We start from the raw sequence: 144,179 nt of genomic DNA on the forward strand, positions 1-144,179 counted from the left end.
CTGGTGAGATTTATTTACATGGCGAAGCATTGACGTCGTGATGGAAACAGAAAGAAAATTGTCAAATTTACTGCTCTGTATACGGTTGCAAATCGTATAAAACGGATGCGAAATCTCTTCACTACTTTCCTGTACAAAAAGTTCAGAGAGAAAGATGGGCTTCCGCGCTGTTAATTGGAAAACGCGTTACGCGATACATGACAGTGTGCAGTCTGCATTCTCGTGAAGACGACTTCTTTCCACAGCGTAGGTACCGGTACTGTTCATTGTACTCATTGATAGTTATTGTCTCTAATTTGTATTCACAAAGATTTAGCTACATCAAAAATCCTAATAAACTTGTAGCCTAATACTCCTGTGCCGCACATAGAATGTAATCCGCTCTTTGTAAACGTCTTCATATATATAACAGCAGACAGTAAATTAACTATCTACATGTGAGTAATATCTTTAACTGGTAGTAATTAAGCGCTGCATTAAAAATGCCTATAAAATACTTCTAACAATGAAAGAAAATATGTAGTATTTTTCCATCATAAATTAACTTTTCTTGCTATTTGTTTTACGTCACACCGACACAGATAGGTCTTATGGCGACGATGGGAAAGGAAAGGTCTAGGAATGGGAAGGAAGCGGCCGTGGCCTTAATTAAGGTACAGCCCCAGCATTTGCCTGGTGTGAAAATGGGAAACCACGGAAAACCACCTTCAGGGCTGCCGACAATGGGGTTCGAACCCACTATCTCTCGGATGCGAGCTCACAGCTTCACGATCCTAACCGCACGGCCAACTCGTCCGGTCATCTTAAATTAGAAGCCATAACCTAATTATTTGGTAGAATTGGACAAACCAAGTATTCTTCAACCCCAAACAGCTGTGACTGTAGAGGTTATAGTACTCTTAAATTATAATTTTCCAACTTTGGTCTGCATATTCTGTAGGTAGTTCTAATTTTTAACTTATTATTGTCGGTTCTAAGTTCTAAATTTTGTGCTGATGGTAAAAATGGACGAACATTAAGTTTATGTGGGCTGTTCCAACACAAGCCTGTATAAAGCCTAGGATTTATGTGCTTTACAACATTTACTTAGTAGAATTATTATTTTCTTTCTTCCCCAAGATTACAGTTTACAAAACAGGTAACTCCCCCGTCACCTGGCTAAGGCTTTGGCATGGACCAAATCAACAAGAAATTACTCCATAACCTCTAATAGTGGAACATTACAGTAGCTTAACTGTTAAGGTGAATCAGCGTGTCAACGGTAACATTTCTCTGACAAACCCGCTTTACATATACAGTTGCACTTCACATTTTCACCCCCTTGTTCAAGACAACATTAACTTTGTGCGGTTTTGAATCGATGTGGGATGATTGTAAACACAACGCTACAACACCAGTTTCATCTTCGGTTTCAAACTTTTTACCTACACATATCAAGTAATTACGCTTGAATATTTCTTCCCCTTCCACCAACGGACGCGTGAAATCTCCGACAACTCTCAACAGTTGCGTATACGACACCAAAGACATTTTGAATACTTAATAAATCCTACAGACGCACACCCGATCACTGTCATGTTTACTTCCCGTCACTATCTCGCCGCCATATTGGAAACAGCTGACCGTAAGCTCCTCCCCCGTTTCGGACGTCAATAAAAGGCTAAGGCTTCGTACGCCAATTTATGGAGCCCTACCGGGCTGATTTTAAACATCTGGAATAGTGGATTTTAAAACGAAGAAGTAAAGTGGAGGGTTTTACATAAAAGTCCGCCTAAAAAGTGGAAAAAGCATATTAACTCGCCGTTGAAAATATTGATTAGACTAAATGAGTTGGCCGTGCGGTTAGGGGCGCGCAGTTGTGAGCTTGTACCCGACTGTCGGCAGCCCTGAAGATGATTTTCCGTGGTTTCTCATTTTCGCATCATCCAAATGCTGGTGCTGTGCCTTCCACGGCCGCTTCCTTCCCACGCCTGTCGATTAGGGGCCTTGAAAACAAGAGACGATTTGTATCAAAAGGTATCAAAAGTAACATGAATCGATGGGACCTAATGGCTGATTTGAGAATGCTACTAAAAGCGCTTCCTGGTAGCGGCAGAGCGCGTCACATCCGCGATACTTCGCCTATCATCGCGGTAACTTCTATCTGACGGTGTAATACTGCTGTTATTCAAACAACAAGCCAAAGTAATAAGGACAAAAATTGAACTTGCAGAACAAATTACAATGAATGAAGAAATTCCAGGAACATGTCAGAGCACAAACTCAGTGAATGTCGTAGTTCATTGTTTCCTTAGACTTGGAATAAACAGGTAATGCTACATTTTCCTTTGACTGGGTGAAGCAGACGCCATTTGCAGACACTGACATGCGCCCAAACAAACAACTACCACACTGCATAACATGCAAATCAATCAATCAATCAATCAATCAATCAATCAATCAATCAATCAATCAATCAATCAATCAATCAATCAATCAATCAATCAATCAATCAATCAATCAATCAATCAATCAATCAATCAATCAATCAATCATCTGCTGTTGCTCAAGTGGGAGATTCCCTTACCCAGTATTTGTTAAACGATTTGATTTCAAAGAACTCGGAAATCTGTTGAATATTTTCCTTGATAAATTTCTCCTCGACTTATAAATGATCATTTGCCCCAATGTGTCCACTTGAATTGCAATTTTATCTTCATATTATGATCTTAAGCACATTTAAAATCCCTCTCTTAAGCTTATTCGTCGACTAATGTCATTCCACGCCATCTCCCCATTGACAGTTCGGAACATACCTCCTGGACGAGTAGCTCGTCTCCTTACTCCCAAGTCTTCCCAGCCCAAAGTTTGCAAGATTTTCGTAACAATACTCCTTTATATGAAATCACCCAGAACAAATCGTGGCGCTCTCTTTTGGATATCCTCCAGTAGTCCTGGTGTGGATGTCATACACTGGAAACACTCTAATTGGGGCCTTACGCTCTCTCTTTAACATCCTTATTAAAGCCCTAAATACTCCCATAACCTTGTGAAGAGATCTGTAAACTTTATTTACGACCTCATTAAGGTGATTAACCCAATGAAGATCTTTCCGTATATTGGCAATATCTACTGACAGTGATCCTTCACCCCATCAACACAGTAATTACAACTCAGAGGACTTCTGCTCACAACGTGACTTTTCACCTCCATCAGACCATTGTCTCTTGTCCATCTCACAACACTGAAGAGGTATTTTTGTAGTCGATCACAGCATAAGGTGGGCGGGGGGGGGGGGCTTTTGTGGAGAACACGTTACATTTTTATTCCAATTTAGCCGGCTGAAACAAGGATGCAATTTGTATCAGCCCTGATACCTATCAGGATTATTAGCGATAATACGCACAAACTGTCGTTCGTCGCGACACAGCAAGTAGCCCCAGGGGCTCTGAACTTTGGAGCGTGGGTTGGCGACCACGGGGCCCTCAGCCGAGTCCTGGCATTGCTTCCACTTACTTGTGCCAGGCTCCTCACTTTCATCTATCCTATCCGACCTCTCTTGGTCAACTCTTGTTCTTTTCCGACCCCGATGCTATTAGGTTTGCGAGGGCTAGGGAGTCTCTTATTTTCACCCCCTTCGTGGCCCTTCTCTTTCTTTGGCCGATATCTTCATTTTTCGAAGTGTCGGACCCCTTCCATATTTTCCCTCTGATTAGTTTATATAGAGGAAGCTGTACTTCCTCTTAAAACAATAATCACCACCACTAAGGGTTATTCTGCCCGAAGGCAGGTCCGAACCTCCGCAGAGGTGTTCCTGAGCCGGAGTTTACGTGCGGTAGGGTGGCCAGTTCCTTTCCACTCCTCCATTCCCTTACCCCCCACCAACAGCGCGTGGCAACCCATCCAACTCCTCACCACGCCCAATGTTGCGTAACTTCGGAGATCTTACGGGATCCGGTGTTTCAACACGGCTACGGCCGTTGGCAGCAAGTAGTGGAGAAGTACTTTTCTGCCAAGGTCACGGACACAGTCTCTCTACTGTCTGTTAGTGTACAGTCGAATAATACATGATGTTTAATTTTACAATCTCGTCGTACTTCTATTACATTTGTAATATACAGTATGTGTACTATTGTACATTTGGTAGAAGTTTTATTCTATGGTATTGAATCAAAATCTCAAAGAAACTAATATTACTGTACTTAACTTGATGAACAGTCGATCTGTACCTCTCTGTCGCTTAGAAAGCATAAAAAATGTACCATTTTGTAGCTTTTTTCGGTTTTCATATACATACTACCCCAACCCCGCTATATCCCCACAAACCCGGCTACTGGTCGCTCACAGACCATAACTTCATCCGCAAAAGCCTTATATGTGATTCGGTTTTTCTTTACTCCTATTATTTATATATAATTATACTTATGAAAAGTACCCTCCGTGGCTCAGGCGGCAGTGCGTCGGCCTCTCAGCGCTGGGTTCCGTGCTTCAAATCCCGGTCACTCCATGTGAGAGTTGTGCTGGACAAAGCGGAGGCGGGACAGGTTTTTCTACGGCAACTCCGGTGTTCCCTGTCATCTTTCATTCCAGTAACACTCTCCAACATCATTTCACTTCATCTGTCAGTCATTAATCATTGCCTCAGAGGAGTGTGACAGGCACAATTCCTATCCTCGCCGCAAGATGGGGGCTTCATTCATTTCTTCCCTGACCCGGTCGATTACTGGAAAACACGTTGTAGGTTTTAATTTATATATATGAAAAAATGAACGTTCAAAAATACTTCCCTGTGGAACCTCCTTGTCAGATAACGTTAATTCTGTGAGTTCAGTTTTCAATAACACTAGTCACCCATTCAGCCACTGTTTTGTCTAGTCCAGTAGCCCTCGTTTTCATCGCTAGTCTCCTATGATCAGTAGCGATACAGTTCACTTGACTTACTCAATGTACAGTATTTGTTGTATCTTGCGGGAATCCTCAAATTTGAGCCTTACCTAGAGAAGGCTTTTCCGAATAATGTTATACTGTGTAGAGTAATAAATAAATTTGAGTAACCTTTCCTAAACTCAAACTATCTTCTATAAAACCAGTTACTTGTTTCGCAAACGTATCTAATTTAATAATAATTGAAAAGACCTTCCCAGAGCTTACAGGCAGCACATGTCAAGATGACCGGCCTATTTAACTGTATTACGTTTCCTTTATACGTACACTGGATGCAACTCTCCATTCATTTGACACAGCTCCTCCGTGCAAACAATAATCCAGTGAGAATTTCAGATATGGCCTTTTGTGTATCCCCAGAAATCTTATCAATCCCAGCTGCTTTTCTAGCTTTCAACATTTGTATCTTTTTTGTAAATATCTTCATTATCATAGGTGAATTTCAGTTCTTCGCCAGTATTAGTCACTTCTGCAACCTGGACGTTATTCTTGTACACAACTATCTTAACTTACTGCTGACTGAATACTTCTGCCTTCTTTAAATCCTCTCATATACACTCTCGTTGTCCATTGATGAACTCCGGAATGTCCTATACGTATCATTCCATTTTCCCCTAAAATCCATATCATTGTCAATTATGTTCGCCATCATGTTATTCTTAGCAGACTGTTTTGCTAAATTCAATTTCCTAATAAGTTCCTTCAATTTCTCCTTACTTCCACAACCATTCCTAACTATCTTTCTTTCTAACCTACACCACTTTGTTAATCTCTTTATTTGTCTGCTATAATATAGTTTGTCTTTCGTACCCTTACCACATGTAAAGGTACATACGTGTCTGACACTCCTCAAAAATTGCTTTAAATCCATCCCGTAGGCTGTTTATATTTACCATTTTGCACTGATTATAATACATTCTTTTTTTAACATGCCTCCATTATCAACAATATGGTATCTTAATAGTGCTACTTTTACAACCTTCCGTTCTATAGCATTAAGTTTAACTGCGACAACCGCAACTTCGTTATCACTTCAGTTTCTCTGTAGAGCTCAGTTGGCTTTATCAGCACCACTTCTAAAACATTTTCCCTTCTACTTGGTTTCATTACTTTCTGATTCAGCTGTCCTTCTAAGATTAACTTATTCACCATTTGCTGTTCGCATTACTCTCCCAGTTAACATTTGGTAAATGTAATCACCTGCTACAATCACGTTCCCCAGCTAGCGGATTATATTATCAAATGAGTCTGCGTCGACGTCACCCTTTCCAGGTCTGTACACCCTAAAATATCAAGTTGGCTATTATCATTAAGAGATGAGACTTACACCTAGAATTTTATGATAGCGTGCTGGCCTTTGGTCACAGGGGTCCCTGGTTCGATTCCCGGCAGGATCGGAAATTTTAACGATAATTGGTTAATTTCGCTCGCATGGGGGCTGAGTGTATGTGTTGTCTTCATCATCATTTCATCCTCATCACGACGCGCAGGTCGCCTACGGGAAAATCAAAAGACCTGCGAGCCGAACTCGTCCTCGGACACTCCCGGCACTAAAAGCCATACGCCATGACCGGGCGAGTTGGCCGTGCGGTTAAGGACGCGCAGCTGTGAGCTTGCATCCGGGAGATAGTGGGTTCAAATCCCACTGTCGGCAGCCCTGAAAATAGTTTTGCGTGGTTCCCCATTTTCAGAGCAGGCGAATGCTGGGACTGTAGCTAAGGCCACGGCCGCTTCCTTCCCACTCCTAGTCCTCTCCTATCCCATCGTCTCCATAAGACCTATCTGTGTCGGTGCGACGTTAGACAAATTGTAAAAAGGTATGTTTCTCCTCCGTTACTTCGTCGTACGTAAAAATTCGTCTTTCGTCAGTATGTTTACTCCCCTCCTGCCGTTCCTATCCTGTCTCCACTATAAACACTCCAGTTACCGGTACTTGATAAAATTTCCGTATCTATGTATTCACATTTTAGCAATGATTCAACACCTGTTACGATATATTAAATTACTTAAATATATTCATTTTTTTACAATACGTCTACGGTTTAACACGAACATTTTTTATTTTTATTTATTTATTTAATTTATTTCGATGACGGTGGAAATAGTTTATTGATTGATTGTTTGATTGATTGATTGATTAATTGATTGATTGATTGATTGATTGATTGATTGATTGATTGATTGTAGTACGCGCTCTAGAATGGTCGGCTTTGAAAGTGCTGAGTGTTATTGTAGTAATACCTATTGAAATTAAGTTAATTGTGTATGTTTCATCTAGTGCTAATATATTGGTGTTTAGTGTTTGTTGGTAGTAATTAACATTAGTGTAAAGTACTTAAATTTTATATTGAGTTGTTCCGTTGGTGTTCGGTATTTTACGTGTTCTAGGTCATCGTACGTAAGTTAGGTGTACTTCTTTTCGTACATGGATTGAGGGAAACATTTCATGTTTTATTTGTTTCAGTATCAACAGTTTTGTTGTTATTAGATAAAGACAGTTTGTTATAACGAGTTGTACCTTACGCGCTTTGAACACTTACATTCGTATAGATACCGTACTAGACACGACACTACGTAATATAGCTCTTCCATTGCACCTATCACGAAGTAAATAATTTCTTTAAATAATCATTGCAAAACCGGTAGCTTTCGAAACTCAGTTTCAAAAATTAAAAAAAAGACTTCAAGATAATAATGTGTTCCATTGAGAAGATAGTTAACGGCCTTTCCTTGTGGCTGCTCTTCCAATATTAATACAGTATTCTGCTGTTCGCATAAGGTCGAGTAAATCAGCTGATTGAATATTTGTATTTCTTCAAGTTTCCTCCATAGTTTCGAGAAAACTTATTAAGTCACGGTTTTAGACGTCTTCCCTTGAACTTTTGACATTTCAACAATTATGGGCAGTTTTGATTTCTTTTAGTGCGTAGGTATAATAATAATAATAATAATAATAATAATGATAATAATAATAATAATATAATAATAATAATAATAATAATAATAATAATAATAATAATAATAATAATAATAATAATAATAATAATAATAATAATAATAATGCGCACCTTCTCTACGGCCATCCACGTCGACGGACCTGAACTTTTAAATTTAAAAAAAAACCGAGCTCGATAGCTGCAGGCACTTAAGTGCGGACAGTATCCAGTAATCGGGAGATAGTGGGTTCAATCCCCACTGTCGGCAGCCTTGAAGATGGTTTTCCGTGGTTTCCCATTTTGACACCAGGCAAATGCCGGGACTGTACCTTAATTAAGGCCACGGCCGCTTCCTTCCAATTCCTAGGCCTTTCCTATCCCATCGTCGCCATAAGACATATCTGTGTCGGTGCGACGTAAAGCAAATAGAAAAAAAAAGTCCAAAAACTTTCTTCTTCGGTGATGAGATAGCTCTGGCATCTATTTACTAATGAAATCTGGTGGACTAAAACGAACTAATTGCCAGAGAAATTTTGGTTTTGGGAGCTGGTAAACCTTCTTTTTGAGGATTTTTAGGGTACCTAAGCTGTCAACACTTCAATTGGTTCCTCTTTTGTATTGTAATCCACCTATCACATGCTTGTAATTATGTTGTATAGCCAATAAAACCCGGGGGTGTGTATGGAAATTCAGCCTATCACTATATCATGGTTTAATATAACCTGGAACTTTCCCCAACGGAAGTATATATGGAGGGCACTTGTCTGAATTGCTCCAGTGTTTGAGAGTCCGCGGCCTGCTTGAAGAAGAACCAGCACTACATGCGGGTAGTTCGAGGGGAAGGTTTAAATGTAGGATCTTCTGCGCAGTGTATTCCATACTGGGAACACAAATGGTGACCCTCAGTCCTCTCCCCTTCAACTTTTGAATTAGGTAACTATAAAGTTTTCAACCTCAAAATCTTGTCACGGCTTTTAATGTTCCTCCGTTAGTATGGGATTAGCCCTGTGTCGCTGGGCCTTAAGCCCACTTAGGTTCTCGTCCTTCCAGATGTTTCGCCTCCTTGTCTTTTGTTAATGGCCTGTCATGTGTAACCTTTTCTTTTTATCCTTAAGGCCTTGTAATATGGGTAGTTATGCTCCTGTGTATTCTTAGGCTAACTGTGTCCTCGTTTTGGTTGGTAATTAACCTTATTATGGAGCTGATAAGCTCACCATGGGGCACTTTGGAGTGGGGTCACCCTGTGTCTTGTCGAGTGTGTCAAAAGCACCTGATTGCCTCTTGTTAGAGCTGATGAGCTCGTTGTTAACATTTTTAATTGTTCTTTGTTATTCTATTAAATTTTCTATCTCTCGATTTGAAGAAAGGAAAGAAATACAATTTCAAAATTTGTTATTCTAATAGTTGCTGTAAGCAATTTCCAGGCGCTTCCTATTCCTCTGTGAGCCACGGAAACCCCGGAACAATTGTCTAGCGTCACGTATTTATTGTTAACTTCAGTGTTTCAGTTAACCTGACAAGAATACGCCTAAGCGCAGTTTGGAGTTGTTGCTTCCTTTATTGGTATTCCAGCTTAACGGCACTTTTAATTTCTATTAGAACATTGTTGTTTGAGTCATCAGTCCATATACTGGTTTGATGCAGCCATACATGCTACCCTATCCTGTGCTAGACTTCATTTCTACATAAGTACTACATCCTCTATCTCTCTAATCTGCTTGTCATATTTATACCTTGGTGTACCCCTACCGTTCTTATCTCCTGCACTTCCCTCAAAAACCAACTGTACAAGACCTCGCTGTCTTAAGTTGTGGCTTATAATTCTAACTCTACTTCTGGTCAAATTTAACCAAATCGATCAGCCCTCACCAATATGATTCAGATCTCTTCATTCGTGATTCTATCTGTCCATCTCACCTTCATAATGTCCGACTCGTTGGCTGAATGATCAGCGTACTGGCCTCCAGTTCAGAGGGTCCCGGGTTCTGTTCCCGGCCGGGTCGGGAATTGTAACTTTAACTGGTTAATTCCAGTGGCACGGGGGCTGGGTGTATGTGTTGTCTTCATCATCACTTCATCCTCATCACGACGTGCAAGTCACCTACGGGCGTCAAATCAAAAGACCAGCACCTGGCGAACCGAACCCGTCCTGGGATATCCCGGCACTAAAAGCCATACGACATTTCATTCATATGGTACTAAATAAAAAGTTGTATAAATACGAGTTAAAAGGATATATCTGAAGTTTAATTTCAAAACGGTAGAGTAATTCTGGTTATATATAGTACATACACAAACTTGCAAGGACAGGTTTTTATCAAAAGTTCGTCATCTTTATCTTCCTGTTGAATAAGAATTTCTGACGCGTTTAAGAAAGGAATTAAATTCGTTCAACTGAAGCGTCTGATGGTTGTAAATTAATATAGAGTTTGTGAAGTACTGGCTTACACGAAATTTCCAAGTTATGAGCTCACATATATTGCTTTATAAATACCTGCATTAGAATATGTCGACTTGTGTAAAAGAACCGCAGTAGTCTTCATTGAATGGATAAAAGAATATCGAATTAAGTACGTCCAATTAACCTCAACAAACTACTTAGCCACCGTAGCCACTCAGGTTGTGACAGGGAGGGTGAAGTATAAAGGAGCGGAGATTGTTATAAAAATATCAGTCTCATGTCTATTGATAAGGCGACATGCAGCCCATCTCAGTGGGATACGATACTGACTGGAGATTTAAATGAGACTGTGGAGTGGGTATGTGGGGAAATGAGAGTGATATCTGCAGATCTTCATTTGAACCACAATAGTGCGTGTAAGTTAGGGGCTTTGTTTAGAAGATTTATAGGGAGGTCCTTTCAGGGAAATGGGCTGGAGTAAAGAGCGGTGGTGATGAATGTATAGGGAGGTGAAAGCCTAGTAGGATGTTAGTGCTAAACTGTACAAGTATTGGAAAGAAAGAATAGAGTTTAGTAATTTACTGGATATATTACATTTACCAGACATTGTAAGTGTTGTTAAATTATGGCTAAGAAGCCATAATTATGGATGCCGAAATGTTCTCATAGAACTGGAGTATTTATCGTAGAGACAGAATGGGAGCGGTAAGAGGGTGGGGGAGTATTCATACTGCTGAAATAGGAATTTGTAAGCTACGAAAGAGGTGAGGATGAGAAATATGAAAATGTAGGTGTAAGGCTCATCTGAAAAGATAATAGGTAACTTGGTGTTTCTGGAGTGAACAGACCTTGGCGCGCGGACGCTTTGTGGGGAACGACATAGAAAGGAACGTATCTCACTGTGCCAAATATTGACTGGGAATAGCAGAAACCATGACCAACAAATGGAAATAATTTAATCTAAGAAAAGCTGAATCAGAAAGTGACGAAAATATTGCAGACGTGGTGCCAGGTGAGCCAAACGTGCAGTACACATTGCTCACAGGCTGAAACCTTCATTTCGAAGATAGAACTCTAGATCCACACGATCTGTAGCCCAGGTGGCAGATTTTCCGGCCTTTTCTAAAATATTTACGTCGCTCCGACACTGAAATGTCTTATGGCGACGATGGAATAGGAAAGGGCTAGGAGTAGGAAGCAATCGGCCGTGGCCTTAATTAAGGTACATCCCCAGCATTTTCCTGGTGTGATAATGGGAAACCACGGAAAAAGATCTTCAAGGCTGCCCACAGTGGGGTTCGAACCCATTATCTGCAAGCTCACAGCTGCACGCCCCTAACCGCACGGCCAACTCGCCCGGTAACTTGGAAATGTATCGAACATTTCCTTTGAAAAATTACTCCATCCCTCGCTACTCGTCTTATAAATGAATAATTGCCGCAATTTGTCCTCTTGAATTCCAACATTATTTACATATTATGATTTTCCCAAGCTCTAAAACCTCCGCACTGGTATCATTCCACGCCATCTCTCCACTACTCGTTGGCCGAATGGTCAGCGTACTCGCCTTCGGTTCAGAAGGTCCTGGGTTCGATTCCCGGCCGGGCTGGGGATTTTAACCTTCATTGGTTAATTCCAATGGCTCGGGGGCTGGGTGTTTGTGCTGTCCCCAACATCCCTGCAACTCACACACCACACTTAACACTATCCTCCACCACAACAACACGCAGTTACCTACACATGGCAGATGCCGCCCACCCTCATCGGAGGGTCTGCCGTACAAGGGCTGCACTCGGCTAGAAATAGCCACACGAAATTATCATTATTTATCTTTCCACTGACAGCTAGGAACACACCATTTAGTCGAGCAGCTCGTCTCCTTACTCCCAAGTCTTCCCAGCCCAAAGTTTGAAAAACTACTCATTTGTTGGGAATCAGCCAGAACAAATCGAGCTGATGTTCTTTGTATTTTTTCCACCTTTCGAATCAAGTAATCCTGCGGTCTAAGTGGGGTCTTACCAGAGACATGCTCTCTTCTTTACATGCTTACTACAACCCTAAATAACCGCATAACCATGTGAAGCGATCCGTAACCTTTCTTTAGAGTGTCGTTAATGTTATTGTCCTAACGGAGATATTTCCTCATATTCCTATGGCGTACTATCGCCCAATAATTAAAACTTGAGAGGACTTGGTGAAACTCACAACCTCTTGTCGTTTACCATCATACCACAGTCCATCTCACATTATCTAAGTCTTTTTGTATTCACTACTCTACCCACGAGTCAGATAATAAATGAACCTTGAGCCCTTTCAATAGTACTGATAATATCGCTTTGTGTCTCTTTACATAATAAAAAATCGTGGCTTTGTTAACAAATTTGAGGAAACGGACTAAGCTGTTTTCTTGATCTTGAATTCTATTTCGAAGAAATGCAGGTCATATACGTTTTATTTCTATTTTGATATTGTAGTTCAGTACGTCATAACGCTACCGTACTTTGTTTTTAGGCTCCCGCAAGTGGCAATTCTTTACTCCCCTCCCATTATAGACGATGCCGGAATTGAATTCAGCGACCTCGAAAACATAAGAATAATCTCCGTAACGCACCTACATGTTCGATTTAGTACTTTGTATGACGCTAATAAATATAGCAATGAAATGCACCGATTATAGTGTAAATAGCGCATACAAAAACAGTACAGAGCCACCATTTCGATATCGCAATTCTTATTGTGAATGGTACGGGTTTCGCTCTGCTGGACGTGGAGAAAGGGTTTATGTGTGAAGTGCATTAATTATCATCGAGTGGCCGGTGCTTGTTAATGAACTGCGAAATGTATTCTTTATAGATCTATAAATACACTACACGGCACGAGGCTGCCAATGATTTCACGGCCATGCGGAGAACGTGCGTCATTACATTCCCTGAATTTCGATATGAAGAAAATAGGATCTTCATCGGCTTGGATGATTAAACATTCTGTAGTTCTGCGAGTGGGGGCGGTAGACTTCCTTCAGGCCCCTAATTGAGTCGGGCATTGCTTCAACTTACATGTGACCGGTTCCTCGTATCCGACCTCAACTCTTGTTGTCTTTCGACTCCGACGGTATTCACTTTCTTTTGCCGATATATTCATTTTAAAAGTATCGAATCTCTTCCGGTTTTCTTCTGATTCATGTTAAAGGCGGAATGGTTGCAGTGTTTCCCCAGAAATTTTTGTCAGCTGGGTGGCAGCAATGAATAACCGGGCGGTGAATACTATGTAAAAAATGAAGATTACGAAATGTCAATATAAAGTATTCCCCTGAGAGCATTAAGGGTAATATCAGACATAACTGCAGTCTTATTATAACGAGCAAGACACAAGAGAGTATTTTGAACTTCTAGTGTTCTGCTCCTCGTTCATAATCATGTAATACCGAGGCTTACCACTCGGTCGCTGTGGACGTTTTGCGACGCTATGGCATGCAGAGTCGAATGCTCCACGCTAATTCAGACACCACTCGTGCACGACACGACGTGATATAAACATTTAAACTCCGATGTAACTGATGCAAATTATGCTTACAATAATGGAGATTTTTCATTTAATTATACAGTTTAACAGTAGTTTACGTTTTAATTTCGAACTCCCGATGACTCAAATATGTATTAATATTATGTAACTAGCAGATATCTAGATTATGTTAGCCGGCGGGTCTATAAAAACGGCACAGTGCTCATAAAGAAGGTCCTACGGAGAACACTGGATTGTCCGGTTGTATTTCCTCTTCGTCACCCCCAACATCATCTTCGTAAAATATATACGAAGATTGAAAAGTAGGACACTTCACATAAATAACATAATGTTAAACGCCTGTAATTGTACTTGTGTATAATTCCTATTATCCGCAGGACAAAACAGCGTTCATGGTATTCTTGTATATTTGAATGTCACATTATTTTTACATTCTAAGACGCCATACAGTTTACACTGGAAGTGTTCCGGTGTTTTAATTTCATAAAATTTGATCCCTAAGCTTGTAAGAATTATAATTGATTAAACTCCTTGCATTTTGATATGAAGAAGCTAGGGAAACCTTCGGTAACTTCATTTGTACTACTTTGGAAAAATATATACCGGTAGAATTAAAACTTCTGCGGATACCGAACCTTCTGAGCTTTCTGTCTTCTTCATTTATACCAAAAATAATGTTTTTTGTCCACTTGAAATTTTGGCCTCTTTCTTCGCTTTTATCTCGCATTAGACACTGATAAGATAGTATAAGCGAAAAATTTAGTGATATTTTTTGTTACGGGGCGTTTTAGGGAGCCGAATGGAAACGGAAACTGAATTGAGGTGACAGTAATATGTTATCCTATTTCCACTGTCATCTTTATGCCATGCTTAGCGGTCAGCCTCACCCAGTCATCATAGGTCAGCTACTGTAGTGTGACCTATTTACTCCAAGTAAAAGGAAACGACACTGGACTAGGAAACTGTCGCACTTGTGTTCTAAAGTGTTTCTGAGACTTAGGCTGGAAAGCCATTACGTTAAGAGTTTTTATTTTTACCTGTATTTCTTTATCTTGCTGTACAAATAACAATAGTGTTCGAAATCTTACGATTATGCCGCTAGATGTCATGGTGATACACATTCGATTAATTTTTGGTGATTAGAGATTGCCAATAACTTTCCACGAGGTTAATCCAGTCCTGCCGATTCAGCGCTAGGGAGCCGAAATATTGCGGCTAGTATACAAAAGTGGAAAATAGGTTTGATTCAAGGTTGGCGTTGCGGAGTAGGCTTAGGCGTACAAGTGGTCGGACAGCTCTTCACTCCCACCGACCTACCGAGCCTATGAGGGGTCTACCGTGGCTCTACGCCTCTGTATTCCGGAGACGGAGAGGGGCTAGTCCACACCATCGGCTGTCCTCAGAATGGTTTTCGGTAGTTTTCCATTCCCCTGCACTAAGGCGAATGCTGGAACAGTTCCGATACAAATCTCCTGGCCTGAGAGACGGCGAGGCCCGCCTCCCCCTTCAGGGAAGGATTGACAACATTGAGCAGTAGTAGCAGAACAAAACAGTGCATCATCACCCCCTTTATCACGCACGATAGCTCTTGCCTGTCGTAAGAAACGACTGAAAGAGGCCCCGAGGCTCTCAACTTGGGAACGTGGGTTGGCAACCACGGGGTCCTTTAGCTGAGTTCTAGCATTGCTTCCACTTACTTTTCTCTACCCTATCCGACCTCCCTTGATCATATTTTGTTCTTTTCGGACCCCGACACTATTAGGTTTCGAAGACTAGGGAGTCTCATTTTTACGCCCTTCGTGGCCCTTGCCTGTTCTTTAGCCGATAAGTTCATTTACCGACGTATCGGATCCCTTCAATTTTTTCTCTCTGACTAGTGTTACTAGAGGATGGTTGCCTAGTTGTAGTTCTTCTTAAAACAATCACCACCACCACCACCACGTGTATCACCTCTTCAGTAGAAAGATCGCCTACAAAGTTCTGTAGTCGATTCTCGTGTTCTAAGTGTGTTCCGTTTCGCTGCGAATTATTAATATGTGGAAATTTTATACATTTCAGTGCGAGAAATGGTGACGATGGCAATCTTGCTGATAGTAATGATAGTGCTGAAAACTTTGCGGATGCAGAAACTGTAGTGCGGAGGAAAATAGGGGAAGGACGTTGTGGAAGCAGCAAATACGAAAATACTCACGAAGGATCATATATATACTGGCCATGCATGTTTTAAAAGTGGCTACCATAGGACAAAAGCCAGTTCATGGTACAGTTGACGACGAAGACCAATAGTATGTTACCCTGCGTAGAGGAATATTGATATATATGGCTGTAGATTCTTATTGAGATAAAACGTGTGCCGCGCCGCGCCGCGCCGCAAGGTAATCTTACAGGTTCATGAGAAAATTTCACGTGGTCGTAACCTTCGTGGCGTGCAGTTGCGTGTGTGTTCGCTCCGTGTCGGAGCTCACGCTCATTTATCGTACGGCAGTATGGACTTATTAATTGTGTGGACATTTATTCGTGCCTTTCAGTAACTACGTCTACTAGTGTGTAGCCTCATGACATACCTAGCAGTTTAATTATGGAAGGAGGGCGGTCCTCCCCCTATATCACAGTCTAATATGCTCATACCAAACAGTATACAGCAGGTGTCTCATAGTGTCGGGAGTGCTTTGGCGGTTCTAAATCCACCACCTACCTACGACTGTAACATGGAGGCGGGTTTTCCATCTGTTGTGGCTGCAAACAAGCGAGCATTGGAAGAACCTTCATGTAACATCGATAAGAAACAAACAGTTACACAAGAAAATGCTACAGGTAATGTTTCACAACAGATATATTCTCCCAGTGATTCAGAGTCTAGCTCATCTTCTAGTCAAGGTGATAGTGTTTCTGACATGGATGCGGTATCAGCTGTGCTTCCTCCTCAAAATAGCGGAGCATCGCCTCGGCTCAGTACATATGATTATAACAAAGCTAACCGGTATCACATTGATTCTTCAGGGCCTTACTACATCTATGTGGAAGGGAAAGAAGGAAACATAGGTAAACTACATCCGATGGCGTTTGGTAAAATAATTTATCGGGAGTGTCCATCTCAACGTCGAAATATCAAAGATATTTCTTCCATCGGGAAAAATCGTCTTAAAATGTAATTTCATTCAGCACAAGCAGAAAACTGGTTCGTTAGTTCTACTTTATTTTCCTCACATCAATTATAAGGTTACATTCCATCTCACGTCATAACTCGACAGGGTGTCATTCGAGATGTACACACAGAAATAGAGGAAGACGAACTGTTACAAATGATAGATTCTTCTGTTAAAATCAGGCGAGTCCGTCCTATGTATAAGCGCACAATGAAGGACACTGTTTCAACTGCTGTTCCAATACGGACTTGTGTGGTTACTTTAGACCGGGGCCTCTCAGGGTGCATGCACTGTGCACGGTGCAAAAGACGACTTGGCTTGGTTGACCAGAGTGCAGACCTCCCACTTCTCGATTTGGAGCAATAGCGCTTACTCTCTCTTTCCTCACGCCTCTCTCGCTCTCTCCGCCTGTCTCCCTCTGCCCCACTTGCGCCGTAGCGCTCCAAGTCCGGGCTGAGTTGAGCCGAGTATAGCCGAGTAGAGCCGAGCTTAGCCGAGTAGCCCAGAGACGAAGCGTTGATCCGAGCCATACCGAGCGGCACCGATACACAGTGCACGGAGCTCTTGCGCCTCGCTCTGCACGCGTGAGATTTTGGGCGTTTGAGAGGCCCTGCTTTAGCCTCTCAGACGCTGCGAGACAGTGTGTCAATATATGGGGCACGTTGTGAGGTTTCTCCATATGTGGCTCCAGTACGTATTTGTTACAATTGCTTGCGCTTCGGCCACATAAGTAAACGCTGTCGTTCACAGGGTAGATGCAATAACTGTGGTGTGTCACACACTCCAAACCCCTGCTCACTGCCTCAACCTCAGTGCATACATTGTCAAGGTCAACACAGTGCCCTCAGTAAAGAGTGCCCGGAGTATAACAAACGATTAGAGATAAACGAGATAACATGCCATTCAGGAAGCTGTTATGAAAAACTTATATGCTGAAGTGGTTCAGCCATTACCTTTCACACATGAGCAAGCTTTTCCTCCCTTACCAAGACAAAAAAATCACAAAATTACCGTGTTCCAACCTCGGCGACCTCCTTCGGAGTTACCCAGACCATCTATTCCCCACCCACCGGTATTTTACCATCCCCATGAAGTCAGTGGTGGTCCAGTGGGCCCAAACCCTTATCCCCCTCAGCCGCACTTAATAGCACCTCGTAGTGCAAGTCCCTTGCCTGGCAGCTCTTCTCAACCACCACTAACCTCATCAGAATCCTTTATTACTGGTATCCTTAACCTAGTTTCACAGCTTCTGCACGTGGTATCCCTTCGGCATCGGAACTTCGCGAAATGATAACACAAAACATTCATGGAAGGTTTCAAAATATTGCAGCGGAATAGCCAATCAGCGCTGGCTTATAAACACAGTCTTCAAAAATAATTACATGATCGGCACATCAACTTGGCAGCATTATCCGAGACTTGGTTTCGCGCTGGTATACCAGTTGTGTTTCCTGGATATCGTATTCTGCGTTCAGGCAGAGATGATGGGTATGGAGGAAGTGGTCTGTTAATAGGCAACAATATTCGTCACAGTGCAATATCCCTTACTTTACCCGGAGTTCTTTCATTCCAAGTGGCAGCGGCTCGTATCTTCCTCCCTACAGTGGCATTTACATTAATATCTATCTATTGTCCATCACGCATTGTAATTCAACCAGGCGAATGGGACACAGAATGTTCCCGAACGATTGCGAGAAGAAAACTTGCTTTTAACCAATATCGACGTCTTTCTTCTTGGGAACATTATTCTAATTATCAACGCATCAACGTACAGGTCAAAAGATTCTTAACACAGGAAAAGCGATCCAGTTGGCGAAGATACTGTGAAGAAATTAACACAGAAACCCCGCTTACTACAATCTATATATATAAAAGAACATGTCATAACTGACTGACTGACTGACTGACTGACTGACTGACTGACTGACTGACTGACTGACTGACTGACTGACTGACTGACTGACTGACTGATTCATCATCGCCGAACCAAAACTACTGGACATAAAGAAATGAAATTTTGAGGATACATTTACATTGCAATATACGTGCTCGCTAAGGGAGGATTTTTGAATATTCCGTCGCTAAGGAGGTAAAAAGGGAGGTTTTTGGAAAATTCCACTAGGAGGGGTGAAAAAGGGTGAAAAAGGTGTCGAATGCCTTTAATGAGACTACTTATATCTCAGAAACTGAAGATTTTACAGACCTTAAAATTGGTATTTGGAATCTCCTTTAAAAATAAAGAAAAAAGTATTTTTTGTTTTTGGAAAATCCAATTAATGGGGGGTGAAACAGGTGTGACAAAGTGGTGAAATTTTAGGAAGACTATATGTACAGTATATCTCAGAAACGTAAAATGTTACAGACGTAAAAATTGGTTTTTGATATCTCCTATAAAAGTAAAGAAACACATGTGATTAGTTTTCGGAAACTCCACTTAAGGGGAACTAAAAAGGGGGTGAAACATTAAAATGAGCATACCTACAGTATATCTAAAAAACTTATGTTACAGAAGTGAAAAATGGTATTTTTCATCTCTATTAAAAGTAAAGAAACATGGATTTTTTGTTTTCGGAAAAACCACTTGGTTGGGGGTAAAAATGACTGAAAAATGAGTTGAATTATTTGTATGAAGATACTATTATTTCAAGAACGAAAGATGTTGCAGACGTGAAAATTGGTATTTGGAATCTGCTTTAAAAACAAAGAAAAGCGCATTTTGGGGGGAAAGTCATCTTGGGGTACGGGAGGTGAAAAGGAGTTGACTTCCTTTTATGAAAACACATATATCAAAAACTGAAGATGTTACAGTCGTGATAATTGGTATTTAGAAGATTCTTTACTAATAAAGAAACAAGTATTTTTTCCCCGGAAAATTCACCTAAGTGGGGGAGTGTGAAAGGAAGTGAAAAAGTGAAATGTTTTTATGGCGATACTTATATCTCAGAACTGAAGGTAACAGACGTGAACATTGGTATTTGGTATCTCCTTTAAACATAAAGAAACACGCGTTCTTTTTGGGGCGGAGGGAGGACTTCAACTTAACGGCGGTGGGGTGAAAAAGGAGTTGAGACCAGTTGATTTTACTGTTCAAAATGTACTTGATTATGATCATAAACCAATCTTTTTAACCCTCTCCGGGCCTATAATTCCAAATGGAAACATTAACTTTCATGTTTTCTGTGAATTTCCTAAGTAACTCCTTCAAATTCCATTTGGAACCACTGTTCTATTTTCTTTATTTTTTTCCTAAAATCGTATGGATTTTTCCAGATAAACTTTATTCATAACTATTTGAAGGGTATTTTCAAGAATTTTCTTTTTCATGTGTCAGATACATTTGGGCTGGAGAGGGTTAAATCTTTCCCGGGTTCATTTTCAAAAGCCATCTTTTACTTTGGAGAACTTAAAGTTAGATTACAGTAGATTCTCCTGAAATATAAATAGAAATTTAAACACATTTGAAATAAACTATAGGAATTATATTGATCGTGCAATTGTTCACCTCTATAAAAAGGTCAATAATGCACAGAAGTACATCGCCAGAAATCCCGCGCACTTGCCTACGCGCGACAATGGTGCTGGTCACATTGTCAGCATTGACAATGGCAGAAGATGTAATTCACCACCAAGTATCGGTCTTACATCTTGTTGCGGGGTCCAGAACAACAACAACAACAACAACAACAACAACAACAGCAATAATAATAATAATAATAATAATAATAATAATAATAACCTTAATTCAACTAATATCACCCGCCCTAATAATAATAATAATAATAATAATAATAATAATAATAATAATAATATTCTGGACCGTCGACAAAATGTGCGGACTGCGCTGGAAACGGGTCCTGCCAGGTAATGACTATGAATGCAGTCCGGCCGCGGGTTCAGTACCGCCAAGGCACCCAAGACGACACCACGTCTGATCTCCTCAAGGATTTGATCCGTCAAAAAATGCTTATAGGAAAAGATGGCAAAGATTTAGGGACCCAACTGACCGGGCGGAATACCTGGAGCTAGCCCGGAAAGTACGAAATCGATTGCTGGAAAGAATGATTGAAAAATGGGAGGAACATTGCCGTCAGATCGCGAATTTTGGCGAATTATATATAAAATGTTAAGCATTCAATTATAAATTTCAGTATAATACCGTAGCGAAACACGTATATCTTGCTAGTCTGGAATAAAGTAAGGTCCTTAAAAAGGGTGGGGAGTAGCTCCCCACGTTCTTCGTTTCCGTCTGATTGTGTCGAGGCTTTTTATAGTTATATTGCTCCACCGACTGTGCCGCAGTTGCCCGGTTGGCGTTTTTTACCCAACTGGGATCGCACTCATTTTCTGTTACGGCCATTTACTTATACGGAACTCCAGCTGGCGTTAAAACATAATAATACTGCCCCTGGTAAGGACTACATCCAGTACTCGATGTTATCCCATCTCCCTCACACAGCGCATGTTCTATTACTAGATATTTTTAACGTCTGGACACGGGAAGAATTACCTTTGGACTGGATTGCTCAAATTGTCATCCCTATTCTGAATCCTGGAAAGGACCCTACTGACCCTTCTTCTTATAGAGCAATTGCTCTTTCCTCGTGTGTGGTAAAGACTCTGGAAAAGATTGTGAAAACACGACTTCAGTGGTTGTTAGAACACCGACAACTGCTTCCTCAGTTACAGTATGGATTCCGCCGTGGGAGAGGAACATTGGACCATCTCAGTATATTCACTTCTGCAATAGAACATGCTTTTGCGATTAATGCATATCTCACGGCTCTCTCACTGGATATCAGCTCAGCTTATGATAACGTCAGTATACCAGTTCTCTTCAGTAAGCTTCAAACATTCCATATCCCTCCAGCTTTTATCTATGGTCTTCAGGCATTGTTACAAGAACGATATATATGTATGTACGAGATGGACACAGTCGTTTACATGGGTCTCGTCGCGTGTGTAAAGGTCTCCCACAGGGTGCTGTGTTCAGCACGGTTTTGTATACAATTTATACTCGTGAAGTTGAGCATCTGTTCAAGCCCCTGGATTCACGTTTTACAATACGCGGATGATGTGTGTATTTACAATACTTCCTCTACCTTCGAGGTTATTTCTCTTCGTTTACATAATGTGGCCTGCGATCTGGCAAAATGTTTGCATAATATTGGTCTTGAATTGTCTCCATCGAAATCTACTGTGGTGACTTTTACCCGGAAGAGGACTTTACCTCAGCTTGGTGATATCCATATAGGACCATTCACGTTTCCAGTGAAATCATCATTACGCCTCTTGGGTATGCACTTTGATAGTCGACTAAACTGGAGTTGCCATATTGCTCACATTCTTCCAAAAATTGAACGAGCGATTAATATTCTCCGCTTTGTGACGCGTACCTGGTGGGGATCTGATCCTGTTATACTTTTGACTCTGTATCGTTCTATGATACGCTCCATGATTGATTATGGGTGTTTCTTGTATGGGAATGCTCCTGCATACGTCACGAAAAAACTCGACACCAGACAATTTCGGGCGATCTGCATCTTGTTATGAGATCCACACCAACAAATGCTCTCTTAATAGAAGCTGGACAATTATCTTTGCAAATGCGCCGAGAAATGATAGACAAGAAATTTCTGTTACAACGTTCTGCTATATCACGGCATCCCATTCTCATTGCACTTCAACGATTGATCGTTATCGAGGAGAGACATGGACGACGCTCACGATACAAGCCACAGCTTCTGTTACGCTGCTACAACGAACTGAAAATGATTTTCGCACTAACACTCAAAACACGAACCATGCCCGGATTTGAAGCCAGCTTTCAGTGTTCTTCATATCGACTGCCGATATACTATCTACCTCGATGTCTCACCACAGAAGCTCATACACAGAACTACATTCCGGCTCGAATTCGCTTCATGTGGCCCAATAGTACTTATATCTTGACGGATGGTTCCAAATTCACCAACTGGGTGGGATATGCCTATTACTGCCAACAAACGGGAGAATGTGGTAGCTTCAAACTGTCGTCCGAAACCTCTATTTATACAGCGGAAATTTTAGCAATATGTGCTGCACTTCGTTTTTGTCAAAAATTCAATTCCACTCTCATCATTACGGATTCGCAAAGTGTTAAGAAGAAATTACAAAATCTCAAGTGGTATCTCCAAACGCATGGTTACTTGTATGACATAGCGGAGCGAGCTTTTAACATCTGCTCTTCAGGTTGCTCCATAGCATTTCTTTGGGACAAAGGACATAGTGGAATTTTCGGCAATGAAAAAGCTGACGTCCTAGCCAAGCGTGGTGCATCGGAAGGGCTATTTACAGCGCTGCAACTCCCATGGATGGATTTTATTCCCACTATTCGACAACAAATTCGTCACAAAAGTCTACGGAATGGGAAACATCTCAACTGCATAAAGGTAGAACTTAAGCTCTCGTACAACCCAACATCCCTCCTAGGCCATGGTATTATAAGTTTCATCGGTCACGAGGTCTAACGGTATCCGTCATCTGAATGCGGCTCATTCCCTTCACATCTACATCGCATAGGAGTTTTGGCTTCAGCGCGCTGTGGATGTCAGTATGCGGAGGATGGAGATCTCAACCACATTTTGTTTAAATGTGGCCTTTATGAAGCTTCTCGAAGTCGCTTTTTATCTGAACTATTTGATCTACAAGTGCCGTTCCCGACCAGCGCTGCATTGGTGTTGCACGGTGGAAAAAATTCAGTTCTCAATACTGTGATGGACTTTTTGAGAACCGCGGAAATAAGAATTTGACTTTGTGCTCTTCGCATTGTTGTCAGTGTTTTGTGTTGTGTTTTGTTCGTTCTCCCCCTCTTCTTCCGGAAGAGAGATTCAGTGTATTGTTCTCTACTTGAAGACTGTGGTACATTTTCATTCTTACATGTCTTTTGCACTGACAATTTGTTATTTTGTATGTGTGCTGTGAGTGTTCATTGTACCTGGAGGATGACCAAATATTGTACCAACAACGGTCAATGAAATAAAAATTTTAAAAAGAGAAAATGTAATTGTATCTGCACTTGTATTTTATTTTTATTTTCAAAATATTGCTCGTTTGCAGGCTGCCTAAGACAAAGAATACACTAAAACAATTTCATTCAAAAATAAAAGTAAATTATAAGTCTCAGTCTGGCGATTGGAAAATGCTATAAATTTCAGTCGGAGAAATGGTGACGATCACAATGTTTCGAAGGGAATCCAGAGTGCTTATACGGTCACTATCCTCTAAGTCTGATTCTTTCAAAACTTCTGCAGTCACTGTTTCAAAATACCTATTGGACATCATGATTGAACGTGTTTAACTTACAAGAATACCCCGTTAATTTCGGAAAAAAAGACTTCAGGACGTAGTAAAGAAGACCCAAAAGTTATAGAATATCTCTCTGTATATGATTCTGAATGGGGAGCCTCTGAGACCGAAGAACAGTATGTTTAACAACTGACAACAGAAGTGTGTATTGAGGAGTCGGGGGGTCACGGCCGTTACCTTTGATATCTAGTTAGTTATGCATTTGGGGCAGCAGCTGAACTTGGAACTTCCATGTCGACCACTTTGAGGCGTTCTCGATACGCTTTTTAACAGTCGGCATTTGTAACTTTGGACATCGTGGAGTTCTAAAAACCCATTATAACTTATCGAGTGCATTTTCTACGATTTTCAAGGCATGTATTGTCCATATGTCGCAATATTTTGCGAGAGAGCGAATTTTTCGCACTTCTTCGCGCCACAATTTTCAAATGTTTTCTATTTGATTTTTGTCTCTGTATCGTGTAACTTACTGAGATGAATTAAACGAAGTCTTAGACATCGCGCTACCGCTGCACTAATTGTTAGTCACGTGGCAACATGATTTTAGTATCTCAAGACGACGGCACTTTTACATGACTCGCTAACGTCTTATCAAGGTCGTACTCTTGTTATTTGGTCTTTTCTCCTTACAGTGAGACATCGAACACTGTCGTCGCAGTTTTTAGAAAGTATTTCAATTTAACTTGTATGTTTCTGCAACACTTACCGACCCAAGTACGGTTGCGAAACCAAACATATTCTAGGTCGAAAGACCAATGAACTTCTACTCCCCCCCCCCACCAATCCCTACCCATGGGGTTAATATATTGTATATTCAATATCTAATAATATCTAATAATTCCTCTTCTTTCATAGCGATTAGTCCTGCACTGTTGCAGAGTCTGCTTTTAAACATACCATCCTCCACTTCCTGCGGTTAAGGGCGCCAGCTTCACAGTAAACAGTATACAGGGTGCTTCAAGTGTGCAGTCTTTGAAAGCTAGCTCGAGGGGAATGTTTCAGATCTTTAGTTATGTAACTTTATCTTGTAAAATGTAAGCTTCAAACCTTAAATAATGTAAATTTCAAACAAGCCGAAATAACTTAACCGAAATCAGGGAATAGAGAGTGAGACACTCACTCGTATTCCCTCACAGCTTGGTTTTGAGGTGACGATGATATTGTAACATTTTCTATCTTGTAATTTCTGTAACTTAAATATTTTTCTCCATCTAGTCACCTCAGTGGTATAGGCTTGGCCTCTGTAACGTCGGCCCATAAGCGCAAATAGTGTTTTATGCATATATGTTAATTTCTAGGAGTGCAAGAGTGCGCTTCCTTTCAATTTTGGTTTTTGGGCCAATAATTTAACTTTTTGTTTTTTCCAAAAGTCCTGTAGAATGGGTACGCGATACCTCTGTCACAATCTATGTTATCCTTTTCATGTTAAAGATATCAGATTGTTGCGCGCGTAAAAAAGTGAACACTTTGTTAATTGTGCCTTGGGTAGGTGTAAAAAGTGTGAATTTTCGATAATAGATTCCTAAGTGTAAATTTATAGACCAAAGACGCTCTTCCTATTAATGCTAAGGGTTGAATGGTGCCTTTGGAAGGCTGGAGAGTGCTCTCCTAGATAATTTCCTGGAGCAAACGTGCTCTTATAATTTATGATATTACTTCTATAGCTCATGGTTGTACCTGAAATTCGCTTAGCGAATTGTTTTTTTAAAATTTAACACCTGAAAAGAAACCAAAAATAAAAGGGAGAAAGAAATATAGGTCTCGCACTGTATCCCCGTAACAATAATAATGCGGCAAGTGTTATAGGCGATCTGCACGTTCGTGAGCCCTACCAATGATACATTTCAGTGTTCAGGACGCCACACACACACCCATTGTACGAGTCAGAGGAATTAATTAAAGTTAAAATCCCCGACCCGCCGAAAATCGAACGCGGAACCCCTTCAATCGAAGGCAAGCTCACTAACCATTTACTGGTGGAGCTGAACGTACTCCAGAACAGGGTGCTTCAAATGTACAGTTCTTTTTGTATAGTTATTTTTTCTTGTTTGTCAATATGTGCGCATGTCATAAAGATGACCAGACTTTATAAACACTCTGTTAAGTTTATGGCACAGATTTAGAACGTCCATCAAAGACATCTTAAGTGGACATTTTAAGTGCGAGCTTCATAAGGATTTCACAACGGCTGTTGATCTCCTTAATTGGCTATGAAACACACTACATTCAAGGTTAGACGTGGCCTACAATAACACCACTGTTTTAAGACTTGCATATCGTCGCTGCCGGGATAAAACCTCCTATGTGAAATATTTTAGGTTAGAACTTTGGCCGGTAAGGTTCTGTCATCTAAGGTGCAATACTGTGTGAATACTCGCCCTTCATAATGTATGTGCTGCGGGTCAGTATATCTCCAAAAATATTATCACATACGAGGTTTTGTCCCGGCAACGACGATATTCTTCTCTACTTCACTCGCACGGTGTACAGAGCAGGAAAGAAGGGGCATGAGTCATGACAACAATGTTTCCCCTCGCATTTCCATATAATAGTCGGAAAACATGAACACAGCCCGAGATGGCGGTGCCACTCACAGGGCGATGGGACTGGAGTAGTGGATCAGTATGGATATGACGAGGCAAGAGCAGCGTGCGTACATCATACTGGGGCCGCTATGCCAGCTTGTGGAAGCTGTGGGGGAGCAATGGCCTTCCGTCCTGAACAGTTGCGAGATGGGTAGCAGCATTTCAGCACGGACGTGAAACAAGCTGCGACGTGCAACGGAAAACGGACTGTCCACAGAATTTTACGGGAAGATCTTCATCTGCGTCAAATTACTTCTCGGTGGGTGCCACGTGCAGCGCTGGGGTTGGGAAGTACTGGAACACCCGCCGTACTTACCGGACATGTCTCCGAGCGATTTTGACCTCACGGCCAAAGTAAAAGAACTATTGGGCGGGAGAATGTTTGGGAATACGCCTCTGTAGCTCAGGCGGCAGCGCGTCGGTCTCTCACCGCTGGTTTCCGTAGTTCAAATCCCAGTCACTTCATGTGAGATTTGTGCTGGACAAAGCAGAGGTGGGACAGGTTTTAGTCCGGGTACTGCGGTTTTTCCTGCCATCTTTTATTCTGGCAACACTCTCCAATATCATTTTATTTCATCTGACATTCATTTATCATTGCCCCAGAGGAGTGCGACAGGCACAATTCCTATCCCCGTCGCTAGATGGGCGCTTCATTCATTCCATCCCTGACCCGGTCGAATGACTGGAGAACAGGTTGTAGGTTTTCACTGTTTGGGACACGAGAGGACATTGCGAACGTTGTGAAATTTGAGATTGCAAAATTCACACATGGTGAATCGGGCAACGTGTTGTGGTTAGTCGTAAAGGCAGGGGCGTAACGTTAGGGCCTTTAAGGGGACACACAGACTACTCGCGAAAAATAAAAATACTACACGGAAATAATCAGGGCGGTTTTGAAGAATAAATGGAAATAGTTTGTTTTTACCATTTGTACGTAAAGGAATGGTTGCATCTAGCAGCAGCTTGATGTGTACACGCTTCTCACAACAAACCATTGAACAATAATTACAGCAATGAAAATTGATAGTAAAATATCATATTTTAATTACCTTTCTGTTGTATAGTGCAGCTTTTGTGTAGACACTGTAACTGTTGTCACATATTTATTCTAAGATAAAATTCTTTTTTTTTTTTTTTTTGCAAGTTGCTTTACGTCGCACCGATACAGATAGGTCTTTTGGCGACGATGGGACAGGAAAGGGCCAGGAGTGGGAAGGAAGCGGCCGTGGCCTTAATTAAGGTACAGCCTGGTGTGAAAATGGGAAACCACGGAAAACCATCTTCAGGGCTGCCGATAGTGGGGTTTGAACCTACTATCTCCCGAATACTGGATACTGGCCGCACTTAAGCGACTGCAGCTATCGAGCTCGGTAGATAAAATTCTAAAATAATTTAATTGCATAAAGTCCACCAGTGCAATACACACAAGCATATGTACCCGTTCTTCGCACGGAAATTGGTAATCGATTTCACGATTCCTTAACCAATTTATACGAAGTTACATGCCTGTATGCAAACGTTTAATATAGCGTGTTAAACCGACATTCTTCTACGAAAGCAGGTGGTAGTAACACGAAGTACGATAAAGCTAAACAAAGTGGAGACGGAGTGGGTAGATCACAGAGTTTATTGAACGATACAGTTCCTTGTGTTGTTGTTCATCTGAAACCGGGAGTGGCGCTGCGGCTCAAGACTCATGAAACCAAACGGTAACGAAAATTTCCCTTATCATCTGTTCTATGGAAAAGACTAAAATGGCTCTTGAGATAAACCATTTATCCTAACTTGAAATGACATGACAGCCTGTAAAGCAGTTGTTATGCTCCTATCGAAAAGGTGCATTTTAGAAATTGATTTCCATTAAGGCAGGTAGATTTCCATTAAATTTGATTACGTATGTTTTGTGGGAGTGCAAAATCACGGTTTCGGTTTCGTATAAACTCCGAGTCAGTTCAGGGATTTAGAAATAATATTGGCCCTAAAACCTACCCAAGGACAGGTGGATTCTAAATATGAAGTTTGGTAGAAATATATCCAGTAGTTTTCAAGTTATAAGAACTCAAACAAACTGACAAACAGACATCAAAGCTAAAAAATATGCAGATGGTCATAATTACATCTGAAACGGATAACTGAATGAAAATTTCACTAAAATAGTCAATGTACAGACACACGGTCTTCATAACACAGTGGTTTTTTTTGTTATATTTTTTTTGTTGCTAGTTGCTTTATGTCGCACCGACACAGATAGGTCTTATGGCGACGATGGGACAGGGAAGGGCTAGGAGTGGTAAGGAAGCGGCCGTGGCCTTAATTAAGGTACAGCCCCAGCATTTACCTGGTGTGAAAATGGGAAACCACGGAAAACCATTTTCAGGGCTGCCGACAGTGGGGTTCGAACCTACTATCTCCCGAATACTGGATACTGGCCGCACTTAAAACAATCAGTTAACTCAGCTCTTCTTACGTGAAGTTATCACTTGTGAGCTTTTATACTTTTCAAATTTTGTATCAGCTTTGATTTAACTTTGCTCGTAAACTTTTCTGTGTTGTAATCTTACTTGAGTATTATAACCGAAATATCGGTATCGTTTACAGAGTGTAGTTCAGTAGTTACTGAAAAATTAAACAAATTAAAGCTAAGCACCAATTTCTAAGTGGTTCATGGCCCACAGTTTCTTCGCTGTGTACTCCACTCCCATCTGGTAGATCTCACATTCGTGCCATGACTTATGCTCCAACACTTGTAATAATAATAATAATAATAATAATAATAATAATAATAATAATAATAATAATAATAATAATAATAATAATAATAATAATAATAACGCCTCCGTGGCTCAGACGGCAGCGCGTCGGCCTCTCACCGCTGGATACCGTGGTTCAGATCCCGGTGACTCCATCTGAGATTTGTGCTGGACAAAGCGGAGGCGGGACAGGTTTTTCTCCGGGTACTCCGGTTTACCCTGTCATATTTCATTCCAGCAACACTCTCCATTATCATTTCATAGCATTTATCAATCATTGATAAATCACCTTGGGAGTGACGACCCCATTGTAATAACAGCCTATATAAGTTTCATTCATTACATCCCTGACCCGGTCAATGACTAGAAAACAGGTTGTAGGTTTTCATTTTCAATAATAATAATAATAATAATAATAATAATAATAATAATAATAATAATAATAATAATAATAATAATAATAATAATAATAATAATAATAATAATTCACCAGACTGAAGTCCGGCTCCATGGCTAAATGTTTAGCGTGCTGGCCTTTGGTCACAGGGGTGCCGGGTTTGATTCCCGACAGGGTCGGGAATTTTAACCATGATTGGTTAATTTCGCTGGCACGGGGGCTCATCACGGCTCCTCATCACGACGCGCAGGTCACCTACGGACGTCAGATCTAAAAAGACCTGAATCTGGCGAGCCGAACTTGTCCTCGGACGCTCCCGGCACTAAAAGCCGTATGGTTTACAAATATCCTTCACAAAAACTGCATTCATAGCTACAAAACACATTGAACCACAAACGTTCGTAACAAAACACGGCACAATAAACAAGGTTAATCATTTCAAATATTTAGGTGAAATCATTGAACCTACAGGTACAAAAAAATGAAAGAACAAAGCACGTTAACTCAAAATGCGGAAAGCATATGGGAAAACCGCGGACAGCTTGTAACGGTTCAAATCCCGTTACAAGATGATATCTGTATTTTATTAGTGTATGATTTTATCTGTATTATTATTATTATTATTATTATTATTATTATTATTATTATTATTATCATTATTATTATTATGTCAGTATTATTATTATGTTATCTGTGATATTGTTACTATTATTGTAATTATCAGTCTTATTTAATTCGATTTTGCAATTGCCTGTTGCTTGCAAGATTGTACTTAGATGCATGCATATATACGTATGTGTAGAGTAACACTCAATACCTGTACAGTGAGAATTGTTGTATATATCAGAGATTGGGTGTGACGTTGGGACATTGTGCAAGATTAGTGGCGATTCTGCCAAGTCATCGCCACTCCATGGCTATGTCATCGTATTTATTTAGAATATGCGCTCAGCGAGTCAGCCGCCTCCGGGCTATTTCACCACTGTATGTAATATTTGCCGCGTTGTGGGAGTATGTCATTGTTATTTCTGGAGATTACGTAGCGGTGTCAATCAACGTCTATATAAGGTGGGTGCATGTTGTAGCGTCAGTCATTAGTTATACGGATGCAGTACAGTGAAGAAGTCTACTAGATCAAGAGACCTTAGTTGGTCAGTGAACGAGTGTGAACGAGAGATGGAGCAGACTCAGTGAGCCATTAATTATTGGTCATTGAGAGAGTGAGACCAAAAGTTAGTTGGTCCGTCACTTAGTGGAAGACACGGACGCAAGGGCTTACCATGAAGTCAGAGAGGGCAACCCTGGACCTGCCAAGAGGTGATATCATATTGACTTACAAAGAAGTCAGATGATATGGAGAAGAAGCAGTCACAAGGATGTATCACCAAGTTAGGCGTGACACATCTACAGTAAACACCAGATCAATGGAATACGTCGTAATTACACTAAAGTGTTGAAGGTACAGTCAAGTGAATAAGTGAGGGAAATATTTCGTATAAATTGTTAAATGTCCGGTCAAGAAGAATTCAAATTCATGCCTAGTTTCTTTCAGTTGCAATGTCATAATTTCATATTCTCATCTGTTTTATCGCAACAAGACTCACTATTTTTTGATATATTATTTAAAGAATATATATTGTTCTATCAAACGAATTCATAGTTTCATTTCATTGACAGTAAAATATCTTAACCTCAAAATTAATGGGGAAACCGAACGCCAATTTCCTTTTCCCAGAACTTATATGGTATGTTGTCAAAAGTAAGCTTATTACCCCACACCCTAGAGATAGTCAAGAGTCTCATTCTATTATTGCTGCACTGAGTGACAGCTGGCGCCCTTCAAATAACGTATGTGTAAGTAAGCAGGTAACAAGTAAGTGTGAGTACAAGGTTCGACGAGTGTGTATTTTATTTAATGAATATTAATTTTCATAATTTCCATTTTAAATGCAGATATTTCAGATTTTTCAAGTTAAATGCAGTTTTATATAATATTTGTAAAAGTTAGTCAGCAAGTTAGGAAACTTACAAGCTACAAGGAAAAATGCATGAGCACTAACACACAAATTCGTCATTACACGACGGTCGTCAAACCTAAACACTCTATGCCAGTGAGACCTTAAACCTCAAGTATAAAGGGGATCTCGAAAATATCAAGAAAGCCGAAAGGAAAATCATCCGGAAAAAATCCTTGGCCCAAAACTTACAGATGAAGGATATCGTCTACAATGGCAAAAGATCACAGAAAAATATTCAAACATTGAAACAGATTTCCATAAACGACGATTGAAATTTTATGGACACATCGGGAGGCTAGATGACAACCGACAAAGAAAATGTTCATGTAGGCTACTCACAAACATTAGAGACGACAACGGTTTGGATCAAACAAGTCCAAAATGATCCCAATAACGCCAACATCACACCTACAGATGTCGAAGACATAACATCTACACTTGGGACGTTGCTTCAGAAGATAACACCGGCAGATCTAGGGGGAACTGGACTGATGAACGTCGAGCTAAACATAGCGGCATGATGAAAGAACAAGAACGCTTTATGTGACCCTTTATGCGCCGAAACTTAATAAATAATAATAATAATGCTGGGCTGAGTGGCTCAAACGGTGCCCAAGTTGGCAGATTATATCTTGGATCAGTTGGGTGGTGTTTCAAGTGCCCAAATACGTCAGCCTTGTGTTGGCAGATTTATTGGCATCTTAAGGAACTCCTGACGGGCTAAATTCCGGCACCTCAATCTAAAACCGTATAAGTAGTTAGCATGACGTAAAACTAATATGTCAGCTTGTATTCGGGAAATAGTGGGTTCGAACCCCACTGTCGGCAGTCCTGAAGATGGTTTTCTGCGGTTTTCCATTTTCACACCAAACAAATGCTGGGGTGTACCTTAATTAAGTCCATGCTCGCTTCGTTTCTGCTCCTAGCCCTTTCCTATACAATCGTCGCCGTCTGTGTCGGTGCGAGGTAAAAGAAATTAAAAAAGGAAAACCAGTATTATGTAAGACAAGGTTGTCATCTCAACTCTATTACATATATGCAGAGTATATAATCAGAAGAGTACTTGATGGTGAGTTGGTGGAATCTCGTTTGGTGGCAGGAAAATGCTGACAGCACTACCCTCATTGCTAGCAGCTTGCCGACTTGCTCACAAGAGTGACGAATGTTTGCCTAAATTATAGTCTAAGAGATAAATATGAAATCGATCGACGACTTGCAGGATGTTTAAAGGAGTTGAAGATGGGTTGAGTCATGAGTGACACAGGGGACTGCGAAAAGAAGAGCGACCATGGTTAAGAGCTGGCAGAAGCGAGTAGTCTGGTTGAATCTCCTCTTTTTAAACGACTGTGGGATTTGAACCGTTACATGTCCTCGAGATATGGATGCAACGAGTAGCATGGAGTATGACCATCATAGAAGAGCTAAACATCATGAAACGGCGATCTTCCCGCATGAGAGAGAGTGTTATATTCGGTTCCTTCGGCACTTTTTGAGGAGAGAAAAGGCTATTTTACAAGGGAGAGTGGAAAGCAAAAGTTCCGTCAAGTAGAGAAGATCACCGGCATGTATCCGAAGAACTGATAAGTTCGGCCCGCGTACTTGAAGACTGAAAGGTAGAACTTGCGTGAGTGATGCTTTGATGATGATGATGCTTGTTGTTTTAAGGGGCATAACATCGAAGGTCATCGGCCCCGTGAGTGATGCGGCCAGAGCCCTATCCGCGAACTTAGTGTCTTGTATGGCAGTGCGGATAATTTTGCTGATCATTTCTAAATAATGACGTTTATTGATTTTCACTCACGTATACTACTGTTTTTGCTTCTGGTTAGGCGACCCTTGACACTGGTATGGGAGGATAGAGCCTTGAGACCATAAAGTCGTAAATCTGACAAAGGTCCATACGTCGGTAGTTGTGGCAAGATAAAATTCCTCAAACTGTAGGGGTTCTGGTGCCAGGTGTCAGGCCTGTTGTATTGTGTTAACAGATCTATCCGTTTCAATATCTTGGGTGTAATATACTGTAGTTAAATATTTACAATACCTGCGGATAATCATTTTGCGGATGCGGATGAAGAAAGTGCGGATGTGGATACTATTTTGTATATCCGGGCAGAGCTCTACTTATAGTCTGTACTGTTGGACTGCATGTGACAGGCGGAACGAGACCGCCAGTCCAATCGTTCAGTTGCTGCTGCTGCTGTTTCCTGATCTTTCACTTCTGTTCCACGTGGTATTTTTAAACTTGTAACGTGATTTTTTAGTTTGAGCTACAGCGACGTGGTCGAAAAAATGTGTACTGAAAAATTTTGTCATCCTACTACTAGGAATCAACAGCAAAGAATACCAGAGCCGTGAGATGAAAGAGAATGTGCTTATTGAGCACTGAAGGAAAACAAATAAAATAGTTATTTATGCCCAAGCTAACGGGGAAACTGCGTTGAAATGTATCAACGTAACAGGACTGATGGAGAAGAAATCTGGAATGACTGAAGAAGACCTCTGTCTCCCAAAATTCTGGTACTACGAAGATTTGTTGTATCTGGAAGACGAAGTGTGTGCAAGTCTTGTTAGTGACACAGTGGTAACTTTGTGTTCTTCCTGTCACTAGTACCTACTAAAATGTTTGCATTCCTCCCCTGAAGGGGGAGGCGGGCCGTCTCTCAGGCCGGGAGATGTTACGGTAAAGGAGATGTGCGGAGAAGGTGAGGGGTTTGCCGGCCGTGGCCTATACTAGGAACTGTTCCGGCATTCGCCTTAGTGCAGGAGAATGAAAAACCACAGAAAACCATTCTGAGGACAGCCGACGGTAGAGCCGTGGACACCCCTCCTCTGCTCGGTTGGCCGGTCGAAATGCAGAGCTGTTGCACCATTCTGCATCCACCGACGGTTTTTCCTGTGGGCAGCCCGCTGGGTTATCTGTATGTGAATGGGGAAGGGAAAATGCTTTTGCCCGTAAGGTCGGTAAGTGTAAGGGATCCCTTAACGGATTAAGGCAATGAGGTCTCTGCCAGGCTTGTCAGCTGTACAATTTTAGCCGTAACTTCCCGTTCTCTTCTGCGAAAAGTGCAAAGTGTACGCCAAATCTTCAGATTGTACAGAACGACTTGTACTTTTTAATCCAGCGGCCGACTAAGTATTTTGTGTTGTACACGCTAGGGCGTGCGTGTGTGATGCATGGGGACTGGTTAAGAGCGTTCAACATATCGAGAGCTCTCGATGCACTTCGAGCAGCTGATGCAGTCCAAGACCAACTACAATAGTTGGTCCTGTGCAGTCCATGACTCGTAATCGTATCTCGAAGTTTGAAACAGGGCATCATGCGCATGCGGTGTGTTATCCCTTGACTATACTTCGCCTGCTGATTCAACTAATGACGACACGTCCACTTCTTTATAATATATTCGCAGTCAACTTATGTACCGGTACTTCCTTCACTTTGCTTAGGCACTGTCCGCTTCCGTGGCTAAATGGTTAGCGTGGTGGCCGTTGGCCCAAGGGCGCACGGGTTCTGTTCTCGCCTAAGATGGATATTTTAACCTTCATTGATTAGTTCTTATGGTTTGGGGACTGGGTATGTGAAATTAATAGTAATGAAGAGAGTGACGTATTTTAAGGATTTAACTGAAACTATTTCTTTTACGACGCATCGAATAGTGTAATAATTTGAACAGAAAGGAAAATATACCGGTAATGGCATAAAGATACTGGTATATGTGTGCATGTTTCTGAAAAGGGTCTCGTTCTCCGGTTAAGTGTCCTTCTGGACTATCGATATTTTTATATAAGTATGGTAACAAATAGATCGTTTACATGAAAAGGATCATTCAAGATCAGGTACAATATTATCAGACCTGAAGGCACATATACAGGATGAAGCCGAACTCCGTCGAAAAACTTTCGGAAACCTTCTGTGTATATTGGTACAAGGGACCCGTGGTCTCCGGTGGCTCGTTATAGAGTAGAACCGGTAATTAAATTATGGTTTTTATTACCGCAAACAACCTTATTTCTGTGAAGATACCTTCACAACACAGAAAAGGCCTGCAATATTCAATAACCAAAACGTTGAACACAGAGCCCAGAGTAGCAAAGCCTGTAATATGTAACAACCAAAACATACAACACGAAATACAGAGTAATGCGATAACCCTCTGTCAAAACACGTACACTTTTATCACAGTGTGTTCAATATGTTCTGTTAGTGTACTGTTTTAAAGGTAACAATTCCATGTCCTTGGTTTCCAGCACGTTAAAGAACTCCTGCGGGACATAATTCCCACACCTCGGCGTCTGTCAAGAACTAGCATTTAGGACGGACGTAAAACAAATAGTCCGCCTCTGTGGTGTAGTGGTTAGTGTGATTAGCTGCCACCCCTAGAGGCCCGGGTTCGATTCCCGGCGGTGGTGAACTGAGTAGAGGGGGGTTCGATTCCCTCCTCAGTCATCCTGGAAGTGGTTTTGCGTGGTTTCCCATTTCTCCTCCAGGCAACTGGCGGGGTTGTACCTAACTTAAGGCCACGGCCGCTTCCTTCCCCCTTTCTTATCTATCCCTTACAAACTTCCATTCCCCCCACAAGGCCCCTGTTGAGCATAGCAGGTGAGGCCGCCTGGGTGAGGTACTGGTCACCCTCCTCAGTTGTATCTCCCGACCCAGAGTCTAAAGCTCCCGGACACTGCCCTTGAGGCGGTAGAGGTGGGATCCCTCGCTGAGTCCAAGGGAAAAACTGACTCTGGAGGGTAAACAGATTACGAACGAACGTAAAACTATTATTATTATTATTATTATTATTATTATTATTATTATTATTATTATTATTATTATTATTATTATTATTATTATTATTTCCAGTGCAGTAAAGATAAAAAGCTAACTGATCTGATGACATGGCCACGAGGTAATCAGGTTTCTTTATATTATGATTGATTTATATTGCATGTGTTCCAGTGGAAGAGATTTTATTATCTATTGATTATTTTGTATATTCAGTAATGTTACAATTACTTGTACTAGCCATTTGGTTATTTATGCACGAACAGGCGTGTGTTTGGAAGCCGAAACTCCGACTGCAAAACAAAAACAAACAGAAATATTTGAAGAGAAGATTCGAACTAAGTCTAAACATAGCGGAGGATAATACCCACCGATGCTATTTAGTCAACTGAGCCATGCTGACAGCTCGTGTTCAATGTTTACTAATCTTTCCTATTTCTACCATATTCGTCCTGGCTGAGGCCAAATTGAAGCATGCCTCGAGATGCATCGAGATAGTGACGTCAGTCTCGAATATCTCGAACGAGAGTTTTGCCCATCACTACTGATTAGTGCATCAAAGACTGTGCAGTATTTTAAATTTGTTTTAAGAAGATTACTATTTCTTCCCCTGTGACTGAGTGGGAAGGGGCGTATCATTTGCTTGTCGTAAAAAGCGACTAAAAGGGTAATGACTCTCACCTTGGGAGCGTGGATTGGTGACAACGGGGCCGTCACTGAGTCTGGTATTGTTCCCCTTGTGCGAGGTTCCTAGCTTTCCTATCCGACCTTTTTTGGTCTACTGTTTTCTCTTCCAGCTCTGACGGAGTGGGGTTTTCGAGGCCTAGGGAACCTTTCTTTTCCCGATACCTTCATTCTTCAAAGTGTCGGAACTCTCCTCTGATTAGTGTTAATAGAGGATTATTACCCAGTTGTAATATAATAATGCTATTTGCTTTACGTCTCACTAACTACTTTTACGGTTTTCGGAGACGCCGAGGTGCCGGAATTTTGTCCCGCAGGAGTTCTTTTTACGTGTCAGTAAATCTACCGACACGAGGCTGACGTATTTGAGCACCTTCAAATACCACTGGACTGAGCCAGGATCGAACCTGCCGAGTTAGGGTCAGAAGGCCAGCGCCTCAACCGTCTGAGCCACTCAGCCCGGCGTTACCCAGTTGTATTTCCTCCTATAACAGTGATCACGTATCCCAAGTTTGAACTATCAAACTCGGGTGTTATTGCTTTTATAATCTGTATTTCGTAACTCTTTACGATGTGTTTGTATTTCATTATACGAGGGCTGTAAATAAAATGGTAGCAACGTAGTCCAGACACTCGCAGGAGATCGGGCTTGGGAGCGGTCAGGTGGCGCGTGTCGATTTCATCGCTTTAAAGCAGGTCATCACCGTTCGTGGACTAGATATTTTCCTCGTGTGCACGAATGATTCGAGGACAGGAGGAAGACCGTCTTGCGAGTTAGTCTTATTTCCTACAATACCCATATCCTCTTTGGTTCCTATCCCCGCCATCATACGGTCAGGCTAAGAGTGACTCCAATCCTCAGATCGTAATATTTAAAAAAACGTGGCGGCCGAAGTAGCCACATTGCTGAGATTGGCGAACGGGAAAATATCACCTACAATAGCGGTAATTTAACATGATAAATGTAACATCACGTATGAAAACGCTTCGCCAACAAGTAATAATAATAATAATGTTATTTGCTTTATGTCCCACTAACTACTTTTTAAGGTCTTCGGAGACGCCGAGGTGCCGGTATTTAGTCCCGCAGGAGTTCTTTTACGTGCCAGTAAATCTACCGACACGGGGTTGTCGTATTTGAGCACCTTCAAATACCACCGGACTGAGCCAGGATCGAACCTGCCAAGTTGAGGTTAGAAGGCCAGCGCCTTAACCGTCTGAGCCACTCAGCCCGGCTCGCCAACAAGTACGCACCACATATCTTGTACTAGAATAGAGGACAACAAGCTGATTATTTAGAAAAATAACATTTTCTGTTAGATTTCACTTCGCTGCATAGATGAAAATAGATGATAAAACATTTTAAATCATATTTATAACATCATTTTGAATGTTTCAGAATAAACTAAGGTGCGAGATTCCTCAATTTATTCGCTCTCGTGAGAACTATGAAACATAATTTGTTGCCTTAGTTTTGAAGTGGTGGACAGTTTCTTATATTCAGCACCCAATGAAAGGCAAGTACACCCGAAATATTGTTATTGGCTTTACGTACCACTATCTATTTTTTTACGGTTTTTGGAGGCGCCGAAGTTCCGGAATTTAGTCCTGCAGTAGTTCTTTTACGTGCCAATAAATCTACCGACACGAGGTTGATGTATATGAGCACCTTCAAATGCCACCGGACTAAGCCAGGATCGAACCTGCCACCTTGGCGTCAGAGGGCCAGCGCTTTAACCGTCTGAGCCACTCAGCCCAAGTACACCCGAAATGATTATGTTAACCCAATGAACGACGCTGGTAATGCTAACATAATGTTGACATATGACATAACAATACTTCACACAATGATGGTAACCTTAGTAATAAAACGTTCAGACACTTAAGATATAATAGGTTTTTAACCATTGAAGGACATGAGTGCAAAACCTCTGCTGACTCTAAACATTGCTATTTAACCACATGCACGAGCTTCAGTTCGGTGTAGTCTGCTTGATAACAGATAACCACAGCGTAAATGGGAAGGTGTTGGTGGTGTAAAACCCTGCGTTACAAAGCCATCTAATCCCTCCAAGTCAGTATTTCTTCTGTGTAACAGTATACAGATTGCTCCATCTGTCACACTTATAAGTTGTGTTATACTCGAAGATCCACAGGCAAGCACAGATTATTGTAAAATACATTTGCATCTAAATCACCCGACAATTTGAAGCACATAGACTCCGACGGAATATCACAATATCAATTATATTATATTTAAATTAAACATTTTCGAGGGACACGAGTAGATTCACCGTTTGGAATTAAACAAAAGTCTTCCGTAATCTCAGACTTGTTCTCACTGCAGTTTTGTCATCGACTTCATGCACATTCCTTATCCATTTCTCTCTTAATGTTTTATTCTGTAGAAAAGGTAAGAATAGCTGTACGGGAGGCAATGCTATATTTAGACCATGAGGATTACTGGCTCGCAACGCATACTCACATTACTGCGTATAATTGCAGATCCCAAGTGTCAACTGACTCACACTCGCACTACAATGATGAACTTTCATGAAATTACACCGACTACTTACAATAACAACAAACCGAAAGAAACCCACATTTCCAACATGTCCGATTACTCGATTCGCCAACAATGAACGATCGAGAGTAGCATTAGAGTCGGTCTTGCTCTAAAGCAGGTGGTCACCGTTCGTGGATTAAAATCGAGGTTGCCCGTGAAGCCTGTGGCGAGAATGCATTACCGTACTGTGATTTATCAAGATCGGAATGAAACTGCGCATTTTTACCGCTCCATTGCTCAAGATCACATTGACATCGACTCATTTCCGTAACCATCGATGAACTGCCCGGGAATTATCCGTAGAGGTTTGGTGTGGCACATATTGACGAAATGTCTTAACATGAGGAAAATTGCGTCCCGTTGGATTCCACATCAACTCATCGACGTACAGCAATGGTACCGGTGTGCACTGGTTGTCATGGACCTGGACAGTTACACCACCCTATATATTGTCGGTCAGTGGATGCTACGTAGTCAAGTTGCAGCACATTCCAGAACTTTCCAGGACTTTCCAGTGAAAGCCACTTCTACAACTCAAGACGCTTCGAGAACATCCTTTTCTGCTACGAGGAACTCCACGCTTCTAGAAACTTCGACGGCTGAACGTTCTAGGTCTCCTTCGCCTGATATGGACATAGAGCAGGAAAAGCTCTCTCGACAGAAAAATGAGGACTCCGACCGTAAGAAGTATTGTGAAGATGCTTCTGCCTCTGCTTCTTCCCTGGGCTCGACATACACCTCGCCGAGCTCTATTCTGCGCCAGCCGTCCATCTCTAGTGACTTAGGAATTCAACGCCCAGGCCCCTTCCATCCGGTAACGGAGCGTCGTCCATCCTCGACCACTACCGCCTCAGCCGTTCTGCGTCACTAAATTGATGCACGTGGATCCTGACAAGGCCAACAGTCGAGCACTACACACCATCATCACCAGGTTTACCAGGAATTACGCAGACTATAATCTGGAAATTCAAAGAAGTCGGAATGGTTATTTTAACCTCAAAACCTCCCAACTTTTCTATGCTCACCTAAACCTAACTACAACGATCGGCTTGGAGCTCTTTGGGAAACACGCACGAGCGGTGAACATCACACAGCAGACGCCAGCACGACGCCCATTCACTTTGGACGCCCTCCTGCGCGATGGTGCTGTCATCTACGGCACCCGCCACCATGTGGACCCGTCTCGCTCGGCGCCGCCCCAGAAGATCCGGTGTGAGCGGTGCCAGGCTCAGGTATGTGCTATCTGTAGTCAGGAGCACCCCACTGCTAGTTGTCAGAATAAGGCTACTCCCAAATGTGTTAATTGTTCTCAGCCCCGTTCTTCTTTTTCTTTCAAGTGCAAGTCCGGACCCGCCCCCGATCCTGCCCACCCTGAACCTGTCATCCCTGTTATTTCACAGTATCTCCCTACCCCCGCCCCCTCCTCTTCCCTCCCTGCACCGTGCACCGAAAATATTATTCGTTTTCTAACCATGGTCTCCAAAACATCCTCCTTTTTAACCGCCCCAACATCCTTAACCAGGTTCAATTGGCCGCCCGGTTGGTCTTTAACACGCATCTTGACGTCGCATATTCGGGGAATAAAATGCATTTTGCATTTTCCCCCTAAATAATAGGTTAAATTGAAGTTATATTATGTTAATATCTGCTCTATTTCTGCCCACCGGGATCTTCTGGACCTATCCCTTAATCTGTATGACCCGGATATCTTTGTTCTAAATGAAACCTTTTTGATCCCTTTTCAACAGTCCCATTTTTCTCACTACCGTTTTTATAGAGCTGATAGACGTTTTGAGGCCCGTGGTGGCGTAGCCATTGGCCTTAAACGGCATGTTGCTAGGAAACTTCATTTTTATACCTTTCCTAATAATGTTTATGAATATCTCATACTTGAAACTTTTCTTCCCAATAATTCTTCTCTTGTAATCGTCACACTTTATCCCCCACCTCGTACTCCACCCCCTCTCGATTTCATTCGTTATATCGACTCAAAATTCACTAATTATATTTTCATTGTCGATATTAATGTTAACGCTTATAATATCTATCAAACAACTGATTATGTTGATTTACTTTCTTCCATCCGGGCCATGCAGATTCCTTTGCCTTTCCACACCCGCCCAATCTCCAATTCTACCCCCGACGCTTTAATCCTCTCCTCTTCCCTTTCCACTAATTTCACTATTGATAAACTACTTCATGTCTATTCCTATAATCTCCCCGCACTCCTTACTTTTCCGCATCTGTCTTACTCAACCCGCTCTGACTTTTCTCGTCCACCACCTACCAGACGTTTTTCCCAAACTAATTGGACTAATGATCGAAATACGATTACTGACCTCCTCACGAACTCTCCCCCTCCCACCTCCCTTCCCAAACTTCTCTCACTCATTCACCAGGTCGAACATGCTCTCCAAACAGCTGACGCACTTCATATACCCCGTCATTCTTACCACCCTACTAAACCGCCCATTCCTCCCAAAGCCTTAGCCCATGACTTATACCACTCGTACCTCCAAACTTGTGACCCGTCAACTTTACTTGAACACCGACGTACCCTCCGACATGCTCGTTCGTTTATTAAAGCTATTAAAAAGAAACCTTGGACTACTTCTTGTAATACTCTTTCTGACATGAACGATTCACGTAAATTCTGGACAACTTTCCGCCGCCTGACTAGGACTGGTAAACCCTCTCCTACATACCCCATTCTTACTCACCCCACCCCACCTACGACCGCGAAAGAAAAAGCCGACGTCTTTGCCGACCACTTTTCTACTGTCTTCTCTCCGTCTACATCTCCTCACTTTATTCATCCTGATGAACCTATCATTCTTCAACACTGTGACCCTAACCTTCCCCATTTTCAACCCTCCTTTTCCCATTTTCGAAATGTCGATTTTCCCACCCTTTAAATGCCCCCATTACCCCCTCTGAAATCCAGCAATTCATTCGTCATAAACGAAATACCGCTCCTGGCTCAGATCGTATCACTCACCGCCACATTCGTGAAGCCCCTCTCATTCTCATCCACCTCCTCTGCACTACTTATAATACTATGCTATATACCGGCCTGTTCCCCTCTCATTGGGGTCATGCCATCATTCTTCTGTTCCCTAAACCTAATAAGCCACTCCCTGACATTCAATCATATCGCCCGATCTCCCTCTTATCTGTACTTTCTAAGACTTTTGAAGGTATCCTTTGTCACCGAATATCCCGCTATTTACACTCCCTCCATCTCCTCCGTACTTCTCAAGCTGGTTTTCGAACCGATTTTTCCACCCGCGATCATCTGTTTCACATTACGTCCTCTCTAGATACCTATCTCAAAACCCACCGATCCGCTGCTCTTGTCTGTCTCGATGTAAATAAGGCCTTTGATTCCGTTTGGCATGAGGGTCTTATGTACAAACTTTCCCATTTGCCTTTACCTGCCACTATTCTCCGCCTCATATTTAATTATCTTAAATGTCGAACGAACACCATTTCTATTCACGGCACCCATTCTTACCGTTTTCCGATTTCTTCTGGTGTAGCTCAAGGCTCGCCGCTTTCCTCCTTGCTTTATATCTTGTATACTGACGATATTTCCCACCCGATCCCACCCCTCCGCCTATATCAATACGCTGATGAGCTTGCTGTCTGACCGTCTTGCACTTCTCTGTCCAACAAGATCCAACACTACCTCGATACCTTAGAATACCCTGGCATTTGTATGTAAACCCCACTAGAACCCACTATATTGTATTTCGTTCCAAGTCCCGTATTTGTCCCGCCTCACCACGTATAATGTTCCACTTGTCGAAACCCAACTACGTACGTACACTGGAATTCAGTTTCAAAATAACTTTAAATGGACCCGTCATCTCGCCTCGATCCACAGAAAAGCCCTTCATCGTTTGCGTGCTCTACGTTCTCTTACAGGTTCCTCGTGGGGACGTACACCCCCTCATATTCTTACTCTTTATAAATCCGTTATCCGTCCCTTAATCACGTACGCCTCCTTGACATGGATTATGACTCACTCGACTTGATCGCCACGCTATCCCTATTGCCCACCGACTTTCCTTCGATACCCCGTCCGCTCATTTTCAACCATACTACACTTTCCCTTATATCCTCACTCAGCTTCATACATTACGTTTAAAGTATCTTACTAATTAACGGTAACATCTATAATAATCCACTTATGATAGAAGCCCTCACTCTGTCCCCTCTTGCCACTTCTATTTTACACGATACCCGCACTCCTGCTAATTCTCATTTATTTCCGGCCTTAACTTAGCTTCCACTCACTTCCTAACACCGCAGTCTTATTGCTTTCAATATCAACTTTAAGTAGAAGTTCAGTTCGATGCTGTTGCCTTGCTCCTGGCTGCAGTGGCACGTGTCTCTGCCACCTACCGACGATAGCGCCACAAGCGCTCTCAGTGCAGTGCAGTGTTTATTTTTCTTACACTTCCCTTTTCGCCTTATATCTGCCTACGTAGTTCACGTATGGATTATATTTATTTTTCTATTGGTGTGATTTAATATTTCTTCTCATTCTCAGTGTGTTCCATTAGTTTTCTTAGCGTGTGTTTCCCCCATTTGCCTCTTTAACATGTTGACACTCTTTCTCAAACCAGCATATGGTCACTTGTAATGTTTAATGTTTTATTCCCTTGGCAACTTACGGTACTATTTTATGTATCCCCCAACGCTCATGTGAATACTCTGTGAAGGCACAAATCATTCTCCTGTTGCTTTAAATGCTTTATTTCAGTGATCTTATGTTCTTACCCTCTTCAAGATAGACTTTATTTCCATTATATTTTATGTATAAATTCAATGTTTTTACACCAAGATGGACACTACCTTACATAAGTTGACTGTGTTGTTTCTTCTATGTGGTGTTATTTTATTCTTTCACTTCAAGCTGGACTCTTACTTCCCTTATTTTTGTGTATAATTCTCAATTAACATCAAGATGGACAACATTTCACGTCGTTCAATTTTTTGTGTTATTTATGTGATGTACTTTTCTGTTAGAACCTCAAGATGGACTTTAATTTTCCGATATTTCTAATGCTTAAATATTTTTCTATGGATTTATTTTGCCCACGTTTATCACTTTGTTTTACTGTATTTTTCTTGTATACTATGTATTGATTTCATTGGAAATAAACGTGGTTATTTCGTCGGGGGAAGGCTTGGGCGAGGTGGGATGCGGGTCTTGCTCTGGGGTCCCCTTGCTGTTTTCGCAGTTGCCCCTGTGCCAACTTCTATATATCCCTTCCTCTCCTCAGTATGTCTGACACATACTTCTCAGTTTTACATTCAATCACGTGTTTCAAAATCATAATCTACGGCCTAAGAGCTGCTCGTTAAGCTGATGGCCCGCTTGTCTTTGAGACAAGAATCGAAATACTTACTGGACAGTTAACACAACGAAGGAGACGCAGCGTATTGTCGCCACTGACGACACGTGGGCACGAGCCTACGATGCTGAATTAAAGCGTCCTAAAGAAATTTCGACAAGAAGCCAGTCGGGTGAGGCTTATGGTGATTGTGGCATACGACTCCTGCATGCTATGCCTGAGGGACAAACCGTCAACACTGACTACTATTGCCGATTCCTGGAGCGACACCTGCGTCCGGCTATGCGGCGCAAACGGCCACGTTTATTGCGAGAAGATTGCCCTATCGTGTTGCATGTCATGTCGCAAACAGTGTTAAGCTCTTATTGCAACGGTGGCATTGGGATATCTAGGAACACCCTCCGCACTCTCCAGACATGAGTCCTTGTGACTTCGACCTGTTTACGAAGTTGAAGTAGCCCCTCCGAGGCCGCTAATTTGCTGACGTGTCATCTGTACTCCGCGCTCGTGGCTGTCATCAACAGAGAACGCCTTGCCAACGGCCCCCGACATTTGGCGAAAGGAATAGACTGCGGGTGACAACAATAACGTCAGGTAAGGGTGTATTGTGCCGAAAGGCAGGTCGGAACTGAGCCAGAGTTTACGTACGGAAGCGTGGCCAGTTCCTTTCCGCTCCTCCATTCCCCTCCAACCCATCCAAAACTTGACCACGCCCAATGTTGTTTAACTTCAGAGATCTAACGGGATCCGTGTTTCAACACGGCTATGGTCGTTGTCGGTGACTACATTCAAGGAATGTACTTGTTCCGTTCTATCAATATGTATGTATGTTCAGTCCGTCAGCGCTTCCGCTGGTGGGATCCTCATTAGCTCTGCCATCAGCTGTCATAGATGGCCCAGGCATCACTGAAGAGCCGTACTAGGGAAATGAGGAGTGAGGTAGTTTCCCGTTACTTTCCTCACTGAGCCAGAGTTGCTATTACATATCAGTCTGCCAAGCCAACTGAAATGCATACACCAACCGACCCTATGAGCAACATTTTCACATCATCCATAGCAGGGACTGGCTATATAAGGATTGGCATTACTAGCATCGCTCATACGTCAGTCACTTTCATATTCTCAAAGCCAAGGATAAGACAGAGACAGATCTATGAAAGTAACAAAATTGCTCTAGCCTATACCAGAAGACATAGTGCACTGTAAACACTAGGTCCTGCCAGCAATTGCCACTACTTTATTCACAGCCCTCGTATGTTTAGTATTTGTCAAACGGCGTTAAAATTCCGGGTGAGTTGGTCGTGCGGTCAGGGGGGCGCAGCTGTGAGCTTGCATCCGGTAGATAGTGGGTTCGAACCTCACTGTCCGCTGCCCCGAAGATGGTTTTCCATGATTTCCCATTTTTACACCAGGAAAATGCTGGGGCTGTACCTTAATTAAAGCCACGGCCGATTCTTTCCCGCTCCTAGGCCTTTCCTATCCTATCATCGCCATAAGACCTATCTGTGTCAGTGAGACGTAAAACAAATTCTAAAACAAATGTTAAAACATACAAAGCGATAACTGTAATGCATAAATAAACTTGTTTTAACGCTCTGAAGTTACACATAAACAAGGTTTTTTGGTAGCTATGATCACGACACGGCTGTTATAGCTCCTCCGAAAATACTATCGTGTTCTAGATGAACATGTAGAGAACGTGAGCACGGCTCCATCCGCCAAGTCGAGGATTTAAACCTCCATTAATTATTCCTTTTGCTCGGGGCAGTTTCATCTTAGGTAATGGCCCATCCTGAGAGATGCTCAGGTCTCTCCGGAGACCACAAGCCATATTTCAAATACTTCAATTTGTCACAAGGGGTATGGAAATCAGTCAACCACTTCTGATCTGCATTTAGGGCAGTCGCCCAGGTGGCAGATTCCCTATCTGTTGTTTTCCTAGTCTTTTCTTACTTAATTGCAAAGAAATTGGAAATTCATTGAACATCTCCCTTGGTAAGTTATTCCTATCCCTAACTCCCGCTCCTATAAACGAATATTTGCCCCAGTTTGTCCTCTTGAATTTCAACTTTATCTTCATATGTGATCTTTCCTACTTTTAAACACCACTCAAACTTATTCGTCTCCTGATGTCAGTCCACGCCATCTCTCCGCTGACAGCTCATCTTCTTTCTCCCAAGTCTTCCCAGCCCAAAACACCGGGCGAGTTGGCCGTACGGTCAGGGGCGCGCGGCTGTGAGCTTGCATCCGGGAGATAGTGGGTTCGACCCTACTATTGGCAGCTCCGAAGATGGTTTTCCATGATTTCCCAGTTTCACACCAGGCAAGCACGACTCGCGAAAACCATTGCTTTGTTCAACGGATCAAAGTGACCCTCATAGCCGGGAAACATATTACAGAGCCATGTGCTGCCCGGGACTTTTAGGATTGGTATTACCTGGTAATTACGTGTGAGATGAATTTTTGTAAATGACTTTGTTGAGACTTTTATTTTATTTTATATTTTACTAAATTTTTGTACAATTTGGTTTACGTCGCAGCGACATAAATAGGTCTTATGGCGATTCAGAAGGAAGCGACTGTGGCCTAAAGGTACAGCCCCGCATTTTCCTGGTGTGAAAATTAGAATCCACGGAAAACCACCTTCAGAGCTCCCGACAGTGGGGTTCGAACCCACTGTCTCCTGAATGCAGCTGAGAACTACGTGACCCAAACCGCGAAGCCACTTGCTCGGTTATTACCAACTATTTTGTAGCTTTAGATAAGTGATAACTGTATGTCGCGCTACACTGTCACCAGTTAGCCCAGCGAACCCGAGGACTGTGAATACTTATGTCGGTTATTTTGGACATCCTTTTTCACCTCCGCTCCTGCCGATGAAGACTTAAACGGCATACAGAGTGTCACTATTCATCTAAGCCACCCAGAAAGCTATACATTCGACACTAATATAGGTCGTTTTCGATTATGTTTTTCATGTCACTCAGTCTTCACTCCACCCGTAGAGGTGTCGTACCGTGTGGTTGAAATTACCTGTCATTCTTAATCGTTCAGCTTCACCCATATGCATCCCGCCAAGTGCAGTCATTCAGTGGGATTATAATAATTCACCGGCAGGTAATTCCGGAGAGAATGAAACAAATCGGTCCAGTAGAACGGCCAGACGGACTGGACAAAGCTGCTTTTAGCAAAAAGGTTCGGGCAATGTATTTGTCGAGGTAACATATTTCATTGATTAAAGGTACAAGACTACAGGTTAATATTCGCGCGAGAAAAGCCATCGCAAATGTGCCATGCGGGTCCATTAATAATCGGTGTAATCGCCTGACTCTTGAATGCAGGCATGCATTGTGTCGTACAGGTGCCGGAAGTCACCTTGTGGGATGCTGCAATTGGTCGGTCTATACAGGGGAGTCGATGACGCTCCAGTTGTTGTTCAATGATGTCCCATACGTGCTCAATTGGGGAAAGATCGGGGGATCGAGCAGGCCAAGGCAACATGTCGACATTCTGTAGAGCACGTTGGTTTACAACAGCGACATAGGGGCGTGAATTATCCTGCTGGAAAACACCCCCGGGAATGCTGTTCATGAATGGCAGCACAACAGGTCGAATCACCAGGCAGACGTACACATCTGCAGTCAGGGTTCGTGGGATAACCACGAAAGTCTTCCTGCTGTCATGGGAAATTGTTCCCCAGACCATAACTCCCGAAATGTTCAGTGTGTCGACGCCGCAGACAGGTGGAATGCAGGCGCTCACCTGGCCTTCTTCTAACCAACGCACGGCCATCACTGGCACCAACGCAGAGCCGGCTCTCAACGGAAAACACAACAGACCTCCACTCCATCCTCCAGTGAGCTCTCGCTTGACACCACTGAAGTCGTAGAAGGCGGTGGTTTGGGGCAAGTGGAATCAGGCTCGGAGCTGTCCCTCAAACAACCGATTTTGAACAGTTCGTTCCGTCACTGTGGTGCCAACTGCCACTCGAATTGCTGCAGACGCAGTCCGCTGGCCACAGCCATACACCGAATACGATGGTCCTCCCTCTTGGTGGTGCCACGGGGACGTCCGGAGCTCGGTCTTCTTGCGAGCGTACCTTCTCGTGACCACTGCTGCCAACACGCATTCACAGTGGAGACATTCCCGCCAAGTCGTTCTGCAATAGCGCAGAAGGAAAATCCACATTCACATAGCCCTGGTATACGGCCTCGTTCAATCTAGGTACCTAGGTGTTAATATAAGGAAATATTTTTTTTTCTTTTTGCTATTTGATTTACGTCGCACCGACACAGATAGGTCTTATGGTGACGATGGGTCAGGAAAGGCCTAGGAATGGGAAGGAAGCGGCTGTGGCGTTAATTAAGGTACAGCCCCAGCATTTGCCTGGTGTGAAAATGGGGAAACCACGGAAAACCATCTTCAGTGCTGCCGACAGTGGGGTTCGAACCCACCATCTCCCGAATGCGAGCTCACAGCTGCGCGCTCCCAACCACACGGCCAATTCGCCCGGTAGGAACGATCTTCATTGCGGTGATCACATAAATATGATTGTTAATAAAGGGTACAGATCTCTACACATGGTTATGAGAGTGTTTAGGGGTTGTAGTAAGGTTGTAAAGGAGAGGGCCTATAAGTCTCTGGTAAGACCCCAACTAGAGTATGATTCCAGTGTAGGGACCCTCATCAGGATTACTTGATTCAAGAACTGGAAACAATCCAAAGAAAAGCAGTTCGATTTGTTATGGGTGATTTCCGAAAAAAGAGTACCGTTACAAACATGTTGCAAAGTATGACTTGGAAGACTTGGGAGAAAGGAGACGAGCTGCTCGACTTAAGTAGTATGTTCCGAGCTGTCAGTGGAGAGATGGCGTGGAATGATATCAGTAGACGAATATGTTTGAGTGGTGTCTTTAAAAGTAGAAAAGAGCACAATATTAAGATAAAGTTGGAATTCAAGAGGACAAATTGGGGCAAATATTCGTTTCCAGAAAGGGGAGTTAGGGATTGGAATAACTTACCAAGGGAGATGTTCAATACATTTCCAATTTCTTTGCGATCATTTAAGAAAAGGATAGGAAAAGAACAGATGGGGAATCTGTCAGCTGGGCGACTGTCCTAAATGCAGATCAGTAGTGACTGATTGATGATTGATTGAACCGCAGTGAGTTGTTGACCCACTCAGTCACTCCGTCTAAACTCACAGGTAACTAACACTCTCGCACAGTACAGTCCGTATTTAAAGCAAACCTGATGTGCAACGTCTTAGGGCCGCTACTAGCGCCACGCTAATGATAGTGCGGGAAACACGTCTACCAACGTTCGTTAATCAGTACAACCCCTTCTTGGTGCTTGATTTTTTTTTTTTTTTTTTCGCCAGTGTAGTTATTCTGCTAGTTAGGTGCACTCAGATTCAGACTTTTGTTGAAAGGCCCTTGATTTTTTCGGAAATGTCAAGAACACACAGCTTGACGCAATTAGAGTGTTACTTTTCTAATAATAAATAATAATTTCATGTGGCTATTTCTAGCCGAGTGCAGCCCCTGTAAGGCAGACCCTCCGACGAGGGTGGGCGGCGTCTGCCATGTGTAGGTAACTGCGTGTTATTGTGGTGGAGGATAGTGTTATGTATGGTGTGTGAGTTGCAGGGATGTTGGGGACAGCACAAACACCCAGCGCCCAAGCCACTGGAATTTACCAGTAATCACCGACCCGGCCGGGAATCGATCCCTTGACCCTCTGAACCGAAGGCCAGTATGCTGTTCACTCAGCCAACGAGTCGGACAACTTTTCTAATCTGTCTGTTAGGTCATCAGCCCAGAGGCTGGTGGATCCTCAAATAGCACCACCAAAGGCTATGCAGTTATATGAAAACCGCAAAAACCAATGGCAGTACCAAAACGAGGCGTACTAGGCAAGATGAGGAGTGAGGTAGTTTGTCATTGCTTTCCTCACTGGGCCAGGCAGCGCTATTGCAGCACGACTGACTCTATGAGCAACACCTTCCATAACACTCAGACGCACTGGTTGTACTCTGAATGCCATTACTCAGCACCACCCATACCCCCAGCAGCCTCCATATTGTCACAGCCATGGATGAGACCGGGACTTCAGTGGAAGCTACACTTTGCTCTGGCCTGTGGCAAGAGATGGATGCAAAAGTACTGTATCCATCAAGAAATGACAGCAGGCAGACTTTTCTAATAATAAGTGTCAATTAACAAACATTTCTTTCATTAAAATGAAAACTTCTTACATTTAAAAATATTAAAATGGTGGGTTCCATAAATAGGATTACAACACCAAACCCAAAATCAGACCTCTAACTCAAGTATTTTCTGAGGTAAGTGCATCAAAACCTTTATAAACAAATATATTTATTGAGCTAATTTTGAAACTCATTGTATTAAATCGCACTGTGTTACTTTAGATTTATAATTATTATATCACTCAGAATGAATTGCATGTTGTGATTTCAGTAAAGGTCTGAAAAATGGAATTTTGATAATGTCTGTATTCAAAGTTGTAAAACTGTTCCGTGAGCACATCTCTGTATCCTTAACAACCGTTAACAATCAGTGACTTGCGCTGCCATCTGAATGACGTTAAGGTCATCTAAGAAGGTAACATAGTCGACCATAATTCAGAGTTGAGAGTCGTTAAGGTTCATAGCAACGAAAGTTGGGTAAATTTCTGCTAGAGCGCAGCAGTTGAAAGGTACCGGCGCGCGATAATTTCCGTATTGATACGAAAGGGGCAAGAATTTATGAGACACTAAGTTTATGGTCGGCATGCCATATTGGAAAATCGTGTCACTAGCAATGATTCATACATACAAATCTTCTGCTACTACCGATATCATAAGCAAATCTTAAAACATTACGATGATCATTCGACATTGAAAATCACTTGAGTGACAATTGTAACAAATTTGAGAATACTGTTGATAGCTTATGAAGCACACCCCTGACTAGACACCTCATTACGCGGCACTCGATGGATATTGATAGTTTGGGAACCAAACAGAACAGAACAATGGTTGTATCCGGTAGAGTGGCTGTTGTAAAAGAGTTAAGAGTAATAAAGTGGAAAAGGCCACGGCTTTATGTTCCACATTCGGCCACTTATTTCTTCTTACGCATGGATTATCTCGGAAATTTCCTATTCAAAGTGAAGTACCGTTCCAAAATAAACACTGGAAATATCCCATTGTACGTCGTGAGCCGGTTTAATAGCCTAGAATTAACAATGCTCGAAGACAATAATTGGGAAGAGAGTAAAAAAAAGTACAAATTATTGGTTTCGTTTTAAGTCCAATCATATTATTGGTGTTGAGATACCTTATTTAATGAGTTGTACCGTACCATTGTGAAGTGTTGTGTGTGAAGTCCGACAGTCGCCTGTGTTCCTCTGGTCACATCAAGAACGACAACTGTACTGTACTGGAAGATCTGGTAACCGAGTTTTTTATCTTCTGCTCCTCTGATCTTTGGTGTCTTTTTATTTCCCTACGTGCATTCTAAGTAAGGAAAAAATACTGCTTTCATAAAAATTGAACGTTCAGTTGTAATATTGAAATAATATATAACGAATGCTTTGTCTAGACTAGGCTTCATATTTGTTAATGCGCAATCTCATTTGTCCTTAATGTTCTGGAATGTCGTGAGATTTCATGTGTCTGTGTCGTCTAGACTCGCACTCTTAGAAACTAAACTTCCAACAGTTTCATGAAATCATTGTTACAAAAATATCATATATTTAATGATGTCTTATTGTCTTGTTGCCTATTAGTGTACAAATAATAAAGAAGACTTAAGTGAACATATTGTGAGGTTGAAAATTTCCTTGTACACATTAATAATAATAATAAGGTTGTATGGCCTCCGGAGAGGCCTGGTCCAGGTCTTTTTCTAGTAGACGGCCTATTAGGCGACCTGCATGTCTGTGAAGATGAGGGTCCTACCCAGGATTATTTCTAATGTTAAATACGTCACACACACACCCAGCCCCCGAGCTATTGGAATTAACAAATTCAGGTTAAATCCCCAACCCGGCTGGGAATCCAACCCGGGACACTCTGAGCCGAAGGCCAGTACGCTGACCATTCAGCCAACGAGTCGGACTTGTACACACTTGGAACATTAAACATGCAAATGTATAAAACGTACTGCCTTTGATATTGTTTAATCAATACTACATTCACCGTACTGTCAAAATAGTAATGCAATGGCCTTCAGTTCAAAGGGCTCCAGGTTCAATTCCCGGCTGGGTCAAGGATTTTAGTAGTTAATTCCTCAAGCTCGGGGACTTCTCTTCATGTGCATACAGCGCATCACAACACCACAGAAACACGCAGTGCTGAACACATTCCTCCATATAGGGAAGGATAGGTGTCGACCGTAAAACAAGGACTTTCCAGATTAACAATATGTTCAACCTTTGCTTAAGTCTTGTTCATTAAATCATCAAATGTCGCATATCGAGTGTCACCCCCCAAAATGGGGAAAAATGCCAGGAAGAAGAACTGTACAGTCAAAATATTAGCGGTATTGATGGTTGTTCCCACTGAAAATTATTACTTGTTGACCTGGTCGCATATTTTATGGAGATTTGAAGTGAGAAAATGGTCAAAATGGCAAATTTTAAATGTTATCAACAGACCTTTACGAATAAGAATATAGATAAAACATTTTCCTCCTAAGTCCATTTAAATAGCTTTATCATAAAAGCAAAGCAAAGCCATTTCCGTACAGACCTTGAAGGCCCTTGGAGGGGTGGAAGGTAAAGGCTTCCACTATCCGTAACCTCTGCACTTGGTGGTGTAGAGTGGTTAGCTCTACGCCCGGCCGCCTTTGCCGCCAGGAATTAATCTAGTACTCATTTTTGGTGTAGGCTGAGTGAACCTCAGGGCCATGTGCACCTCCAGAAATGAAAATATCGTTTCTTAAATTTTACGACTTCCAGACGGAAATTCGAACCCATGTCCTTCCGGGCCTTTACCGCCTCGGCCAGGCAGCTCCTATAGCTTTATCATACATTAACTGTTCTTTTCCCGTAAAATTGATATTTATTTTCTAAACTATATCTGATGGAGTAACACAACATTCTAGGAACGTGGTTATTAACATTCTATATTTCATGTACTCTTGCGTGCAAAAAATCTGGTCCATACCCGCAGATCCCTCCGTAAGGTTTTCGCTGATTGGCACAGACAAGGAGAGGTGGGCTTGCGCAATGTAATATACTTGTGGAGAGAGGGTGAGAGGGTGAGTCACTTTTGTGAAGAGGTAAGTAACTTGTGTACCATGTTGCTAGAAGCATGCAAGGAGGAACTGTTTCTCTGTGGCCAGACTTTTCTCGCAAGTATACTGAAATACATTTGATCCAGTAGAAAACGTTTTTTATAATCTAAACAAGTGCAAGAAATCCTCAGAAATTTAGTGTATAAAATGAGTTCGGAGATTAGTAGAAAAATAAGACGCTAGGACTAGAATAGAATTTAAATAAGTAGGAAATTGTAATTTTGCGTAAAAACACCGAACGATTAATATAAATGTTGATCATTTATATTTCAATGAGTATCTTTCGGAGTCAGTAAAATAAGTTCTCTTCTTCTCCTTCTTCTTTATCTGTTTGCCCTCCAGGGTCGGTTTTTCCCTCGGACTCAGCGAGGGATACCGCCTCTACCGCCGCAAGGGCAGTGTTCTGGAGCTTTAGACTCTGGGTCGGGGGATACAGCTGGGGAAGATGACCAGTACCTCGCCCAGGCGGCCTCACCTGCTATGCTGAACAGGGGCCTTCCAGGGGGAAGGGAAGATTGGAAGTGATAGACAAGGAAGAGGGAAGGAAGTGGCCGTGCCCTTAAGTTAAGTATCATGTCGGCATTTGCCTGGAGGAGAAGTGGGACACCACGGAAAACCACTTCCAGGATGGCTGAGGAGGGAATCGAACCTACCTCTACTCAGTTGACCTCCCGAGGCTGAGTGAACCCCGTTCCAGCTCTCGTACCACTTTTAAATTTCTTGGCAGTGCCGGGAATCGAACCCGGGCCTCCGGGGGGTGGTAGCTAATCACACTAACCACTACACCACAGAGGCGGACAAAAGCAGTTACTTTATTTAATAAAGATTTCTGAAGTCAGTATCAGAGAGGGGGCATCTCTTCGTAATTTGTATGTTAACGTTTATTTTGCTAATCAGTGTTCTTCTTGAATAATAATAATAATAATAATAATAATAATAATAATAATAATAATAATAATAATAATAATAATAATAATAATAATAATAATATCATTGTTTTTTCGGCCTACTAACTACTTTTTCGGTTTTCGGGGATGCCAAGGTGCCGGAATTTCGTCCCGCAGGATTTCTTGTACTTGCCACTGAATCTACCGACACGAGGCTGACGTAGTTGAGCACCTTCAAATACCACCGGACTGAGCCAGCGCCTCACCCGTCTGAGTCACTCAGCCCGGCTTTTCTTTTTTCAGGACACTGAAATGGCCAGGAATGTCCGAGGACATGTTCGGCTCGCCAAGTGCAGGTGTCTTGATTTGACGCGCGTAGGCGACCTGCGCGTCGTGATGAGGATGAAATGATGATGAAGACTACAAATACAACCAGGCCCCGTGCCAGCGAAATTAACCAATGATGGTTAAAATTCCAGACCCTACCGGGAATCGAAGCCGGGACTCCTGTGACAAAGGGCCAGCACGCTAACCATTTAGCCATGGAGCTGGACAATGTCAGCAATATTGTGCTTAGCTCTTTACTATGTTGGTATAAATCAATGTAATTAATATCCCGAGAGTGTTTGCTACCGTGTCAGTGGTTGAAAAACAAAGCAGAAATTGTGCATACACCCTTCGTCGTTGCTGCTCTATCGACTTAGGGCACGAAAGCTCCTAAGGGCAGTAAACCAGCCAAAACTGCATTCAGATATCAAAATGGAGGCATTTATTATTGTTTTTCTTCTTTGATATGCGATAAACATTGTATTGAGAAACTTCATGAAAATCCGCTAATTTAATGCCAACATTTCAATTATACGGCAGCGCGTCGGCCTCTCATCGCTTGATACCATGGTTCAAATCCCGGTAACTCCATGTGAGATTTGTGCTGGACAAAGCGGAGGTGGGACAGGTTTTTCTCCGGGTACTCCGGTTCTTCCTGTCATCTTTCATTCCAGCAACACTCTCCATTCTCATTTTATAGCATCTATCAGTCATTAATAAATCACTTTGGGAGTGGCGACCTCATCGTACTAACAGCCTATAGGCTATCTGCTTCATTCATTACATCCCTGACCCGGTCAATGATTGGAAAACAGGTCGTAGTTTTTCATTTCATTTCAATTATACCTAAAATGCGGCATTATGCTATTTTTAATTTAAGTAGATTTTTCGGTAAATATATCGTATTATTACGTGTTGGCGGGGTAGATAAATAGTACAACTGGTAGAGCTTAACTTTTTTTAATGTTATTAATTAACTACTTAACCACTTGCACACTGATCCAAAGGCATACAAGGACCACAACTTACATGACACAGTACAGATACACTATTCGCGCTATCTCTCAGTTTTCACCACTTCACACTCAGTCTTCGTTCACTAATACGTACAGTCTCACTCAGTTAACAGTCTCGTAGTTCATTCACTCCAGTAGAACTCTGTTGACTGTCCCATGCCGACACCGCTGGCCCAGCAAACCCAACTCATGGTGACAGACAGGATACTCCTCAACTTCAGGCTGTCAATGTCTACAGACTGACTGCACTCAACTCTCTACTCCCACCACAATGACACTGAACTCGCAGGTCCCACTCTTCCACTGGTAACTCGTGGAAGGCTCATGAGACCAAAGCCTCTCGCTTCGACATTTCTTGAACTTTCTACTGCACCCGAGATCTCCAGCGGCCTAGCGGCCAATGACAATAACAGTAGCAGGGTCTGGCCAATGCGCGCCGGCTCTCTTTCTAGATTGGCTCGCTGTGTGGCGAATGGCGAGGCTTCACGCTGCGCAGTCCAAGCTCGGCTGCTCCTCCTTATGACCTGCGAAGAAATGGTGGACGAGGAGGCCTTCCGCGTTGTATTACAAAATTAATGTTTCTGAAAGTGCCGATTTCTTGAAGGGAAATTATTCATCTTAACCGTTGTTTGATAACTGAGAGCCGATTCATGCTGTTTATATCGGGTGTATTAGATGTATTAATGAGGTAGGGTAACGATTGGAAATCTTGAATCTCATGTTTTTCAGTTTAAGATGTTTCTAGATTTTAGTTCAGAATTCTGCTACATTATTAACGCTAAAAGGCTAACACTTCTACAGCACGTTCATTATTCATGTACTGTATTATACAGATTCAAAAATAAGGAGGGGTTTTATATAAACGGTACAATTTTCAAAATATATCCATTTAATCATTTTCTTGGAAAACAGACTGCCTGGAAAGTCATGTCTTGGCAACCAATTAAAATTTCAATAAACTGCTTCTTATTATTAATAAGAAAGTTTCATATTGAAAATGAAGTATCAATTTGATTTCTTATTCCGGTCTTGAGAAAAGTGTTCCTAAAAATAGAAAATGAACCTGGCAACGTATTCTTAGAACGAATAAGTCCGGAAAAAGACATTCCGTGGATGTTTATGGATTCTTCTCCTGTTACAGTCTGATCCGTATCGATGAGGGCTGAATGGAAGACTTTCTGACCCAGAGGGACTTCTGGAGATGGAGAAAGAATGATGATGATGATGATGATGATGATGATGATGATGATGGGTAAGTGTCATTTTCATTTGATATCTTGTCTAGATTACTGCTATATATGTTGTCTGTATTCTTTTAAAAGGATTGCGCTATCAGATCAGGTGTACAATAGTGTGTGTATATATCATCATGATCATCATCATAGGCCGTTGTGGACATTTGTTGGCTTTCCTTGTAGGTTATTTCCCCGTGGCTGCGACCATGTATGTCGCGTGTACAGTTCGGTCCTGTTTGCTTGCACCAATTCAGCTTAGTCTTCTTGATTTTCAGGAATGTACTGATTCTGTTTGGGTCCATTCATTCTTCGCATGCATATTGTATTTGTGTTTGTATATTTCTCCACTGCGGTTAGGGCAACGTAATCGGTTTTTAGTTCTTGGCCAAGAATGTTTCTTATGATTTTGCGTTCTTCAACTTCTAATTGCTCCGTGGTTGGAGATTGAGTGCATCTGATGTACAATTCCCAGAAGTTTATAAATAACAATATAATTTTGTCTGTACAGTTCACATAAAAGTAGAAAATAGGTTCGGTTCAGCTTTCGTCTTTTGTGACATCACAGGAAAAACGTCTAACAGAATTTCTTGAAACTCGACATTTGAGTTCAGGGACAGCCCGGTGTACACCAGGCTACATTAGTATGCAGTGGCGAAGCAAATATCTCCGTTACTGAGGAGAGGGAGACATTTCCAAAAAAAGATAGAAGTGTTTCCGTGAAGATAAAGACTCAAAATTAGTTCTTCAAGCAATATTTTAATAATATTTTGAATTAATGTTCCTATCGGGAAAACATAATAATAGTTGTGTAAAATAACATTTCCGATTCTTTATGTTTCACGTGTTTTTACCATAAGAGAAATAATAACGGAGATACTCACATTTATCACATTTAGCACAAACTTCCCGATATATCTGGGAATGTTCGTTCTATCTAAAAAAATTCCATATCAATAATGATACACAAACTGCTTAACGAAGTTTCAGTCTAACATTAATTTGTTGGATTTGCACCACTAATGATACTTGCTCCATCGAGATGCTCCTCGCAGACTGCTGAGTTACGAAGGAAATGCCCCTTTAACACGCAATAATAATAATAATAATAATAATAATAATAATAATAATAATAATAATAATAATAATAATAATAATAATAATATCATCATTCCAATAGTGATTGGATGTAACGGTATTATACCAAAGAGACTACACCCTCTCACTTACAGAGAATTTAAAAAAGCAGCAATCCTCGCCACTTGCCACATAGTAAGGTGGTGGTGGTGGTGGTGGTGGTGGTGGTGGTGGTGGTGATTATTGTTTTAAGAGGAAGTACAACTAGGCAACCATCCTCCACATAGTAAGGAAGTTTATTGGCATGAACCATCCATCATATACAGAGGACTAATGAAAATCGTCTACTAATAATTTTGACCATTTATGTATAGTAAATATCTCATAATCTCATAAATATCTGTCAACTTTATTTGTCAACAATGTAAGTATATACCGATATGTATGAAGCATATGTGCGTATGTACTAAATAGTACTTCTTCCATGTACATTGTACCGAAGAAGCTCATAAACCCAATTTTAAAACATTGTGAATTATGTATAATGAAATATAATAATAATAATAATAATAATAATAATAATAATAATAATAATAATAATAATAATAATATGGGTCTTTTACGTATTGCAGAGATTTTGATTTCACGCTGTCGTTAAGGTAGCCTATGTATCAATTTAGAAGTTTCGTCGAAAGTTCTATCGGGTGGATTATAACTCAAATTTATAGTACACTAGTGAGTCATCGTGGTGACACTCAGTAACCTTTTAGCCTGGGGAAATTCCTTCTAGCATGAGAAAAGTAGAGAGCTACGGTGAATAGGAAGTGAGACCTGGAAGACATAGAAAAATCACGAAATACGTTAACACACCTTTTAAGCGGAAGTCAGGTGGGCTTGTTACAACATACTTGACACAGCCCCAACATGGCATAACATCGAGTGTCCTGGGGTCTCCTGTGACTAATACGACACACACACACACACACACACACACACACACATGAACACAATATGAACAAATCTCAGTGTGAAAACTGGGTCATGTCCCTGATTATTCTGAGAAAGCTACAGGTGTCAACTGAAGCATCTAGGATCACTACATTCATTTTTCGAGTTTGCCTTGTCCGCTTCTCTAGCGTAACGGCTAGCACAATTAGATGTCGTCCTCGGCGGCCTAGATTCGATTCCCGGCACTGCCGTTAATTTAAGATTGGCAGGAGGGCATGTTGTTAAAAAACGTACACGCATCTCACCTCCATTGAGGGTGTGCCTGAAAAGAGTTGCACCACATCGGGACGAGGATACCAAATTTAATTTTACTTGTATATTTCAGTCTCAGTGTGCTCCACTAATCGAAACAGATTAATCATTTGGAAAAACCTTATATTTTACAAGAGAGTTATCATATATCGGTATTACGGAACAACATTTTGAATATAGCGACAGCAGTGATATTATCATGATGCTCCCCCATTAAACAAGATTCGCGACTAGATGGCAGACTTTTGGCTAGCTTAAATCCATCACTGTCGACATTGTTGTAGTGTTCTAGTTTTACATTGTAGTGGTGTGATCGTGCTCTAGAGTGGCAGAAGGCACTAGACGACCCACTGATCATCGCCCGGCTGGCAACACCGGATCTGTCCAGACTCGTAGAATCACGGGACAGTGCTCAGAGTATTGCCAACTCTAGGTCCGGACGAGTGGCTCAGTCAGTTATTATTGCCGATTAATAATTTCTTCTTCTCCTTTACCCCTGTGTGTGGGAGGGGTAGAATACATTGAGTGGCCAAAACTCATGGAAAGATACTGAATGCCATGTTAATAATGAGTTGCTCCTCCGCGAGGCTCAAAACGGCAGCAGTACGGCGAGGCATCGACTCTACAAGGTGTTGGATTAGTTCTGGAGGGATCTGGACCCACCCGTCTTGCACTACTACCCAGTGTAGTTGGTACGGGGTTCATGGAGCGTACACCAGCATCCAATAGATGCTCGATTGGATTGAAATATCGTGCGGCCTGGTGCAGGTCGTTTCATTTGACTCCCGTAGGCGACTTGCGCGTCATGATGGGGATGAAATGATGATGAAGACGGCACATACACCCAGTTCCCGTGCCAGGGAAATTAACCAATTATGGTTAAAATTCCCGACCCTGCCGGGAATCGAACCCGGGACCCCTGTGACCAAAGGCCAGCACGCTAACCACTTAGCCATAGATCCGGACCTCGATTGGATTAAGATCGGGGGATCTGGAGGGCCAATCCATGGTCGTAACTTGACCGAAGTGTTCCTCCATCCACCTGCGTGCTACCACAGAGCAGTAACCTGGCGCATTGTACTGTTGAAAACATGGCATCTCCATCAGGGTACTCTAGGGACAGAAAGGGATGCAGATGGTCTGAGAGAACGTCCAGACAACATGCAACTGTCAGCGCTCCCAGCAGCCGGACAATGGGGCCTAATTGCGACCATGAGAACGCCGCGCAGACCAGAACTGAGCCACCTACCGCCTGGACACAACCTTGTTGACATCCATAGCTTCATGGGACATACGCCACACTCTCACGCGCCCACCAGCTCGATACAGCTGGAACCGAGATTCATCGGACCATACCACACTGTTCCATGGTCCATAGCTGATGTTCGCGGGCCCATGCACGTGGTTGAGCTCTGTGTTGAGGTGTCAGCAAAGGGACACGAGTTAGTCGTCGGCTGGTGAAGCCTATGCGGTGCAGTTGCCTCCTTACAGTCCTGGTACAAATGGGTTCCTGACTCCCAATGTTCAACTAGGCGGAGATCTGACTTACAGTAGCCCGTCAAGCGCCCAGTATGGCGACGTGATGTCCGTTCGTTAAACACCTGTGGGCTTCCCGCGCGCCGATGATCGCCCCAGGTTCAAAGTCGGTTACTGGCGACGTGTTGCCATCTCCACGACACTGGTGTCTGTGACAGACTGCTCAGGGGTCATACACGGCACATTTTCTAATGGGACACCCCTTTCCGTGACTTTTGGCCACTCAGTGTAGCCCTACCTGTCGTAACTGGACTTGGGAGGGTGGGTTGAAAAATACGTGGTCCCTAGCAACCTTCCTTGGTCAACTCTTGTTCTCTTCAGAGGCCTAAGGAGTCATGTGGCCGATGCTTTCGTTTCCTTCTGATTAGTGTTCAGTGCCCCGTTGTACAAAAACCACCTCGACTTCTTCTAATGTCGTCTCGTCACTGAAGGATGGAGTATCGTGGATGTTTTGCGAAGGTACCTCCTCATTGGTGACGTTTATTGACGAAATAAAGTCACGCCTCACGACATACCAGTGAAGGCAGACTGCACTCTTCTTGCAGAGCCTTTTCTATCCGGGGTGAGTTTCTGTTCCCTGATTGCTGGACAGGACAAGGGCCGAGTCTGGATCAGCCAAGCATATGCCTCTGGGACAATCCCAAGAATTTTTAAAGTAACTTTGGATCGAGCTGAAGATGCCACGCATCATGTAGGTGTTGCCTGGCCGACGGGGTAAAGGCACGCTCGGTTCACCGGAAACGACATGGGTTCGATTCCCCTTCTTGAAGTCGAGAAACGTTGCACATGGCTGTGAGGTTCATTCAGCCTAGACCATAAAATGAGTAACCAGATGAATTCCTTGGGGCAAAGGCGGCCGCGCGTAAAGGTAACCACTCTACCCCACCAAGAACCGAGGTTACGGATAGTAGAAGCCTTTACCTTCCACCCCTCCCAGGGCCCTCATAGCCTGTACGGATATGACTTTGCTTTTTTATAAGTCTCGTGCAATTGTCCGATTTCCGCTAACCTGTTGCTTCCAGTGTTCTCATCTTAGATATTTTAACGACAGTCGACAACCTCAACTGTTAGGGAACACCGCTGATGATGTTAAAAATAAATTGTAGATCTTTTGTCAACCAGTATTACGGTATCATCTGCATAGCTTCTTGTCAACTTCACCAATAGCTTCAGAATTGAAGTTATTGGCTCGTAAGTTAACGATGATAATACTAGGCTGACTAACTCATACGGTAGAGCGTTGGTTTTCTGAGCAAAAGTTGCCGGGTTCGATCAGTCCGCCAACCTCTTGTCAGTAGATTTACTGCCAGGTAAAATAACTTATATGGTACAAAATTTCGACACTTTGGCGAAAGTAGATATTTTATTGAATAAAATTAATAATCCATTTGAGTTGTGATATATTGTAAAAATAATGAAAGACAGGAGAGGGAAGAAGCCAAATAGCATTATTATTAACAAGCAATGAAACATGCTATGGACTCTAGTAAGATAAATTGTTCTTCGCAAATTCTTTAACTGAATTCAAAATTATTCATGTGGTGTAGGTTTTCCTAATACAGAAAAACGTGTAGATCCCCCTTTCAAACATTATACAATTCGTTTTTAAAATCTGAAAGTAATTTACATAATTTTTGTAACTTTTATGCGTTTTATCATTAGCTCTTTGAAGTGCAAATGACATCCTCCTCCGTCCAAACCATACTGGCTGATTGCTGCTCTTAATACCTTATGTTACATCGGTGTCACGTGATAACACTTCGCATGGCCTTCATGATGCCACCTGACAACAGAGCAAGTGCTCGTAGTAGCTCCCTTCAAATCAGCCATAACCGATTCCAGATACTTTTTAGAAAAATATGCAGTGAAGTTTGCGGAATTTACGTATTCAGACAAAACGTCTTTAGTTTTCTGCATCGGAGGACCGAATAGGAAAAGGGCCTCAACCTAACATCCTAAACGGTTAAAGAATTATAGGTTTATTCATTTTACAGGCGACTTTTCAACTCCAGACGATGAAGATTTTTGAACGTATTCTTGATCGTCGCCTACGAATCATCGTACACATTTCTGGAAACCAATTCGGCTTTATCAAAGAGCTCAGTACAACTGATGCTATTTATACAGCTCGTCTTCTGGTGGAGAAATGTAAGGAGAAAAACAAACCTCTACACCTAGCTTTTTTTGGACTTAGAAAAGGCTTTTGACCGGATACCACATAAGCTTACTTGGAAATCCCTACGATCTCATAATGTTTCAGAAGCCTCTGTCCGATGGACCCAACTTTTCTATGACAAAGTCACCAGTGTGGTTCGCTGTCCGGTGTGGATCTCACCCTCATTTCCTATAAATGTTGGGGTTCATCAAGGTCAGCACTGCCACCTTCCTTATTTATCGTATGTAAGCATACAGTAACGGCTGACATCCCATGGACCATCTTATGTGCTGATGATGTGTTTCTTGTGGATCAGTTCTGAAGGAATCTAGAAAATCTCCTGCAAATTTGGAAAGACCGTTTAGTCACGAAGACCGAGTATGTACAATGTGGCTTGCAGACTGCTGGTAGTGTTCGCATCGACGGTCAAGTCCTACTTAAAGGCAACCAATTTAAATACCTTGGATCACTCATCACCCCAGACGGAAAGACATTACCAGTCACCCGAGCACTAGTAAATGCTACATGCCTGAAGTGGTGTTAGGTTACTGGTGTGCTATGTGACAAGAAAGTTCCCACCCGCCTGAAAGGAAAAGTCTACCGACCAGTTGCACTCTATGGGTCGGAAAGTTGGCCTACAACTAAAAAGCATGAGCAAGTTCTCCATCGTAAGGATATGTTACGTTGATCACTGGGTCTTACAAGACTGAATCATGAAGATGTCCGAAGACGATTGGGAGAGGCGAGAAGCATGTCCTGTTGTCCGAAGCCCTGCAGACTCAATGATACATACAGCCCTCCAATTTGATCTTGGAGGTTCCTGATCCCGAGGTCGTCCCAAGAAGCGATGGTTCGACTGCTTCCATTTACTTTGCTCAGGCTCCTCTTCCATCAACAGCAGCTCAGATATATATTATGAACATCAAATGGGATCACTACTTTCCAAGTTCAGCCAACACATATCAGTGTCCCGGACTCAGTTCCAGCCAATGAACGTATACCGGATATTAAGATCACAGTAAACAGTCTATTAACTCAGGAATTCACCATTTTTGGCTCATATTGTAATAATAATAATAATAATAATAATAATAATAATAATAATAATAATAATGTTATTTGCTTACGTCCCACTAACTACTTTTACGGTTTTCGGAGACGTCGAGGTGCCGGAATTTAGTACAGCAGGAATTCATTTACGTGCCAGTAAATCTACCGACACGAGGCTGATGTATTTGAGCACTTTCAAATACCACTGGAGGGAGCCAGGATCGAACCTGCCAGACTGGGGTCAGAAGGCCAGCGCCTCAACCGTCTGAGCCACTCAGCCTGGCTCATATTGTTATGACCTAATTTTGTTTCCTACATGAGGAATTTTGCCCCGTATTTTTGTTACACCTTGTATAATAATACCTGAAAGAATAAGCTTTTAGTTTCACGTGATTGTTGATTTTTTAATTTTTCAAGTTTTATGGCGACGATATGATAGGAAAGGGCTAGGAGTGGAAAGGAACCGGCCGTGGCCTTAACTGAGGTACAGCCCCGGCATTTGTCTGGTGTGAAAATGGGAAACCGCGGAAAACCATCTTCAGGGTTGCTGACATTGGCGTTATCTCCCGAATGCGCGCCCCTAACCGCACGGCCAGCTCGCTTGGTACGCGGGGGTTGGTATCGTGATCATGGTCATGGGAACGTCACTTTTGACTTCAAAGTGTTCTATGCCTTGGCAGTTATTTGAACTTTGACTATACCACTCAGCTACCACGTCCTTGTGTGAGGGAGTCTGATCCTAGGAAGGGTCAGGGCCGCAGTTGGGGCAGACGGTTTTGTTCAAGCAACACAATGCAATGGTGATTTGTTTTAGCGATTTATGGTCTATTCTTCTCCGTTCAATGCTCCTTCTCCCATTGTACTGCGAGTGGTCTGAATTCTCCGTTCCTAACTGATAGAATTGTTTGGGTGCAGTGTACTATTTTAGTGGCAAACGTGGTATTGTGGCCTCGTATTTAACGCTTTCAAGTTTCCAAGTCTACGTTTAACACATTGGCCCGGTTTCATCAATACATGTTAAATATATACTAACAAGTAGTTAGTTAATACTGAGTTAAAAATTTAACATCTTGTTAGGTTTCTTGCGTTTCATGAAACTTTTCCTGTGAAATGTTAACTAATCGAATGTCAACTCTCCCAACATTGCGAACTGGTGCGAATCAAAGAGGCAGTGGTACGAACATGCTGTTTTACAGCGCGATCCGATGCGCTTTTGTTTGAGTACAGCTGTTATATATGGCGCGTGAAGTGAAACGGAGTTGTAGTTCTAAATTTTCCTCCTTCGAAAAGGAGTTGTTAATTGAATTAGTTAGTAAATATAGAGAAGTCATTGAGTGCAAGCGCACAGATGGATTGACGATAAAAGGAAAGGACGAGGCGTGGGAGAAAGCCCGCGAGGGTTTCAATGAGGTTAACAGATACTTTCTTATCGGGTATCCACTATCACCTAACAAAATCCCTTCGTTAATTGTCCCCACTTCAAACTGTACTCTGATATAGTATTGTCCTGTACAGAACAAGGCCACCTGACAACTATATCCCTGATTTGGAGGTTAGGATCACTAATCACCTGAACATTAACAGAGAAATATCCCTTCCGATTACGATATATATCGGCCCTATTGCCTCCAGGTGATAAAATTCACTAATTTTAAACGTAATTGTTCCGCATTAAAATTGGTCATTGCCGCCGCAGTCTTGTCTGTATTAATATGTGTCCTCATGTATAAGCCATTTGCGATCTGTAGATTCATAAGCTCCGGATGATCACGGAAATTCCACTCTCTTTTCGCTTTAGAAATTCCAGCATTGTTTCTGACCATAATGTGAAAAGAACCAATAGCAAAAAATCGTTATGTTATCAGTACCTGCAACATTGGAGAAAGAGGATATTCCAACCTCACTCGAATTTCGTCAACAACCTTAGCAACGACTATTTTCGATGACCTGTTGGTATCTATGAAGAAATTATGCATCCGTCAAATTGTCAAAGTCAGTACATCGCTGAACTCTTCTTTGATAAGGATGATTGTGTAAAAGATCTAAATAGAGCAATTCGCATCTAAAGGGAGATTCACAGCAGCCATTTTGGAACAGGTTGCTAAATGCTAATGTTAGCCATTTAACATGGGAAATGGCTTATGTTAACTTTAATACGCAGTTTAACAAATGTTAACGTTAACAGTTGTTGATGAAACGCAAATTTTCTTAAATTGTATGCTAAAATGATTTAACACCTTATGTACTAACATTTGTTGATGAAACTGGGCCTCAAGGTTATCGCTCTCGTAGGGGCAGCGAATAAAGCAGAGGGAAGGAATTTCCGGCAGGTAGTTCCGAGGATTTCGCCCACCTGTTAAATGAGTTCTGACGAATAAGGGCACTTTAATCGCCACGTGTTCCTTCATAATTACATCCACCAAATGTTAGTTCTGTCCGCCTCTGTGGTGTAGTGGTTAGCGTGATTAGCTGCCACCCCCGGAGGTCCGGGTTCGATTCCCGGCTCTGCCACAAAATTTGAGAAGTGGTACGAGGGTTGGAACGGGGTCCACTCAGCCTCAGGAGGTCAACTGAGTAGAGGTGGGTTCGATTCCCACCTCAGCCATCCTCGAAGTGGTTTTCCGTGGTTTCCCACTTCTCCTCCAGGCAAATACCGGAATGGTACCTCACTTAAGGCCACGGCCGCTTCCTTCCCTCTTCCTTGTCTATCCCTTCCAATCTTTCCATCCCTCCACAAGGCCCCTGTTCAGCATAGCAGGTGAGGCCGCCTGGGCGAGGTACTGGTCATTCTCCCCAGTTGTATCCTCCGACCCAAAGTCTGAAGCTCCAGGACACTGCCCTTGAGGCGGTAGAGGTGGGATCCTTCTCTGAGTCCGAGGGAAAAGCCAACCCTGCAGGGTAAACGGATTAAGATAGATAGAAGAAATTTTAGTTCTATAGGTTACCTCTAGAGAGTAGTATATTTTCCTCTTGATCAGATGTGTGTAGGGAAAGTCCGTGTAATTTGGACCGATTATATTTTTGGTATTTGCAAGTTTGGTTCCCTTCCCCCCGTGTCCGAGGCAAGGCCAGCAAGACAGTCGAGGGTAACTTTCTTCCTGGAAGTTGTTTTGCTAATGGACTTAAAGTTGAAGGGAGAAGAGAAAAACAATCTTAATATTCAAATTGTAAGCTTTTACGGAGACAAGTGGGTGTACTGTGAAGTAGGTATTTCAGCCAAGGGGGTGTTTAGCTTTTCAAAGTACTGATGATATACCTAGGAATGTTTTAACATAGTTTCATTCATAAAATTTGAATACTTCAGATATTATTTACTTTTTGATTTAATCTTCGCATGTCGTGTAATTTGGACCGTTGAAGCAGTTCTAATAATTATGTTTCTTGGCACTTTTACTGGTGGTTCTTGTTTTATAATTTGAGGCCGGCCACGCGGTGCAGAAGTAAGCTTGCCTGTCTCTTACCCCGAGGCCACGGGTTTAATTCCCGACCAGGTCAGGGAGTATGACGTGGATCTGAGGGCTGGTTTGAGGTTCACTCAGCCTACGTGATTAAACTGAGGAGCTATCAGGCACTCAGATGGTGGTCTTAGTCTAGGAAGCCAAGAAAACCGCCGAGAGGATTCGTCGTGCCGATTACATGATACTTCGTAATCTGCAGGCCTTCAAGCTGACCAGCGGTCGCTTGGGAGGCCATGGCGTTGCCGACGTCAATACTGCCGAAAAAAGAAGAAACTCTTCACTACGACGCAAGAAAAAATCAACAACAGTTTCCATTGTATGCGACAAATATTGTGATGACGATTGGAATCAGTGCAATAATCGCAAAAATTGGGCTCGTGAAAACTGCGGTAAAATTCTGGAAGAACTGTTTTATCACTGTCCTACGTGCCAAAAGTGACGACCACAACTGAAGAGGTGGATTCCAAAAGGCACTAAGTCAATTTTCTGTTATTTTACATTTTGCGTTTATTATTGCTAATTCATTTCATTTGAGAGAAGAATATTTGCCAAGCTGTTCTTAGTCACGGAGATAATCAGGTGTGCTAAGGCAGTTGATGTTATATTCCATAATGTTCTTCAGTAGCGGCGATTGGGGATTAGAAGTGGGGGGGGGGGCAAAAATATACAGACAGCAGAAAGTAGCTGGGTTGAGGATTATAGCAGGCGGGGGGGGGGGGATACACATAAAAACTGAACAAAAAGGGGTACTAAATGGTAAGTTTTTGATGCTCTTCGAGCGAAATTCGACAGAAAGGTAAAGGTTGATAGTTTACTAACTTAAGTGCGGCAATAATAGTTTTTTGAGATTTTGATTCAATACTATACTTTCACTAAATAAACAATTTTACACACGTATTACAATTAAATAGAAGTACGGCGTGATTATAAAATTAAAAAGTCATTTAGTATTTGACTACACTCTAAGAAACTAACAGACAATATTAGAGAGACTGTCAGACTGACGAAAGCACGCGGCAAGCAGGTTAATCATACCTCTGTGTCCACGACCTTGGCAAAAATATACCCCTGTTACCCTTCCTCATAGTATTTGCTAAGTCACCACTACTTGCTGTGGGCTATACAAATCGGTTAGCCGCGACGAACGACATTTTATGCGTATTTTTTATAATAATTTTGTTAATAATCAAAAAATTGCACAAATTGGTTTTTAATAATTCCTAGTTTCAGCCGGCTAAAATAGAATAAAAATATAATGTTCCCCCCCTCGCCCCCCTTCGTCGCCGCTACTGACGTTCTTAGTCACAGTCTGTTATATTGCGCATGAGCAGTAGAGCACGTAGTAGTAATATTTCATCACGTTTCTTGTGGAACTGTGGAACAATGTGTTATTTTTATTTAGAGTGTTTAGTTAATGCACAGGAAAATGAGAAGAGTAGGAAGAGAAAACTGAATCCAGAAAACTGGGACAAAAACAAACGCAAGTATGCTCGGAATAGTAGTAGTGGCCAGCAATCATTATATGACGAAGTAATGCTTGGCAGGGGAGTTTCACAGTAAGTTGTATGTCACATACATCAGGCTCTTTCTGGAGATCCTGCTACGAATTCTGCTCAGAAATCGAAGAGAAGAATAAGATAAGTGAGTTGAAGAAGAAGGATGTAGAGTAACATTTGTGCAGCTCAATCCAAAGGGCAAAGCCTTAGGCCACTGCACATCACTAGCTAAGGACAATGACTGTTATAACCAAGGTTGAAATTTACAGAACACAACTTTTATTGCTTCACTTTATGATATTTACATAAATAACTGAAATTTATTTTGAAGCAAAAAGGAATATTAAATCTTGAGAAAAGTTTGTCTTTATACAATATGTACAGGTTTACAGTCTTTATATACACTTCTATCTTGAAAAGATAGTCTTTGTGAATTGACACGTTGATAGTCGAGAACTATCTGGCACACTAACATGAATGTCTTTGAGAGTCCTTGTTTGTTGAAGTGCCTGAATTCCTAAAAAGCAAGTTCAATTGATTGAAGAAATTCCACCTAGCGAAACTAAGGGAGCTTGCATAAATTAGGGAATGAGAATGGCTTGTAAAAGAATTACGGAACATGGGCAGCGGAAACAGGTAAGGGAACGGTGACCAGAGGTGAAACCTCGTACTGCCAGAAATTCAGTCCACCTGGTCGAAGCACATTTTCAAGAGGAGTAGCCTCCGTGCTCGACGTAGGGTGTATTCTGGAGCTGGACACCGGGGCAAGTGGGCGAGTGAGCAGTCAGGGAGCTCCTATTTATAGTACACTCGATGGTCAGGCACGCGCACTGAGGGCTGCGCGTCGAAGCTAGCAGAATGATACACAGGCGCGCGTACAGCTGGCTGTCGGAGCGAGAAAGGGAGCGCCGGACATACAACAATGACGATGTTCACTGGAATGAAGAAGAACCTTCCCTGATGTCAAGTTGTAAGGCTACTTTAGTTATGTTTGCACTCAGGAATGGTTTTGTTTTTATAATCTAGGTACTTAACCACTCATACTTTTTTTTTCCAAAATGCTCTAAGTCATTCTACCTTTAAGAGGCAATTAAGAAACGCCGTGGTACAAACATTATGAATAATGCCTATGTATAAAAAATGCTTCTCCTGAAAAATACTATTTTTTTGACTTAGTGCGTTTTGGAATCCACCTCTTCAATTCATAGTGTCGTATTTTTTGCTTAGTATTTTATTATAAATACCTCAAATAACTTACAGGTGTTTGTATTAAACAGCCCAGTTTTTTTGCTAGTGGCTTTACGTCGCACCGACACAGATAATGGCGATGATGGGATAGGAGAGGCATATGAGTTGGAAGGAAGCGGCCGTGGCCTTAATTAAGCTACAGCCCCAACATTTGCTTGGTGTGAAAATGGGAAACCACGGAAAACCATCTTCAGGGCTGCCGACAGTGGGATTCGAACCCACTATCTCCCGGATGCCAGCTCACAGTTGCGTGACCCTAACCAAATTACTCGATCAACTGGTGCAAGTTACACACTATCGGTTCAAATTGCAAGATAAATTTTTTTAGAATAAACATTACTTTAAAACAAATTCTAAAGATAATATTTACATTTATTTTCACCAAATCATTTGATACGTTGTACTAATTATCGTGTATAAAATTTGAGAAATTGTAATTACAGTCAGTGGAGCTATGGACGTTTAAAATTAGGTGGTCCAAATTCCATGGACTTCCCCTACTTACTGAGGAACGAGTGTGAAACTGAAGCTACCTCTCATCCGGAAAGGGAATAAGTATTGCAATGTTATTTTCTAAGGGCACTCAAGGAAAGGTGCGTTCTAATGAAGTATTAGTGTCCTGGTGTCAATCTCCGTACTGTAACGTTTGGCACTATTAGTTACGGTATTATTTCAAACAGTTGCATGATTTTGATACTGGTCAACGTTTTTGACGACAACGGAATTTAAAAATCAATGTTGTCAGCCCGAGGGCTGTAGAAAATGGAAAGGAAAGCATGTCAGTATGTTTGTGCTCGGTGCGCATTGTTATACTCTACTCCAGAGGTGCTCAGCTGGCCGCCCGTTGAGGCTAGCCCAGTGCGGCCGGGCAGTGAAGCGAGAGAGCGGACACACTTTGCAGGGAAGCGAGGGGGATTATTGACGTTCGACTATGATTACGAAACTCACCGAAGTGTTGATTGGGGTACATTATTTTTTTAAACTTGATAATCGCAACAAAAACTGGCCTTTTCCAGATATTCCGGTTTGATTTATACTGCGGTCGATATTTTCTTTTCTTTCATTTCTTCATTCAGAGAAAGCTGGCACGTTATAATTTTTGTGTTACAGTCTACAAAGGTCTAGGGTTTAAGCGTATAAACTACGATTTACAATTCCTTGGATGGGAAGGACAGTATTTCCATTTATGTTTGAAATGGAAAATTCCTGTTATTCATTAAGCAAAAAGTAATATAATTTCATAATGCAACAATGATTTTGCTCAGTCTTGTAGTGTTCACTGAATTTCTGAAAACAGCATTTAAAATTAAACAGGCATCTGGTGATAATAGCTAGTCTCTAAAAGGGCAGAGGGAGTTTCATCACGAGTGAGGACGTAGATATTTACTGTCCAATGTTAAAGTACAACAACAACAACAACAACAAAGTATATATATCTACCAGACAGATGTACAGTATGCCTTCAAGGAAATAAATTCGCTAATTTTATTCCCGCTAAGCATGATTAAATTGTTGGTGAGTTTATCAGATAACAACCACAAGCGCCTCTTAAAAATTAGTAGTGAAAACTGTAATTCATTTCGCACATCATAAAAATATTTGAGGTTGTAGGCCTAACTCTTTACTGTATCCGGTCAAAATAACTAAACTGCAATGAACATAAGAAACTTAGACTCATGTTCATGAAAACTAGAACAGACTAGAGATAGGAATTTCATATTCACCGGACATGTGCAGTAGTATGTTCTGAAGAAAAGATTAGCATTTGAGCCATGTCGGCCCTCAGGTTCCAGTTCCAGTGCGCCACCTCCGACTGGTAAAAAATGCTCTCGTTGTCGCTATAAACCGAAGGTAATGGATCAGTGTGACTTGATCAGACGTGCAGGATGCCTCGCAGACGTATGCAAGAATCGTATGAATGAGTTTGAAAGAGGGTGCATTATTGGCATGAGAAAACGTGATGCATCCATCCGGGAAATTGCTTCTCGTGGTCGCACAATCCAGACCACCCCTCGAGAAGATCGACATTTCATTCGAATTGCATTTCAGCACAGATCTGCGTCATCCTCGGCTCTGGCGCAACAGTAGAACAGTGTAACACACCGTACACTATCAGGAGTAACAGTCCATCGCCATTTATTACGGTCTGGGTTACCAGCGCGTCGTCCACCTCTCCGCCTACCTTCGACTGATGTGGATAAACATGCTAGACCGGGGAGTCCGAAGCCTTGAAGCAGCCTGAGATACATTCTCAACAATGACGTAGACATTCCGAGGCGTCTGCATACCAAGCAGACCAATCAATGGATTGAATTACGATTCCTTCAAGGAAGTATCAAGAAATATAAATAAATAAATAAATGAATAAATAAATAAATAAATAAACCTGTTAGACTGCAACCGTGTATGGAACGACGTCACTGGGGGCAGGAATGGCAGCAGATAGTGTTTTCGGACGACTGCAGATTCTGTTTCTTTGAAAATGATGGCCGCATTTTGTTTCGCCGCAGACAGGGGAGAGGCGTCACATTGACTGCATTCGCACCGGACATACAGCGCCAACTCAAGGCTTTGTGGTGTGGGTGCTATTGGGTACAACCACAAATCACAGTTGGTGCATGTCGAGCGAACTGTGACCAGTTTGACCTACGTGAATAACATCCTGCGGCCCGTAGCCATACCCTTTCTGTATGATACCCTAGACGCCATATTTTAGCAGGAGAATGCGCGACCACATGTTGCTGCCTTGTTGTCACAGAATCTCAAGACTATTGCCCTGTCTGCTCAATCACCGGACTTGTTGGCAATCGAAAATGTGTGGGATATGGTGAAACGACGGGCTGTGACCCAATGCCGACCACCAAAGATGAACTGTGGAACCAGGTGAAGGCAGCATGGATGGCTATACCCCAGGACGCCATTCGCGCCTTGTACGCGCCCATGCCATCACGCATGGAACAAGTTATCAGAACCCATGGATGACCCAGTGCCTAGTAGGCAACAGGACACATGCTGAACCTACTAATGAACATGTCCTGTGAATATGTACTTCCTATCTCTGGTCTTTTGAGGTGTTCTATTTCTTATAAACATGAGTGTAGTTCCTTCAACGTAAATTGAAAATGACGTGCATTTCAGTCCTCTTTCTTTCATCATTTTCATCGCCGCAGTGATCGAGAATGACTGGGAGAACTTCGGTCAACCTTCACGGCTTGTGACGTAGCCACAACGTCACTGTGGTTGAATAGCATACGCTACGCTCATCGCCTCCCGTGGTTGGCGCCTGCGTGAGCACCTTGTACTCGCATCCACAGAAATTATGTCCTGACATAAACAATCAGCACTGTCCCACTCCAGTACCGAAAAGGAGGGGAAGGGAGTGAAGAGGTAGTGTATCTCTTACTGTGTCCACTTCTAATTCAACAGGCTTGTCGCGGGCTGTGTAAGCGAGGAGCTGCTTTTTTGTATTGGAACACCATCTCTGTGCACGCGTGTACACAATTCCTTTGCGTCGGCCTGAGTGGAGGCCGGGGACACGTTTCCTGTGTACGACCAGAACTGTGTTGGATTATCACGGATCTGTTGATTTGTACCTCCATCTGTAACAAGTCATCTTGATCGTGTATTAAAATGGGCTCGTAAAGCGCAAATATTTGGAGATGATTAGTGCCTTATTACTGCATAGGAGTCTATTGAGTTCTATTGTTCTAGTGGTCACACGGCAACAAGTAGAATACGTACCGTGTGATATCTACTCAGAGGTTGAGGCAACTACAGTCCATGTATTCATCTGAATACTTATCCCACAATACAAGAAGTTGGATTGTGGGCCATGTAAAGAATGATTGAAAATTACGATTGTGTTTTTACTTCAGTTTTTATTTTAATTTTATATTTTCCCAATCAATTTTATTAATGTGTGTTGTGTTGACACTCCAGTTTTACCTTCCAGAATATCTGTGATCCTCATTCTTTCAGAATATGGTGATGATTTTTTAATATATTCACAAAACTCAAGAGAGCTTCAATGCAGATTGAAACGCACGTGTCGGAACTTGCGGAATGCTCTGTTGTTCCTAGCGGTAATGGTACCAGCTTTTGACGTAAACAAAGTTTGAGGGGAGAAGGTAATTTTTCACTATTGGCTTTCGTTTGCTCGGCACAAGTGGGTCATATAGGTCAGTGTGAAGGGTTAGGAAACTTATCACCATTAGATTACCTTCAGGGGATGAACTTCGTTTAGGTTTAATTTATCACGATTGGTTCAGAAGTTTTATTATGCCGTACTTGGTAATGACAGTTATCTGTGTACTGAATCATGGGAGTAACATTCAGCCAATAGCTGTGCTCCTTCAGCTGCCTATTTTGGAAAATGTCGATCGCTTTGTGATATCTTACTATAAAGTTAAAAGTACATCTTAGAGTGGCTTAGTGGGTCATTAACTATCTCTCCTCTCGTAAGGCTGATACTATTCAACTTCCTAACTCGTGCGTTTTTAGCCAAGGAGTTCTCCTGAAGTTTTACCAGAAAATCAAGTCCTAATTGCTCCGAATGCGTCCTCCCCAACGTTGCCTGAGTTCACGCATATACTTAGCGCCGGACTTGGCCGAATTTATCTTAATGCCCAATTCGTCTTTCGCTTGTTGCCCTGTTGGTGGTGTTTACTTTCGAATATCTTAATTATGCTTCAGCCCAAGCATTTGCCCTGTGTGAAGATGGGAAACCGCGGAAAACCATCTTAAGCGCTACCGACAGTGGGGTTGGAACCCACTAACTCCGGGATGCAAGCTGACCGCCACGTGCCGCTAACCGCACGGCCAACTCGCCCGGTAGAAAGGGCACGTGGACATTTTTAAGGCACATTTTGTAGGTTCGTATCTAACAAGAGGAGTGGTACCCCTTTCGTGCATCCGTGGGAGCCATGTTTTCGATGCAACAGATGTGATGACATTTTACAATTGTTTTAAATATTTAATTGTTAACATTTTTTAAAAGTGAAAGAGTGTCCCAAGACATTTAATTTCAGCCTTCACTCGTTTCTGTATGTTTGCAACTTAAAGCTTTTCAGAATGTCGGAGTAACGATTTTCATCACATTTACAGTATTAATTTGGAAGAAGAGTTTATATTTTATAAAATTACTACACTTGCGCTCTGTAGAATGCCTTGTTCCGTTCGGATCGAATGTAAACGAAGGGAGGGAGCTACAGACGTTTGAATGTGGGGGCTTCAGCCTGTTTACAGTCATTCCACCGGGCATGGAATGGAATGATGATGATAATACTTGCTGTTTAAAGGGGCCTAACATCTAGGTCATCGGCCTCTCATGGGAATGGTTGAATGAAGCCTCCAACTACTGGCGAGGATAGGAATTGTGCCGGCTGCCGAAGCCCGACGCACTCCTCTGGGGCAATGATTAATGACTGACAGACGAAATGAAATGATATTGGAGAGTGTCGCTGGAATGCGAGATGCCAGGGAAAACCGGGTTACACGGAGAAAACGTGTCCCCTCTCCGCTTTGTCCAGCACAAATCTCATATGGAGTGACTGGCATTTGAACCACGAAACCCAGCGGCGAGAGGCCGGCACGTTGCCGCCTGAGTCACGAAGGCTGGGGGCCCATGGGTTCATATTTAAAATGGCATTAACATGTCAGAAATCGTGCACAAAACGATTTAAAAAGCCTGTATTTGTGGGCTGAAGAGCGGTCTAGACCACGTCACACCGACACGGATACGCGTTATGGTGGGTGATGATAGGATGGCAAAGGCCTACAAGTGGGAAGGAAGCGGCCGTGGCCTTAATTAAGGTTCAGCCCCAGCATTTGTCTGGTGTGAAAATGGGAAACCACCGAAGACCATGTTCAGGCCTGCGACAGTGGGGTTCGAACCCACTATCTCCCGGATGCAAGCTCACAGCCGCCGGGTGGAATAACCACTTAAAGGGCACCTGAACATGTTTTAAGGCCCATATCTAACAAGACGAGTGGTAACTTACCTTCAAACTTTGGGGACATGACCATCTGCTTTCCAGAGACCAGCAGCAAGGCCACTGGCGAGGTGTCAGACCAACACGTGAGACTAGTAGGGGAGTGGAAATAGGCAGCTCATTTTTTACGATATTACTTTATGAGTTTTATTTGTTTTCGTGCAATTAATTACAAGAGTATCTGCAATAACGACTTTACGATATTAAATGGGCTCTCTTGAGGTGATTAGTGCCGCATTACTTAAAACAATATACTTTCTGCAACGAACATTGTTAGGTAACAGTGGTGCCGCCATCTTTAAACAGCCATTTATAATGCTCTTTCGTTGCAGCAAATACAGTAGAGACAATACGCGACACTCAGCGAGATATCGAGGGACAGCTATTAGATCTCTCTCTCTAGCGGATTGACCTGAGAACTACTGATTCTGTCATAAGAGCACGTGTATTTGTGTGTGAAGTTTTTGGTGTTATTTTTGCGTTTTCAGTGAGTTGACATAATTAAATAGTAGCGTGTGTCATTCCTTGATAATTATCTCCTCTCGACATGAGGGGAAAGGTGTGTGCTGTGTTTGGCTGCAGTAACTATGAAGTAGAGAAGAACGCGCGGTCTTTCTTCCGTTCCACTCGTGACAAGAAAATGTAAGTAATATTGTGTTTGCATATATATTCTTCCAGTAACAAAGATATTTTTATAGTACTTCATAATCTTCTGACCTGGTCGACCCATATTTTTACTTAAAATATAATACGCATATTTTATTGTATAGTGCAGCAGTTAGCCTTCAATACCGATGTGTTATTGTATGTGTGATCTGTGGGTTTGATCTAATTCAGGAAAATACATATGCATATGAGTGTGGCTGGTTGTGTTCCAAGTTATCCCATTTGGAATGCCGTAATGCGCTGTCAAGCACTGGAGAAAATATGGGTGATTTAAGAAATGTGCATATTTTGTTGAAACAATATGATGATGCAAATTTGCTTTACCCTAATGTAATGGCATTATGGCAAGTGTTGCTTATTGGGAAAGTTTTAATGTTTTTGAGGCTAAATTTATAGATTTTCTTTCTGTTAGTAGGCTTCAAGTTAAAAGGAAAATTGTCCAGCTCTTAAATGTAAATTCATTGAATCATGTATGTAAGGAATGTGCCGATATTTTTGTTGACAAGTGTTTTAATATGGATGATACAATGCTTTTAAATGAGAAAAAAGAAAAATCTAGCCATGAACGTTCAGGCAGGAATTCTAAAGCTAAAAAGGTATTGCATAAATGAAAGATCAAGCCCTTTCACAGCAGTCCATTTCACATCTTGATTATATGTCTAATTTCAGTCTTTAAATGATAACCTGTTAAATAATTCTTCACTCATTTATGCAGAATTGCTTTAGCAACTTTGAAGTTAATATCTTAGTAACACTTTCTTTCTAGACGTAGTTTATTTATCCATTTCAATATATGCATTTCCATTGATATTTGAATTTAGCGCGAATTTTCAGGTCAAGCCACTAGGAGCGTCAATTACGACTTGTCTCCCATTTTAACAAGGCTAAATCCGGAAGTGTGGCGTATTGTCTCTACTCTGTTTGGTTGTGTTGGTTTGTGTTTGGTTTGGTTGCGGGAACGTACACATATATATATATATTTTAGATTCATAAAAGCCTACATTATTCATTCATTTACACATACATACATACATACATACATACATGCATACATATGAAGGATCAGGGGGAGAAAAACAGGTAAGTCAACTTTCTTCAGATCTCAGAAAAAACGCAATTTGAATTTTAGAACGTTACTAATAATAAGAAATAAAAAGTTGCAATATTACTCGAAATGTTGTAAACTGAATCAAGCACAGTATATCACCGCTAACTCGATTACGACAAAAAGTTGACTTACCTGTTTTTCCCCCCGACTCTTCATATCCTCGTTGTACACTATTATTCATTTCAGCGATCAGTCTACAAGCCTCTGTGAATGAACTAAACGCCTCCAGAATGCTCTGCTTTCAATTTACCGAGCTCGATAGCTGCAGTCGCTTAAATGCGGCCAGTATCCAGTAATCGGGAGATAGTGGGTTCGAACCCCACTGTCGCAGCCCTGAAGATGGTTTTCCGTGGTTTCCCATTTTCACACCAGGCAAATGATGGGGCTGTACCTTAATTAAGGCCACGGCCGCTTTCTTCCCATTCCTAGGCCTTTCCTATCCCATCGTCGCCATAAGATATATCTGTGTCGGTGCAACGTAAAGCAAATAGCAAAAAAAGAAAAAGAAAAAAGCTTTCAACTATCTCTGGGCCTCGTTTAGATCCATACATGAAATAATTAAAAATCGAATCTAACCGTCGTCATCGTGGTTTTCTGTCATCTCCTCCTGACATGTCCAGATCAACGAAGGCGTTTTATACGTAATTACATCTTCATCCGCATTCATCCTTTGTCTCCTCATTATGAGCATCCTTCTTCCATTGATTCCACCTGTTTGCATCAATAGTCCTTCTCGCTACTTTTATGTCTGTCACTTCCAACTTATGAATAAGCTGTTCCAACTATACCCAGGTTTCACCCCCGTACAACGAAGTCTTCTTTCTTATAGAATACTGTTGGTCAGAACTGCGAGCTTACTGCGTTGGCTATGCTGCACCTCAATTGAGTTTCACTATATTACCATCCTGGGAGAACACACATCCTAAACACTTGAAATGATTCAACTGTCCCACTTTCGTAATCCCTACCTGCCATTCTTAGGTTTCAAACAAGTGAAAAATCCAAGTCTGAATTGCGCATTATTTTTTCTTTTCCCGGTGCCCCTAAAAACATAGCGGTTCACACGTTGAAGTTCAGCTATCGTTCTGCTTGCTACAATCCCTAACTAACGTCACAAGCATGTCGGGAGGTGTGTTACGTGGCACACTCATTACTCATTGCACTAATGGAATGAATATGAACTTTAGGCGTCAACATGTATACATTAACTATTATGCAATATTGTGAAAGCTTATAATTTCGTAAAAACAGTATTTAACAGTCTGCTGGTTGATTATGCTGCCTCTCTTTCTGGCCGCATAATGTCAGCTGGTGATACGTCGTCTTATCTTGTTGTTCTCGTAGAACACTGTCTTTTCGGTCGCATTGTTTTCTACAATGAATCAATCAATTAATCAGCACTGATTGATCTGCACTTAGGGCAGTCGCCCAGGTGGCAAGTTCCCTATCTGGTTTTTTTCTAGTCTTATCTTAAATAATTGCAAAGAATTTGGAAACTTATTGAACTTGTCCCTCAGTAAATTAATCCCTAACTCTCCTTCCTAAAAACGATTATTTGCCCCAATTTTCCCACTTGAATTCCAACTTTATCTTCATATTGTGATCTTTCGTACTTTTAAACACTATTAAAATTATTTATTTATTTTTTAGAGCCATTTTCAGTGGCGAAGTTAGGGCTGGAGGCCCTCTGTTACACTTACCCACATACTAATTAAAATCTTAAATAAAGAAGTTGGCACAAACTCCCAGTCCCCAAGTAATCATTGGAGGTTAATATCCCTTACTCAACGGGAAATCGAACTCAGGAACTATTGGACCAAAGGTTAGCATGCTAACCAATTTGCCACGGAGCCGAAGGTGTTAGAATCAAATAAATATTTTTTAATTTCTGAGAAATTTCTTATTCTACTTGCTACTGATCGCTAAGATACGCTGCCACCTTCTAAAATATTGAGCCGGGACTTCAAAGCACCTGACGTGAAAAGTTAACATTCTGGTTTTTTACTTCTTTGAATAGAGTAGGAACGAATGGAAACAATTGTGGAAAGTTTCTCGAAATAAGGAGTTAACACTAGCTGGAGGTGGTGTCATATGAGGCGACTGGAGGAGGTTACGTTACCTTGGCGGAAAATTGACTCGGCCATTTCAAGTAGACGGAGACTGTGGAGGCGGTGAGGCTCGCACACTGAACGTTAAAATGCACAATCGTCTATAATGAAGATGTATAAAGTAAGCTTTCCTCAATACAAAAATATGTTGGTACGGTATTTTTCTGCAGCAAAAGTATTTAAACAAACTCTATTATCATCACATTTCTGAAAGACATTTTTTAATCCTTAGGTACACTTTTTACGGCCACTACACTTGTGTAAAGATACAAGGAAGACTTGTGTAAGTAGTCGAGTTGCAGTTTTGAGAGCTCGAGTAAAATGCTTTTTATTGCTGTTGGCCAAAAGAACTACGTCTCAACACTGCAGCAGAAATTTTAATTTTCAAAAGTGGTATCTTGCTATTTGCATCCCCGTTGGTGAACTAAGGGGGTAGGTAGTTGACATTATGTATGTACCGTATTTTGCCCTAATTGACTTAACAGATGAGCTAAGTTTTTAAAACGGGAATAAATAGTTTCGTAGATATGAATCTAAAATATGATCCTTTAACATGCACGTTTCATACCGGCTGCCAGGAAGTTCATGAAATGTAGTAGTGATAAAAGGTAAATATTATCTGGATTCGCTGTATTCACTAAGAGGAATTAAATGACTGAGTATGATAAGATTTTCTTGTATAGATTAAGCATCTCTGAAAGAACCATGTTCACTCTCCAAGAGCCTGCTGCATTCGGTGAATACTTAGCGTTAATTTTATAAGGTCTAAGGATATATTCATTTGTATCACAGGGGAAGGGTACATTGTAGTCACATTACTTTTGTGAGGAGGAAAGATATTCTGTGAGCAGTCATGACATGTCTAGGAATGATTGTGTTACAATAAGTTCTATATTCCATTCCTACTGGAGTTCTATGTGCTCCAGCTGCACTGTATGCTGGAACTAACCAGGAATAGGTTTAAACAAATGAAGAGTGGGCTTGAACTCTGCATTAATCCTCGCATGACGTACAAAATAATCATTTATGTGTGTTTCCTCGCGACTGCACCCAATTCTGGGAAACATGCTGTATCTTCTTTTCCCAGCTGTCTTTCCCATGGTACTAATTTGCTCTAGAACCATTCCATTTTATGAACCCTCTCTTTTATCCGTTGTACCTACGATAGGTTGGTGTGACCGATGATGTCCGAAAAAGAACCCCTCTAAATTTGAAATTCAAGCAGAATCTACGTTAGGTTAGAAAGTTAGACTGACCCGTACAACTCTCGCTCTGCTATGGAGGCCTATGCCTTGTCTTCCACAGAAGTAGATGAGTGGTCACTTATATTGTTATAAATAGTTAGGTTAATAAAAGTATGGAATTGCTCTTGCGCTTTCATAACTGCATGGCAGGTAAAGGACACGTTGTAAAGCTAACTTACCCCATCATAGTCGAGCACCGATGCTGATTTTGGAATTGAAGACATGTGAAGTTCTTGAAACTGTTTGTAAGTGATTGATACAAGGGCAGTGGTGGAGTTGTGTACCAGAATCTCGACGAAACCAGCTGCATAGAATTTTGACGGTCCCAATGCAACCTCTCGTAGCCCTTGAACATGCGCGTCCCACGGCAGCGCCATTCGCTAGGAACAGATAGTCGCTGTGTCGAGTAGTGAGATGCTGTCTTCATATCAACAAACATCGCGTCAAGGGTTTATTTTATTATCGTTAATTGACAAGTCTTCAATGAAGCGAAAGGTATTGGTTTTCTTTCCATTTCGTCTCTTCTGTGTTTGTGTTTTGTTCGAGTGACGTTAGTTGTTTATGAACAGAGTAAAGAGCAAAGAAAGGGTAATCCGCCACATGGGACTACAACAATTTCAGAGTGCAGTCACTTCTGACTTCCCAAACACAAATCAATATTGTGAATAGTCTATTCCCGCGCTTCTCAAGTGTTTTCGATCACGGATCCCTTCGGATTGAAAAGACATTCACGATCATCAAGTGAATCCTAATATAAATGAGCCTCCATATTTATATTATGTTCATATTACGTATTTAACATCAACAAAATATCTTCTACATTAATTACCATGCATAGCCGTGAATTTATAGATGTACAGAAGTATTTTAAACATCTTGGTAATGAAATGTATAATTATAAATATCTTAACTTCAAATAGTTTATCACGAACTCCTGTCATAAGCACGTTCATAATAAACGATTATTAAACCGTGATATTGAATAAAAGTAGCAGAAGTGTAATGTGTGGTCAACAACGGAGGAGTTTAAAAAGAAAATGTTGCAAACTAAAGAGGAGTTATTTATTTCTGTCTAAAAAACAGTTAATCAAATTGAAATCTGCGAATTTACAAAAACTACACTGTTGGCCTCGAGAGAAAACACTGCAACACTGACACATCCCAAGCAGATATTAACTACATTTTTTACACCTACGACCAGTCAATCCATATCGTCGTCCCTCACCAGGGAAGAATGTTAAGTTTAGCCCTACAAATATAGTCGTAAATTGAATTTGTAACCATTTAGGATTTAATGTTAAGCGTGTAAATAAAGGATAACATTGAATAAATCCAGCTATGATTGCAAATACTGCTCCTATAGATAAAACATAACGGAAGTGAGCAATCTCCCTGCATTTCCGTCGAACGTCACTAGATCAACCGTTCATTTACCTCCTTCGCTGTCGGAAACTTTACTACTGTTGTCTGACTCGGAACGTGTAATAACTCGTAATATTTCTTCTTTATTCAGCGAATGACTTGACCAGTCATTATTGTTTACGAAACATTATAATTGAGAGTAGTCATAGGCACAGCCAAAGAGATACAAACAAATTCACTCTACTGTATAAACATGACAGCTATAGAGATACATAACATCAGCTCGGGGCATCATTCAAAAGCTAGAAAACTAATGCCACCAGATGTTGTATTTTAAAAAGGGATCGTACTTGAAATTTATAGTAACTGAAACAAAAATCTGTACTTGCTTCAAAATTTTAAATTAAAGTATCTCTTCTCTGCCATTTGATCACCATATTCACTTATTTTCACATTCTATTAATGTAAAGTTTCTGTCGACCTTGACGACGTACGATCGAACGATGACAACGGCAGCCGTATCTCTTTCGGACTCTAAGCTACTATTTTGACGTGACGGTTAGTCGTGACCGAGAAAGTAGGGTCTGAAAGTGTAAATAATAATAATAATAATAATAATAATAATAATAATAATAATAATAATAATAATAATAATAAATACTTCAAAGTCCAAAAACAAAAGATTGAAACAGTAAAATAATCCAAATATCTCGGAGAATGGATTAGTTGCAATGCTGTGGAATACAAAACAATGGAATCCAGGAAAAATAAACTTGAACTGACCTTCCACTAACAAAAGATATATACAACAAGAAATCCCTTTCACGGGGATCCAGAATTAAACATTATAAAACAGAGATTAAACACAGCAGAAACACTAAACATGAATTGCAAAGGTCAGATGGGAAAACTCGAGCTAAATGAAAGGAAAATACCATAGGACCAAAATTTCAGGATAATAAGATAATGCACATCAAGAATTAAACACTCTACAAGAAAAACTCTCAGATATTATGGGAAAATAAGGATAAATTTTTACGGTCATCATCTCAGAATTAACTCTGATAGATTAAGCTACCAAATCATCTTCCGCAAGCGCAAAACAAAACCGAACTCGTTTAAACAAAATGAAAAAGACCTAGTAGAATTAAAATTACAGAAAATTCACTATTCCATCGAACAGCCAAAGTAATCACTAAAGAAGAAAATATTAGATTCCAAACAAATCTATACAAAAAGCCAAACTATTATCTCGCAAGACGAGAGGAAACGAAGTTCAGAAAGAATGAAGAAATTCTGGACACTAAGAAAAAAATAACACAGAGAAATGATTGATTCAACGTATCTCAAAGAGGTTGAGACGAAAGAAATAATAATAATAATAATAATAATAATAATAATAATAATAATAATAATAATAATAATGTCAAAATAAGCTGGTTTGAGGAAATAAAGCAGGACTTGAAAGAAATGATCATCACAGAAGATATCATCAGGGATCGCAAGGCTTTTGGGAATCTGGTTGCAAAGCACACGTTCACGGAAAAGGCTAAAAGAACCACAGGAAGACAATGGACGAAAGAACGCAAGAAACAGCACAGCGAGTTCATGAAGAGATTTTGGGAGGTGAAGAAGAAAGGAAAACCATCATCAAGCTAACAAGTTCCAACGCACTCTGTAAACGGGCATAACGAAGAAAGAAAGAATAATAATAATAATAATAATAATAATAATAATAATAATAATAATAATAATAATAATAATAATAGCAACTAGATCGAAAAATAGTTGAATCCGAGGGTCACCAGATTTCCGTTGAAACAAAAGAAGACCTGTACCAGGAACAGTCGCTACATTTATTGCGTATTGTAATTAAAAGTATTAAACAAGTTGACATTTACATTTTCATTTGTACAATGTCGGGAGTGAGAGACGTAGCCGTATCATTCGTTCTGAACTTACACCATCCATTATAGAGTGTAATTTTCTCCTGCTTTCGTTTTCTAGAGGCTTTTACCCGCTTCTTAGTAACATATTTGTGCGCTAAAGTACAAATTCACTGAAACATTGCATTTCATTTACCCCAGAATCTCTTTGTAAACCACGTTTGTGGCATTGCCTTATGGGGCTAAGATGACCAGGATACTGGCAGAGCTAAATCTGGAACATGCGACATGGAACTCTACATGTGAGAAACAGTCCTCTTTTAAGTCAGAAAAAACGGGTTTCTTCATTTCTAAAGGAGATTCCAAATACCAATTTTCACGTCCCTCGGTTCACAGGGGTCCGGGGTCGATTCCGAGCTCCATCGGGGATTTCAATCGCGTGTGATTAATTCATCTGGCTTGGGGACAGGTTGTTTGTGTTTGTCCCAACACTCTCCTCTTCATATTCACTCAACACACCACATTACCAACTACAACAGGAACAAGCAATAGTAATTGCATCCCTACACACGGAGTTGGCGTCAGGAGGGGCATCCAGCCGTAAAACAGGATCAAATCCACATGTGCGACACAATTCGCTCCCGCAACCCCACAGGTGTGGGAAAAGCGGTAGAAGAAGATACTCATTTTAAAAATGCATCCGCTTTTTATTATTTCACCCCCTTAAGTGGGTTTTCCAAGAAAAGTGTGTTCATTTATTTTTTAAGCAGATTCCAACTACCAATATTCATGTCTGTAACATGTTAGGTTTTTGTGATATATTGTAGATAATCTCCGAATTTAGAAGAGACGTAGCCATAGATGCGACAAATGATTCCTCAACCGACGGGTCGCTTCGTCTGTCGTTGAGGGCATTTTATAGCTACTGCCAGCATATAATTAGGCCGCCCCTAACCTGGAGAACAGACGCCTTTTGCAGCCGCCCCTCTGGGGTACAGACGGTGCAGCTCAATGGTATTTCAGCAGCATTTCCTCTGCTGAGGGCCCATTACCCTCCCACAAGAGCTCATCCGCCCGAAGCCGTTGGCTCTTGTGGGGAGTCAGGTTATTTTCCGCCGCCCAACACTCGGCGTCGAGTCCCTGGCTGTACGGTCTACTCGGTTACCGTAGCATGGCAAGCATGGCCAAAACAGCGCTTCGCATCAACCCAGAGGGAACAAGACCACGAGGAAGACCGGCAAAGAGATGGACTGACAACATCAGGGTAGACATGCACAGTGTTGGCTTAACACCAGATGATGTCAACGACAGACAGAAATGGAGGAGATGTAGCAAAGCAGCAGACCCTGCAAGTCGGGATTAATGCTAAGAAAGAGAGATTGTAGATAATCTCGCTGCTGTAAGAATACTGGAGCTGACGTTGGCATGGTTACGGCAGTTCATTTCTATATCCGATTCCTAGGGCAGGGGTTGATGCCAATATCTCCGTAACGATTGGTTTTAGGGTCTTAAAACATAGTTTTTCGCCCACTAGGGCTTACCGAGTTTTGTTCCTTGAGTGAAGGGGATTAAATTGAGTTTCGTCTCGTCCTTGTACGACAAATGCGATATTTTGCCTGTATTAGCCTGGTATTTTTATATCTCCCTCCGTGCCGCCCCCCGCCCCCGGCGACCCGCGCGTGGTGATGAGGATGAAATGATGATGAAGACGCACATACACCCAGCCTCCGTGCCAGCGAAATTAACCAATGTTGGTTAAAATTCCCGACCGTGGCGGGAATCGAACCCGGGACCCTTGTGACCAAAGGCCAGCACGCTAACTATTTAGCCATGGAGCCGGATAATACAGCCTATGTCCCTCAGGAATAATGAATATTTACATTAGTAAGATAATATTTAGAATCTGCCCAGTAGTTCCGGAGATTAGCCATTACATAAGACGAACTTTACCTCTTTATATATTATTATATTAGTATAGATTACGTTTTTCTGCTGTTTTCTGGTGGGTCTCATTGATATTAATAAAATTACACTTCATTTATCTACACGCGAAACCATACCTTGCGGTAACTGACTTTCGACCACCAAAAAGTGGATGGCCACCGTGTGATCACGTCATGCACATTACATCAGCTATCGCGGTCATGTCTTGCGCACTCGTTCTTCTGATATAAACCATTCCAGTACAACTTTTGAGTTATAATCATTGTTTTGTGTAGCACAAAAAGCGTCATATCGAGTTTTCGCCGGAGATCCCCTACCCCAAGTTGAATGACGTTTGGCATCCAAACTGAACTAATGGTGTCTGACCGCCATACGACCACCGAACGTATCGATACCAATGTAAACGTTGTATTCATGCCAGTTATCTTGAAGAGGCCATTTTATTTGATGTATCAGAGAAAGAAGCGCTGAAGTACCGGCCAAACGCTTACAGACAGCTCTTCTCAGTCCAGGTCCGCCTCATGCTCGGCCCTCATTCACCGCCGAGAGGTAGAGAGCATCCAAGTAAAAGAGCGGAAAGATTCAAAATTCTGACGGCAAATATCGCCGGGGGTCAAATGCATATCTATACTTTCGAGGATGTGCCGTCTCAATATTTACGGGCATCCCTACCGAGTGTCTAACACCGAATATCACGCAGCATTTTTGATTTTCTGGTGAAATGGAAATTTACCTCTCCATGGGCAACTGAAGTGAAGGAGAATCTTCAAGAAAGAAATAAGTCAGTACCAGGATACACGGGATGAAGAAGAGAACTGCCGCCAAGTGGACTGCATACTCCACCAAGCCTGTCTAGTAGCATCTCGGACAACGAGTCGTGGCATCTGCCAGACCTTCAGATTCATCCCAGCCAATATCCGTTAAATCAAGATGCTTTTGGAACGTTCGACGCGAGGAATTGTGTGGCATCTTCGTCTGCGCAGGGGTACTCAGACCAGCGTCGACTTCGAGAACGTTTTGCACCACACTCACAGACCAAAGCCCGCAAATCGTAGTCTTCATGTAGGTATGAAGAAGGCTTGTTCGCAGAACTCCATCATTAGTATCGCGATCGTGGTAACTTGTTTTAAAGATCCGCCTCAGACATCGTTGATGAAAAACATGCAGCTTGTGTGCTGATTTTACTGACGTCTTCCAGTTTTCACATGAGTGTAGTGCTATCGTCAGGATGATAGATGCATGAATTGTTACCTTTATGGATTACAACTTCAAATAAAACACCAAGATGAAGGAGTACTGGAAATTCAGAAAGGCTGACATTAGAACACTGTATGACCGAGTATGAAGACGATATTGTCATACGCCCGGCTGTACTTCTGATCGAGTCTGATGATGTTTGTGACGACCTTTCGGTTGTCCATAACAATAACAGAAACGTGGCTGCACACGGGATAACCACTTGAAGAAAACACAATGTTCATTTTTTGCCTTTCTTAACTGTTATTATTATACACTAGTTATTAACATGATTATTTTATAATACCAATTTAAATGGTCCGTTATTGGACATTATAAATTTTCCAGCTAACTCATTCCTGGTTGCCAGTTGCTAGGTTAGGCTCATCAGTTGGTACCTAGCACACCTACCAAGACGCATGGCTAGTGCATACCGTGGAGGCTACTGCGTAGGCTACGCTGGCAACCAGGAATGAGTTAGCTGGAAAATTTATAATGTCCAATAACGGACCATTTATATTGGTATGTCCGACTCGGTGGCTGAACGGTCAGCGTACTGGCCTTCGGTCAAGAAAGTCCCGGGTTCGATTCCCGGCCGGGTCGGGGATTTTAACCTTAATTGGTTAATTCCAATGGCACGGGGGCTGGGTGTATGTGTCGCCTACGGGTGTCAAATCGAAAGACCTGCACCTGGCGAGCCGAACTCGTCCTGGGATATCCCGGCAATAAAAGCCATACGACATTTCATATTGGTATTATAAGTTTACTCATTCGGGACAAATATTTCAGATTTCCTATGAGAATCAACATATATATGACATGATTATTTTAGTTAATTTTTTTAAGAAGGAAGCCATAATTTCCAGTGTCGACTTTAACATCAAATCTTTCCAGTCTGTCAAACACATAATTTCAATAATACTGCAATATACACACTATTAAACAGTAAGTTTCTCTCATCGGTTGGCCCAGATTATCTGCATCCCGTTGACTCGTCACAGCATAGCGACAGCCCAGGTCCGTGCTGAGAACTGTTCTCGAACTGAACTCTCATAATGCCTCCACATGTGTACACAGTAGAGAAAAGGTATTTATGTGAAAAGAGAGTCTTGCAGGGAAGTCTTTAGACGATTTGTAGCACAATTTCCACGTGTACGCTCTCCACACAGAGAGACCGTGCGGTAAGTTTTAAAGAAATTGAGAGGAACTGGTTCTTTACTCGATAAGAAACGAAGTGTTAAGAAACGTGCACTTAACCAGAAAAAAGTAAATCAAATCGCAGAAAGATTAAAACATACGTCTACAAAATCTCTAAGACGACTTGGAAAAGAACCCGGGGTTTCGTTAAAATTGAAACCGAAGACGACGCGAAAAAAGTGTGAATGCAGGAGGAGAACATTTCCAACATTTCCTGTCGTAAGTAACGCGCCTATTTTCTTAATTATAATTGTTATCTCGTGTGGTGCACGGATAAAGTGAGCGAAGTGCTGACCTTGTTTCTGAGCGGGGAGTGATGAGTCAACGGGAGGCGCCTGCCAGCCAGCCGATGAGAGAATCTCGCTGTACAAAGAATGACATATTTCGTTTTACAAGAACATCCTCATGTTCCATCACACAACTTAAATCATGTAGAGTATTCTTTACGTTGCGTAAACTTGTCAATGATAGAGAGTTAGGTTATAGTATGAACAAGTATTAATAAAAATGGTTGTGTAGAAGTCAACCGTCACAGTGTTAATTTAATGAAATAGTTCTAGTCTGCTGAAGCGTACTCCGTTGTATCCAAACACTTTTTCAAGACTGTGGTCATGGAGAGGCTAGTGGAAGGTTTTTGGGGAGTTGCAAACTGTTCCGCGGAGAGGGAGGAGAAGCGTTGTGGATCCTTCCTATTGGGTAGGGGAGAGAAGGTTAATTCCTTCGTTATGTTATAAACAGGCATATGTTCCGCAGAGTGGTGGTGGGGGTGGTGGGGAGAGAATATAGAGACAATGTTAAAACTGCAATATTTAAATCGTTCACGACAAGGATAGAACCTACATGGCGATTTGGTTACCCAGCGACGGGAGTCTCATGGATGAGTGATCAGATTGCTGGTTCAACGTCCCAGCAGTCAAGTAGGCAAGCTCTTCTCCCTGAGTGGTGAACTGCTGTTTGCGGTGACAATGTGGCTCACGGAGAGGAAGTAACGGCCGCCGTAATCATTTTAAGTAACCGTAGTAAAGTTGAAAGAAGAGACTCAAAAGATTTTGGCGAAAAATGTGCTTCAAAAATAGGAATAAGTTCAGTCGTGTTGCACTTGTAAGAACGTTAAGATACGAGAACCTAGAAGACTTTATGAATGATCTGAGAATGTTCGATAGCGAATTTCGCCACCTTGTCAGTTTAGTGGAGCTCAAGATACTTGTAAGAGGTAATCAGTAAATGCTGCGTTTTCCTACTCACAATAGAAGGCTATAAGTCTAAAAACTGCACCACACAGTGTACACTATCGTCCACTGAACTACAACACACACGCATGACGATGGCGTTTGTTGCGGTTGAATTGCCCATATGCAGATACTCTGTGGTCGCCCGATATCATCGCTTGGCACCACACACGGCATTTTTCTAGCAATCCGGTGGGTCGACAGAAATTTTCGGCCAATCACTATCGCCGGGCGATCCCGAGATTGCTGGAAATCTGATCGAAACGGCTCCATACACGAGGCGATATTCGTGCAATCTGATCGAAACGGCTCCATGCACGAGGCAATATTCGTGCAATCTGATCGAAACGCTCCATGCACAAGGCGATATTCGTGCAATCTGATCGAAACGGCCCCATGCACAAGGCGATATTCGTGCAATCTGATCGAAACTCCCCATAGACGAGGCGATGTTCATGCAATCTGATCGCCGTCGAGTAGACTGCTGGTCGATGGACGATCAGATCGGCGCGCGTGTGTGGCTGCCTTTACAGCGGGGCCTCTCAGAGTGCAGGCCCCAGCAATAGCGCTGTCTCTCTTTTTTCCCTACGCCTGTCTCGCTCTGCAGCGCTCCAGATATGAGCTGAGTTGCGCCGATGCACGGTGCACAGAACCTCTGCGTTTCGGTCTGCACGTGTGAGATCTTGAGCGTTTGAAAGGCCCTAATTTACAGTTATGAGTTACGAATCGCAAATGCCTATGGATACAATCAATATGGTCGCTTAAGAACCAGAACAACGAGAGGACAACATAATTTTTTACAGCAGACTGAGAAAACTATCAAAATGATCCAGAAGTCTTATAAATTGATCTGTTATAATGCAATAGATCAACTAATTAGTAAGTAAAAGAACAGAATTCTGTTTGTATTTGGTCGGTTTATTCCCTCTACATTTGGCTGTATTTTCTTAGCTACGCAGTGTTGATATGCGCAGGGAAATGACCTGCCCGCATGAACTGTTTGACCGAGTACTCAGCTCACGTTATGTTTGGTCACTGATTGATGCAATTCGAACCTAGTCTAAGCTCTACAGATAAGTGTTAGCCGTGTTTCTACGTGGCCAAGGCGATATGTAAAAAGTAAATGTATGGGCACACTTGTAGGACATTGTTATCGCGATGCTGTGAAATGTATTTATTAATCACGCATCATGCTTCATTTTGTCACGTTGTTTGTTATCACAGCAGATGACGTAACCCTTTAATATGTCCACTTTATTACAAGCGTAAATACTGGAGTGTCTGCAGGGTTGTCAGTGTCACTGCTGCTGCCCCAAACCTACGCTTGACTATTTCAGAACTCACTGAGGAGGAACTGCTCGAGATGGACCATACAGATTTCAGTTAAACTTTGGTAAATGAGCAGTGAAATTATCCCAGACTGAACGAGAAAATCTAGGACGTCTTGAGGGTTGAGGTCCACAGCACGCGGTCTCCCTCGTGGCCAGCATCCTCTTGGGTCAAGTTAAATGTTAGCTTTTATTGTTACTTTGCATCGCGTTACTTCTCTATCATGATTAATGAAAATGCGCACAATGTGCAAGATACAAACACTATAATACATTACTCTAATCCTAGTTTTGTTATTGATATTTGTCTTTTACTGCAGATATTTGCATGACACCTTTCACGGTGTTCATTGTATAATTCACACACACAATTTTCATTCGGGTGATGAAATGTCTTATTTTGGCAGAACTTGTGATGAAAACTATGTGTTGCATATCGCGTTTCTCCGTGTCGAAGCTCGTAATTTGCTTGTATCCAATCATCCACCATTATGGCGTATGTTGAATAAAAGTAGTTCCAGATTTAGCTGCGTTTTTCTATGAGAATTTGGAATGTCTTCTCGTAGGCCTCAGTGTTCGGCAGGTGTATCTGCAATCTGAAGTCTTCTATGAAGAAAGTTTCTTTCAGTAAGCTATAAGCCAGTCTTGGATGTGCTGTCTTCCCGATACTCAGGGTTCATTCATATAACGAGCTTTAACTTACTCTAGCGTTATCAGGTTGTTCATTTATAGTTGCTGTTTCTGTTGAAAGTTTGTCTCTACTATTGAGCTCACCTTAATTTCAGACATCCTCCGAGAGAGTCTGTCCCAATGACCATCTCGATAACATCACCTTCTACTCCATAGAGAGGAACCGGTATTATCACCGTCTTCTAAATTTTAGTCTTCATATAGTCGGGCGTCTTTTTATCGCAGAGGATTGCATTTGGACCCTGCTGTGCTGGCCTTAATTCGCTTGTCAGAGGTTGTCTGATGTGACCAGAGATCTAAGATATCTCAGTTGGGTGACTTTTTGAAAGGTCTAACTGTTGATGGTAATGGTTTCCCACCTGATGATAAAGTGCAAGGTGTGTCCAGGGATGAGGACCACTGACTGTAGGAGCGAGAGGGATGAACTTAGATGAGTGCTTACAGTGTGGCTCCGAGCAGTTAGGCGGTACACATATTCCGTGAGTTCTGTTTTAATGTTTCATTAAATGCTTCCGTAGCCATCCCATTCGTTCTGCAGAAGTACTTTCCGTATCATTCGATCCCCTATTGAGTCTGCTTTCCTTCTTTATACCTTTTCTCTAGGCTTTTTAGTCATGTATTAACATGTTTTTGCATACTAATTTTCAGTCAAAAAACCATTAATATGTTTTATTTGCAGTGACATTTTAATTTTTCCTGGTATTTTCTTATTTTTCAGACGAATCAAATCACACCTCATTCGTCTCTGTGCGACCGCCAAAAACATAACTTAACCCATGTCATGTACGTCGGTCATCTACCGCTCATCTTTCTCCTTCAAAATAATATACAAACCAACATCCATTTTCCGCCGGGGACTCTCGACCCCAATTGATTGACGTTTCACTTCAAAAATAGGCTTTTTAATTTTCAAAATAAGACTTTTTTCTCGGATTATTTAATATGATACGTCCAGTAGGTTTCGGGAATATCTTTTCTATAAATCAGGAGACATTTTTCGAAAAAGTGAGGAAAATTGAAACATTGGGTAGAAATGTCTGTTTATCTGTACTCAGCCCCTGTGCTGCTCCACTCAATCGCCTCTTGGTGCTCCAGACTCTGTTTCTCGGAACGAGAACAAGGCTTATTTGGTAAAACATCTATTTCACGTAAATTGAATAGAAGCATTAGATGTGAATGTTTTATGAAACCGAACGGTTGGTGGGAGAAGGAAGATTCTACTTCTACAAACGTGTACCACAATATTTCGTATAAGACTGTTGGTCATCCTGACAGAGGGAGGTATCTATCTGACATGGACCAAACAAGTTCTTTACTTCTGAGAAATGAGAAAAAGTGGTAGGTTACTTTCTCCACCGACCGATTCAATTGGGGAACGTGCATAACTGCGACCTTGTATGCTGTTAGCACAAACGAAGATTGCTGTCATTACCAACCTTACAGCTCTATGCTCTCAGCTTTTCATTTTCGTACATTTTACTAATTTATGTTCCTCGTTTCTCTTGGTAGAGTTAAGCCTATAAAGACTTCTCTTACATTCAAGCAAGATTAACAACTACATAAAATAATTAAAGTTACAGAAAATACGTAGAAATAACGCATAAATATAGTAAGTGTATTACGACGGTAATAATAATAATAATAATTCGTCGATCTGTGCTGCCCCGTAGCATTCATTATAAATAGGTCATATAACTCCTCTTGATATGCCTGTCATAATGTTTTGCCTGCCCTTTTCAATAGTTTCATGAACATTTAATACCTGTAATATAGTTTATAACATTTCTTTCCCTACAATATTCTTAATATTTTCAAACGATCTTGTCCGAGACAGTGCAACATGCACTTGGCCGTTGCTGAATACCGGTTCGGTTAAGTAGACACCCCACTTTTAAGAGTTTGTTCCTGAGCTTTATTAATGGGCGTACAGAAGGCTGATACCGTCCCCTCTGTGCGTACGTAGAGTGTTTTCTCTTAGCAGCATGTAAGTTACTAGAAACGTTCTGCCATCTGTTCAGTACATTCAGAAGCTGGGGAAGGTCGGAGAACCAAAGAGTATCTAGCAGAGAATAGTATTCTTCCATCATCAGAGGAAGTGTATACTCTCTGGCTTGACAGCTAGTAATCAAACATGGTTGCATACAGTGACATTACTTAGGGTGAGAATCTCCTAAATTCTTCTTCTTGTTGTTCTTCGTTTTGCCTCATGACTGAGGTGTCGTGACTATCATAATATTCAGCCCTCTGGCCGATGAACCATACTCCCCCATTCTTCCCTATCTAAAGCTTTCAATCTGGTTGCTCTGAGAGAACTCTGTAGGGGGCCGTTCACCATATCAATCCATCGCGTTGGTGTTCGTCCTCGTTGTCTGGTTCCCTGGACTTTGCCCTCAACAATCAGCTTTTGAAGACTACCATCTCGGCGCATTATATGTCCAAAGTAGCGTACAATCCGCTGAGAGACCTTACACGATAGACGAACTTTTATCTGAAATTGGTTCAGGATCGATGTGTTCGTGCGATGAGCTGTCCAAGGAATCCTCAACATTTTCCTCCAGCGCCACATATCAAAGCTTTCTATCCATTCACGATCACGTTTGAGGATGGTCCACGTCTCTGCGCCATACAAGAAGACTAGAGATTCAACGAGCTTCTTTTTTGTATTGATATTAACTTTCCAGATCTTCCGCAGACGGATCATTGCTACCTTTTCTATTTCAATTGTTCGCTTTATTTCATCTTTGGAACCACCAGAACTGGATAGTAAGGAGCCTAGATATACGTACTGATGTACAACTTCACAACCTCCGATCTGTTTGATATGTGGACTGTTGTTGTTCTTACGATTAACAATCATGACTTTGGTTTTCTGTCGATTTAGGCGTAATCCAATTTCAAGGCTTGCTTCCTCCACTCTCTTGATTAGCTCTGTCAACTCCTCTTCAGATGATGCTATCAAGGTGGTGTCATCAGCAAATCTCAAGTTGTTGATCTTGCATCCCCCAATGGAAAATTCTTTGTCCCAGTCATCGAATGCAATTCACCATAGAGATTGAAACGTAACGGTTTTAGTCGCTTAGCAACGTGCTAAGTACTGCGGGTAGAGTAAGCCTTCGCCTGCAGTTATTGCAGTGATCATTTAGTGATTTTATTTTATGGTTACTCAAAATTGGCTGAACTTAGAGTCCGATCAGTGTCTCATGATTCACCGGCAGGTAATTCTGGAAAGAATAAAACAGAAATGAAGCAAATCAGTCCAGTAGAACGGATGGACGGATTTGCCAAAGCTGTTTATAGTAAACTCTACACATTGTAAGAGTAGTCTCAACCAGTTGGAAAGTAAATACTCGTTTGTGAGTGACGAGCCCGGTGTAACTCGTGTACCGTGTGACAGCTCGATAAACCTGGGTGCTAGCGTTATCTGGACCGTTGGTAAACTTGTGGAGTGATTTTGAGCTTCACTGTGAGTTACAGTCGCTATGTACAACATCACAGTAGTCAAACAGGGGCAGTTTCAGATCGTTGACTAAGTTGTTTTTGCTGCTAGACCTAGACATTTCTTGGCTCTTTGCAACTCAGTTTTAGTGTAGGCGGAGTGAACCTCGGAGCCATATATCTATTTAGAAGATGAAGCCTACTTTATATATTTTTCAACTTCCCACGTCTTTACTGGCTCGACCTATCAAGTAGTAGATATCCTACTTTAAGACTTTCAGCTGTCACCCCATCCGGAGTTGTTGTTTTTTTGATTGTGTTAAGGGACTTACAACAATACTGATTCAATCTGTTCTACTCCGTTTTGCATACGTTGTTCCCTCGTAATTCCCACATCCACTTCATTTTCCCTTATTCGACACTTATGTATCTTATTTTTACAAAACAGTTTCTCTTTGCTAATTTTGGCTCATCTACAGGTTTAACTCGTTGCTCAGAAGAAGACAGACTTCCGTGAAAATATGGCGACATCAATGACTTATGCAATGAATCGTGTTCAGGGGCTTTCGTCAATAGTTTTTTCGTCATCGTTGATATAGTTCACACTTCAGGAGTATCATTTCCACCAGAGGTGATTTATTGATCGTAATTTGAATTCGTCACAGATATCGATGATGAAATATCACATGGCAGATATAAAATAACGACCTAAACAATAAACTCTTAAAACCAGAACAGAAGATTAAAATTAGTAATGGGTTTGTTAGCGATCTAGCGTACTGGAACGGAACTAAAGGGAGCGTACCGACACAGGTCAGTGCGTGACGCACGGAATGCTGGGAAATAACATCCCACCTAGTAACCTTATGTAGTGTGTGGGGGAAATACTTGTTGGCTTTAAAACTGGCGAAGTCCTACTCCGACTTTTTAAAATGCCACCTAGCGAGCTGTGAGCTTTCATTCGGTAGGTAATTGATAGTGTTGGCAGCTCTGAATGTGGTTTTCCGTGGTTTCCCATTTTTCACACAAGGCTGCACTCCTATCCCATCGTCGCTGAAAATCTGCGATGTGTTCATGCGATATTAAACAAGTAGCAAAAATAAAAACTTGGACTCCCTTTGGTTTAAGTGGTCGACGTTACAGTTGCCATAGTACTTCTTCCCCATACGTTTGTGCTTATGCATGTCGTTCACAGAGCGACACTCTATCGTTCGTCACTGTCTCCCAATGTAGTCCTCTCCTCCACCTTGTTTGTGCTCTTCCAAATTCTGTCCATTCCGGAGCTCTTCTTGGTAATCTTTCTTGTCGCATTATTTTCACGAGGCCGAACCATTTTAGACTATTTCTCTCCATACTTTCTTTTAAGGGTTGATCTGTAGTGTGTTTCTTATTGTTTCATTTCTTCTCTTGTCCCTGATCGTTTTACCCAAGGTCCCTCTGTCACTTGTAATCTACTCAGATTGTCCAATAGCTACCGAGTGTGAAGTAACAAACTCTCCAATATACGATTTTCACTTCCTAAATTTCAAACTATGTTACTTTCACTACATTTTTACCTTTAACTCTACAGGAAAGCAACGGTAAATTTTGACTATAGTCACAAGACGTGAAAACAAGTATTCCTCTTCACACGCCGTAAGTATTGTCTCAGAAAATGGCAAAGCTGGGCAGTGGGAAGTACAACAAATACTATTACTACCTCTCCGGATATACATGAATTTATTTATTTATTTATTTATTCATTTATTCACTTTCAGCTCTTTCCTCTCTGAGCATTGCTGATCGTTGGTGAAACAGCCAGCATAAAAGAATGATTTTCTCACACTGACTTGCATAAATTCGTTCAGTTTCTATTGTGTTTCTGGTAATCTGTAACTTTTCCCTGTGAACCAACAATCCCGCCTCTGCAGTGTAGTGATTAGTGTGATTAGGTGCCACCTGCGGAGCCCAGGTTCGATTCCCGGCTCTGCCACGAAATTTGAAAAATATTACGAGGACTGGAACAGGGTCCATTCAGCCTCGGGAGGTCAACTGAGTAGAGGTGGGTTCGATTCCCACCTCAGCCACCCTCGAAGTGGTTTTCTGTGGTTTCCCACTTCTCCTGCAGGCAAATGCCGGGATGGTACCTAATAAGGCCACGGTTGCTTCCTTTCCTCTTCCTTGTCTATTCCTTCCAATCTTCCCGTTCCCCCATAAGGCCCCTGTTCAGCATAGCAGCTGAGACACTGGTCCTCCTTCCCAGTTGTGTCTCACGCTCCAGGACACAGCCCTTGAGCTAGTATAAGTGGGATCCCTCACTTTCTCCGAGGGAAGAACCAACCCTGCGTGGTAAGCAGATTAAGAAAGTAAGAAAGAAAGGACGAACAATCTCCATTCGCAGTATTAATCTGTTATCTTTAGATGGAAAAAATGAAAACAAATCCTAATGTATTATCTTAAAGCGATTTTTATCCCGTTAACTCTTCTTTTGCTTTCAAGGAGGTTTCCAGTTGGGTGGTGTGACTGTAGAATGTTGTCTGTTCCCTAAACTGATTACTGCAGCCGTGTCATAACGAGACTACACTGCTGACGTCTAATATATTGGATTGAATAATTCAAGAATATTCAGGTCAGCCTCTTTAGATAGGTCTCTTTCATAACCCTGATGTGGGTACATTCAACGTTCAAATGACGATATTAATTTAATTTCAATATAAACATGTTTCAACATTTTCAGATCATTTAAAAATAAATATTCAAAGTAGAAATTTCGAAAACAAGACTCCTAGCTCTGTACATCCTCTAAATAGTCATCCGTGGTTTCCCATTTTCAATTTTACGTAAATGCCGGATGGTATCTCGTTCATGGCCACTCTAACAGAACGGGCGAGCTTAACAGCCATACACAAAAAGGTCGGCACGTTCGCTAGTTTTCACTGAAGATCGCTAGCTGTTTATTTACCTTCAGTACCGCAAATTATCTAATGTGGCATATTGGAGAAGGCCTTCGTAATCGAAAGTAAAACAATTCGCTCGTCAGGAGAGCTCCTTTACTATGGCCACGTTAAGAAAACATCGTCATTGTAACTCTTCATTGGAAAATGTCAAAAAGAAAAATGCAGTTTTGCACATTCGATAATATGCCAGGGTCCCTCAAGTGCGTTCACTATTTGCCTCATTATTTGCACTGATGTCGATTTTATGAGGCAGTTGCTGCAACGCTTTTCTTTGCAATCTTGACTGTGCCAAAAAAACTGTGCGTTGGTTTTTCAGAAAACTGTTCTTGGATACTTTTCCCTTCCACTGTATATGAAATGGCGTATTGCCTTTAGTGCCGGGAATGTGCGCTGTGGTTCATAGGAACTAGAACTGGCTGGAGTGAAAGTGTCCATCACACCACATAAACCGAATTTCTCTTGGGGTCTGTGGCTATATTGGCCGAGGACGATGGTAGTAAGTCTACTGACACGAACTTGCCAAGCAAGTGTGAGCCTCTCAGTCGACATCTTACCGCATGGAATTCCGAATGGACTTCATATCCCCCTCCAAAAATCCCACTACCTCTGCCAGGTTTGAACTAGCGATCTTGGGATCCGCAGGTGGATGATTCACAGAGGGATGCAAAATTCCTGCTGATGTACACAAGTTGTTCTGCATTACCTCATTCACCAGTATTTGTATACCACAACATGGGAATTACACATCACGTATTCCACATACAGTATTCGTTAACATAGGAACAATCAACCTGCTTCACCAAGCCACTGACAGGTTAGTTGAACAACCGGCTTCTTCAATTCTATGACAATTTGGTAAAACACGGGACACAACGTTCTGAATCTTCTCGCCAGTGCTACCCCCTACGACGACTTTCTACTAACGTATTGGACCGCATCAACAATTAAAGGTTACGTTCACCAGCATGCTTTTACAGGTTATAATAATAATAATAATAATAATAATAATAATAATAATAATAATAATAATAATAATAATAATTGTGGCTGGTCTTCCGAGAAACCTGGTGCAGACGGCCTATAGGCGACTTGCATGTCTCTGAGGATGGAGCCCTGGCTAAGATAATTTCCAATGATGAAGACGTCACACAAACCCAGTCCCCGAGCCAGACGAATTAACCAGTGAAGGTTGAAATCGCCACACTGGTCTCGAATCGAACCCGGGACCTTCTGACCAAAGGTCAGAACGCTAACTATTTAGCCATGGTGCCGGACATTTTGCAGTAATACTTAATTCCATTTTTAGCTTGCATTCACTGAGGAATAAAGATACCACATACTAAACAAGAAATATTTAACGGAGGTTTGTGTCCGGAAGTTATTAATTTCCGAATGTATTTTCTCGTTGAACTTCTTATTTCGGCCATTCGAAAATTAAATGATCCATTGTGCCACTTTAATTCGGCATGCACACATTTTACTTTCTACTATCTTTATTGTTCCGGTGTACATGCATGTCGTCTCGTATACGATCATTCAGTAAACGTCAGACTCGTTGTATGAATGGTCAACGTACTGGCCTTCGGTTCAGAGGGTGCCGGATTCGATTCCCGGACGGGTTAATTCCAATGGCTCGGGAACTCGGTGTTTGTGCTGTCGCCAACATCCCTGCAACTCACATAACGCACATAACACTATCCTCCACCACAATAACACGGAGTTACCTACACATGGCAGATGACGCCCACCCTCATGGGAGGGTCTGCTTTACAAGCGCTTCACCCGGCTAGAAATAGCCACATGAAATTATTATTCAGTAAACCACTTATTTTATATCTTGCTTAATATTTGAAGAAATGTCTTCCCTTTTTACGACAATTTTCTCCATTTCTCATTCTACAGGTCCCAAATGATTAAGTGACAATATTTCCATAGATCTGTATGCGGTATCAAAATTTTGTGATCTAATCCCCGTCCCTTAGCTGTGTTATCGCCTCCGGGACCTGCGATCCATGTGAACACTATCCTTTAAAGCAACACACCTGGCAGGCACATAATGATGTTATGGCGCCGTGTACAGTCTCTTTGGCATGTTGTGACTGCAGACATTAGAGACGCTTTAAGCTTGTTTGCGGTCCATAACAAAATGCCGCACTTCACGCAGTTATTTTGGCGTCTAGTTTCTTAATCCCAGAAAGTTTCATGACGGTTGTAGTTGAGAGGGCCGAAAGCTTCCGTTGTTAGATTCTAAAGGGATTGTGCCAGCTACAAGAACTAAAACTGCCTGCGGATAATAACTTATAAATAATAACTACTGCTATTGATTTCAGAAAATACATCAAATATTAGAATTATTATCGTTACACAATATTTCCTGCCAACCTCTCACTGTAAAGTGAGCTTCATGCAAGAAGGGTTTCAGTCAAAGGGCATAAAGTAATTCTTTTTTCTTACCTATTAACTGCCTCCTAGGGCAACGAATAACCAGTATGTTTGCAAAACAAACTATTAATTTTTAAGGTACGAGAGTAATTTCTTTGCGTTTCTCAAAATCAATTCTTACTTACTGAAGTTTGTTCTGAAGGAGCAGTTAATTTGTCTAGCCTTTTTATTTAATGATGCAATCTGAATTTATTAATTTCCATATTGGTGTGGAATGCTTCATATTGATACGAACTAGCTATCGTGTTCAGACAAAGAAGAAAGTAAATTTTGTGTAAGCACAGAATATTTGTGTTAAAATAGTACTATGTGACCCTTATTACTTCGCTTGTACGCTACATTTTCCATATACATAGAAGTGAAATGACATCTGCCTGTCTTCCGAATTGGCATCACATCAGGGCGGAATTTTATTATTTTTTCTCAAATATTCTCGGAGGCAACAGTCACGTGACTAATTAGGTTTTATAGCAAAGAACGGTGCTTTCATTATGCCTGCTTTAGATGTCCACAAAGAAAGTGCTTGAGTGCAACAAGGACAACTAAGAAATACGAGTCTTACTGACTCTATCGAGAACAAGTAAGGAACATTTAACTTTTCTTCCAAGTATTGCACGCGTGAAGTGCAATATGCGCGGTGAGTATGAGATGTGCAGGGACCTCAGAAAGAACGTGTGTTATGCGGGATAGCGTATTAAGCGTGTACGTATAATCGGGGTTTCGCTGCAATGAGTTGCTCTCGCATACCAGCTTGCAGCTTGTCCCAGTTATTTCTGGGGTCCCTAGAGCCATCCAGGCTCATGTTGGTTTTGGCCGGACGTTTAAGGGCGGATGCCCTTCCTGACGCCGTGTGATTTTTGTGATGAAAATCACGACCCAGAATCGACCGGGATTCGAGCCTCAGTCTTCCTGGTGGGAAGACAGCAGCCGAGTCAGTGAGATAATCGAGCCCCTACCCCCTTGTTTCTCATACTAGACCGAGCGAGGGGCTCACAGCTGTCAGCTTGCGTCCGGGAAATAGTGGGTTCGAACCCCACTGTTGGCAACCCTGAAGATCGTTTTCCGTGGTTTTCCCATTCTCACACCAGGAAATTCCTGGGGCTGTGTCTTGATTAAGACCAAGGCCACTTCCTTTTCACTCCTGTCCCATTGTCTCCATAAGACCTACCTGTCAGTGCGGCGTAAGGAAAATTGTAAACATAAACAGTAGAGTATTTTCGAGTAAGTATGCTGTGTCGTTCATGACTGTCATCGGTGAACCTCGACTAGACGAATAGCTTCCTAGCAACAACCAGCCAGTGACAGGTAGAAACAGCCGGCAGCGGATGAAAATGTATTTATTTAAATCAATTGGAATTAATGCATTTATTTAATATCAATAAATATTTAAATTAAAAGTGTCATTGCGATGTTTTCATTACCATAACCATCACTACGCAGACTGTGGTAAATTCGGAAGCATGAGAAAACACATTCTGCTCAGCAATAGACCACTTACCGTCATCTTAGTCCCCGTTGTGCAGCAGTATTCACTTGACGCGTCATCGAATCAATGAAAATACGAACAATATTCAAACCTAATAATGTGTATAGGAAACAGTTCAGAAACTCACCAATAAATGGTAGAATTGATTAAAAATAGCCAGACACCTTTCGGCGGCTAACCCAACTTACATTAGTATTTTTTTTAATATTTAAAAAACGCCTAAAGGCGTCAATCCCAATACGTGTGTTTTTGCCCAGTCTAGGGGTTAAAACATAACCAGGGGAATAACGCTAGTCCAGCTCTCATCGCAGTGTCACATGAGAAGACAGGAGTTAAAATACTTGCCCGCGGTACTGCCAAACAAGTTGCCTGCATTGCCCCTGTCTTTGGACTGCAACCCGCATTGCGGCTGTAACAACCTGAAGCTTCATTTATGTAAGAAGTATCACTAAATTCCGCTCCTTTTTGTAATCTAATAAAAAAAACCATACAATTTTATTTTCTAGCTTAGCATACAGATGATATTTTCACATTAATTTCAGAAGAAAGTTAAGCCTAGTCGAAAAACAAATAAGTTCAAGAATATGTATTCTCTGTCGCATTAAAACTGCCCTTAAAAGAGAATTAGCTGTTACATAACGCTTCTCAAACATGAATACTCCTATATTAATTATTTTGCCCTAACGATGAAAAAAATACATGTTCCTAAGTTGAAATGTATTTCGTAGTAGAACCTATATAATAACGCCATATTTTTCTCTCTTTGGCGTATTCTTTTAACTTCATACTACTTGTCAGTAGAAAGATGAAAAGTGACAAGTTTAAACAAACTCAGATTTTCGCTAGGAAGGCGCAATTAGATCCAGAGAAGAGTATAGAGTGTAGTAGCGCCAGTCTCGCACGCTGCACCATTCCTTCCATTTCCTGCATTCTATGTTCGAGGAATTCAAAATGTCAAAGAAGGTTTTGTTTTTCGTGTGACATAGACGTATGGAGGAGATAACTTGAACACTGCCGATTGTACGCCTTTAGATATTTCTCTCTTTTTAGAACGTTTACCTTACGACCAACTCTCAATCTTACTGTATAATTCTTTAATGAGAGTGGACACATGCTAATTACGATGACTCGCAGATTATGCTGACAGCTTTGGAAATATTCAGAGCTCTTTCCTTGATAACCTTGTTTGCCGCAGTTTGAATTTCAGAGAACTAGAAGAGCACAAATCTAGTATGTGCGCTTCTTTGAACAACAAGCCACATATTAAAAGTCTGCAAGACTCACCACCGTTCATACATTAGAATTTTCTTAAATTTCTCAATGTAGTATTTGGTGTTAATGATCGATCAGCCGTGTCGTGTATTCCTTTGAGTTAATTCTCAAAGTTAAACCCTTTAAACTGTTTCTCAACAATAATTTGCTGTTTATGAATTTAGCACGTTGTATCGTTCTACTAATGAGTATCCACCGAATGTATCAGTTAAAATGGAGTAAGGCCATCAAAGTGATGAATATGAAAAACACGCTAGAACTGACACTGGGGTCACATGGGAAACTGGGCAGGTAGTGAAGAGAGCGTGAATTACTCGTCCAGCTTTCTGGCTCATTAGTTAGCGTGAGCTCTAATTCCGGCGTATGGTTGGCTTTTATTGTTTGTGTTTGTCTCAATACATTTCTGTTCTTATACATACAACACGGCACACATCCCTGAACATAGGGCTGGGCTCAGGAAGGGCACTAGGCCGTAAAACTTTGCCAACAAAAACGAGTTCTGCTAATAAGACATCAAGTGGCACTGATTTCAAGTTCGGGAACTGGAAAAGATCTAAAGGAACGCAGCACGATTGTTACGAAAATGTTCCAACCTTCGGGTTGGGAAGATTTTGGAGCAAGGAGAGGAGCTATTCGACTAAGTGGTATATTCCGAGCTGTCAGCGGAGAGATGGCGTGGAATGACATCAGTAGACGAATAAGGTTGAGTGGAGTTTTTAAAAGTAGGAAAGATCATAAAATGAAGATATGGTACAAGAGGACAATATTCGTTCATAGTAAGAGGAAAGAGGGATTGGAATAATTTACCAAGGGATGTTGTAAATTCCCATCTTCTTTGAAATTATTTAAGAAAAGACTAGGAAAGCAACGGATAGGGAATCTGCTACCTGGATGTCATGAAGATTTGTCTGTTTGGAAGTCTTTGAACAGACTGAGGACAGGAATGGACAGATCCAAAGACAACGTAGCAAGATGGGGCAACATCAACTATGACTGTGGCGGAGAACAAACTATTCAGCATTGAGTCCATCTTCCTGCACTGAAGATGATATTTTTTCATGCATCGAGGAATGCACTTGATGCTGCTAGGTTCTGGTCAAGATTGGTGTAGAGTGCTTTGAATTTTATCTGTGTTATATTTTGTTGTGTAGCTTGGTATGCGTAATTAAACTGTGTAAATGATATTTCTGATATTATTGTAATAATAATAGTAATAAATTGGTAAATAATGAGGACGATTATTATTATTATTATTATTATTATTATTATTATTATTATTATTATTATTATTATTATTATTATTATTATTATTATTATTATTATTATTATTATGATTTACTCGAATCAGAAGCAATAACGTACAGTCTTGTAAATGAATGACGATAAGAATCGGCTCTATGGTTAGTACTTCAGTACTTTGCTATAATTTTCACTACTGTCCAGAATATACGAGAAAATATAGGATATTTTATTGTAAATAAAACTCCATTTGTAACCTGACCTGTTGGTGCGTCTTGAAGATTCCATAAAATTTACCGTTATGTTTCTTGCGCAGGTTGTCTCGTCCTTGCTACTGGAGAAAGTTGACGTGGGGATATCTGATCGCCATCTCGTCTTGCAGAGGTGAGTTACCGTCTATAGTGTAGTTCCTGTGCTGGATCCCTCGGTAAAAGTGCGTTGATCTCACTAAAGTATACTCCAGAGAGTTGTACAAATTCCCAACGAGTGGACTAGGCTATGTGAATGGGTCCGGCATAATGCTGGCAATAGCAGTACGTTTGTTCGTAGTCAGTGGTGTGTCTACTTTATTTAATACGAGTGTAACTTCGTTATAAGTATATAGCAACATCAATTGTCATAAATGATGCGAGTAAAGTTAAATTAAAACCGGCACTAATGAAGTGAGGATTTAAGCCCTCACTGCTCTGAGAAGCCTTAATTCAACACAGGTACTGGAAGCGTGCACCATTGAGCATTATACCTCTCCATTCACTAGGAGTCTGAAGTTCCCACTTCGAAGAATTTCTTATGTGCTACAGCATTATGGCCCGATTTTAAGTTTTTATTGAACACTTCAACAGTAGTAATTACGTGACGTAAATTGTACGTCTTGTGTATACCATGTACGTGCCTTAATTTATAGTATAATTTGAAAAACACTCTTCTATCAGTTTTGACGTGACGAGACTCTGCAATATGGTGATCATCTATCACTGCTTCTGTGGTACAGCTCCACCGCTATGGGCAGTTGAGCAGCGACAGTTATATTGTACTCTACAGTACGGCAACATTTGATAAAATAGATAGAAAAGTGGGTTCTGCACTGCATGAAAGACGGGAGTCACTCGATGCCCTTATACGGGGTACATTACATGAGACTATGTACAGTGTATATAAAGATACAATTCATAGTAGGTTCAAGAAAACATAAATACAAGAGATTCATCTGCTGTACAGAATGTACCAAAACTCAGCGACTAAACTTTACGAATCGAATCCTCGCATAGAGAGAAGAACCATTAGCTCTGGACGCTCAGTTTGTAATTAGTTATCTCTAGTTGCTGTTTGGAAACTCTGTACATGTGGAAAATCCGTCTGTCGTTCACAACAAGTTGAGAACGTTTCAACATCTCCCGTTTACAAGACGAACCTCTCCTTTCACGGTTTTTGTACATTGAATAAAATAAAGTTTCTTTCATCGAAGTGATTTTGGCGTATTCGCTATGTCGAAGCGCATTCTGTTGGCATGAGTTCTAACTAAATCGATCCGTGACTTTTGTCGCTCTCCACGGCGTTTGGAAGGATGAAACTGGCACCAGACGATGATGGTCGTGCTTCTATTCTGCGGCATTGCCTTCATCTAGGACTCTTGTTGAGTGAGATCAAGCACGCTTCATTGTGGGTATTTCCGTACTAGAAATATGATTCTAGCATGATTGATTCTTATTCAATAAAATTTATCTCATTCAACGAGGTGAGATTGCCATTTTGGTGCAAGTAGCAAAATTAACATCACGTACTATATTATAAAAATCGTCCGCGTGTAAGTTTCATTCACAATTTACATTAACATGTTGATTTAAAATTTAAAAATAGTAATTTTGGCTGTGAAAGGCAGGATTACATACTATAAAGGATGTCAAAAAATTCAAGTCGTTCAATTTAATCTACACTACCCAGTTTGATGCTCTTCAGTGTATATCGTAATTTGCTTTTCAGGTTCCGTTTTTATTTGCGCGAATCATGATGATACAGTTATTTTTTGTTTTGTCATGTTCCAGCTGGTCACTGCTGAGTGTCTTCGTCCGTGGAGGATTGCGTCGCATTCTGTACAGGTCATGACGCTTGTAATGCTGCTGTCTGGTTTCGTATCAAAATACATTACTGCTCTGCGTTCATCTCAAGAAACCTGTTGTCAGTGGAAGCTTACTGGGAGCGGAAATAACTTACAGAGAATTGATTTGACGCTTCGGAAAACGATTTTTTTTTTCATGTCATACTCTCGAAGAGTTATCAGAAACACTTCGCGTCGTTAGCAAACGTTTAAAATCAATGTCAATCACCCTGAAGCTCGGGAACTACGTCACGCATGAATTGTGGAAAAGGATACAGACAGAAAAACAGTCAACCATTTCTGAAATGCTGCTTTAAAGACGAGAACGTCAGTCGATTTTACATGGAATAGTGTCTGGCGACGGGAAATGGATTCGTTACGACAATCCTAAGAACAAGAATTCATGGGTGCGTCCCGGCGAGCCATGAACCTCAACGCTCAATGGTACCGATGACGCTTAGTGAATTGGAAACGTGTGCTCGCCGACAAATGCCTGCAGCATGCCATAAGACATGAAAAGGTGATGACGTCAGGACACATATCACCGACCCCATGAAGGAAATCTTGGAGACACTTAGATGGGATATCTTACCTCCCCGGATGTTGCTGCGTTTCGGTCACTACACTACTGAGCAGGACTTCCGTTCTTTCGCGTGTATCCAGAACTGCCTGAGCTTTAAAGAAACACCCGCATGGTGGAGAAAGATTGTAGCTTTCAAAGGTCTTCCTTTGCAATCAACATTATTTTGTGTGTCTGTGGTGGGGGGAGCGGGAATTAATTCAAGCACCTTCTATAATCTGAACTAACTGCGTAACCGTCCTTGTCGGGTAGTAATGCCATCTAGCGGCAATGAAAGGGTCGTACCCAACCGGCGAGGTGACAGTGAGCGTGTCACCTACCAGTGCGCTATAGGGAGGTGGTATTTTAGGATGAAAGTCAGGTATCGAAAATTTCAGCAGTCCACTTAATATAGAGTAAGTGGTGCTGAAGGCAGTGGTAGTGCTGGTTCTCTTAGTGATTGGTGGCGTTTAATAAGCCCCGGCCCTAGGCTAGGGAAGACACAGAAAACCTTAAGAAGATCATGAAGGAAGTGTGCCAAGTAAATAAGACCAGAGAAATATTATTAGGACAGAGTAAAGTGTTAAAGGATTGCTTGTTATCGTAACAGAGCGATATAAAGGTAAGCTGGACTCAAAATAAGTCTGATTTAGAGGAAATTAAGAACCTAGCAGTGGAACGAGAAAAAATGGTTAAGAGACTTGAATTACTGCATCAGTCTCGAATCAGGGAGGATATAAGGAGAAAAAAATATAGTTATATATAGGGACTGGAAGAATCTCAGTGAGTTGATAGACAAAGTAACCTTGCTGATACGGGGAAAAGTGAACGTGGATTGTAGTGAGGATGACGATGACAAGGTTTCTAGCATAGGAAACGAGGATATCTGTGAAAGTACATATGGTGTCGCGTCTAAAGGCTCGTAAAGTATTGGAAAATGCGAAAAATTTGATATGGACGAAGTATGGATCAGGAAAGAAGTGGATTGGGAAGAAGTGAAAGACCTGAGTAAATTATGCTTTCACTTTAGTAAAGCGCGAAAATCAGGGATCAAAACATTTATCCGCGGAAACAGACTATCGGTGGTAGGTGAATCTTGGAGCAGAACGTGATCAGCCAAGCAGCTACAGAAAATAGAAGAAGGTCCTGCTGTGTCAGTGGCGAGGGATGACTGGGCAGAAATGGCTGAGGTAAGCGGACGTCGGTGTGGCGACGACCTTGGAAAGCCAGCTCAAGTAGCAGAAGAGAAAACTGTTTCCCGAACAGACGATGGCACAAGGGCACTAATAAATTTGATAGTCATTTCGGGTAACCAGGTGATGAGGAGTACGAGTGCAGTGGATGAAATAATTCGCTCCTCGAGTGGAAGTATTATACAAATAGAAAAAATAAGAGTCACTCGTAGTTGAGCTGTGAGTATTTCGGATGTAACAACGGGTAAATAACTAGTCTGTACATAGGTTGTGTTAATATAGCCGACATATTGAATAAGCTGGGAAGTGATGAGGCGAGGGAATTGGTGTGTACAAAAGAGATTACGGGAATGATGGAAACATGGTTCCTGGTAGGATATGAACTGCAGATACCACGTTACAACATCTGGAGTAAAACCTATCCTCACATTTTAACTTCCTCTCATCTTTCCATGGACATAATACCAGATCGACTTCTACCCTTATGATACCGGTTAATCATTCACCTGTATACAGTTACTCTTTCCAAGTGTCTGGGGCAAGGCTATGGAACACACTCCCTGTCAGTATACGTAATAGCACTTCAACAGTCTCTTTTAAACGGTCTTGTCGAGATTTCCTCTTAAATACGTGACCAGCTTGTATGAATATTAGTGTGTATGATTGCAAGCGTGATTTAGAACTATTGTTAGGTGATGTAGATATAGATAGGCTAGATAATATTAATCATTAAAAATAACAATTATAATCTGTTATAATATTACTCCATAAATTTAGGTAGCTCCTAGGGTCTGCTAATGTTATTTTACCAAAGTATGTGATTATGTACTGTACGTAGTGGTTAAGTGTAAGAGAGGGCCGTGAGCCCTAACTTCGCCACATACAAAGGCATAAAATAAATAAATAAATAAATAAATAAATAAATAAATAAATAAATAAATAAATAAATAAATAAATAAATAAATAAAACAAAAGTCGTTATCCAGGAGTAATATCTATGTTTGTAAAGGAAGCATTATGCAAACAGGTAGAATGGGTGGAAACAGGCCTTGATAATGTATTCTGGGTGACTAGGCTAAAATAAGAGAGGGAGAGAGGATTCTCCCACAACCTCCCACACGTATCACCATTGCAAAGAAAATTATTTGATGATCTCATTTCAGAAGTAAACCAGATAAAATTAAAGACTGAGGAAGCGAGGATATTTCTAATGGGAGACTTTTATGCAAAGGTGATCAAGAAACGTTCGGTTCATGACAGGCAAGTAGATGAAATATTTATTGAGGGAAGGAGAAGTCAGAACAAATAATCTAACAGGAATAGAGATAAACTATTACAAATGTGTCCATTAGAGGAACTACGCATACTGAATAGTTGGTGGTCAGGAAATAAAACGGAATTTAACGCATGTGCTCGATTCAGGAGGGATTACTGTCGCTTCTGGAGAAGTTCTGAATTGTGATAAGGCCATAAAAGTAAAGAATTGGGCAGCATCCCATCATTTCCCAGTTGTTACTCGGTTGCAGAGAATGGGAGGAAAAGCAAAGAAATATCAACATATTAATATTGTAAAGAAACAGTGAGTAAGGTACAGGTGGAGAAATGCATTTGGGGATTATTTCAGTGAGAAACTTATGAAATTTTGAAGCTTGAGATTGGGAATATGATAAAGGATAATAACATCTATAGGAATACGAATTGCGGAAAGAGCAATTGTAACAGCTGGCAGCAAAATGAGTGTATGAAAGAAAAGGGAAAAATAATAAAATGTTTAGGTATAATGATGAGTGTAAAGAAAAGAAATCTGAATTGATAAGGCCATTAAAGCCGTACAGAATTGAGGGAACACAGAAGCTAAGGATAATAACTGGCAGGCCAGACAGAACAAACAAAACTTTGTAAAGAAAATAAAAATAGTAAGTAAGCAAACATAAGGAAAGATGAGTGGATAGGAAATTTCAAGAGATTGATGATAATGATGATGCTTGTTGTTTAAAGGGGCCTAACAACTGAGGTCATCGACCCTTTCAAGGGATTAGTAGGGGGGCTAGAGACTAGAGTCAGTGTCTCGGGCGGCATTGCGCCAGCCTCTCACCTCTGGGTTCTGTGCTTCAAATCCCGATCACTCCATGTAAGATTTGAGCTGGACAAAGCGGAGGCGGAAAAGGTATTTCCCTGAGTACTCCGCTTTTCCCTGTCATCTTTCATTCCAGCAACACACTCCAATATCATTTCATTGAATCTGTCAGCCGTTAACCATTTCCCCAGAATAGTGCAACAGCCGGCACAATTCCTATCCTCGCCGCTAGATGGGGCTTCATTCATTCCATTCCTGACCCGGTCAAATGACTGGAAACAGGCTGTAGATTTTCAATATAAATGAGACTAGCATAGTTAGATATATGGAGAACACTCTGCCCTTATTGGATGATCCAATAACTACGGATGAAATATTAGAGGCAATGAAAGAAAGGAAGAGGGGAAAATAGCGGAATCACGAATTTTGGATTTTTTTCCCAACAGTCATATGTTGGCAATAATAACAAAAATATTTAATGACATGTTTGATCGTAGGGAAATCCCAAGAATTTGGCAAGGAGTATTATGCCCCATATAAGGATTTCACACATACAGATGGCGATTATTTATTTCATTTTTTCCAAGAAGACTTCACCAGAACATTTACTTTATTTCAGGTAAAGCGTGAGTCAAGGCGCTGCAGACTTCAGATATTCCAGACGTGAGTATTTGTTTTCTTCCCGATTCGCTTTAATAACACACCTCAGTGTCTTTGTGTTCCCAAGACAGTAGGTTCGAGACCCCGGCTGAGGTCCTTGTCAATTGTGGGCCACAGTTCTTGTTTTTGGGTTGTAGCTCACTAACGAACTCTGATTTTCCGGCACTTCTTGATTATATACACCAAATGAGGGGTCTTTTAAATTCTAATTACTTAGCGAACCATTAATTATTATTATTATTATTATTATTATTATTATTATTATTATCCTTCACAACTTTATAGTTGGTAATAATAATAATAATAATAATAATAATAATAATAATAATAATAATAATAATCTATACCGTATATATACAATAACATATCCTGACTGACTGATTCATCATCGCTGAGCCAAAACTACTGGACATAAAGAAATGAAATTTTGCATTTACATTAGAGTATAAGCCCTCATTAAGGGAGGATTCTTGGATATTCCGTCGCTAAGTGGATGAAAAGGGGAGTGAATTGTTCAAATGAATAGATAACAAAAACTTTCAAAAGTTTACAGGCGTAAAAGTTGGTATTTGGAATCTCCTTAAAAAATAAAGAAACACGTATTTTCTTGTTTTAGGAAAATCGACTTAATGTTGGGGGGGGGGGGTGAAAAAAGTAAAAAAAAAAAGGAGTCGAATTCTGTTTATGAGGATACTTATATCTCTAAAACTGAAGATGTTACAGACGTGAAAGTTGGTATTTGGAATCTCCTTCAAAAATAAAGAAACAAGTATGTTTTGTTTTCGAAAAATGTACTTAAGGGGCTGAAAAGAATTGAAAAAGGGGGTGAATTTTTCAATTGAGTACCGATATATCTACAGTATATGTCAAAAACTTAACATTTTACAGGCAAGAAACTTGGTATTTGGAAAATGCACCTAATGGGGGTGAAAAAAGTGAAAAAAATGGAATTATTTTTTATGTGAATACTTATATCCCAAAAACTGAAGATGTTACAGGCGTTAAAATTGGTATTTGGAATCTCCTGTAAAAATAAAGAAACTTTTTTCGACTTTAGTGAAGACTTTCTCATATGTACACTTCTATATCGCATGGTTACCTTAGCCCAAAAGGCAATGCCACAAACGTGGTTTAGAGAGACTTGCTGGGGTAAATGAAACTCAATTTTAGGTGAGTTTTTATACTTTATGGATTTTCAGCTAATGTCTTAGTGCAGTAGCGAGGAACGATTGATTACTTTTAATAAATTACGAAATCAGCACGTAACTGCTAGTAATAATGATGTAATTTACTAAACGTCTCACTAACTACTTTAACGGATTTCGGAGATGACCAAGTGCCGGAAGCTTGTCCCGCAAGAGTTCTCTTATTTAGTAGAAATCTACCACAACGAGGCTGACCACCGGACTGAGCCAAGAGAGCCACTTAGCCCGGTACGCCCTGTGCTCTTTGCACTGTACTGAGAATAGCAATAAGAGATTACATTTGTACCATTGTTACCGGTACATTTTCCATCATAGACTCACCTTCCCCACTTAACGAACCACTAGACTAAAGGAGAAAAGTACTAATAACCATATGTTGGGAAACTAACCATTTGCAATATATGACGTAACCACATTTGCAACCGTTGCAACATTTTACGAAACCATTTCCTTCTTTATCTTCCAGGTGCCAGGCTCCAGCAGCGTCTTGTATTTGTAGCGGCAGTTCTCATGGTGCGTCGCATGTTTTCTGACGAAGAGATGGCCGTGCCAACCTCTCTTGGCTCCTGGCCCTTCTCTTTCTGTATTCCACAGATTTTGCGAGGGGTTGCTCCTCACTCGCACACTACGTATTCGCTTCATAACTTATTCAGACACAAGCTATAAAGCACTTTGCAGGAAAAAATACAACAAGGAATAATAGATGTTCTTGGCAATTTTTCTGTAACAAAGACGAAAATATGCATCCGTAGTTGTAGGCTGTGTTGATCGTTTTTCAACATTTTTGTTTCCAGCTTTAAAATAACTTACATGATTCTTTATAGCGTTTTACGTTGTTTCTTAGCTCTTTAAACTGAAATGCATGCAAGTCGTATCCTCCTCTAAGCACAGTGAACAAATATCGCTTCTAATAGATCAACACGCGGAGGGCTGAAGTGCATGCGGTAAAGTTCACCCTCTGATGCAGTGGGTGAGAGGACCGAATAAGAAAGGCTGCAACTGGAGGAGTTGTTCTTGCATTCTTCCGCGCTTTTCCACGAGAAACAACAAATTTATGACCAATTTCGGGTTCCGCTTCAGCAGAGGTTTCGAATGACGTAAATATTTTCATATATGCCGATACTTTATTTACTACTATAGCAGGTTTGTATTAGGAAAGTTCCAGTGTCTTGAGTTGCCTGGGGATCCGTTACGACTATGGTTCATCGGCGGTGCAATGTTTTATATTCCTCTTCCCCCCCCCCCCAAAGTATTATACTTCTCCAGTTTTCCATCCGAAATATAACCACTGAAAGAATTTCCCTTCCTTGTTTTTCTTACAGAAGATAATTTTCCAATAAAGTTTGAGAACGTGTCTCCCTTCAACTTCCTTACCTTTATTTTCACGACTCGTCACGAGGAATGGAACAGGTGAGTTCGTTCAAACAGAAGAACTACCTACACTACAGCAAAGTACTTGTGTGTACCCATCCCAAAAATTTAAGTTTCTTTTCGCAATTCTAATTCAAATAATTGCAGGTAAGCACTGCCAGGGAACAATCACACTTCCTCCTTACGGGCGTGGAAGAGAATCTTTAATTTTGTTGCACATTTCGATAGTACTTTATATATGTCAAACGCTTCATCTATTATAGGGGTTCTTAACCAGAGATGAATTTATAAACGGACCCATTGGATGTGGGCCCGGGGTGCCAAATGTTGTGCGGTACAAAGTTCACCAAACCCTGTATTATTGTTCCATAAAGGAATAATATTTAGAATTAATGTATTCACTTTTAATTGAAATTAAATAGTTACTACATTCTATAAATAAATAGTAATAATTATCGCTGTCACATTATTGAAACGTTTTTCGCATATTCTAAACTCTCAAGATTTGCGGGGAGAAAACTGAATGGTAGATCTCCTTCGAAATGACTAACACAACTGCTAACATCCTGGAAATACACTTCGGGTGCATTAAACGAGTTTCAAACTTTAAGTATCTGAGAAAATGGTGAAACTAAGGCACGCGTGGTTAAACAGGATCACCGCTGAAATCTATAATAAGAGGAGCATAAGCGGAAATGCCAACATTCCTCACTGTATTGTACGCTGCAGTGACTCAATACACCAGAGCTTAGATAACGCCGGTTCATGACCTTTGATGTCGAGTGGAGGATCAGGAGCAAGCAGTACATTGAACCCTCCCTGATGTCAGAAGAAAACGGCGCCTGAAGCTCTACGGGCTAACACGGTACTGATGTAGGAGTTCTCATTTTTGGGCAATTTAAAGAGAAGGCCCACTCCTCCGAACTATGGATACACCAGATACAAGAAAACACTGTGGCAATACATGACTGGACCACATAGAGAAACAGTATCTAGAAATCGGCGGTTGTTAAAGAATCAAGAAAGGGAGAAGAAGAGGAAGCAGTTGTTTGCCGGACAAAGCTAGCACATGAAACAGTTACTGGCAAAAGCGAAGGCAGTTCTGGTCGTGAATATTCCGAGTACTTAATATAAGAAGAAAAAGTATAATTCTCCTGTTAAAGAATGTCACTTTGTACTTTTTTCTTTACTTCTCCAAATGTACGCTGTTTCAATATTATCCTAATTATTTATGATTTAATAGTGATAATGAAGGAAAAGGTAAGAGAGAAGACCCGTCGCCGTGAGAACTGGAGAGTTGTTCAAACCAGCCAGGCGGCTGATACACTGTATGTATTTAACGACTATTTTCGTATTTCTGTAGGTTATGGTTTGCGACCAATTAAACTGAACAGTGAAAGGCCAATAGGGCGTTTAATAAAGAAAATATATATTATTTTCATAATTGTTTTAAATTAGTCATAATCAGTCAATGCTTTTCCAGCGAAAACGCTAATACACGTACATTATGATTACGCTGCTCACAGGTAGACCTTTCCAAGTCAATGAGTTAATTAAATATTCAATTTATACTTACGACCGTAGTTTTTCCTGCACAAGTTATGTATTATTATACCAAAAATGTAAAAAAATCATGTTTTCAACAATTCACTTCATAATCCAAGCTTACAATACTGATCAATAATCAACTATCCTTGATCATGTAATCTCGACGTCAGAGGAAACCTAAAGTAACAGAGAGCAGAAAGACGCTCCTGAGGCGCATAGCCCCAGGGGAGAGTGGGTTAGCGACTACGGGGCCCACAGCTGAACCATGGCATTGCTTCTATTTACTTGTGCCAGGCTCCTCACTTTCATCTATCCTATCCGACCTCTCTTGGTCAACTCTTGTTCTTTTCCGACCCCGACGGTATTAGAGCATTCGAGGCCTAGAGAGTCTTTCATTTTCACGCCCTTCGTGGCCCTTGTCTTTGTTTGAGCGATATTTCCAGTTTTTCGAAGTGTCGGATCCCTTCCACGTTGTTTTCTCTCTGATTAGTGTTATATAGAGGATGTTTGCCAAGTTGTACTTCCTCTTCAAACAATAATCATCACCACTGAGGCACATATTTTGCTACCTTTGAGGCAGATAAACTATCGTAAGAGCCGATACGATAAGGAGTGCGGCCGACGGCGTAAGGTTGAACTGTTGTATGCTCCCCGGGTTATTCCTCCATTCCTGCGCAACATACAGTATTGTACCAACACAAGCTACATACGCTAAAGAAACCTAAAAATTGTCGTTTTGGCATTTACGATAGTTTACCTCTGACGTCGAGAAATATCGCGTGAAACTTCTGTTCTTCACGGCTCGCTATCACTACTCCTGTGGCACTCGTGGGAAACTCAGGTGCTAGTTGCAGTCGTAACGCAATGGTATTGGCTTTACGTCCCACGAACTACTTTTACGGAATTTAGTCCCTCATGAGTTCTTTTACGTGCCAGTAAATCCACCGGACTGAGCCAGCATCGAACCTGCCGAGTTCGGGTCAGAAGGCCAGCGCCTCAACCGACTGGGCCACTCGGCTCGGCTTTTGACATGCTTTGATGTCGTTATTTTCATACTTGTTTATTGTTATGTTACTTTAGTGTTTTTAAACTCAGCTTCTTATTAAAGCCCATTTACATCAACTCATGAACATTAACATGTCACAAACATAAGAAGCCAGTCAATGTTCGCAGTGCAGACTTAAAAGGACAACAAAATGAACAAATCTATAAAACTGGAGAGTAGCACAAGATTATGTAGCTGTTGAGTTTATGTTTCTACTAAGTGCAGTTGCTTCATCATCTAGTGATGGGCAGTCTGAGACAAGCTCTCGGAATACCGGCGCGGCGTGATGAGGATGGAATGATGATGAAGAAAACACATACACCCAGCCCCGTGCCGTAGTAATTAACCAATTAAGGTTAAAATCGGCGACCCGGCCAGGAATCGAACCCGGGACCCTCTGAACCGAAGGCCAGTACGCTGACCGTTCAGCCAACGAGTCGGTCATCACACAAAGAAATTGAGTTAAACGTTCCTTGGAACAACACTACGCACCGAACTGTTAAAAAGTCCCTCAAAGATCTTCGTCATGGAGACAAATGTATTATACTCATAATTTACCAATTTAAGTAGTTATTACCTCAAAAGAAAGCGCTTGATCCATTGAGTGTTTTTAGACCAAAACGAACTCCGTACCTCAATTAGAACATAAGATATGATTGCTTCAAAGATGCAAACAATTCAAAAAATCAAATAATTTGGTGAAGGCGGAAGTTAAGTGATTTATAGTACCTAATGACAAATCTGTGCATGAATACCTTTCAGTTAAAAACAGAATGAAGGAAATCGACCGAGTAGAACGGCCGGACTGACTGACTTTAGTTTTCATAATTTTTTTAATATATAGATTATTAAGAGTAAAAACATGAACAACTACATTTCAATCCGTAAATCATGTATTGAAATTTTCAGTAAGCGGGCACGTTTTTGTTTCTTCAGCCATTAAGATGATGTCTGCGGGAAAAATGTAGAAAATCGTGTAACTGAATTTTCTTCTCTGAAACGGAAAGTAGCACAGCACACGGCAAGTTCTTCCTGCTTGCGCATTAATCTGTATCAGTTTTATTAAAATACTGTTTATTTGTTTATGGTTTACAACATAACTTGAACACTCTATCTTGGACAAACTTTCAGGGATGATAGAGCACGGTAGCGCAGGTCCGAACCTCCGCAGAGGTGTACCTGAGCCGGAGTTTTACGTACGGTACGGTGGCGAGTTCCTTTCCGCTCCTCAATTCCCCTCGAACAGCACGTGACAACCCATCCAAATCTTGACCACCCCCAATGTTGCTTAACTTCGGGGCTCCAGGGATCCAGTGTTTCAACACGGCTACGGCCGTTATTTTCAGATAAGGACCCATATTCCGGAAACGATCGAGTCAAAAGATATCTGCAAGTTCCGTAACCGGTACAACTCCATTTGGATGGGGATGATCAAGGTCCCACTTGAACCCGTAAACACAGACTGAAACAGACATGGCACACCGATCTACATTGCAGCCTCTTCTGCTCGACGGGATGTAGTGTACAGTACAGCCGGCGTACGTTGGTACACGGTTCAAACCCGACTGAGGTCCGTGGCTTTTAAGGGTGTTAGGTGTCGTTGGTTTCCCGCACGTTTCCGGCCTCCGGTTCCTTATCTCACCACGAATACACCCTGGACCTGGAGCGGACACTGTACGGTCAGCGTTGCCTGTTCGTGCTCAGAGGTAAGCGATTCTCGACAATCTGACAACAGCACAGTTCACGGCCACTAGCGTGCAGGCACAGCCCATGAAATGGTTAAATGAACAATCATTGATTGCGCGATGCTTCCAAATCACGTTAACTCAAACATGAAGGTTTCGAGTGTGTTCTCATCTAATGACAATGTTAACGTTAATTACAATGGTAACGAGATCGTAAACTTGTGTATTTATGTTATGCTTATTCATTTTAATGTTCATATGATTCGTCCTTAAAAGGAGAAGAGTTACATGTGAGTAACAAAACTGAAAGCGAACCTATTCCGAGTGAGTGGTGAATTTTCTCACTTGAATGTTGAAGTTTTATGTAAGAAACAACAAGCTCAAGTTTCTCATTGACAACTCGAAAGCTGCTGGGCTCTCTACTTGAGAATGTCTCGCTTTCAACTTTCCTATCCGACGTCCCTTGTTTAACACCTGTCCTCTCCTGACCCACACGGCATTAGGTTCGTGACAACCTGGCGACGCTTTTATTTTTCTCTTCTTTTGCCGATATCTTCATTCCACATTTCCTCGGCTGCACCACCTCTTAAAACAACGGTCATACTTCCAGAGCTTTACTCTCTAGTTCGATTGTCAAAAAGGGAATGTTGTAGCGCAACATACATGCAACCCATACGTGATGGTACATTTACAACTCACTACTTTTATGAATGGTAATACAATTGGTAAGGAAATGCGCCACAGTACAGCGGCTTGCTTCTGTATGCTGTGACTCACTCCAGTCGCAAGTGCAAGCGACCTGTTGTGACAAACACAGTCGTAGTAACAAGCACACGAACATGATGTTTACAAACACTAGACACCAGTAGCGTATCCTGACCTTGATAATAAGGTGTACTGCTAGTGGCATTTAGAAAATTTAGATTCTCAATCTTTTTACCGGATTATTAATTAATTCACACCAATATTTAACAGAATGTATACCGTATTTAGTGGAACAAGAGGAAAAGCTAAAAGATAATCTATACACAGTACATTAAAAGAGTTAATCAAAAACAGTTTTGGCAAATCCGTCCGTTCGTTCTACTGGAGCGATTTGCTTCGTTTCTGTTTCATGCTTTCCACAATTACATGCCGGTGAATCATGAGCATTGATAGGACATTTAAGTTCAGCCAATTTTGAGTAATCATAAAAGCAAATCATTAAATGAACACTCCAATAATTGCAGGCGAAGGCAATACGTTCTGTACTTAGCGGGTTGCTAAGCGACTAACACTTTCATGTGATTTTCGTCCTTAGTAGTGTCACTGCAAGCAGCCATGTTTTGATTACTACCTGTCAAGCCAGAGAGTACACGCTGCTAGATACTCTTTGATTCTCCTACCTTCTCAGCTTTTGAATACACTCAATAGATGGCAGAACATTCCAAATAACTTACATGTTGCTTGTAGAAAACAGTCTACGTACGTACAGACAGGAAGACATCAAGTCTGTAAGGGACAAAGTCTTGAAAGAAAAGTGGATATCAGTGTTCAGTGTATGTTGCATCAAGATCGTTCGAAAATGGCCGAATGGTCGAAGCACAGAGAATATTGTTTGGAAACAAGTGTATCGGTATTAAATGATCATAAAACTATTGAAAAAGGTAGATAAAACAATATGACTGCGACAGGCCTAAGAGCACGGATGATACGATACGGAGTTATTTATATTGACTTTATTTGTTGTAAGTTGCTTCACGTCGCACCGACATAGATAGGTCTTATGGCGACGATGGGATAGGAAAGGGCTAGGAATGGGAAGGAAGCGGCCGTGACCTTAATTAAGGTTCAGCCCCAGCATTTTCCTGCTGTGAAAATGGGAAATCACGGAAAACCATCTTCAGGGCTGCCGACACTGGGGTTCGAACCCACTATCTCCCGAATACTGGATACTGGCTGCACTTAAGCGACTGCAGCTATCCAGCTCGGTATTTATATTTACATACTACATTTATGGGAGGTAAAATATAAATGAATAGGTGTTGAAGATTACAACTTCATTTGTAAACTAGTTCAAGTCCTCTCTTTTCTATGAACTTGTCATAGAATGGATTTTTGAGTTTTAGTTCTTAAAGCACGTCTTTTTTCAATTGCTATGATACTTAAATTACTATGTGTACACCTTCGGTATGTGTGTATTCGTTTGAGGGCCGAAAACGAGCGCTCAACAGAACTAGTTGTTAGAATCAGTTCAGCTAATTAAGTCCTTGTTCTTAGTCAACTTCATTGCTGTTAGTTCACAACAACGTATATTCCCTGTTTTCCAAAAGTTTGCACATGCGTGCAAGGTTTGCCATTATGGACGTCGTAAGGTAACTGTCGGTACGGTTATACATTTATGATACCCCAACTGTCACCAAAATGCATATAATGCTACAGTTGGATTAGTGCAGCTCCTGACCGGTTAAACAGAGCAAAGAAAAATGGCGCATTATTGCTACAGAGAGCTGTGCGGGACTGCAGCCACACACGGCTTCCTCTCCACTCGCTCCTCACCACACAGCATTGGAGTTGAGTGCGGGTTCCAGCAAATACAGTGGAGACAATACGCTACACTTCCGGATTTAGCCTTGTTAAAATGGGAAATAATTCCAAAGTGGCGCTCCTAGTGGCGTGACCTTAAAATTCGCGCTAAATTCAAATATCAATGGAAACGTATATACAGAAATGGATCAATAAATTACGTCTGAAAAGAAGGTGTTGCTAAAATATTAACTTCAAAGTTGCTAAAGCAATTCTGGATATATGAATGAAGAGTTATTTAACAGCTTATTATTTAAAGACTGAAATTAGACATATAATCAGGATGTGAAATGGACTGCTGTGAAAGGGCTTGATCTTCCATTTATGCATTACTTTTTTAGCTTTAGCATACCTGCCCGAACTTTCTCGCCAGATTGTCTTTTTTCCTCATTTAAAATCATTCTACATCACATTACGACACTTGCCAATAAAAACATTCCTTACACGCATGATTCAATGAATTTACATTTAAGAGCTGGACAATTTATCTTTTAACTTGAAGCCTACTAACAGAAATAAAATCTGTAAATCTAAAAGCATTCAAAATTTCCCTATAAGCAATACTTGCCATTACATTAGGGTGAAGCAATTTTGCATCATTATCACATTTCTTAAATCACCCATATTTTCTTCAGTTCTTGACGGCATTCTAAATGGGGTAACTTGGAACACAACCAGCCACACACATATGCATATGCATTTTCCTGAATTAAATCAAAACCCACAGATCACACCTACAACACACCGGTATTGAAGGTTAACTGCTGCACTAATACAGTCTAATAGGTTTATTATATTTTAAGTCAGTTAAAATATGGGTCGCGCAGGTCAGAAATTTAGGAAGTAGCCCTTCTATAAAAATATCCTTTTAACTGGAAGAATATATATGTAAACACAGTATTTACTTACATTTTCTTGTCACGAGGGAAACGGAAGAAAGACCGCGAATCCTTCTGCACTTCATAGTTATTGCAGCCAAACACAGCACAAATCTTTCCACTCATATTGACAGGAGATATAAAGGAATGATACACGCTATTATTTACTCATGTCAACTTACTGCAAACGCATAAATAACCCCAAAAACTTCACAAACAAATACTCGTGCTCTTATGACAGAATCAGTAACTCTCAGGTCATTCCGCTAGATAGAGCTCTGATCGCTGTCCCTCGATATTTCTCAGAGTGTCACGTATTGTCTCTACTGTATTTGGTTCCAGCCAGCGGTACGCAACTCCCAACCCGGTTGTTATCAGCTCTCTTTGTACAGTGTTTGAACGATGTATTATTCATAATATTAACTGCGTGAAATAAATAACAGAGTGCAATCCTCTGTATTAACTATCGACCACTTTAACGTAAAACGCAGTGGCGTGGCGTCCTTAAAATATTTGGGTGTTCACACAGAGCTGACAGTAGACAGGCCTAAGTTGCTCCTCAGTCGGTCAACACGTTAACAGTTAGCGTATATTGTGTCGCCTCTTTGGTTCATTAAGCAATATTATGTTACACGCGCGACTGTCAACAGCGGTTAGTGCAACGGACAACGCGATATGTGCTGCAATCTTTGAGATTTGAAAAGAACGGTTGGAGAAGCGGGTCAGCGGTCTGTAATCCACTGTCTTCGGCTGCCGTGATCACACAGTGAACTGTGATCGTGATCAGATTCACCATACCCACAGCATTGCCCCTTCAAGCTCTAGCTATGCAATACGCCGAAGTTTGTAGTTCAAAACGGGGTCGTGACCGGCTGGCGTGGCGCGTGATTCAAATGGAAACGGAAAGCGAATCGGCACTTACAACTTCGTAAATACGTTTTCAACGCACAGAAATCCGGTTCTCATTATACAATTTCGTGTAAATTCTACCAGTTTTGGGTGCTCACGTGATCCTTAAGACGAGACGCTCCTGAATAAACGATGCAGCACGCCTGATAGACACAGACGTTTGTCTGACGGTCATGCGTGTGCAGTAAGTGCGTATGTGTTTACAGTCACTGTACGCGTGCGTTGTAAAGTAAAACGTACAACATTGACTTTTGTCCTTCTAAACATTGACATGTTTACAATATTCCATCAAAAACAGTTCCTACACCGTTCAGGTTTCCGCTGTAACGTTCTCTTCCATCCTGTATATTGAGTGAAAAATTATTTTAATTACTCTTATCAACAGTATCTTGAACACTCGGAAGTGTTAGCTAAGAACTAGTTGTTATTCATGAGCGCACTTTATGATCGTTAAAACACTGAACATTGCGACATGATTTCACTCCACTCTACTTTTCCAGGCTAATAATTAACTCTTGCAATGATCCAAGAAACACTTTACTTCTTAAAGAGTTTGTCAGTAAGTCAACGACAAATTAGCTGAAGGGGTGAGGGAAGGTTGTTCTTCTAATAGCTGGCATGGGTCTTTTTTAAAATAATAAAAGCAGGGACGAAGAAGTGATGTAAATTTGTGTGACCGGAATGCCCCTCAGTGTTTACATATCAACTAATCTTAAATTAACATTAAGGAACGAATGGAGGCCCTTATCTGCGTAGTGTAGTCATTAAGTTCATGAATTGGCCGCTTAGAGTCGCTGTGATGCACAACAGCGGAATGTTGTAAAAGTATTTGGAACCACAAGTCATTAAGTTCATGGACTGGTCGCTGCGGCGCACTGAAGGTTCTTCGCTCGTCCCAGCAAGCAGTGAAGGCCAACAGGTAGACGTCAAGCTGTAGCAAAACGTTTCAGATGACGAAGCAAGTGTACAGCGACGTTAAGTGACTTTGTACTGGTATTTTGTAGGATTTTTTAATCTATGGCTTTTATTAGGGGCTGACTGGCCGAGGCAACAAAGTCGTGATTCGTGATCCTTCACCAGAAAGGACGTGGGTTCGATTCCCTTTCTTCTTCTTGTACATATCCCTATTGGATGTCGGCTATGATCAGGCTGATCTGGTTCTTGTTCTCAGCAACTCGGAAAAGAGTGGGCGTAATGAGATCATGCCATTCTCGTAAATTTCGTAACTAAGATATTCTCCTTCTTCCCCTACTTCTCCTTTCTTCAACTTTACCTCATAAGATAAGCTTAAGAATCTGAATTTATCGTTAGAATAATATGTCCAAGGTACTCAAGATTCTTCTTCTTTTTTTTGTATTTGGTTTACGTCGCACCGACACAGATAGGTCTTATGGCGACAATGGGACAAGAAAGGGCTAGGCATGGGAGGGAAGCGGCCGTGGCCTTAATTAAGGTACAGCCACAGCATTTGACTGGTGTGAAAATGGGAAACCACGGAAAACCATCTTCAGGGCTGCCGACAGTGGGGTTCGAACCCACTATCTCCCGAATACTGGATACTGGCCGCACTTACGCGACTGCAGCTATCGAGCTCGGTCTCTTCTTTTTCATGTTGTGCATGACTTGTAGGTCCGTTCAGGCGTTGGAGTTCTTCAGTGTTAACCCATGATATTCTGATCAGGTGTCGGTAACACCACATCTCAAAGGATCGAATTTGATTGAAGTCGAAAAATTTAAGAAACTTATTTCCACTTCTGGAGGTGCACATGGTCCTGAGGTTCACTCAACCTACACCAAAAATGAGTACCAGGTTAATTCCAGGAGGCAAAGGCTCTACCGCACCAAGTGTCGAGGTTACGGATAATGCCACCACCACTCCAAGGGCCTTCATGGCCTGTACGGAGATGACTTGGCATTTTATGGCTCCCATTGCCGGGAGTGCCCGAGGACATGCTCGTGATGAGCAGTGTGAGGGTGTACGGGCTAGGAATGGGAAGGAAGGGGCCGTAGCCTCCCGGCATTTACCTGGAGTTAAAATGCAAAACCACGGAAAACAATTTCGAGAATACCGGACTGGGGCTTGGAAGTCACTTGCCTCCGAGTGCAGAGCTAGAGTGCTGTGACGTACTGAGCTAGCCAGCTTCCTGCCAGTCGCACACAAAGAATTGACAGCAGTAAAGATTAGCGATGGCACGCGCGGTAAGCTGAACATGTCATCCGTGCTTCCAGGCAGCTGGATGGGGCCACTATCCCTAGACTGGAACTCTCAATGTGGCATCGGTTCTACCTGCTTGTGCAACGCTCCTCACGTTCGACCTCCCTGGTCAACACTTGTTGTTTTCTGACCCCCATGCTATTAGGTTTGCAAGACTTAGACGTTATTTCATTTCCACGCCCTTCCTCTTGCCGATACCTTCATTTTCAGCCTTCTTCAAATTTAATTCCCGATTAGTATTAAGAGAGGATCGTTGTCCTGTTGTACTTCCTCTAAACAATGATCACCACCATAAGAGAGGAGCGTTGTCCAGTTGTACTTCCTCTAAACAATGACCACCACGATTTACTTTTTATCGTCATACATTGTTGCGCCTAGCGGAAGGTTTGCACGTGATCGCCCTCCATTATTTTCTGCCTTCCGTCTTCCTCATTACTCATTCTTAGACTTTTCCTGTTCTGTTTATCTCTTTCCCGGACACTAGCTAACATATACAGGACTGGCCAAAGACAAGACTTGACAGTGGGCGTGTGTATAGCATATGAAAGCATGCGCCCGAAACACGTGACACAGTATATTTGTTGGAAACAATGGCTTGACTGACTGAGTTCCATATGATACATCAATAATAATGTCTGGCTTCTTGGCTGAATGCTCAGAGTACTGGCCTTCGGATAAAAGGGTCCCTGGTTTGATATTCGACAGGGACGAGGATTTCAACAGTGCATGGCCAATTTCTCTGGCGCGGGGACCGCAGCTTTGTGCTCGTCTCTTCAACTATACAAAAACACACTAGTAACCCTAACAGAAACAGACAGTAGTAAATTCACCCCTCCACGTTGAGTTAGCGTCGGGAAGAGCATCCAGCTGTAAAACTTGGCAGGCCCTGTATGGTATGGGGACAATTATCAGGAAGAAAAGGTGCGGTGTCACTCAGAGGAAGACTACGAACTGAAGACACTTTCGTCACGGAATGGTATGGACATGTCATGAAGGGAGCATATCAGAGACAGCAGAGAGATCAAGATATGGAAGGACAGGATGGCCAATGACGCAAATGAGAAAGGACTTCGGGAAGAGAAGGCGATGGACGGAAAAATAGAGGAGACTATTGCAGCCGACGGGATACGGGGGAGAAGAAGTGGAAGTTGCATGGAGGACCAAGTATTAATAAGGTACATCTAGTTTACCAATGAACTAAGATAAAACTGCGTATTAAGTATTTCGTTATCAGAACTTCGATTCCTCGGAGTTAGTGAGCCCATTTTCGAGCCAATAATCTATTTTAGGGTGATTCGAAAACGTGTCCTGTTTATGAGTTATTGTTGTGGTTATAGCAGCCGATTTCTTCAAGCGTAATACTCAATATGGCTCATCACATTGAGCTTTTGTGGCCATCAATAAGACGGTTAGGACCAATATTTTTTAATTAGACCTCCTATGATGACACGGTCTGTCATAGAGCAGCGTGATAAATGTTCACTCATGCCGGTGTCCACACGTAGAGCTACATGCATATAGGCCATACTTTGATTAAGGATCTAGTTCATTACCGGGTGAAATGAATAATGACAACATAAAGGCCGCAGCTCCATCATAGAAAGCGATTGGAAAGTTGAAAGTGTGGGCCGTAACAACCTTCCTACTTACTCCTCGACTCTACGATCTTTGTAGAAACTTGGTCTCCGCTACCACTTTCTTACGTTGAGCTGTGATGCTCCATACCCTGACTACCACCGCTCTAAGATCCTCGATCGTTTCCTTGGTCTGCCCTCATGTCTCCTTCTAAAAGGACCTTCCAATCCCTTCTTCGGCTCACTAGTAGCGTTCATCCGACAACATATACCTGTCTTCAATCATGGACCCGCAATCTTGTTCATGTTACAGGTTCTTGAGCTCCTGATTCGTCCTAATACACCATTCAAGTTCTGTTTTATTTTTCACAGAACTTTCCTTCCCCCAAATTGTTAATCTTCTCTCATCTGTTTTACTTCACGTCTCAGTTCCCTAAGTAAGGACTGTTTTATCTGGTCTTCCAAGATACTTCTTTGCTTCTAAATGTGGAAGTCAAGGCAGCATAACATCTGTTTCCTGCAGTTGACCTAGCTCCGATTTCACTTTCAATGTCATTTAATTTTGGGACGTAATCAAAGAGCCAATATAGTTGAATTCCTGTACACTCATATTGCAGATCACCACCCTTAAATGTATTTTCTGGTCGCGAGGTTCTGGTTGTTAGTTTACATTTAGTTTAAATCCTCTTTAAGTGCCGCTATTCTGGAGGTTGGCCACATCATCAGTATATGCCTACCGGGCGAGTTGGCCGTGCGCGTAGAGGCGCGCGGCTGTGAGCTTGCATCCGGGAGATAGTAGGTTCGAATCCCACTATCGGCAGCCCTGAAGATGGTTTTCCGTGGTTTCCCATTGTCACACCAGGCAAATGCTGGGGCTGTAACTTAATTAAGGCCACGGCCGCTTCCTTCCAACTCCCAGGCCTTTCCTATCCCATCGTCGCCATAAGACCTATCTGTGTCGGTGCGACGTAAAGCCCCTAGCAAAAAAAAAAAGTATATGCCTGGTAGAATGTACATCAAACAGTTGTATACTGTGTATGAACCGCTTGGTGTTGAAAGATCTCTGCACTCCACACAAAGGCTATGCCGTGGAGACATGTACATAATATCAGTGGGCATTATTTCATTACACTGAACTGCTGTGACTGGAATTTCTTTGTGTGTTTCACTGATTCTTGTCCTTCATCTTCATATTACATTATTGCTTCAGTCTTCATGCTGAGAATTGGATTTATACCCTCGTGGAAGACCAAGAAAGGCATTCATGATGATATTTCTTGTTAACTCAGGATGCAGGAGCTATGCAGGCACAGGATCGACCCAGTTGGAGAAGAGTCAAACCACTCATTACACTGAATTACTCAGAGAATACCTTCCATAACATTTCGTCATTATTTGTGGGTTTTATGTCGAAGTTGGCATTCAAAGTTCGAAAGTTCACTCCATTTCATGTATCAAGGGAACTTCAGCAATAATAACAAAATTATTATTTTATATAATCTTCTTTCTTTCTTAATCTGTTTATCCCCCAGGGTTGGATTTTCCCTCTACCGCCTCAAGGATCGTGTGGAGCGTGTGACTTTGGTCGTGGGATACAGCTGGAGTGGAGGGCCAGTGCCTTGCCCTGGCGGCCTCACCTGCTACGCCTTGGTGGGGGATGGGAAGATGGGAGCGATAGACAAGGAAGAGGGAAGAAAGCAGCCGTGGTCGCCTGGAGGAGAAGTGGGAAACCACGGCAAAAACACTTCGAGAATGGCTGAGGTGGGAATCGACTCCCCCCCCCCCCCCCCCACTGTACTCAGTTGACCTCCCGAGGCTGAGTAGACTCCGTTCTACCCCTCATACCACTCTTCAAATTTCGTGGCAGAACCTGGTATCGAAGCCGGTCCTCCGGGGATGGCAGCTAATCACGCTAACCACCACACCGCAGAGGCGGACTTTTACAATCTATTAATTCATTTTGTATTTTCGTACACTGAGGTGTGCATTAGTATAGGCACACGTGTAAAATATAGATCGACCTTTTCCATCACGTAGACTGAGAAATTGTCACAAGTCCCCTTTCAACATCAAGCGATGCATACGACCGTCTCCAATGCAGTATTAAAGACGGTGAGGTATCCTTGCCTTAAATCAACTTTCACTTCGATGGAACGAGAACAAACTTGGCATTTATCCCGTGTAAACGGGGACTCAGTTCGGATTGAGTCTCAAGGTCGATACGGTAAAATCTGGGATCATATCGTACTCGGTTCGAAATGAGCTCCATGTAAACGGGGATCGTATTCAATACGGCAAGTGTACTCAAATCATTCTCAATCCCCATGTAAGCGTACTAACCGCACGGCCAACTCGCCCGGTTTGACCATCTGTGAGAGTGACAGTCGCGTATGTTGTAACAACGTTAGATGTCGAAGACGCCAGGCCGGTGATTTTGTCGTCCTCTCTACGAAACCCGGGTAATAGGGGCAGATAAAAGAAACAAAGAAAAACGTGGCTGAATGGAAAGAAAATATTCCGAAGAGACACACATAATAATAATAATAATAATAATAATAATAATAATAATAGCTTTGCGTCCCACTAACTACTTTTTCGGTTTTCAGAAAAGCCGAGGTGCCAGAATTTTGTCCCGTAATAGTTATTTTACGTGCCAGTAAATCTACCGACACGAGGCTGACGTATTTGAGCACCTTCAAATACCTACCACCGGAGTGAGCCAGGATCAAACCTGCCAAGTTGGGGTCAGAAGGCCAAGGCCTCAACCGTCTGAGCCACTCAGCCCGGCAAGGGCTCAGAGATGAAGGGAAAGTTACAAATCCTGAATTGTCAGAACGAAACGAAATACGTAAAAGAACATTGTACGTAGAAACATATTCTAGTTCTCATGAAAGAACGCATTTATACGTATCGGTTACGCAGTAAGGTTGTTAAAATTAAAACTAATTTGTAGGTCATTTATTTAATAAACACAGATCGCATTAGTTTAGAAAGCGTATAAATCCCATTTGCTCACTTGTTACGTAATATTGTCGTAGAGCTATGTACAATATTGTTGTAAGGAATATTACTTCAGTTTAGCTGTAGATTATCTCTGATTAGGTAGGAAATTCAGAAAAATGTTAGTTACTAATAAATAACATTTGCCTTAAGCTATTTGTTGAAAAACTCACATTTCATCTCATAATCAGATTTTTATATTTTCTGGAAACTTCGGTAAAGGTAACATACAACGTTGTTTGGGCGCATGCTTCATTTCTCTTCGTCAGAGTGAACTTCGCAGTCAGTAGTTGCTATTTCACGTGAGAAGTAAGTTCGGCAAGCTTGTTTTCTTCTAACGTACGAGATCATATTTTGTTTTGACGAGAACTGAGAAAAGAAGAAAGACTTCCACAGGGAACTTGGAAATGTCACGTAACACAGGGCCATTAAAAAAGAGTAAAGCTGATTTATCTTTCATTGAACTGACACAGACGATTCACAATGATTTGCAGCGATCGCCCTAAGATTGTTATTGATAAGTTTCATGTCTCGTTGTGTAGTTTACGTACTCTCCGCCAGATGCACTGCTGCTTACAGTTTGTACAACATGGCCATTTCACAGCAAAAAGAATACGTTACTAAACTAGGGAACAAGAAAAATAAATCAGTCTAATGAACCTATGTCGTATTTCGTTAATAATTCTGATTTTATCAGGGTTTCACGTTCATAACCTGAATAAAGCAGCACAAATGTTCGATATTATCTCCCAAGAGCTGTTAATTCTCTCATCTCGGGAATTTGATGATGCTTGTTGTTTAAAGAGGCCTGACATCTAAGCTCATCGGCCCTCTCGGGAATTTACCTAGTAGAATGGGTGAGAACTGAGTAGTGAATGTCTCTAACGAAAGTGTTCAAATACTCTTATCAGGACTCGAGATGTACGAGGAATAATGGAACTGTTTGATATTTTTATCTGGAATACTTCCATCACTATGAGGTAAGTTGATCACAGCGCGAGTAATGAGTAGGAAAGGAGGTATTATCAGAGTATTTTACATCGTACCACTCATAAGAAATGTGACAAGACCAGCTCGTTTGGTAGCCTATTTCACCAGTTAGTGGGACTTGAATATTCCAGTTCTGTGCCAGATAGGATCACTTCTCAGGTCGGACAAAATAACCATCTTGCTTTTCTTAGATAACGAACGTTTTAAAATAGATGTATGTAGAGAAAGGTAACAGCGCTCAATGAAAAGTCATTACATTTAAATGATGTTTTATTCTGATGCATATCATCATCGGTTCTCTGCCTCTCAGCAGGCCTTCTGCCTTCCATTAATTATCACACTGTGCAACATCTTTCTTCCTCTCAATCTTCCCCCTGCAATGTTTCCTTCCAGTGCCTGTGTTAATAAACAGTGATCTAACCAATTCTCTTTTGAAAGGCTTCCGGTATTGTCGTCCTTCCTTCACCTACTCTTTCCAATACTACATCATTCCTTAATTTGTCTTGCCAGTTGATCTTCTCCATTTTCCTCCGTACTCACATTCTTCTTCCTTCCTTCTGTAAGCCCAAGTCTCAGGCCCAGACGCTCCCTACAAAGCACTTCACTAACCTCTTATTAAGGTCGATATTCAGTGGCCTTTGCTTCATGATGCTCCCTTGGCCATTGCGATCCTGCTCCGTCCAAACACTTCTGCTTGTGATGATACGTAAACCATGCAGATTGTTCACACTATTAGTGACGAAATTATTAAAATGTTAATTTTATTTTAAAATGAAAAAATTCTGAATGAATTATCCCTAATGCTTTCTGTTTCCGTGGATGAATAAATCAGTGCTGTCAAAGTTATGATGTACGAACACACTGGGGGAGGAAGTGTCCTCTCACACCTGGTTGCAAGTCAATTTTACAATACCGACACAGATAGGTCTTAAGGCGTGGGGAAGAAGCAGCCGTGGCGTTATTGACGTTACAGCCCTAGTATTTGCCGGATGCCAAAATGGGAAACCACGGAAAACCATCTTCAGGGCTGCCGACGGTGGGTTTCGAACCTACTATCTCCCTAATACAAATTCACAGCTACGCCTCCTCATCTCACGCCCAAGTCGCTCCTAACTCTGGAGAGAGAAAAGTCACCACGGATAGTTGCCGTAATATTAGGGAAACCAGAAAGGTTCAGCCTACTGATGAATCTATAAAGACAATAGCAGTTAAAGTACATTTCAGTTTCATTGGAATGAATGGAAGTATTGATTATTTTCGGACAGCTATCGCCGGATGGATTTTATTTATTTCAATGATAAATAATTTAAGTTACGTAGATTGTTTTGTTCAATTTTGAGATAATATTCCAAAATCGTAACGACACATTTTGTAGAACAAAGTCAAGAAAAAGGCCCTGGATATTCAAGCAGCCGTCGATGACGGATGAAATATTACGACTTATGGAAGAAAGACAGAAAATGAAGCACGGGAATAAAGATCAGTATGAACAGAGCAGTGCGGAGATAAAGTATTGATATGACTGTGCAGATCAGTGATGATTGTTGAACGTGTGTACGTGACGCAAGTGAAAAGTAAGTTCATTTCAATTTTTCATTGACTGTCTATTTGTTTCGTGAAACTCCTTTCCATTACTACGCACGTGCCCGACGTTCACTGTCGTCTATGAACGTAGCGTACCTGTCTTTCTACTTTTGAACTGCCCCGCGTTGTATCTCTGTGGCTGTGAAAATAATCTCCTCCCTATAGCTACCTCGGGGGGGTCACATCGTTCGCTGATGAAGAAGAAATATTACGAGTTATTACAATTGCCGAGTCAGATATCGATGAGTATATTAGAGAATTGCTCTTCGTCAGCAAACAGTTCTGACATTTCGGACAGTGAAGGAAGGGACGACAGATATCAATCCTTGGAAGTGTACAAGGATGTATTTGTAATCCGAGGGGTGTTGAAACAAGAGTCGCTATCAGTGGAGGAAGATTGTAGAATTGGCTTAATTTCAAACGGCGAACAAATTCGTTACCTTGCAACTACCTTCAGGGATTCACTGGTGTTCGACGAGACTGCCATAATGAAAGATCTTCATACTAAGCTCCAACTTCTAACATTGTTGCCACTGCTTAAAGCTCATAGTCCTGAATTCTCCAAACTGTCCCACCCTAATATATCCTTTCCTGACGTGCAGTTTCAAGAAAAACACACAGAAATGTGTATCCGATAGCGATAAAATGATTAGAAGTGCAACAAAGGAGATATTGCAGTTACCAATGGATACTCCAGATGGGGTGCTGTACACCTAAAAGAAATACAAAGAACTCGCTCTTTTTAAAACGTCGTAGGAAGTCTACCTCACTCGCTGCTGTTTTACGCAAGAGTTGGGAATGTATACAAAGTCTCAAATTAACAAACGCCGATACTCGGAAAATAACCGCCAAGAACGGCCTGTGCGATACTAAGAGCTACGACAACGCGAACTCACCTCTTGGTGTTCGCTACCGCAAAAAGGACTCGGAATACAAATAGTACGAGATCATAGCGCACTGTCTTGTAACGAGTGGAGAGAGGCTGCGGTGCGTTCGATGCCGGGCAGATCCCTGTCGGCATTGCCACGATGAGAAAGAAACTCTTCGTCATGTCTTGGGATTCTGCACACACGACACCACCACATCAGATCCTTGAACCTACTACGTTGGCCGAGCAGGGGGAGAGGTGATACTCGCACGTGGCGCGTCCCCGGTGGAGGATAGAGGGGTCCTAACCGGCTTGCCGACGGATCTGAGGGAAATAAAATATATCTCGCGGACTAAACACACAACCCCCTGTGGGTGGGGGACGCAGACGAAGAATACACCCACGGTATCCCCTGCCTGTCGTAAGAGGCGACTAAAAGGGGCGACCAAGGGATGATCAACATGAGACTACTTGTGCTTAGTACCACCACGCCGGGAACACCATGGGTCGCTTTTACTTGCGCGTAGTACTACTATGTTAAGAACCACATAGGTTTGCGATTATTAACAATAGAGTACGTTGGCGGCTTCTACAGTACCTGTGATTCGTACCCCTATATGAGCAACACCATCGTTCTGCCTTGCCTATTCTTAGTACCCACTATGTGATAGCGCGGGTCCCTGTGGTTAGTTCACTTTTGTGAGGCACGTCATAGCTTTGCGTTGCCATTAAATAGCGCCGCAGTGTGCGAAACACCATAGGTCTGTATTCCCTGTGCGAATTTCATTATCTGTGAGTAGTACCATAATGTGTGGAATACCGCGAGTCTAAGCTACTTTTGATTAGTACCGTTACATGACAAATACCAAGGCTCTAGTTTCCTAAGGATAAGTACCATTATGAGAGGCCGGTGACTTGGATTTTGGACCCCTTTGGCCTAAAAGCGTTATCGATTCAGTATTATGCTATAGATGCAGTCCCTTGGTTAGTAATAATATTGTGTCACGTCAGTTTATATGAATGCGAGACATTGCGGGTCGGATCCGCTGATTGTTTTAAATTCATAACCATCCATTCATTCTTCGTCCTCACGTTTTGAATTCTGGTCAGTGGAGGATTTTGGACTTTTAATTTGTCATTTCGTACCATTAGGGGCCGATGACCTCGATGTTAGGCCCCTTTAAACAACAAGCATCATCATAATCATCATTATCATCATTGCCGAACTGAGAAAGAAGGGGTTCAATGTATATGAGGAGGTACATGGACTGGCCATAAACGGCAGCTCACAGAGAATTGGCATCATATCCTTTAAGAACAACAGTCCTCAGGGATTCATCTTAGATCCGCCTGTCAGGTTCGAGCACCATAGCGGTCAGCCAGAGGAGGTCAATCTAGAAAAGATTAAAAAATTCAAACCCACTATCCCTTACTACAAATCTAAATACCACGTCCAGGGGTAGCGTACCTCGTCACTTTGTCGCAACGTGGAAGCGCTTTCAACTTCCAGTGAAGCCCTCGTCCTCCGAGGCTCCATACACCACTAATTATACTGTTTATCATATCTCTTTTATAATTCAGTCATTAATAGAATTGTATAGATAATATTTGATTTGTTTTTAATGGCAGCCTGTAATACAGGAGGTTCTTCCTAAATGAATAGAAATAGTGATGTTCCGCCGAAACTCAAGCGGATTATGCAGGTAACTGCAGGTATAAATCTAATTGTGTGTAATTTAAGAGTATTAATGCTGTATTATGATCAATTGCATTGCAAGATGTTTATGCACACAGAAATAAGTTTCAGAAAATGCGAAAAATAACTCAAGGAGGGCCAATTCTATATGCTTGAAACGTAGTCCTTTAAGGGTTAACATTTACGAATAGGCAGGATGTACATTGGGCCATTGTGGTTGAGCTGTACGAAACATTAACCAACAACAAAAGGCAGTCGAGCAGTGGCGATAAAACAGCAATCCGAGTGCTTTCCAAATAGACCCCGGTATATGTGTGTGGAGGAAGAAACTTCAAGTGTCAAAGCGGTTTTATGCTGCAGTTCCCAATAAAAAGAAAATTAAGTTTAGTAACCATATGTTCAGATTGATCAAATAATTCTTCTTCATCTCAGTCATCTTGTATAGAAAAGAAATTGCCATTTACGGTATATAATTTGTCTGAATGGTTTAAAAGTTATCGTGTAGTGACAGGGCAGGATCACATGAGGAGAAAGAAGCGAGCTAACAGACGTCGCTTTGAGCTACGAACATACATTAGGAGGAAAGAAACTGATGTCATCTACAAGGAAATATTTTAAGGTCTATCATCATAAATTCAAATTTTCTCCCGTGCGAAGCTGGATTGGATCGCTAGTGCCTGTATGTAATGCCAAGTAACAATATGCATCGACTTCCATTAAGACTTAATTTCCTGGTTTAATATTTCCTGCATCATCTGACTTCATTCCACTGCACTCCATTACTTTTCTTTTTAATTTATTTATTTTCATCTCGTACTCGCACTGTCCATACCATTCAGCAGAATAACGACATCATCGGCAGATCTCAAAGTTTTGATTTCCTCTCCTTGGATAGTGACTACTTTCCCAAATTCTTCTGTGAATCCTGTATCGCCTGTTCTGTGTAAACATTGAAAAGGAGAGAGGCAAGCGACAGCCTTGCTTCACTCCTTTCTGGATTGCTGCTTCTTTATCATAGCCCTCGATTCTTATCACTGCAGAAAAATAGCTTCGTGCAATGATCATTATTGAAAGCCTTAGTAAAATTAAAGGGTAGTAGTTGGAGCAGCAGAATAACACGGAAACAAAGGATCCGAGTCTTGTATCAATGCGGATTCACGACCCATGTACAGGTAGTTCAGATTCTAATCTCGATAGAAGTGTGCTTTTATAGCACTGAGATAAGTTTAAACGTGCCATTCAGTATCTTCGGGATAACCACAACTTTAAGTGTGTTTAGACTCACTTCATAAATTACCGCATTGACAGCCAATTAGTGATAGGGCGTTTTCAAGATTCTGATCTGTTGTCTCTGGAAAAATTGCACAAGACTGTCTCGTTCTGTCGCCTCCGGGCCGGGACAGGGTCGGTTTCCAAAAAGGTTGAAAACACTTATTATAACAGAAAGGGATGTAAAATATTTTTACAAGAACTAAAAGCTAACATTTCGTGTAATACTGTGTGACTGTAACAACAGCGTATGTTTAGTAGGTCAGATGTTCGATAACATGCGGGCATAACATGTCGGCACCGAGCTCGATAGCTGCAGTCGCTTAAGTGCGGCCAGTATCCAGTATTCGGGAGATAGTAGGTTCGAACCCCACTATCGGCAGCCCTGAAATGGTTTTCCGTGGTTTCCCATTTTCACACCAGGCGAATGCTGGGGCTGTACCTTAATTAAGGCCCACGGCCGCTTCCCTCCCGCTCCTAGCCCCTCCGTGTCCCATCGTCGCCATAAGACCTATCTATGTCGGTGCGACGTAAAACAACTAGCAAAAAAAAAAAAAAAAAACATGTCGGCCTCAGTTCCTCACAGAGACGTGTCGAGTGCAGAAGACTGTGTGGCTACAGCAGACAAGCCCAGGGTTTCCCAAACCTTTTGTGTCTGAGGCGTGCTCAGCATGTCCCAGGACCCCGTAGCCACAGAACATCATTCTCAATTCAGTGAACAAAAAGCAGAATTTTATAATGCTACCAGGTTTGAGTATATTCATATAAATTAAGTCTAATATTTACTTTCCTTTAACTTTAACTTATTCGTAAGGTAGAAGTAACAGACATGAAAGTAACGAGAGTGATTGTTCGTACAAACAGATGGGAATAACGGCAGGAGGTACTCTGAATGAGGAGATAAAGACTAATTTAAGAATTAACTCGATAAATGAAGCTGTATGCATAAACCGGCTTCGGTGGTGGGGCCATGTGAGACGAATATAGGAGGATGCGTTACCTTGGAGAATAATGGACTCTGTTATGGAGGGTAAGAGAAGTAGAGGGAGACCAAGACGACGATGGTTAGACTCAGTTTCTAACGATTTTAAAGATAAGAGGTATAGAACTAAATGAGGCCACAGCTCCAAACACAGCATTGTGCCGACGTTTAGTAAATTCACAGAGGCTTGCAGACTGAAGATTGAAAGGCATAACAGTCAATAATGATGTATGTGTGTACATTTCAATTTAACTTCATTTTAATAAGAATACTGTATATATCCATAGAAAGTATCAAACAATGTGACACTTGGCTAATAATTCCAACAGTCTGGATCTGGAAAGTTGCTACAGCTATTGGATCGATGGGACGGATAGTGTGCTGTTTTCTAGCGTAGTCACCAGCCTCTACATTCGCTGTGTTTCGTGTGAGAGCAGAAAAGGTACACTCACACAGATATGTTGTCATGGAGGGCATTAATTGCAGTGTTGTCTTTCTAGAAAGGGCACTAGGGAAGTTTTACAATACGCAAAAACGGTTGGCTGGACACCCCTGTTGTGGTGAGGAGTGAAAATCGGTCGAGAAGACAGCAAGGCGCGACCTTCACACTAGTTGTTACCAAGCAGTAGGATTGAAAGCAAGTTAAGATGTCAGTGTGGTCTAAAGGTGAATATCGCGCAATTATCCACTACAATTTTGCTCGTGGAGTAAATGTTGACCAGTGCCTGGAGGAAATGACTCCTGTGCTGGGGAAACACTGTGCACATCGGGCAGCAAAAATTTCGCAGGTACAAAGAGTTCCAGAGGGGAAATTTTGGGGTTGAAGACGATCCTCGTGCTGGGCGACCGTCTGAATCAGTGACTGAGGGAAACATTGAAGCTGTGAGGAAAATGTTGCAGTAAGACAGGCGGTTGACATATCGGCAGGTAGAAGAGACTCTCCACATCCCTGCACCAGCTATTCATTCAATTCTACGCGACCATCTCCATGTTAGAAAGGTTTGTTCCCTTTGGGTGCCCCATTCACTTTCAGAGGAACAAAGGGCACATCGAGTGAAATGGTGCCGAAAAATGCTAAAACAGTTTGAAAATGGGACTTCGCGTAACGTCAATAGCATCGTTACAGGTGACGAAACTTGGCTTTATTATTACGATGTCCCAACAAAATCCCAGAACAAGGTGTGGCTGTTTGAAGATGAGGGTACTCCTGTGACTGTGCAAAAGTCAAGGTCAGTGAAGAAAAGGATGATTGCAGTATTCTTCATTAAACGGGGCATCCTGACTCGGGTTGAGCTAGAAACACAAAGGACAGTTACTGCGAAGTGGTACAGTGAGACTTGTCTGCTTCAGGTCATCCAGGCTCTCAAGCAGCTCCATCCAAGGTCACAGCTCAACACTTGGCTCTTGCATCACGATAATGCTCCAGCACATCGCGCTAATGTAACAATGGATTTTCTTGCCAGATCAGGGTTGACTGTACTTGATCACCCTCCATACAGTTCTGATCTTGCCCCATGTGGCTTCGTACTCTTCCCAGAAGTGAAGATGAAGCTGAAGCTGAAAGGGCGGCGTTTTGCATCCGACGAGGAGCTTCTGGCAGCATGGGATCAAGAGTGTGAAAATGTAACCAAAGAAATGTGGCAGAGTTGGTTCAGTGACTGGTTTCGACGTATGGAGAAGTGTATTGAGTGTGGTGGAAATTATTTTGAAAAAGTCTAAAGCGTAAAACTTTCCTAGTGCCCTTTGTAGAAAGTGTAGGGCCATAAAGCACTGTAAGGCCACAGTGACGGTGTGAAGATTGGGCGAAGTTCTGCCAGTCACTGCAGCGGAATGCAGAAATCTACGTCATTTTCAATTTCCGTTGTAAGGAAAAAGTTATTTATGTTCAGTGCAGTTTATGTCTTTTGGCCGGATCCAATAAAGAGTTAGGCCTAGAACCTCAGATATTTTCGTATTGTACGTAATGAAACATTTCTAATATGACCCGGAGTTAAACCTGTGGCTTGGGTTTAAGTTATCTGATACACAATCCAGTCTTGCTTACCGGGAATAACATCATTGAGGTTATGTATTTGAAGGCATACTGTACACATTTACATTGCTGTTGTACTTTCATCTTAGTAAATATCTGGATCGCGATTAAACTCCCTCGCCATGTAGACGCTAGCTTTTACCGTCGGACGCCTCTTTTCCGAAATTCGGTGAACCGTGAAAGTCACACAATACTACAACACTGTGCAAAATCATGCAGTAAAATTGTTGAATTATAAAAAATATTTATTACGTTTTGTTGAATGAATGACAGGAAGTTTACTTTTTTAAATGTAAATAGTGTCATTCCCGTCCAAGGATTTGTAAATATTAGCTTGTACGCTTAAACCCTGTATCTTTGTAAGTTGTAACATAAGAATTTATTACATGTCTGTTCTTTTTGAATGTACAAGAAAATAAAACTGACTGATCGCAGTATAAATCAAACCAGAATATCTTGAAAAGGTATGTTTTCCTGCGATTATAGCATCTTAAAAAATACTATACACCGATCAGTATTTCGCTGCGTAGTAGAGAAAAATTTCGCAGTTTCCCTGCAGAGTGCGTTCGCTCTCTCGCTTCACTGTGACGTATGTTTGCTACGTAACCTGCCAGTTCAGCTGAGCACCTCCACCACAGAGTAGTGTTGGTTACTGAATGCATGATTCGAAGCAGTGTATCGATTCATTCAAGCGTCCGAGTGAATCGATTCACAGGAACGGCGAGCTCACGGCTCATTAGCGGGACACTGGACGTTGGCGGGGAGCCGAGCTTCCGCTGCAGCGAGACAGTAAATCATAGCACACTGAAAGAATCGTGGGCTCAAGCACGGCTCAGTGAGACATAAGATACATACGGCTCCTTATTGGCACACGGGACAATGGCGTGGAGCCGAACTTCCTCTGCAGCGAGACATACAGTGAATCATAGCACACCGAAAGAATCGTATGCTGTAATGGACTCTCGAGCTCAGCTCATTTGAAAATAATACCCACTTGCATTCACTGTCCTCTTCTTACAGGGAGGTTTAAATAATAGATGGATTTATTTGCAGTGTTAAAACGGTAGTCAAAACATAATTCTAAAGTAGCTAGTAAGTAGGTAGGCTATTAGGTTATACAATGAATCTTAGTATTAAAACTTAGTTGACATTTTACAATTAATAAACTCGACTCTAGCCTGCACTATGACTATGAGTCATGCTCATGACCACTCAAAAGTACCTGTTTTATATTGGGAAGAACGGCTCAGTATTCTCTCAGTTCGTATGTCACATCGTTGCACAAGACTTAATGATATGTGGACAGTAAGTAAGCCGACTGACGCAATAACTTAACCAACAGAATGATGTTGAATCAGAAAACCAGCGGGCTACTGTACATCTCGGGTAGCCTATACAAAATATGACGATTTAATAAATTCTCAGCTGATAGAAAAATACATATTTTCAAAAATGACTGAGCGAGTTGGACGTGCGGTTAGTATCGCGTAGCTATGCGCTTGCATTCGGGGGATAGTGGGTTCGAATCCCACCGTCAGCAACCGTTAGGATGGTTTTCCGTAGTTTCCCCATTTTCACACCAGGAAATGCTGGGACTGTACCTTAATTAAGGCCATGGCTGCTATCTTCCTAATCCCAGACCTTTCCCATCCTGCATCGCCGGAAATCTTCGATGTATTAGAGTGACTAGCACTTTTTTGTAAGAAAGGAGTTCATAGTATGAAGACCAGATGGCAGCTGCGAGTACTGAATGCTGTTGCTGCTGTCTTACCAGTACATTCTACACAGATGCAGTAGGAGCGGTGACTCTAATATGGCGTGAATCGGATCACTGTATCGATTCAGTAACGTGAACGGAATCAAATGAATCGATTCTGTTAAATGAATCGAAAGTCCCAGCACTACCGTAGAGTGACAGTGGGCTGATATGATTAGTACACCAACATTTATCTCCTTTCTTTCAGAAGTGTTACAGAATATTAAATGCTTCAGATATTTTGACGGGAGGGGAGGGGGAGCTAATATCCCTGCCTGCTGCAGCTGTGACGAAACTATCGCTGCTCAAGTGATGCGTGGCCTGTGAGACGAATCTTCTAGACCAGGGCCGCTATTTCACCGCCAGAGAGTTCCCTAATTGTTCCCGCGAACCAGGCCTCAGATCCAGGTAAAAATCTCTGACCTGACCGGGAATCGAAACCGGGACCTCGCTGTAAGAGACAGGGTTGCTACCCCTGGGTCGAGGGGCCAGCCAATATTGCGCCTCTCTAATGTCCGATAAACAGTATGCTGATAAATGGAATGTAAATTCCCTTATTTAAATTTCAGCGATATTTGAAAGGTGGCATTTAGTAGCCACACCCCTTCTTTGTTGCTTGTCATTCAACTAGAGTTTCGCGGAAATATATCTGACCTTTTTTTTAAAAAAATATTCATTTCTTGAAAGGGAATTATTTACGTTGACTGTTGGTAGCATTGTCTGACAGTTGAGAGTCGATCCATGCTATTTCCAGCGGGAGTTTTAAATATGTTAACTAGGTAAGATTGCATCTGGAAAACGTTAGCGTCACTTTTTTTTTTTTTTACAGCTGAAAATTTTTCTAGTTCTTGGTACAGAATTCTCCTTCACTATAAGTGCTAAAAGACTGAAACTTCTAAACTGTGTTTATATATTGTATACAGCTACAGAAATATGGAAGAATTTTTCTACAAAGATTGTAATATAGGCATTAAATTCAGTATTTCCTTCTGTGATAAACCTAGTTACTGAGAAATCACATCTTGAAAACCAATTAAAATTTCGTAAAATTTCGTAAAATTTCTTCGTGTATTATTATTATTATTAAGAAAGATTAAAAATGAATAACCTTGGAACAGCTGCTGGGCGTACATTACGAGTACTAACCCGTTACAATTAGTCTCTTTATGTTACTGCTCGTTGGCAGCAAATACAACGTAGGCCTTCTGAATCTAATTTCATAGAGCAAGGCCATCAGCTTTATACCAACCCAAAGGGGCCATGGAAGAGTTATGTTAGCTTGAAGATTCCATTCTACCACAGTCTTCTTCTTCTTCTTGCTGGGGCCTTTTTCATAGAACATTACCTCTGTTAAATACTAGTAAATCTTGGTTATTTATTATTACTAGGCTGTGTTCATAAAACTACTACTGTAGAGTTCAAAATAGCTACTATAGTAAATATGGTTTACTGTCCGACTCATTGGCTGAATGGTCAGCGTTCGGTTCACAGGGTCCAGGACTCGATTCTCGAACGGGTTGAGGATTTTAATCGCATCTGATTCATTCTTCTGGCCCGGGGACTAGGTGTTTGTGTTTGTTCGAACACTCTCCTCTTCATATTCAGACAACGCACTTCACTACCTACCACCACAGAAACACGCATCCCTCCGTACAGGGTAGGGACAGAAAGGGCATCCGGTCGTAAAACATGGCCAAATCCGCACGTGCGACACAGTTCGCACCCGCAACCTTACAAATGTGGTAAAAACGGTGGCAGAAGAAGAAGTAAACTTAGTTTACTGCGGTAAATTCTAAGATTTTGTTTCATAAAATTGTGCGAGGAGTCACTTGCGAAAATGTTTAGAAGAACATTCCGCACGTCAAAAGTAATCAGCAGAACTATCTCACTGGGTGCATCACACACGTCGTGGTCCAATGCAAACCGATGTCCACGAACACCTTACCTGTAATACCTTCTTCTTGTACTTGCTCCTGAACATCTCACAGCTGTTAGCATTTCAAACCTTTTCCTCTCTTTCGTTCTATTTCCTTTTCCATAATCTGCTGTAGCAGTGCATGGCCCACTGAGGATTTACCTCTCCTCTGTTACCCTCCTCATTACTTCCTCGTTGTGTCTGTCCACTCTCCTCCACAACGACATTTGAAGGCTTCTAAGTAATTCTCCGCTTTATTT

Source organism: Anabrus simplex, chromosome X (genome assembly GCF_040414725.1).
Source record: "Anabrus simplex isolate iqAnaSimp1 chromosome X, ASM4041472v1, whole genome shotgun sequence".
NCBI classification, from domain to species: Eukaryota; Metazoa; Arthropoda; class Insecta; order Orthoptera; family Tettigoniidae; genus Anabrus; species Anabrus simplex.